Source organism: Erythranthe guttata, chromosome 3 (genome assembly GCF_056151865.1).
Source record: "Erythranthe guttata isolate IM_541 chromosome 3, IM_541, whole genome shotgun sequence".
NCBI classification, from domain to species: domain Eukaryota; kingdom Viridiplantae; phylum Streptophyta; class Magnoliopsida; order Lamiales; family Phrymaceae; genus Erythranthe; species Erythranthe guttata.
Window position 1 is genome coordinate 16,897,558 of NC_142535.1, and position 117,443 is coordinate 17,015,000.

A 117,443-nucleotide genomic window follows, 5' to 3' on the forward strand; every position below is an offset into this window, starting at 1 on the left:
CTAGTTCACTTACAAAAAAATTCAAATATTAGAGTAAAAATATCCACATTCTGCGTAATTCCACGATGTGATCATCATTTATAAGTTCAAAATAATTAATAATAATTTAACGAAAAAATATAATTAGAAAATTCAAAGTAATTCCAAACATGCACAAGAGGTTTAGTGGAGTTTTGTGGACTTTTTGTTTAAGCTTGGACATGAAGAAACTGGTTGAAGATTTAGGTCAAAATATTTTCCTTTATTGATTGTTTAATATTTAAAATACTAATTATTTTGATAATTTCAATAATCACTTAAGAAAACACGGCATTTATTTTATATTTTTAATAAATTTTAATAGTATAGTTGGATGACCGATAATTATCGGTCAACCAACTTTTCATAATATTAGAAACCAGCAATCGACCCATTATAGATGGGTTAGTTGAAATTTTCGACCCGATCCAATGGGTCGGTTAAAAATTGATTATCCGCCTAAAAATATGGTCGGTAATGGTTCGGTTGGTGGATAAAAACCAACCAAGTCCCAACCCTAGTGATAATGATTGGATTTTTGACTCTGCATGCACCCATCATATGACACCTCATAGACATCTATTTTCTTCTTATGTGAAACTTGAAAATGGTAATGTGTCTATGGCTGATAAAAGTGAAAGAACTTGGAATTGGAACCATTTGCCTAAAGTTTGAATCTGGTTTTGAATTAATTCTTAAAAATGTTAGGCATGTTCCTAAACTAAGCAGCAATTTTTTATCTGTTGCTATTCTTGAAGATACTGGTTTGCATGGTAATTGGGGAGATGGTTGTCAGAGAATCATGATGCATGATAAATTTGTTTTCAAAGCTGTTAGAATGCAAAACCTCTATGTGTGTTCTGCTGAACCTGTTTTGCATGCCGACACTGTTAATCATGACATGTCTATTATGTGGCATAAGAGGTTAGGTCATATAAGTGGTAAAGGTCTTGAAATTCTGCATAAGAATAATTATCTTAGTGATGATTGTGTGACTAATTTGCCTATATGTGATTCATGTATCATTGGGAAACAAACTAAAGTTAAATTTCATGTTTCCCCATTCCCCAATTCCTCTAAATGTTCATACATACTTGAATATGTGCATGTTAATGTGTGAGGCCCTGCCCCAGTTACTTCTCATGGTGGTAATAGATATTTTCTGTCTACTGTTGATGATTTTTCTAGGAAAGTTTTTGTGTTTTTACTCAAGAATAAATCTGATGTGTGTGAAAGATTTAAAAATTGGAAAATCTTGATTGAAAACCAAAGTGGAAAGAAAATCAAAACTCTGAGAACTGATAATGGAACTGAATTCTGTAATGCTGAATTTGATACTTTGTATTCTGAATCTAGCATTAAGAGGCATAAAACTGTTGTTTATACATCCCAACAAAATGGTATTGCAGAAAGAATGAACAGAACTTTGCTTGATAGTTAGATCAATGTTAAATTCTTCTGGCTTGAAAAAACCTTTTTGGGGTGATGCTGTTCTTACAACTGTTTATTCGATAAATAGGTCTCATTATGTGCCCTTGAGTGGGGAATTACCTGAATCTAAATGGTGTGGTAAACCTGTTAATTTATCAAATTTGAAAGTTTTTGGTTGTTCTGTGTTTGTTCATCAAAAACTTGATAAACTTGACCCCAGATCTGTGAAATGTGTTTTCTTAGGATACCCTGAAGGGGTTAAGGGTTATAGGTGTTGGTTTTATGGTGATCAGGGCTTTAAAACTGTGATTAGCAGGAATGTTGTGTTTAATGAAAATGAATTCCAATGCTTATTTGTTTATAATATTGTTTCACCTGATACTACTTCCACTGAGGTGGAGATTCCACCTGTTAATTATGTTCAAACTGAAAATGATAACTCTGATGATGAAGTTGTTAATAATGATATGCCTGAAAACACTGTTTTTGATCAAAATGTTAATCTTGATGTGTCCTCTGTGAATTATCTTGGTGATTACCAACTTGCTAGGGACAGAGATAAAAGAAACATTGTTAGGCCTCATCATTTGAATGATTACCAACTTGTTTCTCATGTGTTTCATGTGTTTGACTCTCTAGAAGGTAATGAACCTAAGTCTTATAGGGAAGCTTTAAATTCTTATCAGTCTATTAATTGGTTAAATGCTATGAATGATTAAATGAAGTCCTTACATGTTAACCATACTTGGTTTCTTATGCCTAAACCTCATACATGCTAGTTTACTGTAAGTGGTTGTTTAAGGCCAAACATGAGTCTGACTATGTTAGATACAAAGCTAGGCTAGTGGCTAAAAAGTTTACCCAAAAGGGAGGAATTGATTACACTGAAATATTTGCTCATGTTGTGAAATTCACTACTATTAGAATCATGTTTGCTTTAATTGCTCACTTTGACTGGGAATTAAAACAGATGGATGTAAAAACTGGTTTTCTGCATGGTGAATTAGATGAGCAAATATATATGTGCCAGCCTGAGAGTTTTATTGACAAAAAATATCTTGATTATGTATGTCTGTTAAAGAAATCTTTGTATGCACTGAAACAGTCACCTAGGCAATGGAACAAGAAGTTTGATTCTTGCATGATGTCTTTAAAATCTAAAAGAAGCTCATATGATCCCTGCTTGTATTTTAAAGAATCTGCAAAAATTCATGTGTTCTTGCTTATTTATGTGGATGACATGCTTCTTGCTAGTCCTTGCATTCAAACTGTTAATCATGTGATTAAATGCATTAGTGATGAGTTTGATATGAAACTTCTTGGTGATGCAAAAAGAATTCTTGGTATGGATATAATCAGAGATATAGACCTGGCTGTTCTTTATTCTTGAATCAATCCTCCTATAGAAAATCCTTGACAAATTTTCTATGTTGTCTGTCAAACCTGTGTCTGTTCCTCTTGCTTCACATTTTTTGCTAAGTAAGAAACAGTCTCCCAAGACTGAACCTGAAATCTCTGAAATGAAAAAGGTGCCATATGCCAATGTCATTGGTTCTGTTATGTATTTGATGGTTAGTACCAGACCTGACATTGCATGTTATGTGAGTTGCTTGAGTAGATATATGTCTAATCCAGGTTTGCCCCATTGGAAGGCATTAAAATGGCTACTTAGATATTTGAAAGGTACTGTTAATACTGGTTTGATGTTTTCTAAAGGCAAAGCTGAAATTGAAGTATGTGGCTATGTCGACTCTAATTTTGCTAATGATAGGGACAACAGAAAATCTTCTACCTCTTATGTGATGTAGTTGAAAAAGGGGTTATTGACCTTGAGAAAATTCCATCTGAGTTCAATCCAGCTGACATGGGAACAAAATGTCTCGCTTCTGAAAAATTCTGTTCTTGATTGAAAAACTTGAACATTATTTCCAAACCTTGACTTGTTGTGTGCTTGTTTATAGTCTGTGTGACTTTATACTTGTGTTTTTTGTGTGATTGCTTGTTTAATCTATTTTGTGTGAATAAGATTATGCTTTCTATGTGATTGCATTACTGCATTTTACTTTAAATGCATGTGAGTTGTATTTAGAGTGAACACAACATGCTATACTTGTATGAACTGTGTGTTTCAACTTGTGTGTCAAAAATCAGCAATTGTGACTTCCAAAATTTAAAAGAAATTTTCACTAATGATACACATTTGGTCCAAGGTGGAGAATTGTTGGTTTTTTGCCCAAATGTGTTTTGGGCCAGAAAACCCAATTGCTCCTTTTTTTTTATACACCACCATTGAGTTAAGCCCAAGAGTGAATAAGTGAGCCCAAATCCATATTTGAGGCAAATCCATCCGTTGGATTTCTGGCTGAATTTGGACAGTTTATTCCCTCACTTAAATACTCTCTTATCTCTCTTCTTCACCCTCATTCTGAAACCCTAGCTTTTGTTCATTTTTCTCCGCCGCTCCTGCTTCTGTCTTCTTCCTCCCTTGTACTGCATTGACTCTGTCATGGCTGGAGGTCAAAGCGCACGGTACATGACTGACTTTGACACTCCAGTACAGCCTTCACCGGCCCTATTTGACTTCTGTCTCTATAAATACTGGCATGGAGGTTGGAAGAGGATAAGACATAGATAAAACCCTAGACTCGACCTAAATCTCTCAGTTTTTCTATTTGTGAGTTCTGAAATTGGGGTTTTGGTGGGTGGGTAAGCTTGAGTGCTTGATCTGTTCTTTCCTTTGTGGTATTCTGGGTGAAACTAGGGTTTGTTTTGAGAGAGAAAGAAGATCTATTCTTCTTGTGGTACTCTGGTGGTGTATTGTTGAAAGTGTGAATCTCTGGTGTGAAAATTAGAAGACTGAGCTGATATTCTTAATATATTTATCTTTCAATTTTATTCACCTTTATTTCTATCTTTTTGTTTTACTTTAGTATATATATTCTCCTTAGCAGTAATCAATATTGGTTAAGGGGAACTTATACTAATTTAGGCTTTATGGAGCTTGGCAGTTTGATACCCTACATCCTTAAGCTTGGGTTCTCCATCCGTTAGTGGTCAAAACCCTCGTTCGATCTATTACTGCAGCAGCTTCTCAGCACAAGTGGGAGATTTTTCCGATTTTGCCACGTTGGATATATGGAGACTTAATTTGACTATTTTGGCCTTTCCATTCGATCCCTTAGCCCAGCGTAGGATTTTGGATATGTAAGTGGATTTTGTCTCCTCGTTTAGACTTTTTGAGATCGAGTATGAGATTGGTCCTTGTTTTGACTTCTTGGAAGAAGTTGGAGAGATTGTCTTCGTCAATGTGGCCGATTAAATTACCTAACTCTTGTTCGAACTCCATGTGAGCTTGCTGTCGTTCCATGTAAAATTGCAGAAAAATATTGTTAAAAACTATGATAACTCGAAATAAAATAAAATAAAGTGTGGGGTTTTGTTATCATACATCGAAGAAGAATTCTATGGCTTTATCCAGTTCAAGATGCGGTGATGATGATCTTTTGTTGAGCAAGTCGAGCCTTCGCCACTCCAATAGTACACTTGTCGCATCCATATAGGTCTTAATACGGGCCATATCTATCCGCCACATCAACTGAAAATTCCTCGGATGTCCACCTAGGCGGAACGGAAACCCTCAATCTGGTCAACCTAGGTCTTTGAATCAAACTATTCTCGGTTCTAGAAGAACCAATCGATTTAGCTATCCCATTAAAATGGTGAAGGTCAAACACTTTCTCTCCCATTAATCCACTCGAGTCGTAATCCTTCACTCCACCCAAACTATTGTCTGAATCCAAAAGAACCTTCCAAAATTCACTCCATACAGCGAAACACGTCCCACAAAGCCGCTCCGTTTTCTCACGGGTAAATTTAATGCCCGTTTCTATGATCACTTGATCGAACACCCTTCGACACTTGTGAAGCCACCTCCTCCACTTTCGTCTTTAGCATCGAAGGCTCTTTGAATATGTGCTTCTCTCTATTCGAGTTCGTTTGGCTCTTGGATTTTGGAGTTGGGTGAGAATAGAACCGTGTAGTGGGATTCACTCTCGACCACTGATAAATGTTCATTTTGCACGATTTTTACTTATCAAATTTTCGAGTTTTGGTTTTCATTCGTCTGAGTTTTTGGCTTTATTTGTACATATTATGTGTTTTCTGTTTAATTTCTATTTTTAGATTTAGTTACCTTTTTTGCCGAGTCAAAACCATTTGAAAGCGAAACCGATTTTTAAGCCAAATAAAGTGGCTAAGAAGATCCAGATTGCGATACAGGATATGTGTATCGCGATCTAGGGTTGTCACAGTAGACTTCCTAATCCAGACACCCAAATCGCGATCTAGACAACCCATATCGCGATCTGGGTTGTCACATTAGGCTTTTTGCTCAAGATCCAGATTGCGATCAAGCAATTTCGTATCGCGATCTGGGGGTATGTATAAATTGCAGCAAGTGTACAGTATCGTATTTTGTAGAACAATCGCCTTTTGTAGAATAGTGGTTCCAGATATCGATCCACAGGGACCTATAAATTCACATGCTTAGTAATGTAATTATATTATCGTTATATTATCTAGCCGATCGTATATGGTTGGAATGGTGATTAACCCTAAATTAACATCAAACAAAGTTGTGAACATGCAAATATATAGAATATATGTAAATAAAATAGCGACAACTCTTAATGGGAGAGTTTCAATTTAAAAGGGACTTCTAGAGTAAAATCCACCAACGTGTACTCAACAACGATCTACAAACCCGTTATCTAAACCCAAATTCCTATACGTTAACTCAGCTAAAATACTCCAACTTCGTCTTAGTGTAGTTAGAGTCTACCCACAGGTCCGACGTCTCTTTCAGAACCTGATATTGTTAAACCTGATATTAAGAGAGCATTTAAGTCAAGTCCTTAATGGCTACCTGGGGTGTATCACGTCTTTGTTTCCACAACCCAATCTATGTTTTCCTAATTTCCAACAAGAAATCGATATCGAGTTCATTTCTATTTAATATCAATCCAAGAGATGATCAATCAATCAGAAGCATTGAATACAAGAAAACATAAACAAAATCAAAACACAACAAATAGAAAGTAGAAATGGAGATCGAAATCAAAATATACAAGGTTTCATTACCCTAGAAGAAAATATTCTTAGTTCATAACAAACATGATATCAAAAGAATGTACACAAGAAATGAATAACACAACGTAAAGAAATTGGTTAATAAAAACCCGAGTCGAAACCCCTGTCGAAGATTCCCGTAAAGAACTGTCGAAAACCGTAAAAAGTTGAAGAATAATGAAGAATGAAAGGGTCTTCCTATTTATAGTTAATTCAAAGCTTCTTCAAAAAGTTTTGCATAAGCAAATATCTGCTCTCGAAAATCGTGCCCATATCGCGATACGGAGCTTCTGAATCGCGATCTAGCGGCCTCAGAGAATCGCCCACTGATCGCGATACGACACGGGTGTATCTCGACCTGGGTCTGAAACAAAACTACACTGTGAGACCCCGCAGATCGAGATACAGTGTTGCTAGATCGCGATCTGAATCTTGAGCAAAAACCTACTGTTACAACCCCTAGATCGCGATACGAAATGTCTAGAGAATAAAAAATATACACATCAAACAATTCAAGAATCTACTTCAATCTGTAATATAAAATAAAAAACACGCAAAAATAAAATTGATCCATAAAAGACAAAAGGGAGTAAGAGGTTACAGGTTGTGTAACACCGATCGAGTGTTTGATAGCCTATCTGGTGGATTTGTTGATCAAAACAAAGCTTGAAAACTCTTATTCGTCCGTCCTTCACTCTCGTGAAGAATTTCACATCTTTTATCCACTTCTGAAATTTGATCAAACCACAATCACAATTCCATTTTCAAAATGGATAACTATTTAAAAAGAAAGAAAACAATTTTTTTTAGCAGCACACACCAGAAAAAGGGGTCCGATCACCTTGCAATCACGTATTGTCAAGAGAGCAATTCATTTCCGGCTTATTGTACATCCTATAAAGAGGGTTTATTAGCGAATTCGTCATCGTTGTGATGGCGGATTATCGGCAGAAATTGGGGCGTATGGGGATACTATCCGGCGGCGGTGATGGAATGACATATGGTCGAAATGTTTTTCTTACACAGTGGAACTAATCATGCAAGAACAGCTTGTTGTCCTTTGCAAAGTGTGTCCTGGAATGTACTTGTGAAGCCGTCAAACCCTTTAAACTAAGGCAGTAATAGTTACGTGTAAGTAATAATAATTTTGTCGTACCCAAGATTCACTCCGGTTCACGGTTCTTTTTTTTCGGAACCAGAACCGGCCCGTATTATACACGGTTCGGCGGGCCCGAAAAAAACCGGGTCGGCCCGTCGGTTCACTCTGGTTCGTCAACGGGCCGTTTCAGGCCGATTCTTTTTTTTGTCTAGTCATTGCTAATAAATATGAATAAAATTACTAACTATAGTGATATTGACAGATGTTTGCGACGAACATAAATGAATACATACAAAACGAGTACCACAAACTCTAGGGAAAATTTTACGTTTGCGACGGGCGCAACATTATTTTTTTTGCAGACGAGAATATCTATGCTAAACACCACCCTTGCAACATCAAAGGGATGCGAAAGACGCAACAATCACCAAACAAATGAAAAGGGCCACTAAGAAGGCAGTGAACAACACAAAAAAATAGACCTGAACTGAGTTGTGTTGCTTTTTGGAATCATAGATTCATAATAAGCATTCGGATGTTATTGTTTAACTATCTCATAAACTCGTTAGATGATATTTCGGATGTTATTGTTTGACTATCTCGTAAACTTGTTAGATGATATTTCGGATGTTTTTTGTTTGACTATTTCGTAAACTTGTTAGATGTTATTTCGGATGTTATTGTTTGACTATCTCTTAAAATTGTTGGACTGAGAAAATTAGTTTTGTACCGTTTGGCAAAAATCACCTTCAATTAAAGCATAAACATTCAAAAATCATATGAGCAATACCGCTTACTAAAATTGAAAAAACGAATCATACGAGCAATACCTCTAACTAAAATTGAAAAAACGAGGAAATGAGAAAAAATAGAGGCATGATAGGTGGCTGCTCTGATGGAATAGTTGGAAGGAACCGTAGAACAGGACAACCGTAGAGTTCCGAAAACCTTTTGCAATTGCTTTAATATAGCCTCCATTTTCATCATTCACTTCATAACTTCACATTAATACAAATAAAATAAAATATTTAGCAGACAAATAGAACAACTTACAAAGGTATCATTGGACATCGATTGTGAATTTATCAATATCATGGATTTTTTGCAACAAACAAAAAATAAGCCGAGAAACTCTTATCACACGGTTCGGCGGGCTGGGTCGGCCTGTCGGTTCACTCCGGTTCCGGGTCGGCCCGAAAATATATATATATATATATATATATATATATATATATATATATATATATATATATATATATATATATATATATATATATATATATATATATATATATATATATATATATATATATATATATATATATATATATATATATATATATATATATATATATATATATATATATATATATATATATTGTTGAAAATATTTTTATTGGATAAATAAATTAAAAGAATTACTTTTAAATATAAAAAAGACAAAAGAAAATAAATAAAATGAATTGAACTTAATTTTATAGGAATTATCGGAAAAAAAGGGGGAAACAAAATTCAAAAAAGAGCAAAAAACGTTCGGTTCACTGGGCCGGTTCAAGTTTTTTAAGTTTTTTAAGTTTTTTTTTAATTTTAATATTTTCTTTTTTTATTTCGAGCGCACTGCCGGATCGGTCTGGACCGACGGTTCACGGTTCACCTATTTCAAAAATCGTGTCCGGCCCGAGGGATACGGGCCGGTTCATAGTTCTGGGACCGGTTCACCGGTCAACGGGCCGTTTAAGGGCAATTCTTTTTCGTCTAGTCTTTGTTAATAAATATGAATAAAATTACTAACTATAGTGATATTAACAGGTGTTCACGACGAACATGAATGAATACATATAAAACGAGTACCACAAACTCTGTGGGAAATTTCAATACGTTTGCGACGAGTGCAACATTATTTTTTTTTGCAGACGAGAATATCTATGCTAAACACCATTTTGCAACATCAAGGGGATGCGAAGGACGCATCAATCACCAAACAAATGAAAAAGGCCACTAAAAAGACAGTGAACAACACAAAAAAATAGACCTGAGTTGTGTTGCTTTTTGGAACCAGAGATTCATAATAAGTATTCGGATGTTATTGTTTGATTATCTCGTAAACTTGTTAGATGATATTTCGGATGTTATTGTTTGACTATCTCATAAACTTGTTAGGTAATAATATTTCCGATGTTTTTTGTTTGGCTATCTCGTAAACTTGTTAGATGAGACCGCTTACTAAAACTGAGAAAACGGGGAAATGGGAGAAATAGAGACCTGATAGGTAGCTGCTCTGATGAAATAATTGGAAGGAACCGTAGGAAGAGGACCACCGTAGAGTTCCGAAAACCTCTTGCAATTTCTTTAATATGACCTCCTTTTTCATCATTCACTTCACAACTACACATTAATAAAAATAAAATAAAATAAAATATTTAACAGACAAATATAACAACTTACAAAAATATCATTGGACATTGGAAGGTGATCGATATCATGATGTTTTTGCAACAACAACAAAAAAAAACCAAAAACTTTCATCACACGGTTCGGCGGGCCGGGTCGGCCCGTCGGTTCACTCCGGTTCCGGCCTATCCGCGACGGTTCTGGATCGGCCCGAAAATTTATATTATATATATATATATATATATATATATATATATATATATATATATATATATATATATATATATATATATATATATATATATATATATATATATATATATATATATATATATATATATATATATATATATATATATATATATATATATATATATATATATATATATATATATATATATTTGATGGATAAATAAATTAAAAGAATTACTTTTAAATATAAAAAGACAAAAGAAAATAAATAAAATGACTTAAACTTAATTTTATAGGAAAAATGGGGTGTGAGGGTATTTTTCGGAAAAAATGGGGGGAAACAAAATTAAAAAAAAAAAGCAAATAACGGCCGGTTCACTGGGCTGTCACGGGGCCGGTTCAAGTTGTTTGAGTTTTTTAATTTTTTTAAAATTTTTTTTTTTAATTTCTGTCGATATGCCGGGCCGGCCCCGCGGTTCACGGTTCACCTATTTCAAGAACTGGGCCCGACCCAAGGGACACAGGTCGGTTCACGGTTCCGGGACCGGTTCACCGGTCAACGGGCCGGTCCGGTTCGTCAATGGGCCGTTTCAGGCCGATTCCGAGCCAAAAACCGGCAATAGCCGTTTCTAGGGTAGAATATTCCTTGATGACATAGAAGGGGTATTTAATTAAAAGGGCTAAATACAGTTTGCACCCTTAAAGTATAGGGTTGGTAACACTTACCCCTTAAAGTTACAAATGTAATGCTTACTCCACTCATTAATGAATTTAATAGTAATACTATGACTTTGAATGATGTGAAATTTTCTCTTCCCAAAATGTCCTTCTTGCCATTATATAAATAATAAATATGTAATAATAAAAAAATTCGGCAACTTAATTTCATTATTTCAGTATTGTAAATCTACGAATAAAAAAAATTGAATTCTAGTTTCATTTTTGTTTTACTTTATGTTCATTTGTAGCTAATACAAAGTTAACAATTATTCGAATTTTAATTATGATTTTATAATTTATACATTTATTTTAATGAGTATATGACTCTTATATAATCATCCCACTTTTCACTTTGAGAATCACAAAATGCATTCATAAGTTAATAAGAAATCATAATTTGAACGTCTAAATATTTCAATATTTTTTTATTCAAATTTAAATTTAAGTAACTGAAATAAATTTTCAAATCAATAATTATTATAAAAAAAGTTGGACGTTTAAGTCTTGATTTTTTTTTTCTTGCAAATGTTTAACGTATTTTATATATGTTTTAAATAATTGAGATTTGTATTTATATTAGGGTCTATGGTAATTAAAATGTGGAGTTAACCATAAATCAAAATAATTTTTTTAATAATCATTATATTTTATAAAATTTAGTTTTTAAAATATTATTGGAAATATATTAATATATACGCATCAATATAATAGCAAGAAAGACAATTTGGGAAGAAGAAAATATCACGTCATTCAAAATCAAAGTTTTACCATTAAATTCATTAATAAGGGGATAATTGTTACATTTGTAACTTTAAGAGGGTAAATGTTACCAACCCTATACTTTAAGGGCTCTTTTGGTTGAGTGGTTTGGATAGATAGGTAGGGATGAGATACATAATATTGAGATTAAAGTGGTGATATGTTACAACGAACACTACCTTTGGTTTGTGGTATTGTCACGTGTGTGCTAATCACGTGATGAATAATTTCATGTTTTCTTTCCTTGATTTTGCTGTCTTATTTGTGATTATTTGCAGAAGGTCCGAAATGCCCTTTAATGGTATTAAGTGATCTGCCCATCTTCTTCTTCAGATCCCCAATTGAAAAACCGAAAAATCATCTATAATTTTTGCCATCACCCTTAAATTGACTGTATAAAATTGAAGGGAACCTCTTACCTTGGATACGTTGTTGAGTTGAATTGTAAAATGAGTACCGATAGTAGTAATTCGAGGAGGAGTGCGAGCAACAACAGCTACAACCGTTTGGAATCAAATCGCGAGCAACTTAAAAATTATGAATGCGGTTTGAAGCTCGTTTTACAAACTGCTTGATTTAATAAAGATAGAAGAAGAAGACGAAGATTTTAACACACCGAAACCCCAATTATGAATCTGAAATTGGGACTCTTCTACCTCCTAATATCGGTTCTTATCTAAGATCTTCATAGCTACCTACCATTGTTATAAAATGTTAAAAGAAGATGTTATGTAATCGATTTACTGTAACTTGAAAAATAAAGTACGATCTTGAAGGTGCATTTCTCTTCTTGCAAAATTAGGGTTCAGCAATGAAGACACAGTTGGGAAGAAAACAACTATATATGCAGTAAATTAGTAATTTTGGTATGTTTGGAGGACATTTTTGATATTTCACAATGTATCATAGGATGGCATTATTTGGTGATAAATAGTCAAGCCAAGTTTGGCTTGACAAGTAATAATTCGATTGAGGGATAAAAGTGGTGGGCCCTCTTGTCAAGGTTTGGAAAAACATTCAAACCAAACATTGCACTACCAGGTACTATTGGTCCCATCAAGGCTAATAATGCCAACCAAAAGGGCCCTAAGGGTACAAACTGTATTTAAGGCCGTTTCAAGCCGATTCCGGGCCAAAAACCGGCAATAGCCGTTTCTAAGGTAAATAATTCCTTGATGACATAGATAGGGTATTTAATTAAAAACACACTAGACCTACACTATATTCATATAATACACTATTTCAACCAAAAAATTCATACCTACATAAAAAAAAAAAAAAAAAAAAAAAAAAAAAAAAGGGTCAGATATTGATGAGTCAACTTGATTAGTTGTGAGTGGCCAGTTGGAACGATAGTTAAATAGTATTTAAAACTAATAATTAACCTAGTATGATGAGCCAAACGCGTATTTAGTATGATTTGTTTGAATTTTTATCGAATTTTTTTCAAAGGTGTATTTAAACTTGATAATTAAACATTTAATGCAAATGAACACGAATCGAGCTAGAATAGCTTATTTTATTTACTTATTATTGTTTTTTTTTTTTTTCTAATCAATGTATTATTTAGTATTTACTATATGAACGAATTGAAATCGAAATTTAATTTATTTTTTGACCAAAAGAATTGAAGTCAAAATTTCGAAAAATGTCAGATTTGACTTTCACTCATACCAAACAGAAGCCGCGCGTGTGTGTACGCGCACAAACAAAGCTTACCAGGGCCCGACCGCACCGGAAAACCGCCCGGGAAACCGGACAAAAAAACCCAGTAACCGCCGAGGCACAAATCCCGTCAAGAAAAAAGAACAAACAAGAAAGAATCATCCATCAACTAAATATCTCTATTATTGATGGAATAAGAACAAAGAATCATTAAAACAGCAGAAACAACAAGTTGGCCAAAACTAAACCCACCGGTTTTTCCCCAAACAAACCTTAACGCCATAGCCGCCACGTGTCAGCCAGACCTCCCCTTCGACACGGGATAATATTATACATACAGATAAATTAAAAAAAAAAAAAAAAAAAATCCCCCCAATTTTTCCCTCCATCCACTGCTGCCTCATCCCCATCTATATCCGATTCACACACACCCACACGTACTTTGTGTGTCAGCATTTCGTTTCCTCGAACTACGGTCCGAGATTTAATATATATATTTATAATCACAAATAAATATGCTCTAAACTTTTCCTCGGGTTCATAAAAAAAAGGATATAGCTGGTCAAAGAGATATATATATACAGAGTTTGTGTACGTATATTTTGTATCTGGTTTAGCGATGGATCACGCGGCGGATGCTCACCGGACTGATTTGATGACCATAACCCGGCACGTGCTGAATGAGCAGACGAAGCACCCGGAATCACGTGGGGATTTCACCATCTTGCTCAGTCATATTGTTCTTGGCTGCAAATTCGTCTGCTCTGCTGTTAACAAGGTCGGTTTTTTTTTTTTTTTTTTTTCCGATTACATTTTGATCGTTTTTTTTTTGGCCTTTTGGATTAATTCGTGTTTTCCGATGATGTTTTCTTTGTGATTTTGAATTGGGTTTTTGGAAATTTGAGATCGTTAAATGCTCTCTTACACATGTGCCCATCATGTGTTTGATCAAATGCTTCTGTCACCAAACACAGTCACAAAGAAGAAATAATAGTTGAAAATATGTCACAATTGATCAAATTCATGCAAGTTATATTTCTCAGTCAAAGTGAGTAATCGGATCAAAAAAGAAAAATTTATCGAATTATGCCTTGCCCCCAGTTTTATGGCCATTCAAGAAAGACTGTATATATTTATATATGATTAAATCTATCCTAATTAAAACAGGGGATAACTCCTCATAGTACAATCAGCTCGAAAACCGTTTGTCTAATGAACTTTCGACTTTGCGGGTTTACAGGCTGGTTTGGCTAAGCTTATAGGACTTGCTGGAGAGACTAATGTTCAGGTAAATTTCTCGACTTTCTTTCGTAACATATATATTACTTATTATCATATATAGTTTAGTTATTGTAGTTTGTGTAATAACATTAATTGAATCTATTGGTTCTGTTATATGAAGGGTGAAGAGCAGAAGAAACTAGATGTGCTCTCAAATGAAGTATTCATCAATGCTTTAGTCAGTAGCGGCCGAACTGTATGTCACGAAATCTTTTCCCCTTATCGAAGCACAACGATAATATATTAAAAAAATTAATTGTTTTATGTTTTTATATACTTTTTGTTTAATCACTTGGCAGTGCATTCTTGTATCTGAAGAGGATGAAGAGGCGACTTTCGTGGAACCCTCTAAGCGTGGAAAGTAAGTGTTCGTGTTCACAACCTGAATTCATTTATTTATTTATTTTAATACGATTTATTGAATCTTTCATCTCTCAAACTGAATTGCAGGTATTGTGTTGTATTCGACCCATTGGATGGATCGTCCAATATCGACTGTGGTGTTTCTATTGGAACTGTATGGTTTTTTTTTTCCAAGCTCGCATAGATATTTTATATATATCCGCTAAAATTACATCTTCAATCATATATGATAAATTTGATGCTCGTTTTTTTTTTAGATTTTCGGGATTTATTTGATCAAAGATGGAGATGAACCGAAGCTGGAGGACGTTTTGCAGCCTGGGAAGAATATGTTAGCTGCTGGCTATTGCATGTATGGAAGCTCTTGCACGGTATAAATATATTGTTACCTATTCCAAAATTGCTCGTCAAATTCTTACAATTTTCTTGGTAGAAAATATCAATATTAAATAATTCTAAGTAGTCGTAAATATTTGAACTTTGCAGTTTGTGTTGAGTACTGGAGGTGGAGTTAACGGGTTCACACTCGATCCATCTCTTGGAGAATTCATACTGACTCATCCAGATATTAAGGTGAGACTCTGATTTCAATTTTACGTAAAAATATAGTTTTATTACACTTATGTCTCTGTTTTGTGTGCTACGTCTTATTTGCTTCTCATAACTTACCTTTTATTTATTTTTTAAATTTGTTTATAGATTCCGAAGAAAGGAAAGATTTATTCGGTTAATGAAGGAAACGCCAAGAATTGGGATGGACCGACAGCAAAGTATTTATCCTTCAATAATACAGTGGTTAAATGTTCGATTTTTGCGTTTATTGTGTATCTTATTATTTGTATGAATACCAGGTATGTGGAAAAATGCAAGTTTCCTACAGATGGGTCAGCATCCAAGTCTCTGAGATACATTGGAAGGTAATGATATAAACTCGATTATTTGCTTTGATTTATCAGAAAATTGGTTATGAGGTTTAGTGCTGTCACATATTTGTAATATAGTAAAAAGATAACGAAAATGCCTAATTCATGAAAACCCGATATCGAAAAACGAAATCGTATTCAAACAATGTGATATAATAATAACTTGTACTCTTTAATTTCGAAAATAATCGTATTTGTGGCCTTTTTTTTATAGCATGGTTGCTGATGTTCATCGCACGTTGCTCTATGGAGGTGTCTTTTTGTACCCTGCTGATAAGAAAAGCCCAAACGGAAAACTGAGGTAATTCCTTTTTTTTTTTTTTACATAATGAAAGCTCAATTAAATCTAAATTGTAATTTTTAACAGGGTCCTGTACGAAGTCTTCCCAATGTCGTTTTTGATGGAACAAGCAGGTGGGCAAGCATTTACTGGGAAGCAACGGGTACGATATCTTAAAAATATTCCAAAAATAAAAAATATAATAATAAGAAGAAGAGAAAAAAAAATTGAATCTGATATGTTTGGTTCAATTTATTCTTAATACAGGCACTTGATTTGGTTCCTGAAAAGATACACGACCGTTCCCCGATATTCCTTGGTAGTTATGATGACGTGGAGGAGATCAAAGCATTGTACGCGGCTGAAGAGCAAAAATAATCAACTTGTAAATTCTTCTTTTCCGAAACTTTTTCAGTTTCTTGATTTTGCTAATACTCTTTAGCATATATTTTCAAGTCGAAAAGTTATTGATGAAAGGACGGGCTCAAGTATAATTAAATAAAAATGCATGCATCTTATGAAGAAAAACAAAATTGTCTACGCAATAAAATGAACACACGAGGGATTTGGTGCGCGTTTCCATTAACACAATGGCGATTTTCGTAATTGAAGGAATAATGACTGGAAAATAAATTAAAACAGCATGGACAAAAATGAGTAATAACATGAACCAAAAAAAAAAACAATTCATATATTTATATTTTGTGCATAAAATTCTTGAACATTTGGTGTTGGACCCAAACGGCTTTCGACCACACTGCAACTCCACCGGGTATCGGCATCGAAGTTTTGCTCCTATCTTCCAAATCAAAAACATTGTAATTCCGGTCTCTAATATTTGTATAGTAAATGGAGTTAGGTTTAATTCCTATAGGAGTAGGGCAGCAATATCCACCATCATCGGGTGTCACAAAAATTGTCCGATTACCTATATTCTCTACCTCCATGCACGTCATTCCATTCGTATCTACACTGAAAACCCTAAATTCCGAACTGTCTTTGACAGTTAGGCACGGGTATGTTTTCAGAACAAGCAAGAGCTCATCAGTACTGAAAGATTCGATCAACCATATGCCATTAACTCGGCTATTCGAAACACGTGGAATAATCCAAGGCCAAGTGCCGTCTTCATTCATCAAAGTTACCGGCCTTTCATACTCGAGACTCTTGTCCACAAAATTAATCGTGACGAATTTGTCAGGTTCTATAAAGCCGTAAATCTTACCTCGGAAACATACAATCGCCATTAAATCACCCCTAAAGCCACCTTCTTCATCGAAACCCATATCATGTCCGTCTAAAGGCACTTTCACATATTCTTCATCTCCAATCCGACAGAAAGACAATTCATGGCGCTCGCTGCTGAAGATGATGTAACAATCAGGTTCAGTGGGGCGTTTGGTCATGATAAATTTGTTGTAACTGTCCCCGTTGTCTAGTTTCGGGAGGTCGATTTTATCCTTGGATATTGGATTGAAAAGACAACAGTCGCAACCATCACCAAGCGGTTGCACTAAGCCCAACCATCCATAACTGGAGCTGGAACCTAGAACCTTCTTGTCGCTCAATATTTTCCTCGTTGTCGGAGTACTTAAGTAGCGAAATTCATTCTCAAATAAATTGTAGATTATATGTTTCATAAACTTAAGGCCCTGAGATATCAAAAGCACCGGAGCTTCGCTCTCGTTGTTTCCCTCCTTAGTTTCCATATAGTAATGAATTTTCTGAATCAACAAGACAATTCCATAAGTTTTTTAATGGAAAAAGTACAAGAAACAAAAAGCAGGAAAAATAAAATAAAAAGGCTCTTACATACCCACGTTGTTCACCGATTCCTTGTTCCAATGGACAATGGTCTGATACTCGTGTGTCTCTCTCTCTCTCTCTCTCTCTCTCTCTCTCTATATATATATATATATATATATATATATATATATATATATATATATATATATATATATATATATATATCATGGAAATACAATCCTAAACAAAAAAGGGAAAATAATTAAAAGAAAACAAGGAAATAGATATAGAGTGCAACTCTAATTCTGAGATTGTCATGGAAATAAGAAAAAGATTTCCTAGGGTGTTGGTCTTATACATAGGATTTTTAATTTTATATTTTATTATTATTATTATTATTATATATATATATATATATATAAGAGAAAACACCATACACGATCAACACGTAGAAGAAGCCGGGAGTGCTTTTTGTGAGCAACACGTCGTGTTTTGGGTATACTGGGAATGCAGAAACATGGCAATTAACAAAATCTACTTCCCTCGATTCCATGGTGATGATCTTGTCTTCTACTCGTTGAAAACACGAAAGTTTCATACTTTCAAGGGTGATTTTCGAGCGAAAAATCTTACGGGTTTAAAAGATTTGATTTTGCAATTTGGCATATTCACCCACCAAATGATCCTCAACTTTCACAAGAACTATTGGAATGGTATCCACAAAAGGATGATGATGATGACACACACTGCATGACTACTATTACTTTATTTTCCTATTCAATTTGAAAATTCTGTTATAGTATTTATGTTTTCTTTTAATGGTATGGTCTCTAATCTCTATTACATTTCATTAATCAAGATTAGTAGGTTTCTTAATTGGTTTGTTGTTCCGATGAAGTAGTTATACTATACAGTAGAACATCGATAAATTAATTAATATTCGATAATTAATAAACTCGCCTAAATAATAGTTTCTCTCGATCCCAATTCGATGAAAACATATTAAATTATTAACTCGATAAGTTAATAATCCATTAAATTAATAGATAAGTTAATAATCCATTAAACCTAATTAGTCCGACTTTTTAATTTATAAATGTTTAAATGTATATGCATGGCTTGTATACATACTACTTAGGTTTAAAATCATTTGAGACCCTTCCCCTCAAATCCAAATTATTCCATACTATTTACATAAAATCACCACCGTAGAAAAATACAAGTTTAGCATATTATATATGCATGCACACACACATATAAATATATAACCTATAGTTACACAAACATAACATATATATATATATATATACATATAAACTAATTAATTTAGAGTCAGTCCCTTGGTTCCAATTAATTTGGTCAGTCCAAAAGTGACGGCCATCGCCAGCCACCCGCCAACCAAAACCCTAGCAGAGGACCGCACCACCGGAGCCCGCCCCAAAACCGCCCCCAACCACCCAAACACCACCAGCGCCACAGTCACCGCCGCCACCACCACCCCAATCCTCACCCTGTACTCTTTGATAAACGAAGCCGCAAGCAACGGCACCATCGCACCCACAGAGAAAGCCAGCGCCGACGCTGCCGCCGCCTGCACGGGGTTGGGCAAACTCTCTTTATCTCCACCGCCGTCTTCCACCGCGTCGGCCCCGCCGCCCGCCCTTTTCTCACTATCCCTCTTCATCTGTGCGTACTCAATATCGAGCTGCGAGTGGACGGAAACGTACTCGCCGATAGCCATGGAACACGCTCCGGCGACGAGTCCGGCGAAGCCCGTCAGGATCATGGCTTTCATTCCGTGCTTCACCGCGCCGACACCCACCATGAGCGCCGCCGTCGAGACGAGGCCGTCGTTGGCGCCGAGGACGGCGGCGCGTAGCCACTGGGAGCGTGTTGAGTAGTCGAACTCCGGGTCTTGCATCATTTCGAGGTCGTGTAATTGGGCTGCGTTTTGAGAATCGCGACTTTGCGTCTGGTTGGAAGCCATAATTTAATTTAATTTAATTAATTAATCTAGAGAGAGAAAGAAATTATCAAAAAAAAAAAAAGAAATCTAGAGAGAGAAAGTGCGATTTTAGTGTAGTAATTAATTATGCAGATGAGAGTGAGTATGGTTGCCACACGCCTTCAACTATGGAATTTATAGAACTGAAAAAAGTGATATATTATATTAATATATTATGGTGGACAGTGTGCCTTTTGCACCATTGGTCCTTTTCAACTCCATTCTTTGGCCGTTGCATCTCCAACTAAATTTCCTTTCTTTCTATTATTTAGTGCAAATTACAACCAACACCCTAAGGTAATGTTAAATTACGAAAACTCCCTCGTGTTTGGGTAATTATAACTACCATTCATCTATGTATTTTCTTACAAAAAGAAACCCCTCATTCAGTTGGTAAATCTGACACGGGGTGGATGTGTAAGACAATACATAGTCAATGGGTGGTTGTAATCACCCAAACACGAGGAGGTTTTCGTAATTTGACATTAACTTAGGATGTGACCGTAATTTTCCCTATTATTTATAACAACCAGTACTTTTATAGTACACCAAGTACGATTTATCTTTATTTTTTTGATAAATTACAAACACTTCTTGAGGTGTGGTCAAATTACAAAAACACCCCTCTTGTTTGGATAATTACAACCACCCTCTCAACTCATCAAATTTAGTGGAATCTTCGAGAGTATATGGAATATTATCACTTTTGTACCCGTTTTATCCCATTCAAACTCTACATTATGAAGCAAGATGATCATAATATGTGATTTTTAGCTTGTATATATCAGTTTGTGGTGCATCGGAAACTGTATTTTTTACACAAAAAGAGTACAAACTAGAGCACATTTCACGGAATCTAGATGACTATGTTGAATTTGGCACCATAAAGGTGGAGGTCTAAGAAAAAATCATAGTTGAGGGGGGTAGATGTATTATCCAAACAAGAGGGTTTTTTTGTAATTTGACCATACCTCAGGGGGGTGTTTGTAATTTACCCTTATTTTTTTGATAAATTATATGTTAGTTTCTAATAATTATATTAGTACATTTGAAACGTAACTAGCAAAATTTTATTAATAACGAAATATTAAATTATATAATTTATCATGTTGTCACCGAGTTGGAACATGGAGAAATTTTTATTTAAGCATAGTCCATTAATTTATCAATGTTCTACTGTATTAGTTTGTGGGAATTAATCATACAATAAATATGTTTACTATATAGTGTCTTATTTATAATTAAGAGCCTTAAACACAATCTTGGAGATTATATATATCTTTCGAGACGCATGTATTGTTGAAGACTAGTAGTTATTTTAAGCTACTTTTGAAAGGTAGTTGAAGCTTTACGACTAATTATGTTGTTCATTGTATCTTATTTAATGCAATTAATCAGTCTTTTTGAGGAAAATAATCAATATAGGGTGTACACACACACACACACATATATATATATATATATATATATATATATATATATATATATATATATATATATATATATATATATATATATATATATATATATATATATATATATATATAAACAATTTAAAGACAGAAACAAAACAAAATATTAGCAAAAGAAAGCAATTTCATGTTCTTTTTTTCCCCAATTGAGAACACTTTTATTGGCAACATACAATTAAGATTCACGTGCATTTTATTCTTACAAGAAAGTGCATGCAATGTATATCATGTGTCCAAGTGTTCCACTGTTTCTGTATTCAATCTAATTAAGTGTCGTTTGGTTTTAAAGATTAATCATAATTAACTAAATAATTGAACTTAGTTGATGTTTGATAAATTCAATAACTTTCGCTTCGATCCGGAAAAAAATATGTTATCATGCATTTTAAGGAGTTTTTTTGTCGGACTTTCCAGTGTCCAATATTACAATCGAGTTTTCACTAGATAATTTAGTTTTATCCTGACTAGTTTTATTTTGACAACCAAACAAGTCCTTATTTTACGATCTCCGTGTATAAGTTTTTTGTCATAGATAGAAATTCAAATATCATAAAATATGTGCACAAAGAATAAAAAAAGAAATATTTATATTTTTTATTTGGCTTTATGATTCACTTTAAGGCAGTTACACCAGACTGGACTGCTTCATGAGGAAAGCACGTATTATAGAGTTGATTAGATATCGAGAATGCCTACGTGTTTTTTCGGATTTGTTTGTTTGGTTATTTTTGTAAAGGTGACAAATTTTATTATTTTTTCCATAACTAATTAATCACTATAATACAAATTATTTATTTTTGATTGGACGACGATGGCTTATTTTCATTGACAAAAATTGTCACTCAACGCAAATTGTTATACCATAAAAAATAATTCACAACAATGAATCTAGTTGGTATTATGAATTACTTTGTGAAAGAGTTTCAATATATAATTTGTTTTATTTTAAATTAAAATGTTTTTTTAAATAATTTTTTTCCACCAATCAAATCCGTGCATGTAATTGAATGATTTAATACCATTAAGCAAAATCACAATCTTGCTTTACCAAAAAAAAAAAAAAAAAAAAAAAAAGCAAAAATCAAAATATGTCAATTGTCACCTTTAACCCTACTATACCTCTTTAAGAGAAGATAAAAAGCAAAAGAAGGGAAAATGATATTTAAAAAGTTATCAATCACGGCAATCTCGTTTATTGCTCACAAATCATAATTTTATTATTGCTAAAAAATAATAAATGTATATATACACATTATGTTATATATATATGATAGGTAGGACATATTTTTGAATAACCTAAATTGGATTGTTGAGGAGGAAAGCACTACTAATTAATTAATTAAAGAAAAATTAAAAGAGGATAGAGACACAAAGAAGTGGGAAATGAGATAATAGTTCTATATGTGATGGAGTGTGCTTTCCACACAAATACCACAAACGTAAAACTAATTAATATTATTTTTCTTCAACGTTTCATTTTCCTTTTTTAAATTAAAAAGTCATTTTTTGGGCCATTTCATTTGGCCTATTTTACATATATCTTCTTTAATCTTTTATTGTTTTTTTGAAATAGTTTTTAATGGATGTCTCCACCACCATACAATAATAAGAAATAATCTTCTTTTTTTGGTTGATTTGGAAAAGAGGGCCTTTTGAAAATATTAAGGACTAAATGGAAAGAGTGTTTTGTTTTTTGGGGTGAATCTGTAATTTTTTGAATTTATTAATTTAAAGGGTATTTGTGTCTTTTCATGCTAAAGAAAAGCACTCTCGGTCTCGTAAGGACTGCACCAAATTGTTCACTTCATGAGTTGCAAAGCTTGTAACAATATTTTGGATCAACAACAAAATTAATTTTTCTATTATTGTTTTTTTTCATTTCTTTATCTCCCATTTTTCCTTCGCTTTTTTATTTATATGAATGACAATTGTTAGTTGTTACTTGTAATAAAAAAAAATTTTATAATTAAGTGATATTATTAAATTGATTGGAAATTACTATTGAACACACACACACACTACGCTGAGCAACTTCTGGAGTCCATGATAGCTGAAGTGAAAACACTTGAAGAATTTGATCGTACTAATATATATATATATATATATATATATATATATATATATATATATATATATATATATATATATAATGGAATATATTATATAATAATCACCTCATAATAGTATTTAATAACAAAAAAAAAACCGAAAATAACACAGAAGAGAGAGAGATATAATCAACTATGTTTATCAGTTCTCTCGAGAAAAAAAAAAACTATCAGGTTTATTAATATATCTATTACAATACAATGCACTCCTAATCAATCTATAACAAGTAGTTAATTAGGTTAGCTGAGCGTATCTAGGAGTTGTTGTCATAATTAATTAATATAATATATATATATATTATATACAATATTTATATAATACTTGTCAAATTATATATATATATATATATATATATATAGGAAAGATCCACCGAATATACTCCTAAACGACTAAACCATCTCCAACAAGGAATGTAACCCTAATTATATATATATTGCAGCTAATTAATTCTAACTCTAATTCTAATTCTAATAGGAATAGGAAAAAGAACTTAGAAACGTCTTATATATATTATATATATTGCATTGAGTTGAACATCTGAATATCTCAAAAACCCCTCTGAGTTACATTCATCATCAAGGTACGTGATCTTCTCTTCATGCATGTTTATTCTCAATTTTTGATTTAACAAGATCAGATTCTTATTAATCACAATTTTTGAATATTTATTCTAGGTTATAAAGTAATGGATTGGAATAATCTTCCTCAAGACCTCGTGGATTTGATACTATCGAAGGTGTTTGCTAAAGACAGACATAATTTCAGTCTAGTGTGTCGATCCTGGAACACAGTTGTCGCAGCTTCACCGTTTCGTCATTCGCCGTGTTTGATGTTCAATCAAAGGAAGAAAAAGCATGTCTGGAAATTATCTCAGAACAACAATTTCTTCTACATGGAATTTCCCCAACTCCAAGGCGGAACAATACGCTTCGCTAATCATGGGTGGTTGTTGATATCTCGAGGTGATGACGAAACTCTTTTTTTCTACCATCCTTTCAACCACCATATGATTGAAGTGCCCTCACCTAGCGATTCGAATTGTGCCGGCTACACTACCATCTGCTTCTTTCACCCACCGACTTCTCCAGATTGTTTTATAGTTGGAATCGCCACCCAAATAGACGTGGGTTATGATACAGTGGATATAGGGGTTCTTAAACACGGAGAAAACAAGTGGGAAAATTGTACTTACCAATCTCAAAAATTTCAATCGTCCATTGGTCCTCCGATTTTGCATGGTGGTTTATTGTACTTCTTGGATATTGATGGAGATGTGGCAACATTTGATATAAGGGAACATGGCTCGCTATCTTCGTGGAAAGTCTTCCCCGATTGTCTCCCCAAGTGTCCCCCTAAGTGTCTTGAGAAACATTGGAATCGTAAATGTATTAAAGAGCATTATTTCATTAAACCTAAAGGCGAGGAAACTATTTTTGGTGTTTTTGCCATGCACGGGGAAAGAGAGGTCAAAATATTTAAGTTATCAGAGACGTTTTCATTGGAACCGGTTAGAGATATAGGGGATAGAGTGTTTTACGTGAGCAACACTTCGTCTTTCGGGTATACAACTGATGCGAAAAGCAAAAGCATGAAGAACAAGATTTTCTTCTCGAAATTTCATGGTGATAATGTTGTTTACTACTCTTTAGATACACGCAAGTATCATTCTTTTGAAGGGGATTATTCGAGCAACAATCCACACGGTCTTAAAAGATTGGACTTTGCAACTTGGATTATGCCGGGATCGACTGATTCACAAATTCGAAAAGAATCACTGGAATGGTATCCAAAATTAAGCTGATCTTAATGATAGTTTATTTTCCTTATGTCTTTAATGTTATGTTTTCAATCCTTATTATAATGTCGATGTGTTAATTCATACTTTCGAATTTTAATAATATCTAATTGATTCTAACAATAAATTGCCATAGCTAATTCATTTATTTGAGGAGCCTTTAGTTCCACAACATCTTGTTTGATGAAAGCAAGTTTTAATTAGTGCTTCGGGCTATCTCTTTTGTTTGATTGCACAAGTAAAATTACTTGTTACTCAATTTAAATTCAAATAATGCAAATTAACTCTAAAAAAATTGTTTGTCCGATACTGTAAAAAAATGTCTATTTATTGTTAAATTACTTAACGGATACGGAAACCGCGATACAGAGAAACGAGGAAACGAATACGTGGAAGCGGCATGTTTTAAAAAATTGGATACGGGAATTCGGGGGAAACGTGTAAATGTTAAAAGTATAGGGGTATATTTATAAATATGCTATATATAAACATATGTAAGTTTTTATTCATATAGAAATTATTTTTTTATATATTTTCATACAAACACATTCAAAATAAATTTTACTATCAACTATCAATTTGCAATTGATCATTAAATAGCATAAATAATTAGCGAATCAACAAAATATTTGAATTTTTTTAATTTAAACATATTTCTAACTTTTGAAAAATTGCAAAACTACTCATAAGCTGTCCTCCAAGTATCCTAGAGTGTTAGACACGCAACATGTCCAAAATGCGGAAACATTAAGCAATTGAAGTTTCCATGTTGCCTAGAATATTTGGAGTGAACTTAAATTGAAAAATAAATTATATTAAAATAAAAAAACACTAAGTTAAGGTAAAGTAAAGTAAATGTTAAAATCAAAATTAAAATTAAAATTAAAATAACCCGAAACAGGCCTGATTTAGATGGGCCGGCCAATTTGAAAATAAAACCTTAAAAGTGAACATTAAGATTAACATTAAACCTATTTTTAAATTGAACCGGCCAATCATATTTAGGGAAACGCAATTAAACAACCTTAATTCCATCGACTGTTAGGGCAACAATTAAAATTCAATGAATCCTACGACAAACAAAGTACGGAATCCCCTGAATCTACCTTAGGTTTTTTGCTCTACGACACAGATCTGGCTTCAAATATGTAAGTTTGTTTAAAAGATCTTTTTTTTTTTTTTTTTTTTTTTTTTGTGTAAACTGTGAATTTATGTTTAAGATTTGTATGATCAGTTGTTGATTTGAAAATATTTCTCTAAAGGTTTGATTTTTATCGTAAATTCTCCACTCTGTGTCAATTATTTGCTGTTAAAAATCAAATCTTGATTTTCCTTTATTGTAATTTGTTTGAAGGTTGTTTTATGAAAATAATTCTCTAAAGGTCTGATTTCTATCGTAAATTCTCCACTATGTATCAATTATTTGCTGTTAAAAATCAAATCTTAATTTTCCTTTTATTGTAATTTGTTTGAAGGTTTGTTTTATGAAAATATTTCTCTAAAGGTTTGATTTTTGTCGTAAATTCCACTCTATGTCAATTATTTGTTATTAAAAATCAAATCTTGATTTTCTCTGTCAATTATTTGCTGATAAAAATCAAATCTTGATTTTCCTTTTATTGTAATTTGTTTGAAGGTTTGATTTATTAATAATTTTGTATGTAAACGCAGGTGCAAATTTGGTGGATATGGAGCTGATTAGAGAGCCCGGTTTATCGAAAAATTTGGGTGATTATATTCAGTTCTTGAAGGTAATATTCTTTTTTCTAGTTATTAATATAATGATAGTTTAATGGTTAGAAATTACTGCTAATTTCAGACATCATTCAATCTTGAAACCTTTTAATATTGGATAGGAGATAGAAGAACTGTTGATCGAATTGTAATTTTAGTTTCATAAGTTGAATGAGTTCATATAGGCATGGCTCTCTAACTCCATTCGTTATATCTCTAACTTAGGCCCCGTTTGGTTGCCATGATTAATTAAATTGTTGGACTTAATTTGATGTTTGGTATCCCCAATAAATTGCCGGGTCGCCCGCCAAAATTATATAATCATGGCTTATCTTGCCTTCTCATGAGTTTTTTTGTTGAACGTTGCAAACTCCAATAAAATAATTGGGTTTGATTAGATTATTTAATCTTATCTTGGCTAATCTTATCTTGCCAACCAAACGGGGCCTTAGATTCCATTTTATTACCGTTAGCACCGAGTAGATTTGTCTGCCTTTTGTTCTAATTTACGGCTTCTGGTTTTGCCACCCTGATATTTACCAACAAGTCTCATGGTATAGTGAGATGAATGTTTCGATGTAGTTTTTTCTTTCGTTTTTATATTCATCTGGGGTAAGAAAACGAGAGCGTAAAAATAGACATTATGTTGACAAGATTGTAACATGAACTATGAGAATTGACATTATGCTGACTAGATTGTTACATGAACTATACGAATTGTTGAGCACATCTCTTGAATGCGGAAAAGCAGTACAAATATGGAATTGGTTCTTGTAACATTTTTTTTCACTACCGCTCGTTTGCACTTTTACTCGTTTCTATATTTCTTAAAATGTATAATATTAGTGCAAAATAGTTTATTCTAGAGAGCTATTCGTCTTTGTTGATCAGTTATCCCTGAAATACGACAGGCTATGTTTCAAGTCAGTTCGCACCAGAATATCTGCTCTACGGTCAGCTAGGCGTTTTGCGTGTAAGTTCTCTTGCAATTTAAACTTGTTAGAACTGTATTCATGGTACCAAAACTTGCGTAAGCAAACACCAGCTGATTACTCGCATTCTCTTTGGTTAATTGGCAAGAAGATAAATGTTCAGTATCGAAAAATACACTAACTAGATCCAGTGGTAAAAAAACAGTCTTGAAACATGCAGCTCTCAAAATTGTTCGATAGCAAGAAAAATACTAACTAGATCAAGTGGTTAAAGACCTGTCGTAAAACCTGCTACTCTCAAACTTGTACGGTAGCAAGAAAAATACTAACTAGATCAAGTGGTTAAAAACCAGTCGTAAAACCTGCCACTCTCAAACTTGTCCGGTAGCAAGAAAAATACTAACTAGGTCAAGTGGTTAAAAACACCAGTCGTAAAACCTGTAGCTCTCAAACTTTTTCAATAGCAAGAAAAATACTAGATGAAAGATTAGCTAAATGAAGATGTGTAATTAGGAAACCTCAAATACGGAATCAATTCTTATGACATTTTTCACTACCGCTCGTTTGCACTTTACTTGTTTCTATATTTCTTAAAATGGAAAAATGTGGCCCGGAAACATATTTATAGTTTATTTACTTATTCTGCATTTTTCTCTTACAGAGCTATTCGTCTTTGTTGATCGATTTCTCGGAAATATGACAGGTAAGTTTTCTGGCAATTATAACTTGTGATAATTGTATTTACGCACATTTTCGGTACCATAACTTGCTTAAGACCTTGGCAGATCATAAAACGCGATTCGCTAACTAGAAACACATCGATAATAGAACGTGCAACGCTCGAACTTTTTCGACAGTAAGAAAAAAAAACTAACTAGATTAATTGGTTTAGAAACCTGCAACTCAACATGTTCGATAGAAAAGAAGAAAAAAATCTACGGTAACTTGTTCGATCTTCATTTATTTTTTTTATTCTTGCCGGCGGCGGATGAAGAACCCGGCGACGCTTTCTTGTTCTTCCAATCCGGTGAGCCGATACGACTGTTCTTCGTAATTTGGCATTCCTTAATGTGAGCTAACTCTAGATATTTATCCATTTGAAGTAGAAACTCACAGTGGGGGCACCGGAAGGGTATCACATTTATATGTGCCTCGGATTGCACGATTCTGTTAGACTTGTCGAACATCTTTTCGTTATCTTTTGCCTTGTTCTTCGTCTTCTTCGTCATGCTTGTTGAGATCTCGTTTTTTCTTAAAGTTAACCTGCATCGTAAAAAAGTAACCGATAAATTATCGTTTCATTTTCTTTCTTTCTCGAAACATGAAAATTATTAGTCTGCACTAGCTCGGATGATCTGAACCGAATTCGAACGTCGTTTCCACTCGATTCGATTCGGTGAAATTCATAATACAATACAACACATCTCAATCAGGTGCGCACCTGATTGATTACATCGCACAATTATATGATTGAAGCACACCAAATTAAACCCTAATTCATCGCATTATGATACAAAACAAAATAATAATTAAAAAAAAAAGAAGCAAATATGTTCATGCAAATGAATCACCCACCACCCACTGTTTCATCGCATTATGATTAAAAAAAATCAAAGATCTCATTTATCACAATTCAATGAATCACACACGCATTATGATTAAAAAAAAAGAAGAATTAAAACCCTAATTATGTTCATGTAAATGAAAAGGAAACCCTAATTGTGGGAGAGTCTCACCTCGGGTGAATAGTCTCTTGAATATCTTGAAGCCTTTGCAAGTATGTGGAATTCTCTCTGCACTGTGTTGTATTCCGATGATTACTTGGTGAAACCCTAATATATAGTAGATTGTTTTTTGTTTGGGGGGGGGGGGGGGGGGGGGGGGGGGGGGGGGGGGGGTTGGTTTATTTACTTTCAAATTTAAATTAACTAACTAACTGGGATTGCTTCAACTTAGTTAATTTTTGGGAATTATTTTTAACAAATTTATCCAAAATGTATATGTTACATGCGAAATGAAAACAAACCCCGTTGTTTTTCCACATTTCCTATTTCGTACCTTTTTTTTATTATTAATTTTGACAGAAAATTATTTGTTCGAATAAAGACATACATTCTATATTTTGAACGGGTGGAAGTTGGAACGAATTTTTTTGTTTCCGACAATAAATTCTGTAAGTTTTGGTTTCCGGTTTTTCCGATTTTTATTTATTTATCATGATTGGTATTGTATGTGAGATTTTGATTTCATATCCAATTTTAATTTCCAAAAACAATCTGAGTTTCGAAAATTACACTTTATGTCAATACTATCATGCATGACCTCCAAAATATAGGTCACCTAAAATATAAAAAGGAATAATGATTATAATAAGGGTAAATCATAACCATCCCTGGGTATGGTCAAATTACGAAAATCCCCTCTTGTTTGGGTAATTACAACTATGCCTCAATTATAAATCTTCTTAAACATCTACCCTTGCGGTTTCAAATGTAGTGTAATCTTCTAGATTATGTGGAATATTATCACTTTTGTACCCGTTTTATCAACTACACATTTTGAAGCAAGATGATCATAATATGTGTTTTTTTGGCTTTTATATATATCAGATTGTGGTGCATCTGAAACTGTATTTTTACACAAAACGAGTACAAACTAGAGCAAATTTCGCGAAATATATATGATTTTGTTGAATTTGACACCATAAGAGTGGAAATGTAAGAAATAATCATGGTTGAGGGAGATAGATGTAATTATCCAAATAAGAAGGGTTTTTTGTAAATTGAATATACCTTAGAGGGGTGGTTGTAATTTACCCAATAATAATGATGATATTATAAGTATAACTCAAAAAAGTACTGATTTTTCTTAATTAGTTTTGAAAATTAAAATCGTATCATAAACTGACATCTCATTTTAATTCCTATAAAAGAAAATTGAAAAAAAAAAATCGTAAATCTGACTTTTTTAATATTTTCGAAAAAAAAAGATGATTCCAAAATCAGAAAATTTGGATCAAAATATAGGAAATTTCATTTCAAACTTTACCCTTGGGCAGACCATTATCGAGGTTTTGTAAATGCTATACCCGGTGAAACACACGTGGTAATTTTAAACAGGAGATTTATACATAATAATACACAAATTATATATGTGTACTTAGTGGGTAGTTATTCGTATAGATATATAGTTTAAAATCACCCGGGGTATTTAACCAAGAGTAACATCTTATAGGCCCATTATCAAGTATAAAAATGGAAGAAATAAAACATATTGACTACGAAAATACGTAGCACGAAAATGGCGATACAAAGAAGGAAATGGCGGTATGGGAAAACGGACACGAGGAAGCAGCATGTCCAAAAAACGAGATACGGGAATTTGAGGAAAACGTGTAAATATTAAAAGTATATGGACATATTTATAGATATGCTATTTAAGCATATATAAGTTTTAATTATATATAAATTCTTTTTTATAAATTTCCATACAAGCAGGGTGAGTCCACCCAAGGGCTAGTTTGGATTCAAGCTCCCCCTCACTTCCAATTTTTTTCACATTATATATATATATATATATATATATATATATATATATATATATATATATATATATATATATATATATATATCCTATTTATTTTTTTATTTTAGTCAATTATATTATTTAGATTCACTTATTTTTAGTTCACTTAGTGAAAGTCCCCATGCTTGACTTGCTCTCATCTTCTATTCCTCAACTTCGTTATATTTCTTGAAAAATAAAATAAAAAACTTTGTTCTCTCTCACACTCACACTAATAGCGGTTAAATTACCACCCACCGACAATTGTTTAGCATTTGACAACTTCTCTCTCATCTTAATTTTCAGATTGGATATCAATTAGAAGTCGTATTTGTGTCAATTTGATGATCGACTTGATATTCATGTTTCTTAAATTTTCATAGCAATTTAGTTGTCGCGATTCGTTTTGGTGTTATCTTCTGAAAGTGAAAAAAAAAAAAAAATTCATATCACATTTTTATCTTAAGCCCCCCTTCACCAAATTTTCTATCAATTTGCAATTTAGCATTAAATCAAGTAAATAGTTATGAAATATTAAAAAGTAAAGTTTTCGTGCCACGTATATACGAATCAAGAAATTATAATAAAAATTGGTTATTAATTTAGTTTTCCATTTTAGCAATTTGACAAGCCGTACGCGCCAGGCCGTACGGAACTGGACCAGATGCTTGAAACCCCGAAATACAGTCTCCAAAAGGTTTGACCTTTTTCACCCGTTGACTTTTCCCCCCTAACATGTGATGATGAATTGTGGTGTTTGTGAGTTAATTGCTTTTTTTTTTTTTTAAATTGGAAATTTGGAATTCATGCTATTGCTAGGGTTTTCTCCCTAACTGAACTGCAAAGAGCAAGTTACCGAAAATATGTATCGATTGAATCGTACTGGAATAATTGAAAGCAAAAACATTTGGTAGAATCTCGTAACTCGGTGTCGAGTTGGTCGTTTTGATTCAAGAAACATCATAAATATACGTATATGGTAGAATCAAATACTTATTCTTGCAATGTTTTGTTGATGTGTTTTGTTGATGTTCATCTTGTTATGTATAGTTCGATTATTTTATGGGTAGTATTGTTCTGAGTTATATTACAAATCTTGATTAGTTGTGTGTAATGTGGCATTGTAGAATACTTGCATATAGACAATCTGCAGCAGTCAGCACGATTAACCCAGAGTATATCGAATAAATCTTTATATACATTGCATTTTAACTTGTCGAGTATGTATAATATACTAATGAAATTTGCCTATCAAAATAAAAATATACTAATGGAATATATTATATAATAATCATCTCATAATAGTATTTTTGGACTATAATAACAAAAATAAAAGAAAAAAAAAACCCATAGAAATAAACAGTAAAAAAATTTATAACTCCTGAATAATTTGTGAAAAGACGACTTCGGGCTCGACCCAAGAAATCACTGAGTCGCAATCGGCAAGATCAGATGGCAACAACGAGGTAGTAGTACTATCTTCCAATTCATATATGTATAGATACCTTCCATAGCGATCCGTATAATATATCGAATTGGACTTGATTTTTGTCGAAGATGAACAACAAAATCCACTACCATGGTGACTCACAAAAATCGCCCGTTGCCCGATATCATCTAGCTCCACACAAGTCATCTCATCCGTATCGATTTTAAAGACTTTAAAATCCAATCCATCATCGATATAATTGCACAAATATGTTTTTTTAACCAAAAGAAGCTCAACTTCTCCACTGCATGCAGATTGCGGCGACTCAATCAACCACATATACTCGTACGGTCTTGAAACTTGACATGACAATTCAGGGATACACCAACGCTCATCATCCTCATCATCGACCTCGTCATCCTCAACAGCATCGTCCTCGTCATCATCCTCATCATCATCATTCTCATCAGCACCGTCCTCATCAACATCGACCTCGTCCTTGTCATCATCGACCTCATCCTCATCCTCGTCACCGTCACCGTCACCGTCAACCTCACCATCCACCATCATTATTGGCCTAAACTCAAGAGTCTTGCCAACAAAATGAATAGTTACCATTACGTCATCAGGATCAATAATTCCGTAAATTGTGCCATTAAATGATCCTACTGCCCTTAGTAGGCGAAAATTTTCTCCATCTTCGTCTATTTCTTTTACGTGACAAAATTCTTCATCGCCAATCCGACAAAAGGATTGCTCCAAAGAATTAGCCGAATTGAATAAAATATGACAATCAGGATCGGTGGGTGGTTTAGACAAGATGCATTTGGTGTAGACGCATGATATTGGCAGATACGGGAGGTTAACTATCTCCATGGATGTTGGGTTCAAAAGGCAACATTCATTTGTCATTGGATTCGATAGAACTAGCCATCCGTAACTAGAAGACAATATACGCATGCCTTGCAATATAGGAAGATTTAAAACACGGACATCATTCTCGAAAAGGTTGTAGATTAATTGTTTCTCTTTAAAATCGCCGTGCAATATAAATAGCGTAGGAGCTTCGTTACCCATGTTTCCCCACTTCGTTATTACCAATTAAGCAACGATAAAAAAGACAAAAAATTGCAGGAATTGCAAAACCGAAAAACTATCTAGAAAGCCTCAAGAAATAACAAAGAAGAGGGAGAAATTAATAACTTTGTTTATCAATTCTCTCGTTGGCTGCAGGTCTATTATATATCTATTACAATACACTCCTAATCAATCTATAACAAGTAGTATCTAATTAGGTTAAGTGAGCGTATCTAGGAGTCGTCATAATTAATTAATATCAGATTACATAGTTAAGTATCCCTCGAATAGGATGAGAATTGGGAAAAAAAAGGAATAACTCCAATTATGCAAATATACAAATACTAGGAAAGATCCACCGAATATAGTCCTAAACGGCTAAACCATCTCCAACAAGGAATGTAACCCTAATTATATATGTTACAGCTAATTAATTTTAATTCTAATACTAATTCTAATTCTAATAGGAATAGGAAAAAGAACTTAAAAACGTCTTATATATATATATATATATATATATATATATATATATATATATATATATATATATATATATATATATATATATATATATATATATATTAGGGCTGTGCATGGATCGGTTTTAACCATCAACCAACCCATTTTCGACCCACAATTTGTGATGGTTAATCAACCATCAAGCAACCCATTTAAGTTGGGTCGATAATGTCAACCAACCCATGTATAATTGGGTCGATAATGGTTTCTAATATACTAAAAAGTTGGTTAGTCGGTTAATATCGGCCAACCAACTTTATTCATTAATTTATTATTTATTAATTTTAATTAAAATACTTAATAGTTTTAATTTCAAATTTCTATTTTATATCACATTTATTAAATTGGTTAATATTGACCAAAATCCTAAAAGCAATAAATCTAACCTAATCATCTAATTTGAACTATTTTAATTTTAAGATATACAGTCTAAATATTTGGACGATTATTATTTGTTGAACTATTTATGTTTAATTGCAATATATATGCCCATAATTATTTGAATCTTTTATTTGAATATAATTAAACTAGTCGCATTTAATTTATAAAAGATATAGCGTTGTAACAAGTAATAAAATATTAAAAAAAAATTAAAAAAATATTTAGATAGATGACCCATCAACCAAACCACCAACCAACCCATTAAATTGGTTTTCAACCATCACCCAACCCATGTAAATTGGGTCGATAACGGTTTCTAATATTTGCCAAAGTTGGTTGGATGGGTTGGGTTGGTTTTATGCCTGGTTTTTAACCAAACCAACCAACGCACAGCCCTAATATATATATATATATATATATATATATATATATATATATATATATATATATATATATATATATATATATATATATATATATATATATATATATTATATTGCATTGAGTTGAACATCTGAATATCTCAAAAACCCATCTGAGTTTACATTCATCATCAAGGTACGTAATCTTCTCTTCATGCATGCTTTTCTTTCTCTATGTAACAGAAGAAATAAAAAAATAAAAAAAGATAATCTATAATTTCTGTTGGATTTTTTTTGTTTATAATTTATTTATTCTCAATTTTTAATAACACGCGGATTAAACAAGATTGGATTCTTATTAAATTGCAATTTTTTTAATATTTATTCTAGGTTATAAAGTAATGGATTGGAATAATCTTCCTCAAGACCTCGTGGATTTGATACTATCGAAGGTGTTTGCTAAAGACATACATAATTTCAGTCTGGTGTGTCGATCCTGGAACACAGTTGTCGCAGCTTCACCGTTTCGTCATTCGCCGTGTTTAATGTTCAATCAAAGGAAGAAAAAGCATGTATGGAAATTATCTCAGAACAACAATTTCTTCTACATGGAATTTCCCCAACTCCAAGGCGGAACAATACGCTTCGCTAATCATGGGTGGTTGTTGATATCTCGAGGTGATGACGAAACTCTTTTTTTCTACGATCCTTTCAACCACCATATGATTGAAGTGCCCTCACCTATCGATTCGAATTGTGCCGGCTACACTACCATCTGCTTCTCTCACCCACCGACTTCTCCAGATTGTTTTATAGTTGGAATCGCCACCCAAATAGACGTGGGTTATGATACAGTGGATATAGGGGTTCTTAAACACGGAGAAAACAAGTGGGAAAATTGTACTTACCAATCTCAAAAATTTCAGTCGTCCATTGGTCCTCCGATTTTGCATGGTGGCTTATTGTACTTCTTGGATATTGATGGAGATGTGGCAACGTTTGATATAAGGGAACATGGCTCGCTATCTTCGTGGAAAGTCTTCCCCGATTGTCTCCCCAAGTGTCCCCCTAAGTGTCTTGAGAAACATTGGAATCGTAAATGTATTAAAGAGCATTATTTCATTAAACCTAAAGGCGAGGAAACTATTTTTGGTGTATTTGCCATGCACGGGGAAAGAGAGGTCAAAATATTTAAGTTATCAGACACGTTTTCATGGGAACCGGTTAAAGATATAGGGGACAGAGTATTTTACGTGAGCAACACTTCGTCTTTCGGGTATACAACTGATGCAAAAAGCAAAAGCATGAAGAACAAGATTTTATTCTCGAAATTTCATGGTGATAATGTTGTTTACTACTCTTTAGATACACGCAAGTATCATTCTTTTGAAGGGGATTATTCAAGCAACAATCCGCACGGTCTTAAAAGATTGGACTTTGCAACTTGGATTATGCCGGGATCGACTGATTCACAAATTCGAAAAGAATCATTGGAATGGTATCCAAAATTAAGTTGATCTTAATGATAGTTTATTTTCTTTATGTCTTTTATGTTATGTTTTCAATCCTTATTATAATGTCGATGTGTTAGTTCATACTTTCGAATTTTAATAATATCTAGAGTAATTGATTCTAACAATAAATTGCCATAGCTAATTCATTTATTTGAGGAGCCTTTAGTTCCACAACATCTTGTTTGATGAAAGCAAGTTTTAGTTAGTGCTTCGGGCTGTCTCTTTTGTTTGATTGCACAAGTAAAATTACTTGATACTCAATTTAAATTCAAATAATGCAAATTAACTCTAAAAAAATTTGTTTATCCGATACTGTAAAGTAATAGTTTCAAGTTAATTTTTCCTAGGAAAATTGATTGTCTATTTATTGTTAAATTGCTAGAAGATATTTGCTACGTAGCATGGATACGGAAACCGCGATACATAGAAATGGGGAAACGAATACGTGCATGCGGCATGTTTCAAAAAAATGGATACAGAAGCTTGAGAGAAACGTGTAAATATTATAGGTATAGGGGTATATTTATACATATGCTATATAAACATAATAAGTTTTTATTCATGTATAAATTATTATTTTTTTATATATTTTCATACAAACAATTTCAAAATAAATTTTACTATCAACTATCAATTTGCGACTGAACATTAAATAATATAAATAATTAGAGAATCAACAAAATATTTAAAAAATGTTATTCAAACATATTTCTAACTTTTGATAAATTGCAACTGCCCATAAGGTGTCCTCCAAGTGTCCTCGAGTGTCCGACACACAACATGTTCAAAATGCGAAAACATTACGCAATTGAAGTTTCCGTGTTGCATAGGGTATTTGAAGTGATCTTAAATTGAATAATAAATTATATTGAAATTAAAAAAAAAAAAGTAAAAAACACCAAGTTAAGGTAAAGTAAAGTAAATGTTAAAATCAAAATCAAAATCAAAATCAAAATTAAAATTAAAATTAAAATAACCCGAAAGAGGCCTGATTTAGATGGGCCGGTTGTAACTGCACACGTGTTTTGAAATTAGATGGGCCGGCCAATTTGAAAATAAAACCTTAAAACTGAACATTAAGATTAACATTTAAACCTATTTTTAATTGAACCGGCCAATCATAGTTAGGGGAACGCAATTAAACAAAACCTTAATTCCATCGAATGTTAGGGCAGGCAACGATTAAAATTCAATGAATCCTACGACAAACAAAGTACGGAATCCCCTAGAATCGACCTTAGGTTTTTTGCTATACGACACAGATCTCGCTTCAAATATGTAAGTTTGTTTAAAAGATTTTTCTTTTTTGTTTTTGTGTGTAAACTGTGAATTTATGTTTAAGATTTGTATGATCAGTTGTTGATTTGAAAATATTTCTCTAAAGGTTTGATTTTTATCGTAAATTCTCCACTCTGTGTCAATTATTTGCTGTTAAAAATCAAATCTTGATTTTCCTTTTATTGTAATTTGTTTGAAGGTTTGTTTTATGAAAATATTTCTCTAAAGGTTTGATTTTTGTTGTAAATTCCACTCTATGTCAATTATTTGTTGTTAAAAATCAAATCTTGATTTTCTCTGTCAATTATTTGCTGTTAAAAATCAAATCTTGATTTTCCCTTTATTGTAATGTGTTTGAAGGTTTGATTTATTAATAATTTTGTATGTAAACGCAGGTGCAAATTTGGTGGATATGGAGCTGCTTAGTGAGCCCGGTTTATCGAAAACTTTTGGTGATTATATTCAGTTCTTGAAGGTAATCTTCTTTTTTTTTTTCTAGTTATTAATATAATGATAGTTTAATGGTTAGAAATTACTGCTAATTTCAGACATCATTCAATCTTGAAACCGTTTAATATTGGATAGGAGATAGAAGAACTGTTGATCGAATTGTAATTTTAGTTTCATAAGTTGAATGAGTTCATATAGGCATGGCTCTCTAACTCCATTCGTTATATCTCTAACTTAGGCCCCGTTTGGTTGCCATGATTAATTAAATAGTTGGACTTAATTTGATGTTTGGTATCCCCAATAAATTGCCGGGTCGACCCGCCAAAATTATATAATCATGGCTTATCTTGCCTTCTAATGAGCTTTTTTTTGTTGGACGTTGCAAACTCCAATAAAATAATTGGGTTTCATTAGATTATTTAATCTTATCTTGGCTAATCTTATCTTGCCAACCTAACGGGGCCTTACATTCCATTTTATTAACGTTAACACCGAGTAGATTTGTCTGCCTTTTGTTCTAATTTACGGCTTCTGGTTTTGCCACCCTGATATTTACCAACAAGTCTCATGGTATAGTGAGATGAATGTTTCGATGTAGTTTTTTCTTTCGTTTTTATATTCATCTGGGGTAAGAAAACGAGAGCGTAAAAATAGACATTATGTTGACAAGATTGTAACATGAACTATGAGAATTGACATTATGCTGACTAGATTGTAACATGAACTATACGAATTGTTGAGCACATCTCTTGAATGCGGAAAAGCAGTACAAATATGGAATTGGTTCTTGTAACATTTTTTTTCACTACCGCTCGTTTGCACTTTTACTCGTTTCTATATTTCTTAAAATGTATAATATTAGTGCAAAATAGTTTATTCTAGAGAGCTATTCGTCTTTGTTGATCAGTTATCCCTGAAATACGACAGGCTATGTTTCAAGTCAGTTCGCACCAGAATATCTGCTCTACGGTCAGCTAGGCGTTTTGCGTGTAAGTTCTCTTGCAATTTAAACTTGTTAGAACTGTATTCATGGTACCAAAACTTGCGTAAGCAAACACCAGCTGATTACTCGCATTCTCTTTGGTTAATTGGCAAGAAGATAAATGTTCAGTATCAAAAAATACACTAACTAGATCCAGTGGTAAAAAAACAGTCTTGAAACATGCAGCTCTCAAAATTGTTCGATAGCAAGAAAAATACTAACTAGATCAAGTGGTTAAAGACCTGTCGTAAAACCTGCTACTCTCAAACTTGTACGGTAGCAAGAAAAATACTAACTAGATCAAGTGGTTAAAAACCAGTCGTAAAACCTGCCACTCTCAAACTTGTCCGGTAGCAAGAAAAATACTAACTAGGTCAAGTGGTTAAAAACACCAGTCGTAAAACCTGTAGCTCTCAAACTTTTTCAATAGCAAGAAAAATACTAGATGAAAGATTAGCTAAATGAAGATGTGTAATTAGGAAACCTCAAATACGGAATCAATTCTTATGACATTTTTCACTACCGCTCGTTTGCACTTTACTTGTTTCTATATTTCTTAAAATGGAAAAATGTGGCCCGGAAACATATTTATAGTTTATTTACTTATTCTGCATTTTTCTCTTACAGAGCTATTCGTCTTTGTTGATCGATTTCTCGGAAATATGACAGGTAAGTTTTCTGGCAATTATAACTTGTGATAATTGTATTTACGCACATTTTCGGTACCATAACTTGCTTAAGACCTTGGCAGATCATAAAACGCGATTCGCTAACTAGAAACACATCGATAATAGAACGTGCAACGCTCGAACTTTTTCGACAGTAAGAAAAAAAAACTAACTAGATTAATTGGTTTAGAAACCTGCAACTCAACATGTTCGATAGAAAAGAAGAAAAAAATCTACGGTAACTTGTTCGATCTTCATTTATTTTTTTTATTCTTGCCGGCGGCGGATGAAGAACCCGGCGACGCTTTCTTGTTCTTCCAATCCGGTGAGCCGATACGACTGTTCTTCGTAATTTGGCATTCCTTAATGTGAGCTAACTCTAGATATTTATCCATTTGAAGTAGAAACTCACAGTGGGGGCACCGGAAGGGTATCACATTTATATGTGCCTCGGATTGCACGATTCTGTTAGACTTGTCGAACATCTTTTCGTTATCTTTTGCCTTGTTCTTCGTCTTCTTCGTCATGCTTGTTGAGATCTCGTTTTTTCTTAAAGTTAACCTGCATCGTAAAAAAGTAACCGATAAATTATCGTTTCATTTTCTTTCTTTCTCGAAACATGAAAATTATTAGTCTGCACTAGCTCGGATGATCTGAACCGAATTCGAACGTCGTTTCCACTCGATTCGATTCGGTGAAATTCATAATACAATACAACACATCTCAATCAGGTGCGCACCTGATTGATTACATCGCACAATTATATGATTGAAGCACACCAAATTAAACCCTAATTCATCGCATTATGATACAAAACAAAATAATAATTAAAAAAAAAAGAAGCAAATATGTTCATGCAAATGAATCACCCACCACCCACTGTTTCATCGCATTATGATTAAAAAAAATCAAAGATCTCATTTATCACAATTCAATGAATCACACACGCATTATGATTAAAAAAAAAGAAGAATTAAAACCCTAATTATGTTCATGTAAATGAAAAGGAAACCCTAATTGTGGGAGAGTCTCACCTCGGGTGAATAGTCTCTTGAATATCTTGAAGCCTTTGCAAGTATGTGGAATTCTCTCTGCACTGTGTTGTATTCCGATGATTACTTGGTGAAACCCTAATATATAGTAGATTGTTTTTTGTTTGGGGGGGGGGGGGGGGGGGGGGGGGGGGGGGGGGGGGGTTTATTTACTTTCAAATTTAAATTAACTAACTAACTGGGATTGCTTCAACTTAGTTAATTTTTGGGAATTATTTTTAACAAATTTATCCAAAATGTATATGTTACATGCGAAATGAAAACAAACCCCGTTGTTTTTCCACATTTCCTATTTCGTACCTTTTTTTTATTATTAATTTTGACAGAAAATTATTTGTTCGAATAAAGACATACATTCTATATTTTGAACGGGTGGAAGTTGGAACGAATTTTTTTGTTTCCGACAATAAATTCTGTAAGTTTTGGTTTCCGGTTTTTCCGATTTTTATTTATTTATCATGATTGGTATTGTATGTGAGATTTTGATTTCATATCCAATTTTAATTTCCAAAAACAATCTGAGTTTCGAAAATTACACTTTATGTCAATACTATCATGCATGACCTCCAAAATATAGGTCACCTAAAATATAAAAAGGAATAATGATTATAATAAGGGTAAATCATAACCATCCCTGGGTATGGTCAAATTACGAAAATCCCCTCTTGTTTGGGTAATTACAACTATGCCTCAATTATAAATCTTCTTAAACATCTACCCTTGCGGTTTCAAATGTAGTGTAATCTTCTAGATTATGTGGAATATTATCACTTTTGTACCCGTTTTATCAACTACACATTTTGAAGCAAGATGATCATAATATGTGTTTTTTTGGCTTTTATATATATCAGATTGTGGTGCATCTGAAACTGTATTTTTACACAAAACGAGTACAAACTAGAGCAAATTTCGCGAAATATATATGATTTTGTTGAATTTGACACCATAAGAGTGGAAATGTAAGAAATAATCATGGTTGAGGGAGATAGATGTAATTATCCAAATAAGAAGGGTTTTTTGTAAATTGAATATACCTTAGAGGGGTGGTTGTAATTTACCCAATAATAATGATGATATTATAAGTATAACTCAAAAAAGTACTGATTTTTCTTAATTAGTTTTGAAAATTAAAATCGTATCATAAACTGACATCTCATTTTAATTCCTATAAAAGAAAATTGAAAAAAAAAAATCGTAAATCTGACTTTTTTAATATTTTCGAAAAAACAAAGATGATTCCAAAATCAGAAAATTTGGATCAAAATATAGGAAATTTCATTTCAAACTTTACCCTTGGGCAGACCATTATCGAGGTTTTGTAAATGCTATACCCGGTGAAACACACGTGGTAATTTTAAACAGGAGATTTATACATAATAATACACAAATTATATATGTGTACTTAGTGGGTAGTTATTCGTATAGATATATAGTTTAAAATCACCCGGGGTATTTAACCAAGAGTAACATCTTATAGGCCCATTATCAAGTATAAAAATGGAAGAAATAAAACATATTGACTACGAAAATACGTAGCACGAAAATGGCGATACAAAGAAGGAAATGGCGGTATGGGAAAACGGACACGAGGAAGCAGCATGTCCAAAAAACGAGATACGGGAATTTGAGGAAAACGTGTAAATATTAAAAGTATATGGACATATTTATAGATATGCTATTTAAGCATATATAAGTTTTAATTATATATAAATTCTTTTTTATAAATTTCCATACAAGCAGGGTGAGTCCACCCAAGGGCTAGTTTGGATTCAAGCTCCCCCTCACTTCCAATTTTTTTCACATTATATATATATATATATATATATATATATATATATATATATATATATATATATATATATATATATATATATATCCTATTTATTTTTTTATTTTAGTCAATTATATTATTTAGATTCACTTATTTTTAGTTCACTTAGTGAAAGTCCCCATGCTTGACTTGCTCTCATCTTCTATTCCTCAACTTCGTTATATTTCTTGAAAAATAAAATAAAAAACTTTGTTCTCTCTCACACTCACACTAATAGCGGTTAAATTACCACCCACCGACAATTGTTTAGCATTTGACAACTTCTCTCTCATCTTAATTTTCAGATTGGATATCAATTAGAAGTCGTATTTGTGTCAATTTGATGATCGACTTGATATTCATGTTTCTTAAATTTTCATAGCAATTTAGTTGTCGCGATTCGTTTTGGTGTTATCTTCTGAAAGTGAAAAAAAAAAAAAAATTCATATCACATTTTTATCTTAAGCCCCCCTTCACCAAATTTTCTATCAATTTGCAATTTAGCATTAAATCAAGTAAATAGTTATGAAATATTAAAAAGTAAAGTTTTCGTGCCACGTATATACGAATCAAGAAATTATAATAAAAATTGGTTATTAATTTAGTTTTCCATTTTAGCAATTTGACAAGCCGTACGCGCCAGGCCGTACGGAACTGGACCAGATGCTTGAAACCCCGAAATACAGTCTCCAAAAGGTTTGACCTTTTTCACCCGTTGACTTTTCCCCCCTAACATGTGATGATGAATTGTGGTGTTTGTGAGTTAATTGCTTTTTTTTTTTTTTAAATTGGAAATTTGGAATTCATGCTATTGCTAGGGTTTTCTCCCTAACTGAACTGCAAAGAGCAAGTTACCGAAAATATGTATCGATTGAATCGTACTGGAATAATTGAAAGCAAAAACATTTGGTAGAATCTCGTAACTCGGTGTCGAGTTGGTCGTTTTGATTCAAGAAACATCATAAATATACGTATATGGTAGAATCAAATACTTATTCTTGCAATGTTTTGTTGATGTGTTTTGTTGATGTTCATCTTGTTATGTATAGTTCGATTATTTTATGGGTAGTATTGTTCTGAGTTATATTACAAATCTTGATTAGTTGTGTGTAATGTGGCATTGTAGAATACTTGCATATAGACAATCTGCAGCAGTCAGCACGATTAACCCAGAGTATATCGAATAAATCTTTATATACATTGCATTTTAACTTGTCGAGTATGTATAATATACTAATGAAATTTGCCTATCAAAATAAAAATATACTAATGGAATATATTATATAATAATCATCTCATAATAGTATTTTTGGACTATAATAACAAAAATAAAAGAAAAAAAAAACCCATAGAAATAAACAGTAAAAAAATTTATAACTCCTGAATAATTTGTGAAAAGACGACTTCGGGCTCGACCCAAGAAATCACTGAGTCGCAATCGGCAAGATCAGATGGCAACAACGAGGTAGTAGTACTATCTTCCAATTCATATATGTATAGATACCTTCCATAGCGATCCGTATAATATATCGAATTGGACTTGATTTTTGTCGAAGATGAACAACAAAATCCACTACCATGGTGACTCACAAAAATCGCCCGTTGCCCGATATCATCTAGCTCCACACAAGTCATCTCATCCGTATCGATTTTAAAGACTTTAAAATCCAATCCATCATCGATATAATTGCACAAATATGTTTTTTTAACCAAAAGAAGCTCAACTTCTCCACTGCATGCAGATTGCGGCGACTCAATCAACCACATATACTCGTACGGTCTTGAAACTTGACATGACAATTCAGGGATACACCAACGCTCATCATCCTCATCATCGACCTCGTCATCCTCAACAGCATCGTCCTCGTCATCATCCTCATCATCATCATTCTCATCAGCACCGTCCTCATCAACATCGACCTCGTCCTTGTCATCATCGACCTCATCCTCATCCTCGTCACCGTCACCGTCACCGTCAACCTCACCATCCACCATCATTATTGGCCTAAACTCAAGAGTCTTGCCAACAAAATGAATAGTTACCATTACGTCATCAGGATCAATAATTCCGTAAATTGTGCCATTAAATGATCCTACTGCCCTTAGTAGGCGAAAATTTTCTCCATCTTCGTCTATTTCTTTTACGTGACAAAATTCTTCATCGCCAATCCGACAAAAGGATTGCTCCAAAGAATTAGCCGAATTGAATAAAATATGACAATCAGGATCGGTGGGTGGTTTAGACAAGATGCATTTGGTGTAGACGCATGATATTGGCAGATACGGGAGGTTAACTATCTCCATGGATGTTGGGTTCAAAAGGCAACATTCATTTGTCATTGGATTCGATAGAACTAGCCATCCGTAACTAGAAGACAATATACGCATGCCTTGCAATATAGGAAGATTTAAAACACGGACATCATTCTCGAAAAGGTTGTAGATTAATTGTTTCTCTTTAAAATCGCCGTGCAATATAAATAGCGTAGGAGCTTCGTTACCCATGTTTCCCCACTTCGTTATTACCAATTAAGCAACGATAAAAAAGACAAAAAATTGCAGGAATTGCAAAACCGAAAAACTATCTAGAAAGCCTCAAGAAATAACAAAGAAGAGGGAGAAATTAATAACTTTGTTTATCAATTCTCTCGTTGGCTGCAGGTCTATTATATATCTATTACAATACACTCCTAATCAATCTATAACAAGTAGTATCTAATTAGGTTAAGTGAGCGTATCTAGGAGTCGTCATAATTAATTAATATCAGATTACATAGTTAAGTATCCCTCGAATAGGATGAGAATTGGGAAAAAAAAGGAATAACTCCAATTATGCAAATATACAAATACTAGGAAAGATCCACCGAATATACTCCTAAACGACTAAACCATCTCCAACAAGGAATGTAACCCTAATTATATATATTGCAGCTAATTAATTAATAATTCTAATTCTAATTCTAATTCTAATAGGAATAGGAAAAAGAACTTAGAAACGTCTTATATATATATTATATATATTGCATTGAGTTGAACATCTGAATATCTCAAAAACCCCTCTGAGTTACATTCATCATCAAGGTACGTGATCTTCTCTTCATGCATGTTTATTCTCAATTTTTGATTTAACAAGATCAGATTCTTATTAATCACAATCACTACACCAAAAAAGGGATTTTGTAACAGCCAAAATTTTCAATTTCTAATGGCTAATGGCTGTTAGAATTTTTTTAACGGATTATATTCGTTAGTATCATAGCTAATGTGTTAGAATTAATTATATGTTATTTTTTTGAAGTTTCTAAATAGTTTAATATTTATGCTAACGGCCTTTGTCCATTAGAATAAAAAGTCAACTTTTTCTAAAATAAAATTATATTCTAATTAATAAAAGTAAAATAAATTAAAATAACTTTTTGTTTTGCTTGTTCGTTTTTCCGTAAAATCTCTTATTTCCTTTTCAATCTGCCTCTTCTAAAAAATAAAATTTCTCAAAAAAATATGTCGCCTATCTCGAATTGTCGCCGAAACCCCAGAAACTCCCCTCTCTCTCCCTCTCTCGAATCGCCGGCCTCGCTGAAACTCCCCTCTCTCTCGGATCGCCGCCGTAGCTGAAACTCCCCTCTCTCTCGAATTGCCGCCGTAGCTGTAACTCCATTCTCTCTCTCTCATCGCCGCCGTAGCTGAAACTCCCCTCTCTCTCTCGAATCGTCGCTGTAGCTGAAACTCCCCTCTCTCTCGAATCGCCGCCGTAGCTGAAACTCTCATCTCTCTCTCTCTCGAATCGCCGTCGTTACTAAAACTCCCCTCTCTCTCTCTCGAACCGCCGCCCTAGCTGAAACTCATCTCTCGCTCGAACTACTGCGGTAGCTGAAAAAATTGGTCAATCGACGGAAGAAGGCTTCTCTAATTCTCCTGATTCCATTCTTACTGTATGCCAATTCTTCGACCCCTTTTTTCAATTTTTAGTATAATTTTTGCTTTTACCAATTGCCTCTCTTTATTTATTTATTTATTTTAGATTGAAAGTATGTATTAATAATTTTCATGTCTGTTTTGTGCTTCTGCTATGCTGCCTTGGTTTTGAATTGATAATTTAGATTGCATGCACTAGCAAAAATTTCAAAGTGCAACCTTATGATTTTCGATAAGTTAATTATACATTACAAAATAGTTAAGTTAAGTATATATATATACTTGTATCATGCAGTGAATAAAGTTTTATATATATAATTGTATCATGCAGTTTTTAAATATGTGCAAAGCATGTAAAATTTGAAAATCTCTCTTCATATTCTTCAGGTAATAATCATTTTTTTTTAACATTCTCATTATATGAGAATGTAAAGAAATATAAGTATATGAGGTTGGTGCCTGTTTTAAGTTAATATCATTTAATTTGATATTTACCATTATATAAGGTCCCGTTTTGTTTCTCGTAACATGAGTTTTTAGCTATGCTGGACTTGGACTGTGTTTATGTGTGACGATAACTAGGATTTTTAAGATGTAAAGTGGTCATTGTACGTGTAAGGGATCATTTAAAGAATATCTAAAAATGTTACTGTAACTTTATTAGCCAATTAGGTTGTTTATTTTTCTTTTCTAAATTGTTTGTTGTTTTTTGTATCAGGTGGTTTACTTATGTCCTGCAGACTAGCTTTCTTTTACAATATACTCTTCTGCACAATTCACAATTCACAATTCCGACAATTTGTGGCAGTTTAAAGGTATATTCAAAATTACATGTTTCTATTTCTTCTAAAGTATTTTTACTATACACTAAATCCTGCTGCAACTTTTGATATCCTCTAGACAACTATAAACATTGGTCTTAGAGTGACAACTCCACGTGAAAAAGAAACTATAAAACATTGGTCTTAACATATGCTCAATGTAAACGAAAATACTTAAATGAGTGTTTTGTCAGTGTTCTATACTTAGACTATCCATTCGATAATCTCGTTTTGTTTTTGTACAAAGGTCATGTCTCGTCTAATTAATAAAGAGTGGATGAACGAAAGTGATAGAGGAGGTCATGTTTATACAAAGGGGGTTGAAGATTTTCTTGAATTTGCTGATAGAACCAATGTTACTGAGTTGGCCACAATACCTTGCCCATGTGTAAAATGTCGAAATAGGATGCGTCATACTCCTATAAATGTTAGAAAACATCTCGTCAGAAATGGCATAGACAAATCATATACGTTATGGGCTTTGCACGGTGAAAAACCATTTGTGAATTCCTTTATTGATCCAATTGCTGAAGATGCTCACCAAGAAAACATTAGAGAAGAACAAATATTGGTTAGAGAGCTTGAGATGCGCAATTTGGTGGACAATATTCATGGGTTGCATGGGGAATATGAAGAAACCGGTGGTGTTGGCCAGGAAAAAGTTTCAGAAGAACAACATTTTAGTAGTGAAAAATATAATGAATACAAAAGATTATCATCTGAGAAATTATACTCTTCATGTGAAGGATCAGAGACAACACTTTCTGCGATTGTGGAGTTGCATAATCTTAAAAAGCAATTTGGTTGGTCAGGAAATAGTGTAACAACACTTTTGATCATTCTGAAAAGATGGCTTCCAAAAGACAACACCTTGCCAGATACATACCCACGTATGAAGAGTATGATGAAAGATTTAGGGATGAATGCAAACTTTATTCATGCATGTGTCAATAATTGTGTCCTATTCTGGAAAACAAATGAAGATAAGGAGCATTGCCCTCAATGTGGCGAACCTAGATATACTGTGAGATCCAAAAGGGGGGGTAGAGTCCGTAAAGAACCTTTAAAAGTTTTAAGACATTTCCCATTAATTCCAAGACTAATTAGACTTTACACTATACCATGGATAGCGCATGAGATGACGTGGCATGATAGATCAACCTCTTCATGGGAATACATGCGGCATCCATCTGATTCTCCCCAGTGGGGAATGTTTAAGAGTAAATGGGCAGAATTTTCTAATGAGCGACGGAATATTTTTCTTGGAATTGCAACTGATGGATTCAATCCCCGTGGCATCCAATCCTCAAGCTACAGTTGTTGGCCTGTGATCACAGTGCCTTATAATCTCCCTCCTTCATTGTGCATGAAGCGAGAATTCCAAATGTTGTCGTTACTAATTCCAGGACCAAAAGCACCAGGTCAAGACATTGATGTTTTCCTTCAACCACTAGTAGAAGAGTTGAAGCTGTTGTGGGAAAAAGGAGTGTTAGCTTTTGACAGTTATGAAAAGGAATCTTTCACCTTAAAAGCGATGCTAATGTGGGGAATTCATGATTTTCCTGCTTATGGAAATCTATCTGGGTGCATAACACATGGTTACAAAGCGTGTCCTATTTGTGGAGACGATACTCCATCCATCCACTTAGATTATAGTCGGAAGATAGTGTATACAAATTATCGAATGTTCCTTAATATGGATCACCCGTTCAGAAGGGGTGGATTTTTGTCGCTTAAGTCACCTGAGTATAGATGTCCTCCACCACGTTTAAACGGAAATGCTCTTTTGGAAAAGTTAAGTCATATAAGGTATGTACCTGGCAAGATTCCAAAAGCTTCAGGAAGAAAAAGAAAGACGGTCATTTCAAACGAAAGAGGTGAAAGCGAAGGTAAAGAAGCATGGTATAAAAAATCTATCTTCTTTGACTTGGAATATTGGAGTTCTCATCAAGTTCGTCATGTTCTTGATGTGATGCACATTGAGAAGAATGTAGCTGAGCATTTAATATACACAATTTTAGATGATAAATTTAAATCTAAGGATACTGTAAATGCTCGTCTTGACATGAAAGATATTGGCATGCACAGTCGTCAATGGATGCAAGCAGACGATGAAACGGGAAATATGATAAAACCAAAAGCACCATTTCTCCTGGATAAAGATGAGAAACAACAGTTTTGCCAAATTTTGAAAGACTTAAAACTCCCTTCCAACTTTTCATCTAACTTGAGTAATATTGTGACCCTTAACCCTCCTGGTCTGCATTCATTAAAGTCACATGATTATCATGTTATTGTGGAATACTTGTTACCTACATTGCTTCAGCATGCCTTCCCTAAATATCGAGACTTGCGTAGAGCAATTCAACAAATAAGTTTATTCTTTAACCTGCTGTGCTCAAAAGTATTAATTCGAAAGGATATCCAAAGAGCCAAATACATGATTGCGGAGGCATTGTGTGTGCTGGAAAAGTACTTTCCACCATCTTTTTTTGATATTAGTATTCACCTCATGGTACATCTCGCCGATGAAGCATTAATCTGTGGACCTGTCGGACCTCGTTGGATGTACCCTTTTGAACGGTAAATTAAAACATTCCAATATTCTGATCTAATTATTATTATTATTATTATTATTATTATTAAATAAGTAATATAATTTATTTTATTAACTAATTAATATTATTATTATTATTTTAATATAAATAGGCAAATGAAAGAGTTCAAAGACATACCTAGTAATAAGAGGTACGTTGAAGGATCTATTGCGGAGTCTTATATTGTTGGAGAATCCGTTAGGTATTGCATGGAATACATGCCAAATTCACTCGATGGAAATCATAAACATAGTCGCGAAGCTTTTCTAGAAGAAAATGGAGAGTTTTCTGATGAAGGTCCTTTGCTTGAGGGTGTTAATATGAAGTTGGAACCTATACAATTTCAACAAATACGTCGGTGGATACTATTTCGGCTTAATGTTGATGGACTCAGTGAATATTACAGGTTTGTGTTCTTATAATATTTGTTTTGTTGAGTTCTTAGCGCTGTAAATACTTAATAATATCTCAACTTACATATGAATTGCAGCGAGTATAAAGATTTTTTGAGTTCTACTTGTTATGGTAAAGGAAAAGGAATAATTAAAACAGAAGTAGAACTTCAAACCTCTTTCATCCCCTGGTTATATGAAAAGGTATTTTGTTAGTAATAATATTAATATATTATCTTATTTAAACAATAATTATATTGTACTCAAATTTATTTAATAACACAGTTGTTATTGTCTGAGGAGACGGATACAAAGGCAATGTTGTGGCGCTTAGTTCAAGGGCCAAAGCATGAGGTTATAACATACAAAAAGTACCGTGTCAATGGTTTTATATTTTCACCCAAGTATCATGATGATGTCGTTGTGACGCAAGATAGTGGTGTCTGTATGAAGGCATGGACTACATTCAGGGCTAAAAAAGGCGATAAAAGGCTCAAGGATGCTTGGACTATGTGGTATGGGGTTATTAAGCAAATAATTGAGGTAGATTATACAATTTTCAAAGATGTAGTATTTTACTGCGACTGGGTGAGGATTGAGGATAAAACAAATGGCTGTAAGCATTGTCCAGACTCCAATCTAGTGATGGTGAATTTGGGTAAGTTGAAGAGTTGTACTAGTGAGTTAGATGAGCCTGTTATTCTTGCTTCTGAGGCAAGTCAGGTATTCTACTCAAAAGATCTTAGAAATCCAGGTTGGTCTGCTGTATTGTATTCACCGAAAAGATTGACAAGTCAAGTGGATGAGCTAGAGACACCAACGAGCTTTCAATCTACTCTTGAAAACCAGCCTCATTTGGAAGAATTGTTGAAACAACATGGTTCTACATAAATTCAATTTTAGAATTAGTTACTTTATTGTGAGGATTAAAGTATTCTTATTTTTGGGTTCAGAATATTTTATTTTATTATTAGTTTTACTTTTTATGCATTGTAGATCTATTGATAAGAATATTCTTACAATATAAGAACTTGTCTTTGACGTTATAATTCTCTGTGATAAAGTTCATCCACACTCATCTGTGTTGTTTTGTGTCTTTATCTAACATTATATTTTTCAGAATCATGTCATCTAGTGCAGGTAATCCTGAATATAATACTTATAATCCACCTCATTCAGTTCCTCCGCAAAGTAAAAAAAAGATTACAATCGAATATGATGGGGGAGTAGTAGGTGATCACTCGAAGAAATGGAGTTCCCGTACAGGTGATTTTGTGAGAGCTCACATTCCAATTAGTTACAAAGATTTCAGAGAAGTTCCACGAAATTTCAAAGATGATGTTTGGAATGCTTTGATGGTAAATTTTAAATTTCCATCTGCTTTACTTATTTTTTTGGAAATTAACAATGCACGACAGATAAAGTGTATGTGTCTTTTTTTTTTAATCTGATTTGTCTCAATTATCAATATGTTTTACGCGTGATTGATAGCTTATATAAGTAAGATGTGATCTTCGATGAGATTTTTTGTCTGAATTTTCAATATGATTTGTGCGTGATTGATATCTTATATAAGTATGATCTGATCTTCGATGAGCTGAAATAATAATGTAGATATGTAAACTTTGTCATCAAACTAATAGAAGCATTACCAGTGAATATAATTATGGCATTAAAATAATTTGTCTTTTCAGTGATTTTCGATATTTTGACCAGTGTGTTTGTAAAATGCAGTCGTGTTATACAAAATGTAAGCTGTATGGGCCATTTTTTTCCTCTAAAAATTTCACATGGTCAGATTATCTTTTCGTTGAAAGTATGGTGTTGTTGACTTGTGTGATTATCTGGATTGTGTACTTTTTGTATATTTCTATTTGTTGTTTCCTCATATATTATTAATCAAACCTAATTATTGCAGGGTGAATTTGAACCAGATGTTCCACCACATGTTGCTCGACCGTTAGCTGAGAAAACGTGGTCCCAAAAATTTAGGACACACAAAAATTCGATGAGGGCACTTTTGAAGAAAGGTGGTCCTACTCAAACTGAGCCAACAGGTATTGACCCAATTATTTGGAGGAAGTTTGTAGAAAATGAGATGGATCCAAAAAAGATAGAGACAAATAAACAAAACAAGCAAAACAGAGATAACTTGGAGTTTTCTCATTGTCTTGGCCGTCGCAGCTATGCACAAAAGGAATACTTAATGGTTTGTATTATTTCAAATATCCTTCAGTACAAATTTCCAGCTACTTGTTTTTTCAGCTAACTTACTAATTTTATTGTTCAGTTACAAGAAAATCCTTCAGCACAAATTTCTCGTGCTGATAAATGGTTGGCTGCACATGAGCATGTTGATGGAACAGTTCTTGAGCGTGCTAAGAGTAAATATGTAAGTGAAGTATTCCATAGATTGTAACATCTTATGTTATCTTCATTTAGTTTTCACCGATTTCACATTTGAATTTGATAGGACCAAGTGAAGGCTGCAACTAATAAAAGAAAAAGTCGAAGCTTGGGTGGAGAGGGATGTACAGAGGCATATGAAGACATTGATAATGATGAGATAGCGGAAGTATTTGGAAAAGAGAAAAAGGGAGGAGTTCGTGCAATAGGTTCCTACATATCTAAAAAACAACTTACTCATCTTTCGGTAGCAAAGTCAAAGATTGAACAGAAAGATAGAGCGCTTAAAGATGCAACTGAAGGGAAACATGAGGTACTCTCAAGAATCGATGGTCTTGAAAGGTTGCTTCTTTCCGTTTTTTCAAAATTGGAAAAAATGGAAAAAACAAGTCGAACACCTACATCTTCAAGTGAGCTTGGATCAAATTCTAATATAGGCACCCTTGGAGTAACACAAGTGCCTCCAACAAATACTCGTGCTGAAAATCCTAGAGTATATTTATGTGATAAGTTTGGTAAAAAAATAGCAATGGGGCATGTGGTGACAGATGGTACATCTAAGACGTGTCACTTCAAAACTGTTGGAAGTGATGAAAAGAAAATATATATAGAAGAAGTGATTGATCCCAATGCTCGATTGTGGGATCCTCCTCAAGGAGGTTATGATACTTTGGCTGGCTTTGTTCAAGGGGGTTATGTGATTTGGCTCGAGAATTGGTTAGCATATGTTTGAGTTCATGTGTTTGAGAATTGATACTTTAGTTAATATGAATCAGTCCTACAAATATTATTGTAATTGGTAAATATGGATTTTTTTTTATATTTCGGTTAATATTGATGAATGTTGGAAAATGGTAGAGAATTTATTCTTATGGATGTTGATGTATGGATTTTATAATCTTTTATATTTTATTTCAATTATACAAAAATATTAAATTTATGCACAATATAATTATTTTAATTGATTACAGTAGTATTTCTAATGGATATATATGTTAGCAAACTATATTGTTCGATCTAACGGTTTGTTTTATGGGTCTAACGGGCATATCCGTTACTATTTTAGATAGAGTGTTACAAAACTATTCGTTACGAAAGTATTGCTAACGGATATATCCGTTAGCAAATATTATTATACTAACGGTATGCTTTATTTTTCTAACGGATATATCCGTTAGAAATGAAAGGCTCATAATTTCTCACGCACTATTTCTAATGCTTTTTCGCTGTTGTAAAAAATATTTCTAACGGATATATGTGTTAGAAAATCCATTTTATGGTGTAGTGAATTTTTGAATATTTATTCTAGGTTATAAAGTAATGGATTGGAATAATCTTCCTCAAGACCTCGTGGATTTGATACTATCGAAGGTGTTTGCTAAAGACAAACATAATTTCAGTCTAGTGTGTCGATCCTGGAACACAGTTGTCGCAGCTTCACCGTTTCGTCATTCGCCGTGTTTAATGTTCAATCAAAGGAAGAAAAAGCATGTATGGAAATTATCTCAGAACAACAATTTCTTCTACATGGAATTTCCCCAACTCCAAGGCGGAAATATTCGCTTCGCTAATCATGGGTGGTTGTTGATATCTCGAGGTGATGACGAAACTCTTTTTTTCTACGATCCTTTCAACCACCATATGATTGAAGTGCCCTCACCTAGCGATTCGAATTGTGCCGGCTACACTACCATCTGCTTCTCTCACCCACCGACTTCTCCAGATTGTTTTATAGTTGGAATCGCCACCCAAATAGACGTGGGTTATGATACAGTGGATATAGGGGTTCTTAAACACGGAGAAAACAAGTGGGAAAATTGTACTTACCAATCTCAAAAATTTCAGTCGTCCATTGGTCCTCCGATTTTGCATGGTGGCTTATTGTACTTCTTGGATATTGATGGAGATGTGGCAACGTTTGATATAAGGGAACATGGCTCGCTATCTTCGTGGAAAGTCTTCCCCGATTGTCTCCCCAAGTGTCCCCCTAAGTGTCTTGAGAAACATTGGAATCGTAAATGTATTAAAGAGCATTATTTCATTAAACCTAAAGGCGAGGAAACTATTTTTGGTGTATTTGCCATGCACGGGGAAAGAGAGGTCAAAATATTTAAGTTATCAGACACGTTTTCATGGGAACCGGTTAAAGATATAGGGGACAGAGTATTTTACGTGAGCAACACTTCGTCTTTCGGGTATACAACTGATGCGAAAAGCAAAAGCATGAAGAACAAGATTTTCTTCTCGAAATTCCATGGTGATAATGTTGTTTACTGCTCTTTAGATACACAGAAGTATCATTCTTTTGGAGGGGATTATTCAAGCAACAATCCGCACGGTCTTAAAAGATTGGACTTTGCAACTTGGATTATGCCGGGATCGACTGATTCACAAATTCGAAAAGAATCATTGGAATGGTATCCAAAATTAAGTTGATCTTAATGATAGTTTATTTTCTTTATGTCTTTTATGTTATGTTTTCAATCCCTATTATAATGTCGATGTGTTAATTCATACTTTCGAATTTTAATAATATCTAATTGATTCTAACAATAAATTGCCATAGCTAATTCATTTATTTGAGGATCCTTTGTTTGATGAAAGCAAGTTTTAATTAGTGCTTCGGGCTATCTCTTTTGTTTGATTGCACAAGTAAAATTACTTTTAAATTAACTAACTGGGATTGCTTCAACTTAGTTAATTTTTGGGAATTATTTTTAATAAAATTCTCCAAAATGTATGCGTTACATGCGAAATAAAAACAAAGCCCGTTGTTTTTCCACATTTCGTATTTTGTACCTTTTTTTTATTATTAACTAGTAATTTCACCCGTGCGATGCACGGGATTAGAATAAAATTAATGCAAAATAATATTTCGTTTATATCATAAATTTAAGGTGTCAAAATTAGAATAGTTTATATTATTAATTGAAGAAAGACCATAAAAAAATGGAAATAAAGAACTTTTCTAGTCAAAATTTCATGATACATCATAATAAGCAAAAAAAATATTGCATAATTATATTGTCGATTATATTCCCAGCATGCAACGAACAATTCAATGCTCTAATAAAATTAACACAGTAACAATCACTTGGTTGTACACTTGTAGTCCCTATCACTACCAATATAATTTTTAGGGGTTGAATTTTTGTAGAACCTACACCTAGTGAATTACACCATGTAGTTTTCAACCGTAGATCTACATATAATAACACACACGTCCATATGTATGTGCGCTTAGTGGATAGTTATTTATGTAGATGTACGGTTTAAAACTATATGGTGTATTTAACCGGGTGTAGAATCTCATAAACCTAGTCAACATTCAAAATAATTAATAACAAAATGTTGTACAGTTTCAAATGCTACTGGATTGGAGTATGGGAGTTGACTTAAGTTAGCTTTATAGACTTAACATATGACCATTTAAATGAAATGCTTAACTGTAAACACAAAACTAACTTTAGATTTGTGATGCACGAAATTTTTGTATTTTTAGAGATTATTTAAAAAGAAACACATAAAAATAAAAATATATGGAAAAAAAATATTTAATATAATTAATGAAAAATGTACACGATTCGAGATTTTCAAAGTTTCTTTAAATATTTTGTATATGACTTAGTGCAATGATATTATTATTATGTCAACCAGGCCAGAAAACTTAAGAATACAAAAAAAAGATGAATTAAAAATATTCTTATTCATAAAACTGAAATGTAATTTTTGTAAACATATTAGATGTCCAGAATAAAAGATACATAAATATATTGAAAACATATTACCATTTGACTGAGATGCTTGGTTATACGCCACAACTTTGGAGTAATACATTGAGTGTATAACCCTAACACTTGCTAGTTGTGGGAACCTTACAAACTGCTGTCAGCTAGCTAGCATTCTTTAATCTTCATCAATCTTTTATAAAAAAACACAAACGCATGAAAAAAATATTTAGTATAGGTAGACATTAATGATGCAAATGACGAAATTAAACTAATTTTTACGTTTAGTTGTTAAGAAATTACAAATGAAACGATACACATCTTTTCTTTGAAGGAAACTCTCAATACATAAATAAAAGAATTTTCAGAAGAACATTGTTCATAAAGGATACAAATATTGGTTAAATTTCATGCGAATAAACATAACTAACTGGAAAAGTTTTGATTCCCTAAAATCTCTATCCCCCAAATTTTGATTTGCAAGCACTTAAATAGTTTAATCCACCAACAAATAATAATAGTGAAACAAATAAATCCTTAATGGAAAAAATACCGACAATTTCACATTAAAATTTAAATTCCAAGAGGGTATAAAATTAGATTTGGAGAGAGTTTAACAAACAATAAACTAAGAAAACAATACGTACCTTGTGGTCGATATTTTTCTTTACGTATGTAGGGATGTTATTGTACAGGTTTTTGTCTTTCAAAATGCTCTACTAAGAAGAAGAAAGAATGAAGAACATGATAATAGAATAAGAACAAAAAATAAACATTGAATAGAAGTGCAAAGGAGTGGTAATCGACAATAAAATGACATATTTTATATTTCAATAAACGGACATTTAGTAGTCGGACAGTTGGATAAAATGGAAAATAAATAAAAAAATTTATAGAATTACAGGTTTTGCCTTTAAAGTTTGATAAATTATTATCTACCATTGAAGTGGTTCTAGCTATCTATAAACTAAGGGCAAAGCTTAAGGGGGGAAATTAGAATATTATGTAGAATTTGGATTGTTGCCAGAAATCGCCCGTTGAACAAATAATTGCTAAACGAACTGCAGACAATAATCAAAGTTGGAAGCATAATATTGCAACAGATAAAACAATATGAAGAACCAATAGTAGCTTCCTCGGCCTACCTAATTTTCACTGATTAAGCATAACAATATAAATTAAAAGGATTTCATTTAACACTACAAGAAATTTTAAAATTGGCAACAATATGTTTTGTTGCCAAAAGACTTTAATTTCGTTGCCATTTCCTCTTGCAACAAAATTTTTTTGTTGCCACCTTCGTTGCCGTTTCCTTGTCACCAAAAGTTCCGGGCAACGAAATGTTACAAATCGTTGCCAATAATGCATTATAGACAACATTGTTATGTCGTTGCTACATATTGATCGTTGCCAATGCATTAAGTAATAACAACAAGTCTATTTTCTTGCCATACATTTATCGTTGCAAATTCTTTGTTACTACCAACGAATTTATTTTGTTGCCACAAATCTATCGTTGCCAATACATTTATTAATAACAACGAATTTATGTCGTTGCAACCCATAAATCGTTGCCAATAAAATTGTATTTTGTTGCAACATATTTATTGTTGCCAATACATGACTTATTTTCGACCGCACCCGCCAGCCCCACCTTTGGACTACCGACCCGCATCTGCCGACCCGACCTTTGGACCGCCAACCTGCATTTGCGGACCCGACCTTTAGACCGCCGAACCGCTTCAGAGTCGGAATTGTTGGGTTAAACTCATGATTAACCCAATAGGCTAACTCGCTTGATAAATATCAAATATATGGAGACATGACAATGGTAAGAGTCGAACTCTGGTTGATTTGAAGTTAGAGATCCTTCAAACCGCTGGGGCAACACTACATTTGTGTAAACTGATTGAAAATAAATTTATAAAAACTAAACACATAAGATCAAATGATTAAAATAACCACATAAATAAATAATATGTCATAACAAATAATTTACTATATGTACTTTATGTTCAAAAAACAATTCACAATAAAATTTAATTATAAATATAACATCTACCATTGATTATATATAGTAATTTTTTAAAATCATATCAACAATTAACTTAACAAAAAAATTATGAGTTATTGTAGTTAATATAAACAAATGAGATTTTTCTTATCATATTATTATATAATATATATATATATATATATATATATATATATATATATATATATATATATATATATATATATATATATATATATATATAAAATCAAGAAAAATAGTTGGTTTTTAAATTTACAACGATTATATTTTGTTGTCAAATCATTTGGAACATTTACAACAAAATATTTCGTTGTCTTTCGTCACTTATTCACAACAAAAATAAATTTGTTGCCATTGTAAATGTATTAATTACTACAATTTTATATCGTAGCAAAAAGAAATACTCTTTTGCAACAATAAAGTTGTTGTCTTACATTGAATTCGTTGTAAAATATATACGATACTATTCACGACAATATGTTTCGTTGCCTATGAGATTCAAAGGCAACAAAAATATCTTGTTACAAAAACGTTATTCTTTAGCCACAAATACTATATTTCGTTGCTAAAATATAACTATTGGCAACGGAATTCATTTCGTCGATAAAGAAATCGTTGCCTATTTTGCATTTTCTTGTAGTGTAAAATTATCACATAATTCATCAACGAATCCAATACAACGAATTTAAGTAACAGTGTCCGTCGTAAAAAAGTAGAAGAAATTGAAGATTTTATCTCTGAACTTACTTTCAATATGACAAAAAGTGAGTAGGTTCATCGGTCTCCTTGATTACACCTTGGAAGATTTATCCTTATTTCCCATAATTCCTGCATTCAATCAAACCTATAAAATTATATGATAAATTCCCTCAAAATCATAGGAAGTAAATGGCCGAAAAAAATAAAATAAAATAAAATATATGAAAATGTATATATGGAAAATGTACAACTCTAAAGACATTGACGTGCGTAAGATAACAATTATATATATATATATATATATATATATATATATATATGGAAAGAAAAAAAAATCTGCAATTACACGAATTCAAATTATTGAATTACAAATTTCCTGAATCCAAATTACTCCGACTAATGGTGATGATATTTACGGCTGTAGAACAATCCCCTGCCCCTAGGGTTTTTGGAATGGAGAAAAAAAAATAAAAAAATTGAACACATTAAATGATACATAGAACTTCAGATATATAACATTAACAAACTCATCATATCCCGTTTCTTTTGCGATTAATCAACAAATCACACAAATCGGATAATGTGAACAAACTCATCATATCCCGTTTCTTTTGCGATTAATCAACAAATCACACAAATCGGATAATGTGATTACAAAAAATACCAAATCACGAATGGATCTTATCGGATCAAATTAAATACGGAAAATTTGAGATTGAAGACATTTCCAAAAAAAAAAAAAGGAGGATGAGGTAGAATACGTAATGATAAAAGGAGGGGATTGATTTAAAAATTTGATCTTGATTCTTAATTTACTAAATAAAATAAAATAAAATAATAAAAGTAATTACGAAAGTAATTGATTTATTAATAAAATTCCTTTTATTAATAAGATTAATAAAATGAAAATAATAAAATAATAAAAGATACGTAGATTTGGTGTGGGAGAAAAATCTAGATAATTCCTTGAAAAAAACGTAATTAGTTTAGAATTAAAATATCATTAAAATTAGTTTAAATGAAAATTGAAATAAAAAAATAATAAAATAAATAAATGGTATAAAAGAATTCATCACACAATAATATATCATTAAAAGAGACGTAATTAGTTTAAATGAAAATTGAAATAATAAAATAATAAAAGTAAGAAATAAATAATAAAAGTAAAAAATAATTAAATGACAAATGTAGCCAGAAAATCAGGATAATTCCTTGAAAAACGTAATTAGTTTAGAATTAAAATATCATTAAAATTAGTTTAAATGAAAATTGAAATAAAAAATAATAAAATAAATAAATGGTATAAAAGAATTCATCACACAATAATATATCATTAAAAGAGACGTAATTAGTTTAAATGAAAATTGAAATAATAAAATAATAAAAGTAAGAAATAAATAATAAAAGTAAAAAATAATTAAATGACAAATGTAGCCAGAAAATCAGGATAATTCCTTGAAAAACGTAATTAGTTTAGAATTAAAATATCATTAAAATTAGTTTAAATGAAAATTGAAATAAAAAAAAATTAAATAAATAAATGGTATAAAAGAATTCATCACACAATAATATATCATTAAAAGATACGTAATTAGTTTAAATGAAAATTGAAATAATAAAATAATAAAAGTAAGAAATAAATAATAAAAGTAAAAAATAATTAAATGACAAATGTAGCCAGAAAATCAGGATAATTCCTTGAAAAACGTAATTAGTTTAGAATTAAAATATCATTAAAATTAGTTTAAATGAAAATTGAAATAAAAAAAAATTAAATAAATAAATGGTATAAAAGAATTCATCACACAATAATATATCATTAAAAGATACGTAATTAGTTTAAATGAAAATTGAAATAATAAATAATAAAAGTAAAAAATAATTAAATGACAAATGTAGCCATAAAATGGGCGGGAAAAAAAACCCTAGGGTTTCACCAGAACAACCTTCCTTTTATTAATAAGATTTTGTCAGAAAATTATTTGTTCGAATAAAGACATACATTCTATATTTTGAACGGGTGGAAGTTGGAACGGAATTTTATGTTTCCGACAATAAATTCTGTAAATTTTGGTTTCCGGTTTTTCCGATTTTTATTTTTTTATCATGATTGGTATTGAATGTGAGATTTTGATTTCATATCCAATTTTAATTTCCGAAAACAATCTGAGTTTCGAAAATTACACTTCGTCAATACTATCATGCATAACCTCCAAAATATAGGTCACCTAAAATATAAAAAGGAATAATGATTATAATAAGGGTAAATTACAACCATCCCTGAGGTATGATCAAATTACGAAAATCCCCCTCTTGTTTAGATAATTACAATTACCCCTCAACTATAAATCTTCTTAAACGTCAACCCTTGCGGTTTCAAATTTAGTGGAATCTTCTAGATTATATGGAATATTATCACTTTTGTACCCGTTTTATCCTGTTCGATCTCCACATTTTGAAGCAAGATGATCATAATATGTGCTTTTTTTTTGGCTTGTATATACCCGATTGTGGTGCATCTGAAACTGTATATTTACACAAAAGAGTACAAACTAGAGCAAATTCCGCGAAATCTAGATGATTATGTTGAATTTGACACCATAATTGTGGAAGTGTAAGAAATAATCATAGTTGAGGGGGATAGATGTAATTATCCAAATAAGTGGGGTTTTTTGTAAATTGACCATACCTTAGAGGGGTGGTTGTAATTTACCCTAATAATAATGATGATATTATAAGTATAACTCAAAAAAGTACTGAGTTTTCTTAATTATTTTTGAAAATTAAAATCGTATCATAAACTGACATCTCATTTTAATTCCTATAAAAGAAAATTGAAAAAAAAATCGTAAATCTGATTTTTTTAATCTTTTCAAAAAAACAAAGATAGTTCAAAATTGGAAAATTTCGATCAAAATATAGGAAATTTCATTTCAAACATTACCCTTGGGCAGACCATTATCGAGGTTTTGTAGATGCTACACTCGGTGAAACACACGTGATAATCTTAAACAACAGATTTATACATAATAATACACAAATTGTGTATGTGTACTAGTGGGTGGTTATTTGTATAGATATACAGTTTAAAATCACCCGGCGTATTTAACCAGGAGTAATATCTTATAAAGATAGAAAAAATAAAACATATTGACTACGAAAATACGTAGCACGAAAACGGCGATACAAAGAAGGAAATGGCGATATGGGAAAACGGACACGAGGAAGCGACATGTCCAACAAACGAAGATACGGGAATTTGAGGAAAACGTGTAAATATTAAAAGTATAGGGACATATTTATAGATATGCTATTTAAGCATATATAAGTTTTATTTATATATAAATTCTTTTTTATAAATTTCCATACAAGTATATTCAAAACGAATACTATTATTAACTATCAGTTTGCAATTTAGCATTAAATCAAGTAAATAGTTATGACATATTAAAAAAGTAAAGTTTTCGTGCTACGTATATACGAATCAAGAAATTATAATAAAAATTGGTTATTAGTTTAGTTTTTCATTTTAGCAATTTGAGCCGTGTAAAATTGGAATTTATCTCCCCCCCACCCCTCTTTTTAACTTGATGATTTTTCCCCATCCAAATCAGGGGGATTTTTTTTTTTTTAAATATGTTGAATTAATTGGAAACAGTTCATTTGACTCATCACTTGTCGAATTGACTCAGTCAGCTACCGAAGCAGAGTACGTCGGAAAGCCCAGAGCCGGCAACCCGTACGCGCCAGGCCGTACGGAACTGGACCAGATGCTCGAAACCCCGACGTAACTCCGAGACCTTCTTCCACTCCCCTGACTTCGACGACGTCCTCATCGACGACGTATTAGGTGACCTCAACCCCGGCGTAACTGAATTGCAAAGAGCAAGTTACCGAAAATATGTATCAATTGAGGCATACTGAAATAATTGAAAGCAAAAACATTTGATAGAATCTCGTAACTCGGTGTCGAGTTGGTCGTTTTGATTCAAGAAACATCATAAATATATGTATATGGTAGAATCAAATAATTATTCTTGCAATATTTTGTTGATGCTCATCTTTTTATGTATAGTTCGATTGTTTTATGGGTAGTATTGTTCTGAGTTATATTACAAATCTTGATTAGTTGCGTGTAATGTGGCATTGTAGAATACTTGCATATAGACAATCTGCAGCACGATTAACCCAGAGTATCGAATAAATCTTTATATACATTGCATTTTAACTTGTCGAGTATGTATAATATACTAATGGAATTTGCGTATCAAAAAAAAAAATATACTAATGGAATATATTATATAATAATCATCTCATAATAGTATTTTTGGACTATAATAACAAAACATAAAAACCATAGAAATAAATAGTAAAAAAAATTATAACTCCTGAATAATTTGTGAAAAGACGACTTCGGGCTCGACCCAAGAAATCACTGAGTCGCAATCGGCAAGATCAGATGGCAACAACGAAGTTGTAGTACTATCTTCCAATTCATATATGTATAGATACCTTCCATAGCGATCCGTATAATATATCGAATTGGACTTGATTTTTGTCGAAGATGAACAACAAAATCCACTACCATGGTGACTCACAAAAATCGTCCGTTGCCCGATATCATCTAGCTCCACACAAGTCATCTCATCCGTATCGATTTTAAAGACTTTAAAATCCAATCCATCATCGATATAATTGCACAAATATGTTTTTTTAACCAAAAGAAGCTCAACTTCTCCACTGCATGCAGATTGCGGCGACTCAATCAACCACATATACTCGTACGGTCTTGAAACTTGACATGACAATTCAGGGATACACCAACGCTCATCATCCTCATCATCGACCTCGTCCTCATCATCATTCTCATCAGCATCGTCCTCGTCATCACCCTCATCATCATCATTCTCATCAGCATCGTCCTCGTCATCATCCTCATCAGCATCGACCTCGTCCTTGTCACCATCGACCTCATCCTCATCCTCATCACCGTCACCGTCAACCTCACCATCCACCATCATTATTGGCCTAAACTCAAGAGTCTTGCCAACAAAATGAATAGTTACCATTACGTCATCAGGATCAATAATTCCGTAAATTGTGCCATTAAATGATCCTACTGCCCTTAGTAGGCGAAAATTTTCTCCATCTTCGTCTATTTCTTTTACGTGACAAAATTCTTCATCGCCAATCCGACAAAAGGATTGCTCCAAAGAATTAGCCGAATTGAATAAAATATGACAATCAGGATCGGTGGGTGGTTTAGACAAGATGCATTTGGTGTAGACGCATGATATTGGCAAATACGGGAGGTTAACTATCTCCATGGATATTGGGTTCAAAAGGCAACATTCGTTTGTCATTGGATTCGATAGAGCTAGCCATCCGTAACTAGAAGCCATTATACGCATGCCTTGCAATATAGGAAGATTTAAAACTCGGACATCGTTCTCCAAAAGATCGTAGATTAATTGTTTCTCCTTAGAATCACCGTGCGACATAAATAGCGAAGGAGCTTCGTACGCCATGTTTTCCCACTTCGTTACCAGGCAAAGAAAAAATAACAAAGAATTGCAGGAATTGCAAAACCGAAAAACTATCAAGAAAGCCTCGAGAAATAACACAAAAAAGAGAAATATAATCAACTTTGTTTATCCAATTCTCTCGAGAAAAAACAACCAGGCCGGCTATTATATATCTATTACAATACACTCCTAATCAATCTCTAACAAGAATTTAGGTTAATTAGCTAAGTGTATCTAGGAGTTGTAACTTGTTGCCATAATTAATTAATACAGTATATAATATATATACAATATTTATATAATACTTGTCAAATTATTTAATTATATATATATATATATATATATATATATATATATATATATATATATATATATATATATATATATTAGGAAAGATCCACCGAATATACTCCTAAACGGCTAAACCATCTCCAACAAGGAATGTAACCCTAATTATATATGTTGCATGCAGCTAATTAGTTTTAATTCTAATTCTAATAGGAATAGAAAAAAGAACTTACCTCTTTATATATATATATATATATATTGAATTATATTGAGTTGAACATCTGAATATCTCAAAACCTATCTGAGTCTACATTCATCATCAAGGTAAGTGATCTTCAAGCATGCTTTTCTTTATGTAAATTCTCAATTTTTGATAACAGCGGATTAAACAATAGATTCTTATTAATTACAGTAGAAACTCGATAAATTAATAATCTTGCTTAAATAATATTTTTTTTCGATTTCAATTTGGTAAAAAATTATTAAATTATTAACTCGACAATTTAATAGTTCGCTAAATTTATAAATATTTAACTGTATAATTATTTGAATATTTTTTTAGGTTATTATAAAGTAACATAAACTACAGTTAATTTCATTCAAGAGTGGGCCTTTATTATTCATAAATTGGAATAATATCGAAAAAGCAGATTTCTTGAGCCGGGCCCAATTCATTTCCAGCGAACCGCCACCTGCCACATTTGCTGTCTGAAAATGGATACTGTGGGTCCCACATATTATTCTAAATTCTTAATTCTACCCCCAAAACTTTTTTCAACTGGCTTTCACAACCTAACCACTCTTTTCTCCTACCCGAAAAATCCAAAACACACATGCACACACATATTTTCAATCACTTATCGAATTGATTCATGCAGCCACTGAATCGATGGAACCGGAGTACGCCGGAAAGACGGGAACTGAAAACTTGTACGCACCGGGCTTTACGGACCTTGACCAAATATGGACCTCGATGGAGTTTTATTAAGAAGTTATGAAAACTTATGCTACGATCCATTCGGAGAATACGAGGTATAATAATCTTTTCCAAGCACAAATACAATTCAAGATTACCATCACTAAACAAAAGATACAATGATCTTAAAAATGACAGAACAAATTTAGCCAATAATTGAGAATAATCACAATATTGTACGTGACACGGTATAATTACATATATCGAAGAAAAATATCGGCTTAATTCAACTAAGGCAGTCATCGGCTCGATTTTGTTAAGATGGCTTGAGCACACTCAACTAAGTGAATAGATAAACAAGGGTTAGTGTATATCGCTCCACCCGCAATAGTCTTTGTCATATTCTTCGACATCAAGATCGGTCAAGAGCCGTCTCGATCATGTGCAAATGAATTTTGGAGGACCGAGTATCGACGTACAAACTGGTTAGCAACTCCTGCCGCATTGGGAATTGTGACCCCGATCCAGAATCGAGCCTCAAACCGACGAGGCGAGCAAACGATTGGGCAATATCGTAATTTTGTCGTATAAACAATCATTTTATTAGAAGCGAATAGCTTATACCATTTACGTTCCGATATTTGAATGAAAAGGCTTGTTCCATAATCGAATTTTTTCAATTGGAATTTGCAGACTCTGAAAATTTATTTTTTATTGACTTATGATATAATACACATTATAAAATTGATATTGTAAGTGTAGATTTTATTTCATGTAGACTGTAGTGCAACATCTCTGATAAGGTCAACTTAAAAATAAATGATAAATTACCCTAAAAAATAAAAAGGGTTGTTTAAAAAAGAATTTTACACGCACTGCACAGAGCAACTTCTATTAGCCACATTTAAACACTGAAGTGAGAACAAAACTGAAATTGGTCACATCGATCTGAAAGAAATTTAAACACCAAATCTATATATAAATTGATACTAATAGAATATATTATATAATAATCACCTCATAATAGTACTTAATAACAAAAAAAAAAAACAGAAAAACCTAGCTAAGAAATAAACAGTACATACCTATATAAAAAAAAATCTATAAAAAAAATATTAGTGCTGAAGAATTTGTGGAAAGACGACTTGGGGCTCGACCCAAGAAATCACTGAATCGCAATCGGCAAGATCAGATGGCAGCAACGAAGTTGTAGTACTATCTTCCAATTCATATATGTATAGATACCTCCCATATTGATCCGTATAATATATTGAATTCGGCTTGATTTTTGTAGATGATGAACAACAAAATCCACCACCATGGTGACTCACAAAAATCGCCCGTTGCCCGATATCATCTAGCTCCACGCAAGTCATCTCATCGGTATAATTGCACAAAAATGTTTTCTTAACCAAAAGAAGCTCAACTTTTCCACTGCTTGCAGATTGCGGCGACTCAATCAACCACCTACGCTCGTACGGTCTTGACACTAGACGTGACAATTTAGGGATACACCAACCTTCATCGCCGTAGTCGTCATCATCATCATCATCATCCTCATCATCATCATCATCATCATCGACTTTGTCATCATCCTCATCATCATCGACCTCGTCCTCATCACCATCAACCTCACCACCCACCGTCATTATTGGCCTAAACTCGAGAGTTTTGCCAACAAAATGAATAGTTACCATTACATCATCAGGATCAATAATTCCGTAAATTGTACCATTAAATGATCCTACCGCCCTTAGTGCGCGCATAGCGTTGCCATCTTCATCTATTTCTTTTACGTGACAAAATTCTTCATCGCCAATCCGACAAAAAGATTGGTCCAAAGAATTAGTCAAATTGAATAAAATATGACAATCAGGATCGGTGGGTGGTTTAGACAAGATGCACATGGTGTAGACACATGATACTGGCAAATGCGGGAGGTTAACTATCTCCATGGATGTTGGGTTCAAAAGGCAACATTCATTTGTCATTGGATTCGATAGAACTAGCCATCCGTAACTAGAAGCCAATATACGCATGCCTTGCAATATGGGAAGATTTAAAACTCGGACATCATTCTCTAAAAGGTTGTAGATTAATTGTTTCTCTTTAAAATCACCGTGCAATATAAATAGCGAAGGAGCTTCGTTACCCATGTTTTCCCACTTCGTTACCAATTAAGAAACGAAAAAAAGGACAAAAAATTGCAGGAATTGCAAAACCGAAAACTTATCAAGAAAACCTCAAGAAATAACAAATAAGAGAGAGAAGTTAGTAACTTTGTTTATCAATTCTCTCGTTGGCTGCAGGTCTATTATATATATATCTATTACAATACAATACACTCCTAATCAATCTATAACAAGTAGTATCTAATTAGGTTAGGTGAGCGTATCTAGAAGTTGTCATAATTAATTAATATCAGATATTCTATATACAAAATATTTATATAAGATTTGTCAAATTATATATATATATACTATTCGAGGGATACTTAATTAATATTTGTGTATATATACACAAATAACTCCAATTATGCAAATATACAAATATTAGGAAAGATCCACCGAATATAGTCCTAAACGGCTAAACCATCTCCAACAAGGAATGTAACCCTAATTATATATGTTACTGCTAATTAATTTTAATTCTAATTCTAATAGGAATAGGAAAAAGAACTTAGAAACGTCTTATATATATATTATATATATTGCATTGAGTTGAACATCTGAATATCTCAAAAACCCATCTGAGTTTACATTCATCATCAAGGTACGTGATTTTCTCTTCATACATGCTTTTCTCTATGTAACTGAAGGAAAAAAAAACAAAAAAAGATAATTTATAGTTTATTTATTCTCAATTTTGAATAACAGGCTTATTAAACAAGATCGGATTCTTATTAATTACAATTTTTTGAATATTTATTCTAGGTTATAAAGTAATGGATTGGAATAATCTTCCAGAGACCTCGTGGATTTGATACTATCGAAGGTGTTTGCTAAAGACAGACATAATTTCAGCCTAGTGTGTCGATCCTGGAACACAGTTGTCGCAGCTTCACCGTTTCGTCATTCCCCGTGTTTAATGTTCAATCAAAGGAAGAAAAAGCATGTCTGGAAATTATCTCAGAACAACAATTTCTTCTACATGGAATTTCCCCAACTCCAAGGCGGAACAATACGCTTCGCTAATCATGGGTGGTTGTTGATATCTCGAGGTGATGACGAAACTCTTTTTTTCTACCACCCTTTCAACCACCATATGATTGAAGTGCCCTCACCTAGCGATTCGAATTGTGCCGGCTACACTACCATCTGCTTCTTTCACCCACCGACTTCTCCAGACTGTTTTGTTGTCGGAATCGTCACCCAATTAGACCAGTGGTCCGATACAGTGGATATAGGGGTTCTTAAACACGGAGAAGATAAGTGGGAAAATTGTACTTACCAATCTCAAATATTTCAGTCGTCCATCGGTCCTCCGATTTTGCATGGTGGTTTAGTGTACTTCTTGGATACTGATGGAGATGTGGCAACGTTTGATATAAGGGAACATGGCTCGCTATCTTCGTGGAAAGTCTTCCCCGATTGTCTCCCCAAGTGTCTCCCTGAGTGTCTTGAGAAACATTGGAGTCGTAAATGTATTAAAGAGCATTATTTCATTAAACCTAAAGGCGAGGAAACAATCTTTGCTGTATTTGCCGTGCACGGGGAAAGAGAGGTCAAAGTATATAGTCTCTCAGAGACGTTTTCATGGGAATTGGTTGAAGACTTAGGGGACAGAGTATTTTACGTGAGCAACAGTTGTTCTTTCGGTTATACAACTGATGTGAGAAGCAAAAGCACGTTTTCATGGGAATTGGTTGAAGACTTAGGGGACAGAGTATTTTACGTGAGCAACAGTTGTTCTTTCGGTTATACAACTGATGTGAGAAGCAAAAGCATGAAGAACAAGATTTTTTTCCCTAAATTCCATGGCGATAATGTTGTTTATTACTCTCTGGATACACATAAGTATCATTCTTTCGAAGGTGGTTATTCATGCAACAATCCGCATGGTCTCAAGAAGTTGAACTTTGCAACTTGGATTATGCCCGGATCAACCGATACAGAACTTCCAAAAGAATCACTCGAATGGTGTCCGAAATTAATTAGTGAATCTTAGTTTATATATATATATATATATATATATATATGTTAGAGAATATTATATTATGGAAGTCTTGTAATATTAGGATTCTAGTATGATTCGGTTACCTAGATTAGTTAGGATTTAGTTACCTAGTCAAACTCTATTACCTTGCAATATTTCTCTATATATATTCATGTAAATCAACCCATAACATAATGGGGTTTCTATTCTATTACGTATTCTATTCTTCCTATATGGTATCAGAGCACCAGGTTTAGGTTTTTTAACCTAGCCGCCTTTCTTCTCCATGGCGGTGACCACCCGATTTTCCTCCCTCCCCCGGTGGTGGTACTCTTAATATCTTTCTTTCTTCTCATTCTTTCTATGAACACCACCCGAATTTTCTCCCTCCCCCGGTGGTGCATCTTCTCTATCTCTATCTTTTTCTATCTTCTTCTTCTTCTTCTTCTCCATGGCCTAAAATCTAGCCGCCGCTTCTCTTCTTTTCAATGGCCGGCGACCACCAAACCGAATTTTCTCCCTCTCTCGGTGGTGTATCTTCTCTATCTTTTTCTTCTTCTTCTTCTCCATGGCCTAAAACCTAGCCGCTGCCTCTCTTCTTCTCCATGGCCGGCGACCCCTCTCTCATCTCTTCTCTCTATCTCGATTAAAAAAAAAAAAAAAAAGTTGTTTATTTTTCTCTCACCCGTTTATTATTATTATTATTTTCTTAAAATTTGGCAGATATTTCAACAGAGGAATTCTCTAGCGATGTGTTTCGCGGTTTGTGTCCAGTCTTCACGTTTGAAGTTTCCAGTCTTCACGTTTGAAGTTTACTCGTTTTGAAAGTTTATTCGTTCCGACTGCACGTTTGAAGTTTATTCGTTTTGAAGTTTATTCGTTCCGACTGCGGGAGCGTGTTAGCAAGGGATTGTCCAGTCTTCACGTTCGTCACGTTTCGAATGCGGGGGCGTGTTAGAGAATATTATATTATGGAAGTCTTGTAATATTAGGATTCTAGTATGATTCGGTTACCTAGATTAGTTAGGATTTAGTTACCTAGTCAAACTCTATTACCTTGCAATATTTCTCTATATATATTCATGTAAATCAACCCATAACATAATGGGGGTTTCTATTCTATTACGTATTCTATTCTTCCTATAATATATATATATATATATATATATATATATATATATATATATATATATATATATATATATATATATATATATATATGTCTTTTATGTTATGTGTTCGTTTCTTTTTCTAGCTAGTGTCGATGTATCTTCATTCTATCGAATTCTAATGATATCTAAAGTTATTTTTTACAATACATAACCAATTTGCCCTAATTCATTTATTTGTGGAAAATTAAGGAAAAAAAATTAATATGTTGAATTAATTGGACTCAATAGTTAATTCCATCCAATAGTGGGCCTCTATTATTCATAAATTGGAATAATATCGAAAAAGCAGATATCTTGGGCCGGGCCCAATTTATTTCCAGCGAAACCGCCACCTGCTACATTTGCTGTCTGAAAATCGATACGGTGGGTGGGTCCCACATATTATTCTAAATTCTTAATTCTACCCCCAAAACTTTTTTCAACTCGCTTTCACAACCGAGCCACTTTTTCTCCCACCGAAAAAACCCCAAAAAACACACACACAAATTTTTCATCACCAATCGGATTTGATTAACTCAGCTACTGAATTGATGGAACCGGAGTACGTCGGAAAGCCCGGAGCCGGAAACCCGTACTTACCGGGCCGTACGGACCTGGACCAGATGCTCGAAACCCCGAGCCGCGGCGGAGCTAACCACCGCCGGGCCCACTCAGAGACCTTCTTCCGCTTCCCTGACTTCGATGATATCCTCATCGACGGCGGGTTTGGTGAGCTCAACCTCGACGTACCCCAAACTCCGCCGCCGCTGGCCCAGCCGCCAATCGAGACCAAACATTTGACCCATTTAAGGAGCTTGTCGGTGGACGCGGACTTTTTCGACGGGCTTGGATTGGACGGACCGCCGCCGCCGACGGCGGCGGAAGGCGGTTCGAGGCCGAGACACAGGCACAGCAACTCGATGGATGGGTATTCCAGTGCGACGTCGTCTGAGATGGACTCGAATACCAAGAAGGCCATGGCAGCTGGCACACTCGCTGAGCTTGCCCTAATTGACCCTAAAAGAGCTAAAAGGTTTGACCTTTTTCACCCCCGTTGACTTTTTACCCCCTAACCTGTGATACTGAATTGTAGTGTTTGTGAGTTTATTGTATGCTAGGGTTTTCTCCCTAACTGAATTGTAAAGGGCAAGTTACCGAAAATATGTATCAATTGAATCATACTGAAATAATTGAAGGCAAAAACGTGTAATAGAATCTCGTAAACTCGGCGTCGAGAAACATATGCATATGACATAATCAAATACTTACTCTTGCAATATTTTGTTGGCCTTCGTCTTGTTATGTATAGTTCGATTTTTATTTTTTATGGGTAGTGTTGATTTGAGTTAATATTATATATCTCGTTTAGTTGTTTCTAATGTGGCATATTTGATTTTATCGAATATTGCAATCTTTTGTAGAATACTTGCAAATAGACAGTCTGCAGCACGATCCAAAGAGAGAAAGACACGTTACACAATCGAGCTTGAGAGGAAAGTGCAAACTCTGCAGACTGAAGCAACCACACTTTCGGCTCAGATTACATTGTTGCAGGTATTTGTGCACTGTCCGGATTTTTTTTTTGGCACTGTCGTGATTGTGCTCGGAATTTTAACTTTTTTAATTACAAGACATGGAAATTCTAGGTCCGTCGCTTAATGCTCTCTCTTCAAAATCAATTGAAGCTCCATCGAGTAAAATACATACAAAGCATATTGCGTGTAGAACTAGGATTCTATTCTTAATAGAGAAAGGGATTGTTTATTGTTGAGGCTTTTTATTGATTTGATGATCAAGCAAGGAAAAAGGTGATGAATCGGGAAGTAACTCTAAATATGTCTTTGGATAAACAAGAAATTTTGTGATGCACTATTAAAATTGCAAAATTACAAGATTAACTTTTGGGCTTATGCTGCTGCTATGCATTTCATCCTGTATCTAACTGGTTGTGACTTGGATTTTTTTAATTTTTCGAGAGATGCTATTGTGCGAGTGGTCAAACAATTGAAATCAAAACATATGTTGTACAGTCGACTGCCATCAAATTGGTAATTTACTTATTACTGAACAAATGATCGAGTATGAAATCGATTTGTTACATGTAAATTTTGGCATTTTTTATATCAATAAAAGTTTTAAGAAAAAATGCTCAAAAGTCTTACTCCCTTGCACCCATGAATAAGGTCTAGTCAATCTCATCTAAGCTGCATAAATACGCACACACCGAAACGAGCAGTAGTTGATCAGCAGAATATAATGTTTAGATTAGCCCTCCAAGGTCAACAGTTCATTGACTAAAAGTATAGTTATGTCCAGTCAAGAATCTGCTGCAGAATTCTGTAGGTATATTTACATTCTCTCTTACAATTGTTGAATGTATCCTCGTCTAATTCTTTTTACGTGAATGTCCTTCTACTAAGTTAATTAACCTTGAAAAATAAAATAAGAGTGAGAAAAACAATCTACGAAATTATAAAAAAAAATTAACTTATTCGTACTATGTCGAACTATGCAGAGAGACACAAATGGGTTAACATCTGAGAACAAGGAACTTAAACTGAAGTTGCAGGCCATAGAGCAGCAAGCACACCTCAGAGACGGTAAGAATGTCCCGTGTTGTCTGTTTAACGTTGTTTTGGTTAATAAATCTTAATTAATTTATAAACGCCTTTTTGTTTTCTTGAATTTTTGTAGCTTTAAACGAAGCATTGAAGGACGAACTACAGTGGCTCAAAATCGCAGCTGGCCAAATTTCTAATGTCAATGGTAATAACAGAGTGCCTTCGAATATCCGTTACTTCGGTAACCAACAACTGCAACAACTTCACATGCCTCGCTCTGAACCTAACAACAACCCTAGGCTCGGTGGAAATCAGATGGCTTGATTATAATCTCAAACTTAAAAGTCACCATTTGCTGTAAAATTCGTATTTCGAAACGATAAGTAAAGCTAGGATCTTGTATATATAAATATATGTATGCATATTGCAGTACCAGATTTGATGATTATATTTCTCTTTCTTACTATTACCTATATATATATATATACACACACACAGGACACACTAAATAACGTCGACTTCTAGGGCTTACAAATAACCGAGCATGTATGTATATATGACTATGAAAATTACGTTTTCTACTTTTTCTTGTATCGTTCTTCCAGTCATAAGCAGATCCGACTACAGGAGTGTTTACGGCAAGCCTGTCGCCGTTTGACCATTTTTTAGCCTCGGTTTTATCATCTTACCTAGTACATAACAACTATATAAGACACATGAAATCAATGTTGGTATCGCCTATCACCAATGTTTAACAATGATACCAATATTATTGCATGGGCGGCAAACAAAATAAATATCTCTATCATGTGATGTGAGATTATTTCAACCTAATTTTGTTCATTAATCCCTTCTTAAATTATATATATATATATATATATATATATATATAATCACCATTTTTTTTGTCATAGTCTATTACATTATCCAAAAAAAACTTCAAATTTTAAGGTGGAGATAGTCATGTTAACACTAGTAGCACTCTTCTTTGTTTTCATTTTCTCAGCTTTACTTCTGCAAAAATGGAGTGCCCCCAAAACGATGGATAAAATCCCGGGAAATTTAGGCTGGCCTATCGTGGGAGAGAGTTTCTCTTTCTTATCTTCATTCTCGAATCCAGCCGGTATATTCAGTTTCATGCACGACAGACAGCAAAGGTAATAACAATATATCGCAGGTATTTGACTAAAAAAAATCTAACATTTGATGAAACAAACTTGTCTTAATCGCATGTATGCAATCGCAGGTACGGAAAAGTGTTCAAGAGTTATGTATTGGGGAGATTTACGGTTTTCATGACTGGGAGAGAAGCAGGCAAGATTCTGTTAACGGGCAAAGATGGATTAGTGAGCCTTAATCTTTTTTACACGGGGAAGCAAGTTTTGGGACCCACGAGCTTGCTTCAACAAACCGGAGAAGCACACAAGAGATTAAGACGTTTAATAGGCGAACCCCTCTCGATGGATGGCCTGAAAAAATACTTCCCCTTTATCAATAGCTTGGCGGTAGAGATTTTGGATCAATGGTGTGGCAGAAGAGTTTTGGTTCTTGAAGAAGCTTCCACTGTCAGAGTTTTTCGCAAAATCGAGATAATATTTAATCTTAGAATTTAAGGTTTATTGACTAAAAGATCATTTTTTTTTTTTTGGTTGCAGTTCACATTGAAGGTGATAGGCCACATGATAATGAGCTTAGAGCCGAGTGGAGAAGATCAAGAAAAGTTTCGAGGCAATTTCAAGATTATATCTTCTTGTTTTGCCTCGTTGCCGTTTAAAATACCCGGAACTGCTTTCTATCGTGGCATTAAGGTACAAAATATTTACTACAAAAAAAAATGATAAAGAATATTAAGAAACATACATACATTGATACTTTTTGTGAATCTTGATAGGCACGTGATCGGATGTATGCAATGTTCGACTCTACAATTGCCCAACGAAGAAACGGAGAAGGCTTACAACAAGATTTTCTTGGATCCCTTTTAAAGAAGCACAGTAAAGAAAACTCGGAAGGAGCAGACGATGATAATAAGCTCACAGACAAACAATTAAAGGACAATATATTGACCTTATTAGTTGCAGGCCATGACACCACCACAGCTGCTTTAACATGGCTGATCAAATTTCTCGGAGAAAACCCTGCTGCATTAGAACGTCTTAGAGTAATATCTTTTACCAACTTTTTTCGTTGCCGTTTTAAATTTAAACGCAACAAGCAAAAAGAAAAATCAGAAATGGGGGTTTAATTAATTTGCAGGAGGAGCATCAGAAAATTCAAAGTACTAGAGAAGATGGATCGAGCCTTACTTGGTCCGAAGTGAACAATATGCCGTACACTTTAAAGGTTTAATCAATTTGTGGCGAAATCGTCGTTTTTCTTCTTCGTGTTTACGGAAACTTGAAAAGGGTACTAACTGTCATCAAATTTGCAGGTCATTAATGAAACACTTAGAAGAGCAACAATATTACCCTGGTTTTCAAGAAAAGCTGCACAGGACTTCGATATTGATGGTACAAAACTTGAATACACCAATTTATGATACTAAAATTCACTCGGCATATACTAACATTGCTTTCGAACTTTTATTAGGATACAAAATCGAAAAGGGCTGGTCTGTGAATTTAGATGTGGTATCTATACACCACGACCCGGAGATGTTTCCTAATCCAGAGAAGTTTGATCCTTCAAGATTCGACGTAAGCTTTTCAATATACACAATCAGTGTATGCCTTAACATGAAGAAAAAAAAAAAAAAAATATGACCTTTTTTTCGGATATATTTTTCAGGAGCCGATAAAACCTTTCAGCTTTCTTGGATTTGGAAGCGGCCCGCGAATGTGCCCTGGAATCAACCTTGCCAAATTGGAGATTTGTGTTTTCATCCATCATTTGGTCTGCAGATATAAGTAAGAAAATTAGTTAAGAAAAAGGTCATAAAATGCAAACGAAATAGTATATATAATATAATGTGCAAAAATTCAACGATTTCCATTTGAGTGATTTTATCGTCACCGACTTATGATTGCAGGTGGAGCCCACTAGAGAAAGACGATTATGTCCAGCCAACGCTCGTGAGGATGCCTAAGAACAAGTACCCGATCGTGGTGGAATCTCTGTAGACCTTCAAGAAGTTAATTAGCTCAAAGAACATTTAGTAATACCATCAATAAAATGTTTGATTAAGCTCAGATGAAACTTCAACTCTGGGGATTATGACAACTAATCAATGTTGTTCTTGAATACTTCTACTAATTATTTTGAGTACACATTTCGCAACTTATTTCTAGTTTCAAGCAGTATTATAGCCCTCAGAGGTGATTGACAAGGCAAATTCAGATGATCGAATATAATTTTTCATTGCAAAAACTCCTACGAAATGCAATCATCATTACTACAACAACCAAGTTCAATACACGAACGAAAAGAAATAACAAAAAAAAAAAAAAAAAAAAACTAAATTTTCTTTGTTACTACAAACACAACCGAAACTCTCTTCTAAGGAGAGAAGAGTTTCGCTACAAAAACACAGCAGAAAACAACAAGTAGTTCCTCAAATCCAACAAAGTAAAAATTTATTTGTGCACGGCACAAGAACAGTTCTCAATCCCAACATCTACCGCAAGACAAGGGGGCTGTTCTTTTCCATCTTTATACCAAATCGCCCGCCCCTTAGCTAACTCATTCAAGAAGTAATCCAGCTTCTCAGCAGTAACATTAGGCATGACAACAATGTGGGCCATATTACCCTCACAGGCGAGCTGCCACATGCGAACAAATTCTTCATCTCGAGGCCGCTCAAATACCACAGTGCTGCTCAGTTCGTTGAGCATGGCACTGATTCCAGCTTCCCTAAGACGGTCCTTCAAGTAGTGAGCGTTTCTAAGGCACTTTTGGACTTCTTTTTGGAACCCTTTGTACCCTTTTCTGTTCAGAGTGTACCACAGGAAAATCGGAGCGTGCCCGTTTCTGCTTCCCATGATTGTAGCATCTCTCGAGGCGAGATACTCTACGTTTCTTGAGAGAGCGTTTATGTGCCGCAGCCTTGTTATTTGGATTCCACATGGCATTGGGCATCCCACGAATTTGTGGCCCGAAACGCTTACACTTCCTATAGGCTTCTTGAATGAAACTTTTGGTGCCTGAATGAATTACAAGCCATCGTATAAATTTGTGGCGAAGTCAAAACGGAAGCAGGATAGAGATTTTTTTCTCCTTTTCTGCTGAAAATGGTTGATTTAAGAAATTTAATCCAGAGTGCAAATGTTTTCTGCTGTATTGCTGTCTATTGATTCATTTCCAACCATTGATGCTAGTGCATAAGATAAGTAATCAACTCTACCGTAGGATTACGTACAAAGCAAAACAAGAAAGATTACCTTTTTGACAAATGGCATCATGAGCCCAAACAGAGCACCATCACAATGGATGTAGAATCTATCATGTGAAAATCCATTTTCTACGAGGGTCTGGATAACTAGATCCAGGTCATCAACAGCACCCTTAACAGTAGTTCCTGCATTTTGTATCATAAATCGAACAATTTCAGAAAAATATGACTCCAAATGTGTTAACAATATCTGCAGGTTCAGTAAGTACAATAAATCGCATTAGCACTAAGAAGAGACATACAAGAAATAATTACCTATGTTGACATTGATGATTGCCGGTTTATCTTTGTGCAAAAGCAGCTTCGTCTTAAAATCTGTGCAGTCAATTTCTCCAGTGACCAATGTTCCTACTTTTTCACAGTCCATTCTATACATCCTTGCTGCTTTGAAAACAGAGTAATGTGACTCCTTTGAAGCATATAAAACTCCATCAGGAAACACTTCCCTCCTGTTCAATTTAAAAATAAATAAATCAATTTCAGCATTCGCTCAAACCCTACGTAAGAAACCTCATTATCGAACTTCAGGACTCGCTTACCCAACAAGGATCCCGTGAAGATTACCCTCAGTTCCACAGTTAGTAATATATCCCCAGTAATCGTCTTTCTCAATTTCCCAAAGGCGGGCAAACCAATCCAAAACACCCACTTCAAACTGTCTCGAGTGCACACCGTAGTTGCTTTCAATGAATGGATCTCCAAGGTTGTTAATGGAGAAATGCTGCAACTGACCAAGTGCGCCATAATCGAAGTCCAAATTGTATGGATAACCTGTGACAAAGAAAGAAGAAACTAAGAAACTATTCTGAACCGTAAGGTAAGATTCATTAAACAAATCCAGCTTAGCTAATTGAACAAATCTTCTATACATTTTGGAAGCTAACCAATTGAAACCGGAAACCTAAAATGAACAATTAAAAAGGCAGGCAATATCAAAGGGAGGATCTCCGACAAATTCAATCGCGACGAGGCTACCAAGATCCATTGCATAACACTTGATGAAACTTATAAATTTCACCAAAATAAAAATAAAATTGTAATCATTATGTACTAATTCACTGCTTGCAATTTAGGAGCCAATTTGAATAATTAACCATCCAAATCCAATCAACAACTAAAATTGATTAATATAAAAAAAAATGAACACAGATAAAAATACAAATACACCGTACCTAAATGGTGCTTGGTCCTTTCCAATAGGGTTTTGCGGTACCTCGCCAACACACTGGCCATGTACGCGTCTTTATCTCCGGTGGACTCATCGTCGGCGTCGGGCTCCGTCACCTCCAGGCAAGTGGTGTGAACATTCTTCCCTAAAACGATCTCCCTCGGCTTCACAACCTCCTCACCGTTCGAATCCACCACCGGCGGCAGCGGCTCCGGCACCACCGTCGCCGGATCAAAAGACTCAACGTCCGACACGGCCAACTGCTCCGCGGATTTCCCGTTCGACAGAGATCCGTTAATCGACATCGTTGATTGAACCTCAACACCGCTCCCAACCATCACCTACTTCAATTCAACCAAAAAATGCACAAAGAAAAAAAACCAAAAAACATCGCTCGATTACCACCAATAGAATCACAGAAAAACGGATCAAACGCAACCAAAAAGAAAAAAAAAATATGAGTTACCTGGTGAATTCAAATGGCGGATGAAGTGATGGAGAAGCGGAAAAATCGAGCGGAAGAAGAGGAGGCGAAGTATGGCAGTGGCACCTCCGCTAGTGGTGTAAATATAGTATACGTGACTCAGACTGATTTTTCAAAGTTCTTCCAAAACGGCGTCGTTTTGTGATTTGGGATTTCAACCCGCCCCGAAAACCCGTATTTTCTCGGCTGCTCCATTAGCTACTGGTAATTTGATTTTTATTTTATTTTTTATTTTTATATATATGTTAGAGAAATTAAGTTAGTGTGGGGAATGGGGATTATTGGGTGGAATCGCAGTGGGGCCCACCATGTGATTGGGCAGGTGACTGGAGGAGAAAGATTGAATATTCACTAATGTCTACGTGTGGATAAGCGCTCACATATATATATAAGTGGACCACACAGAATCACGAGCCATGAGCGCACGGGCCCACACCTACACAATTACCGAAATATCTCCTTTTTATTTAATTATTTTTTTATTTAAACTTTAAAATCAACTTGCCTACATTTTTGTAAAGAAAAACATCAAGTTGTCTGCCACCATTAGCATGCAAATTGGAACCAAAAATCCAATTTTCAAACCATATTTTCCCAAATTTCTAAAGTATTAATTCCGATTTTTTTTGTTTTTTGTACTATAGGTAGCCGAAAAATTGGAATTTCCGGATTTTTGCCAATTTCAATCCTAAAAATATCAATTTTGGAAATATAGTTTCTGATTTTTGTACTACATTATTAAGTTTTCCACTTGAAAAAAAAAGTTAAAACACAATCGAAAGTGTTAATTTCGATCCAATTTGTCCGATTTTCAACCCAATAGAAAAATGACAAACCCTTTAATATATCTGGTTTTTTTTTTATAGATCTAGCCCAACCCAATTTTTATGGCCATCTATCTAAAATATATCTCTTAATTTAGGCCCAATATAAATAGTCAGGCCCATTAGCCACAATCCAAAAAAAGATTTTAGTCAACGGTCAACGGTCAACTACAGAAATCAAATCTAAGCACAAAATTTCCGACCAAATGCAAATCACACATCATGGATTCCTCCCCATTGAACACTCTCCCTCAAGACACCCTCCACCAGATATTCAGCCGCCTCTCCCTCCGCCGCATCGCCGCCGCCAAGTGCGTCTGCAAGTCCCTCCACTCCGCCCTCTCCTCCCCTTCCTTCCTCCACCTCCTCCGCACCACCCAATCGCAACAACCCCTCTCCCTCGTCGCCCTCAAACCCTCCCACCGCCACGTCACCGCCCATCCCACCCTCCACGCCTTCGATCCCGCCGCCAATCGGTGGATCAAATTCCCCCTCTCCTTCCTCCCCTTCTCCGCCCTCCACCCCATCACCTCCTGCGACGGCCTCCTCTACCTCTGGGCTTCTTCTCTCCAAAATCCCCCAATCTCCCCCGCTCTAAATTCCCAAAAAGCCCTCGTTGTCTGCAACCCCCTCACCGGCCAGTTCAAAACCCTCCCCCAGCTCGGCTCCGCCTGGTCGCGCCACGGCTCCGTCCTAGCCGGCTCCCTCAGCGTAGTCCTCGTCCTCACCGAGCTCGCAATTCTGTACTACTCCGACAACGGAAACCCTAAAAACGGCACCTTTGATCCAAGCATTTCGTCCAATTGGCTCAAATTCTCGTCCAATTTGCCTTCGAAACCCCGAAGCCCGGTTCTAATCTCCGATTTCATCCTCACATTGTGCGATGTGGGGTCCCCGTGGAGGTCGCAATGGGCGATGTTCAAGACGAAGATCGCCAACAATGCCGAGAAGAAAACAATGCAGTGGGCGAGATTGGAGAAGCGCGAGTGGGGGGACATTTTCGACATTTTGAAGCGGCCGAGATTGGTTAAAGCAGGTGACGATAAGAAAGTATACATGGTCGGTGGCTTGAGCAGCTCGTACGCGCTGCAGAGCGCGTGCACGACGATCTTGATACTGAGGCTCGATTTGGAGAGCTTGAAGTGGGATGAAGCTGGGAGAATGCCCGTGGAAATGTACAGGTGCTTTATGGAGAGCAGTAAATTCAAGGTTTTCGGTGCTGGAAATAGAGTTTGTTTCTCGGCGAAAAGGGTCGGGAGATTGGCTATGTGGGAGGAAGTAAAAGGAGACGAAAACACACAGTGGAGGTGGGTCGATGGTGTGCTTGGGAGCGGAGACGGGCTTCCTCGTGGATTCGTATTCGAGGCGAGGCTTGATGCTGTTCCGTAGGTAAACAATTATTAAGTGTTTGCGAAAAATATAATTTCGATTTTTATTTTTGTTATAACTAAATTGCTACATTGATTGAAATATGTTGTTGTATTATCTATATGCTTTCGTGAGTAGACAGACACCTATTCTCGGTTTTTTGTTGCTGTTGCTCGTGTTTATTGTTCATAAGCCTCTTGAAAATGTCGTTGAAAAGCGATGCTCTGTGTTTAGGAATTCGGGTGTCGTGTTGTGTGTCGTTGTTGTATTGCTCGATACCCTTTGTAGTGTATTTTGTTATCGACTAGATTGAGGAATTTTGCAGAATGTCTTTTTTGATGTGCTCTTTTTATATCAGATTAGGGTTGATGAATATCGAGTTCTTTTGGTAGGTGTGAAGTTCCATTCTTGAGAGGTTTGGTTGTAGTTTCTAAGTTGAAATTTGATAATTTAGATGAAAATATCCGATTTGTTACTGCGAATTGAATCTAATACTCGACATTATACAGTTACGAATAACACCACGAATTGGATATTTGTAGAAGAAAAACCCTCTTGAAGATCAATTTATTAGGCCGAGTATAATTCTTGAATAAACAAGAAAAAGGTATCATTCTTGAATCAAAATACCAAGTTACGTAAATGTCGATCAACCCAAAGTGCACAAGGTAACTTAGAAGTAATCCTCAAACACGAGTTGTTTCTGCATAAATACTTCGGTAGTTTTTTCCTTTTTCCGGTTTTATTTATGCAGTTGAGCTTTGATTGAGCTTTGAACTCAGAGATGGGTATATGTTAGATATTTTTTTTTGATAGAGGTATATGTTAGATAGATATAGTGATGTCACTGATGTTGCAGAAATATGCATGAATTGAGAATATTTCATTTACTTAGAAAAATTTGAATCAATGTTTCTCAAAAATCGATATTTTTTAGTCAATGTTGCATCTATTTGTGGTCTTCAATTACATAAACCTTTTATAAATTAACAAAATTCTGTTAATTTAGCAAAATATTAAATCATCGAACTAAGAATTTAGTATGTTTTAACGAGCTGGGACCGGAAAAAATTATTAATTGAGCGATATTATTAATTTATCGAGGTTCTTACTTTTATATTAGAAACAAAAATGGTCGATGTTAAAAAATCTGTGGTTCCTTTCAATGTTGGGCTGGATTGGGGTATTACTTATGTTTGTATTATTGGGCTTCTCTGGTAGTGGAGAATAGTCCAAATTTAAATCTCTTTGGGAATATGCGTCATAAAAAATAATAAATAAAATAAAATAAAACAAACTGTTCGACTTTTTTTTTTAAATCTCCTAATTATTCGGTTCTTTTCCATAGAAAGAAATAGAAAAAAAATTCCGAAATTGATTTTTTTTTTTCTTTTTTTGCAAAATAATGTCACTATCAAAGGAAAAGAAAACAGCAAAAAATCATAAAAACAGTTCATTATTCCACAGTCAATGGAAGAAACAAGTAGTCCCTTTTTTTTTTCGCCCTATGGATAGATTCCCCTCTATTTATGCTGTCGAAAAAAAAAAAAAACCCACCAAAATTCAAAATTTCCGTCGAATTTCGATCTTGCAAAATCATTCAACGCTTGACGGTGGATGTCACGGTTGAAGGTGAGTAACAATCCATTGAAAAAGTGGTCGACAAAATTACATATTTTGATTCAAATATTCGAGATTCAACGATGGTTCTTAACTTACATCACATAAAATTGTATTTTAACTAATTTTACTTTTTTAATAATGCAGGAACCGGCAGCCAAACATATCGAAATTCAAAGTCGGAGTTGATTGATTTGGGGAGTGACAAATAGATAAAATTAAATAGAAAATAAATAAATAAAAATGGTGAGTGGGATGTAGATAAATCTTTAGCAGCACATCACAATCAAAGGTATGTCATATTTAAGGCAAATTGCACATCAACCAGATATATAAAATCTGGATAGGCCCCATTTTGGAGCACCAAAAACTTGGGCATTTCCCTCTTTACATCATTCAATTCAATGAATGACACATTACATGTGGGCCCATTCTCCATTTCAAACTCATGGACGGTTTCCCTTTATTATTTTTATTATTATTAGTCCATTTGCGGTCGCCTATGAGATAAATTTAAATTACGAAAAAACCCTTCATGTTTGAATAATTACAGTCCTACATCAACTGTGCATTGTCTTACGAAAACTTCCCTCCTTCACTAGGTAAATTTAACATCGTAAAGGTGAACGTGCAAGACATTAGTTAGTTGATGGATTTTTATAATTACTCAAACATGAGAGAATTTTTCGTAATTTAAGTATACATATGGAGTGCCGTAATTTACCCTTTATTATTATTATCATTTCCGAGTTTATTACAATTTTTTTTTTTTTTTTTTGCGTTGGTGTAATAGTTTAAAGAGTAAAAAGCAGTTTACCTCCTAAACTATGACCCGTTTTGCACTTTACCCCCTAAACAATTTTTTTTTGCACGTTTTTACCTAAACTTAATCTTTTGTTGCACGGTGCCCTAAAAATGCAATTTTGACCGGAATCTTACACCACATGCCATTCACGTGAGTTTGGCAGGGTCAAAAGTGTATATTCCCCTACATTCATCAAACTAAATAAAAAAGAAAGAAAAAAAACAAATAATAATAATAATAATAATAATAATAATAATAATAATAATAATAAAAGAAAAGAAAAGGAGCAAAAATCTGCAACCCCTCTTCCTCCTTCCTCGAGAAAAACCTGCACCCTCCTCCTCCTTCATCGAGAAAAGCCTGCAAACATGAGAGAACCAAAATTGTCTACTAGTATCGCCGCCGTAGAAAACCTGCTCCGAGTGACTTTTCACCACCAACTCAAAGATGGAAGCTATATAATTATACTTTATTTGAATTAAATTTGGAGAATTTTTGGAAATGACAATTTGAGATTTCCTTTGACCATTAACACTGCTCCCGTTCTCCGCCGGCAAACTCGACGCTGACGCCGATGCCACCTCTGCCGGCAAACCCTGCAACTTTATCCTCCACAAAAAGTGCTACCAATCGCCACAACAATTAAACCACCCCGAGAATTTGGGGAAAAACAAGAAATTCTTTCACCGGAGAAATTGTTCCCTGCCCCTAAATCTCAACAAGGTAATTTGCCTCATGACCATTCTCCGTCTCCTCTGCCTCAGCCAGGGCGACAACACCGTCGCCGCCGTGGCCGTTCTCGCCGCCATGGCCGTTCTCTCTCTTCTCAATTCATTCTACCCTTTTTTCAATTACTGCTGCTTTATACATTATTTATTTATTTATTTATTTTCTCCATTGAAATCATGATCAATATGTTTCTGGTTGTTGACTTTAGTGTATCGATTCTTTTTGTGGGATCAGATGTCTATTTTGTTGAGATTCAATCATTCGTAATCTAAAACATATATAAGAATGAAAAGGAGAAAAATAATAAGAACAAAAACAAGAAAGATTCTCTTAAGAAAATGAGGTTTTGAGCTTTGAGTTGATTTTTTGAAATTTGAGTTGAGATGTTTTTTGGCTGGGGCTTGGGGATGGCTTGGGTTTGCGAGGATGGTGAGTTACAGCTTTTCTTGTTTTTTTCTTTTTTTTTTTTTTAGATTATTTATTTATTTATTTTATTTAAACTATTAATTTATATTTAATATATAGGATGTATGTGAATGGACAAATTTATCCCTGCAAATCTCACGTGCACTGCACATGTTTTAGAATTCCGGTCAAAATTGCCGGAAAATTTAGTTCAGGGGGAACCGTGCAACGAATAAATGAGTTCAGGTAAAAACGTGCAAAAAAAATTTGTTTGGGGGGTAAAGTGCAAAACGGGTCATAGTTTAGGGGGTAAACTGCTTTTTACTCTAGTTTAAATTATGTGGAATTGACATTGATGGGAATCCAATCCCATCTTGGATACATGAGATGATGAGATGCAATAGCTTATGAAGTCTTGTGAGCTGTGATCACATGTATACCTAATATATGTTTGTTGGTTGTTTTTTTTTTTATTTTCTTTTTTACCATGCTCATGAAATATATATTGTACCAACTTACCACTCCGAAACTACTTAAGTTATACCCATGTCGGCAAAATGAAATATATATTATTGCGCTATGATAATTTTGAAGGTATCGTGGATGTAGGTCATCTGAACCACGTGAATTTCTTTTATTATTTATTCTACTTTTAGTAGTTTTAATCCGTGTATATACAAAATTATAGTTGCAACATACCGGTAAACTGCCGGCTACCTTAATGGACGTTGAATCACCATAAATTATATCGTGCATCAAGTGTGTCGGGCCAGGGGATGGAGCCCTCTGGCCAAAAATTTTACCTTTTAGCAAGTAAACTGTTACAATTGAATAAGATAAATTAACAAAAATAAACCAACTTTTTTATAATAATAAAAAGCAAATACCCCAAAGTGGAGAATATTAACCAATTCTTATTGATGGAAATTAATTATTCCATTGCTATCATTCTAATCTTAGCCCATAATAAATGACTATAGCTACTACCAAGTCTTAAATAAGTGATATACCGTTGGACGATTTTACCCCTCTTAACGCCAAATTTATAAACATGAAAGGTACATGCACTTAATTTCCTTAACATTGGTTGCTCTCTCATTATCACTTTTCGGCCTTTGGAGTTTGTGTTTGGGTGGTCAAATTTATGCTCTCTCCATTCAAGTATGTATGGGACAAAAAATGAATGTGTAACACTCAATATATTTCACTCGGTATAGTACTCGATAAATTTGTGATAAATTGGCGCGATTGTAATATTAACATTTACGATTAGTGGCGGAGCCAGCAAAAAGTCAGAGGGGCAGTGGAAATCTGAAGATTTTTTGTGTATAATATCACTAACGGCCCTCCTAGAATTCTTTTAATGCATTCGATCGTTGCGGACTTCAAATCCTGGCTCTGCTAGTGTTTACGACGTTAAATCGACATTAAAAGAAACGATAATATTTTACTTTTACTTGTTCGTAATTAAACATTTAATGGGATAGAGCATGATATCACATTTTCCAAATTAGTGTGTAAGAATTTTGGATTGGCATCAACCTTTTTTTTGGAAATACTTTCATAACTCCATCATATGTTTAACATTTTTTTTATATATCCAATGTAGGCCCAATTTCAAATCAAAGCCATGCCAACATTGATAATTAGTTATATTGAGTAAAAGTTATATTTGATTGACATTTTTTTTTGCTCTTACACTAAAAAGTAGTATCTTTTAAAGTAAAAACATTCATGAGAATATAAGATCTTCATCATTTCTAGAACAAATATTACATCCACCTAACTTTTTTTTAATTATTATGGGATGCGAATTTAGTTAATGTTAGTATTCCAAAGTCCCATTGTCTTAAAGAAAATATGCCCAAACCAACAATATTCTTAAGCTTACGTTAGACATCATTAAAAAAATAAGTTTGAAATTTAATTTATTAATTTTGCAAGTAATTTCTGCAAATTGGCTCAAACACCTCATAAAGTATGAAAAATGCTGAAATTGAAAATAAAACCTAACGATTCTGACTGGAATATTCTCACTAAGATCAAATTAAATTATAAATAAATGCACCTTAATTTATTGTAAGAAAAGTGACGTGCAAGTCTTGAATTATACTACGTCTTTCTTTAAAAAAATAAAAGGCCCGGGCAAATTACGATCACCACCTGAAATAAAGTTAAATTGCGAGAGAAAAAAAATATTCTATTTAAGTAATTAAAACCACCTCCTTAATTATGTACTTTTTTACACGTTGTCAAATTTATTTACTGAAAGATGCGTTTTTTCGTAAAACAATACATAGTTAAGGGGATAACTTTAATTACCTAAACCAGAAGAATTTTTTCGTAATTTGACCTTAGCTCAATGAAATCGAAGCATTTCAATCCAATGACTGAGGAGATTCTTTGCCATTAGAATTATAATTGAAATTAAAATTAAGACTTAGTTAACCCCACTTTTAGGAGGTCAATGCCTGAAAAAGTCAGCAAGGACGGCCTTGTATTAGATAATTCAATTATTAATTTAAGAAACTTGGTTGTTGTCTTGTTGAAATCAAACACCTAACAAACTAAGATATGACCAATTCAATGTTGAAATAGTTACCATTTCTGTCAGAAAAAATTAAACAAAAAAAAAATAGAATTCAAATTATAATTTTACGCCATGTGCGAGAAATTCAACCAAACTATTACTGTCAAGAAAATTCGAACTTCAGTCGATTAACACAAACTCATTTACTCCAACCGTTAGGTGATTTCATGCGAAACTATATGATAGATAACATATGTATTTATAAATTATCCCTCAAGTTTGCACTAATTTCACATTTGGTCCCCATGTTCACAAAAAAAAAACACATTTGTTCCCTCATGTTTCAATAATTTAACACTTATGGTCATTTTCGTCATTTTACCGTTAATTTGTAGTGACGGGAACACGCTTGATTCCGTTAGTAATAACGGAAAATTGACGGAAAAGACTATAAACGTTGAATTTTTGAAACATGAGGGACTAAATATATTTTTTGTAAACACGACCAAATATGGAATAAGTGCAAAATTGGGGATGGAAATTGTATTTTTCCCATTTATTTTTATTCTCATTAAGTTATATTGATTAAGATTTAAGACCATGTTTTAAGTTTCAGAATGTATGTCACCTTGTGAATTTTTTTAAATTCAAAACTATTTGTAAGCATAAAAACTATAATTTAAAAAAAATATCAAATCACTTACTTAATTACGTCATTATTAATTTTCCTTAGTTCTAAAGTAACCATGACCTAATTGACAGTTCTAAATGCTAATTAAATATTTTTATAAACCCTATTTTTTAAAGTATTTACCTTTTTGGCACTTTATTATCATTGGCTTTAAATTTTCGATGGCTGGAGGGATGACTCTTTTATGATGACCAACAACTTAACTTTTAATATAATTACATATTCATTTGAATTATATATATATATATATATATATTTATATCTAGTTGGTTTATTTTTTCTGAATAATTATATCTAGTAGGTACCATTTGAATGAATGTAATTAATAAACCAGACCAATAAAACTCAATGTAATTTAATTTTGGGCAACTCACAACCACTCCCCCGAGTTAAGTCGGAATTACGAAAAAATCCTTCTGATATGGATAATTACAACCACTATCCTGAACTATGTATCGTTTTACGAAAAAACCCTCTTTTAGTAAGTAGATTTGACGACGTAAGGGTAATCGTGTAAGACAATATATAGTTGATGGGTGGTTCTAATTATCCAAACATAAGGATTCTTTTCATAATTTGAACATACTTCAGGGGTTGGTCATAAATTAGTTAACCTAAAGTTGACACACAAGTGTATAAAATTACTACCAATGATTTTTCAAAAAATGAAAAATTAATACCAATAAAATACTCCATCCGTTCCTAAATAGGTGTCGTTTTTCACCTTGGCACAAATCTTAAGAATCTCAATAAATATGTTTTTTTTTTATAAAAATAGATATTGATGGACCAAAATACCCTTGTTTATTAATTAATGCATGAAGAGTGGTATAGAGTTAATAAGAGTAAAATTAAAAAAATAAGCAATTAATACAGCATTGTAATTGTAAATTGACAGATAATATGGAACAAAAAAATTCTCAAAAGAAACAGATATTATGGAACAGAAGAAGTATATAAATAGAAGTACATCCTCAATCCTCGCAAGTTAATATTATAAAAATAATATGACATAATTATTGTCGAAATAAAGGATTGATTGTCGTTGTTTATAGCACTTATTTTGTTCTTAGGCATGGACAAACTCTCTGATTTTCCGTAGTTTTGACCGATTGTTAGTAAATTTAAATGCTGGCTCACTTATTTAGGGAAAAATAATTAAAAGTAGTACAATGAGTATTTATTATATAAGTTATGAAGTACATCAATATTTGACTAAGTTTATAAGCACGTAAGAATAGTTTATTACATGTTAAAAATAACTTATAAAATGTTTAAGAGTTTATACGATCTTTCAAAGTGTTCGGGTACAAAAAATAAGCTACTACAGTATAAATTAGATCCTTAAAAAAATATGTTTACCACAACTTTGTTTTTAGGATTTTATAATGAGTAAAAATAGCCTATAAGATCATTTTTATGTAAAAATCATTTTTCCAAAGGTGCTATCTATTAAAAAAAAAAGTCTTATAATTCTTAATTAAATAAGAAATTTATCCCTGAATTTGAATTTAGTATGTTCTTACTTCAAAGATATTGTCCTAAATTCATATGCATAAATAAGAAAACAAAATCCTAATACATAAATTCACTATTTTATGCACATATATACGAATCTTGAAGGCTATTTTATAGCAATTTATTGGTATAAAAATTTAGGGTAAATTACAACCACTCTTCTAAGATATAGTCAAATTACAAAAAATTCTCTCTTGTTTTGGATAATTACATCTACCCTCAACTATGAATCTTCTTACATCTCCACCGTTATGGTTTCAAATTCAACATAACAATCTAGATTTCGTGGAATGTACTCTAGTTTCTACTCGTTTTGTGCAAATATACAGTTTCTGATGCACCACAATCTGATATATACAAGCCAAAAAACACATCTTATGATCATCTAGCTTCAAAATGTAGAGCTCGAATGGGATAAAACGGATCTAAATTGAGAATATTCCATATAATATAAAAGATTCCACTAAATTTAAAACTGCAAGGGTGGTCGTGTAAGAAGATTTATAGTTGATGAATGGTTGTAATTACCCAAACAGAAGAGGATTTTCGTAATTTGACCATATCTCAGGGGTAGTTGTAATTTAGCCAAAATTTATATAAAAAAAAAGGAAAACATTATAAACGCAACCAAACGCGTCCCTGAAAATCTGACGCTGATATCATCGTAATTATTACAAGATCCGTTGCCCCTACAAGTAATTACATCCCCAAATACTTATTTAGGTTTATCTGACAAACCCCTCAATTTTTTATTAATTACATATCCAGAAGCCTATCCACTCCCACCCCACTTTTTACACCCAAGTCCCACCTCCTCCTCCTCTCTCTCTCTCTCTCTCTCTCACACACACACACACACTTCTCTCTCTCACATAAAACACACAAAACATAATAATGTAAGTAAAGTCTGTAGACCAGGAGTAGTAGTCTCAAAGTCTTTATCTGAATAACCAAAACTGACATTCTTGATTCTTCACACCAAAATCCTCTCTCCTTATTTACAGTAATGGCGGACCAATTTACCCCTCCATTCTCATCAAAATTACCGAATTAGCCCATCCTCTTTTTTAGATTCCACCAACCGTTGGAATTGAAAAAAAAAGATACAGTTCCGATGGAACTCATTTAACTAAAGCTTAATTTCTTAATTAACTTGCCTTGTACATACATAGAGGTGGCCGCCTGTAAATAGTTTTAAATTATTTAAAAAAAATGGATTTCGTGGAGGAAGTTGGGGAGAGCTCGTCGCCGGCGCGGAGTTACGGCAGCTTCGGCGGCGGCGGAAACGATGTGATCAAGAACGATGTGTACAATCGGCTGATTGAGAATGGTAACGAAGAGGCGATTAGTAATCCTGATTTTCTCGAACAGTTGGATGCCCACTTCCACCGCCTCCCTCTGAGGTATGTGTGTGTGTGTGTGTGTGTGTGAAAATGTATACATACACGTGTCTGTATGTATGTGTGTACGGAAATTTGCTGAATAAGAAAAGTGGGGTATAGTGGGTTTTTGAATCTTTTCCTTGTTTCTTGCCGTGTGTTTGCAATTCTTGAAAGAAAAAAAAAGATTGCATTTTTATGTGTTCAAGAAACTTGTTTAAGGTTAATTAGTGTATATTATGTATTGTGCCTAGCTGTATCTACACATGTATGCAACCATACGACACATAGTTCGGGTAGATTATCGAGTGATATATTCGTTTCGGAATTTATAAAGAAAGTTTGGATCTTGGGGTTTTATAATGGGTGGATATTCGATCATGTCGGTAGCTTCTCGATTTTATAGTTCGGGAGATTCTCGATTTTATTGTTTTGGCAGTTATGGGCTGGATATTAATATGGATAGAGTGGAAGACGTGTTGTTACATCAAAAGCTTCTATCTCGGGCAAAGGATCCTGAAAATCAACCCGTTTTCTTCATCCGTTTTCTCGAGGTACATTTTGCTGTCCGTTTATACTAAATGCAAAAACGTTATTCATGAGTGAACGGAATTAATTAATAGCAATTCGTTTGTTTCAGAGTGTTTGTAATAGAGATGATGATTTTGATGGCGAACAAGTGTCGAGTGTTCCTCGTGTTTCACTCCCACATAATAGTGTCAACAACGGCGTCCAATCATTAAACGACAGGTTCTCATTAAATTAAAAGTTTATATTTACGACAGCGATTCTAGAATTTATCAACCTTCTTATAAAATTAGATTCTTTGATTGTAATCGGAAAACAGGAATTCTGGGGGCGACTTTGAGACTTGCTCTAAGCTCGAGGATCTGAATTTGGATGTTAGGAGGAATTCTAATGACATAAATCGACGGGATTCGGCTGAAGATTTTACCAGACGGTAATTTTCTCACTTTTTTAATTTTTAATTTTTATTTAGACCCCTTAAATTTGATTGAAAATATAAATGTAGTACGTGGATGCGTATTGCAGGCAGGACACGTTACACACACCAATTCATGAAATAATATTTTCGACCGCCGACAAGCCGAAGCTTCTTAGTCAGGTAGATAATTAGAGGGATATTTATATGTTTCTGCTTTCGTGTTATTACATTTTAGGTCGGCACACTTAAACTACACGTTTAGTTCATAAGACTTCTTGTTAAATTAGCACATGCATAGTGCATGGTATCCGATTGTCTTTTGCTATTGATTCTTATCTTAACCCTAATTTCGTTATCCTATTTTTCTCTTTGTTTTTCATCGTTCTTACTTCCCCCTTTGCTTCGTCACATTTGGCATTCTTCACAATTTTAGAAACCGAATATTCATCCGCAGGCCATCAAATATAACTGCAAAATTTAATTTAATTTAATTTAATTTTCCGCAGCTTTCTGCTTTGCTCTCGGACGTAGGACTGAATATTCGTGAAGCGCATGTGTTTTCAACAATTGACGGCTACTCTTTAGACGTGTTTGTTGTCGATGGATGGCATTCTGAGGTATCTTCTTTAGCTAATATGCCCTGTTTTAGAATCTGGGATTTCAACATTTACACGTGTAAAATTATAATCGGGATGTTGTGTTTGAGAATCTCGGATTTAATAGTTGGTTCAAGTAATGTTCAAGTTACCCGATTTATTATTTACTATTTAGTCGAATTCATCATATCCGACTGTTACTGTACGCTAAATTGTTACTTCTAATGGATACTGTGCAACCAGTTGTCATTTTGTCGCAATTAACATTTCTAAGTCGGCAAATAATTTGTTAACCATCTCACTTTTACTAATTAACTACGGTTTTATTCGTTTTCTAGCTTTTGGGAGATTATGTTAATTTTACGATTTAGAGTGTTGCTCTGTACGTATTTTACTGACGATACAATACTGTATTGTGGCCAGGATACAGAAGGTTTATACGACCTGATGCATAAAGCAATTGCTGGAAGTGAGGTAATTAACACAGACTATCGTTTCGTCTCGTCTATAATTTTTGTTTTAGCGTCCGATAGTTCGTTAGGTAAATAAAAAATTAAATAGAAATTGTAAGATGCCTACTTTAAATCCAAATTCTCTGTTTTTGCACTCTTTAGGGAACATGGTCCGGTTCTTCGCGCATTCAAACAATTGCGGACAAAGCTATTGCTTCACCGAAGAAACAAGAAGATTGGGAAATCGACTGGAGATTATTGAAAATGGGGGAAAAAATCGCCGCTGGATCTTGCGGAGACCTGTTAGTTCACGACAATATTTCGAAAATTTTCTTAAATATTTATGCCCTTCTCCTACCACTATTCTTACATTTTTTTTTTCGATTTTTTTTTTTAATGACAAGGTATCGTGGAATATACCTCGGTGAAGATGTTGCTATTAAGGTACTTAGGTCTGAGCATTTGAATAACTCTCTCGAAGTCGAGTTTGCACAGGAGGTTGCCATTTTAAGGTAATCTACGTACTTTTGTACTAAGGCCCCGTTTGGTTGCCAAGATAAGCCATGATTAACTAAATAGTTGGACTTAATTTGATGTTTGGTATCCCAATAAATTACCGGGTCGACCCGCCAAAATTATATAATCATGGTTTATCTTGCGTTCTAATGAGTTTTTTTTCTTGGACGTTGCAAGCTTCAACAAACTAATTGGGTTTCATTAGATTATTTACTCTTATCTTGGCTAATCTTATCTTGTCAACCAAACGGGGCCTAATTGTGTGAACCAAACCTTGTAATTTTCAATTCTAATGTACATTCCGGTAACGAGATTTTTACAGTCGTATTTGTTTGTCCGGATGCAGAGAGGTACGACATGAAAATATTGTAAGTTTCATCGGTGCTTGCACAAAGTTGCCACATTTATGCATTATTACAGGTATGTTTTAAATAGTTACCTTTAAAAAAAAAAAAAGAAAAAAAGATTATATTATTACAGCCTATAATTTATGCGTGTTACTGTTCTCGTTTTGTAGAGTACATGCCTCGGGGGAGCCTATACGAATACTTGCATAAAAATCATCGTGAGTTAAAGCTCCCGCAATTGCTGAAATACGCAATTGATGTGTGCAAAGGAATGGAGTACTTGCACGAAAAGAATGTTATCCACAGAGATTTGAAGACTGCAAATTTGCTTATGGATACTTCCAATGTAAGTTTGTTAGTATTTTACTATGGGAATTTTCGTATACGTGACAAAATTAATACTGTTGGTTTTGGATCTCGAGTTAACATGGGACCTCGATGTAAGGGCAATTTTGTCTTTTCACCCCGACAATTACAGTCTAAGACAGTTGACTACTTTTACGGTCAATTCTTGAGATTCTTTTTAGTTGCTTATGCTCATATACATTTTCGATACAGATAATGCTCTATATATATATGTATGTTGATATGTGCGATAAATTATTTGAAGGTTGTTAAGGTGGCGGATTTTGGAGTTGCTCGGTTTCAGAACAATGGCGGTGTGATGACAGCAGAAACCGGAACGTACAGGTGGATGGCACCCGAGGTACAACCCTTCTCACTTGCTAAACGCGTGTCATAATTTATATAATATATATTGCAGTATTTTATCTTTTAATTTTCGACTTCAGTGATTACTAAAATAATTGATCTTACAGGTGATAAATCATCAACCATATGACCAAAAAGCCGATGTTTTCAGCTTTGCCATAGTTCTTTGGGAGCTCGTGACAGCCAAAGTACATTTTTCAAATTTTTATTTTTAATATCGGAACCTCAAATAAAGCAACAAAATCGAGTAATTTTTTTTTTTTTTTTCAGATTCCTTATGATACGATGACTCCTCTACAAGCCGCCCTTGGTGTCAGACAGGTTTGTTAAATTCTCTGAAAATTAAATAATTTTTTTTTATCTCGATTTCAGAAAATCAATCTAGATCTCGATTCTTGAAAATTATCCGTAATTTGCATATTATTACGTAATTTGATTTGTAACTTATATTTGTTAGGGTCTTCGACCGGAACTTCCAAAAAATGCGCATCCCAAGTTAATAGAGATAATGCAGAAATGTTGGGAAGCTCTTCCTATTAATCGGCCTCCGTTCAGCGAAATCAGAATCGAACTTGAAGAACTCATACAACAAGTTAAGGTATTATTCACGTATGCTGAATTAAATGGCCGAAATTCAAAATATATATTTCAATAATTTTAATTTTGCCTGAGATGAATTATGTGTAAAATTTGCAGGATACTCGAGATGAAGCAAACGGTTGCTGAGTATAATATATATACACTGACATATATATTTCTACATATATATACGTGTATACATCGGCGTGTTTTGACACTAACTAGTGAGAGCTTCTTTCGTTCATATATATAGAGATGAATTTCTTTATTTACATGGCACTGAAAAACTATCTCGATCGGGCGAGAAAAAAAAAACCGTATATTTATATATAAATAGGGGCATTAGTTTGTACTTTGTAGCAGTTTTGGAGTAAGAATGTGTCACTTTTAAACATGGTTATCGAATCGGAAAATATCGGCGTATTGTTTTCCTCGGTGTATCGTATCTTATCGTTATCGTATCTTATCGTACGATATTTAACCAACTATTAAAAATAATAAAATATATATATCTACATAATAAAACTACTATAAAAATGTAAAATTTAATATTTTAAAGTCAAACCGCTCATTCCTAATTTCTTAAAAAAAAATCTATCATAAAATATATCATAAAATAGGACATAAGTCAAAACTGCTCATAAAAATAACACCAACAAAGTTCAAATTTTGATCCTTAATTTGTAAAAAACTAATCTATCACTCATAATCTTCAAGATCAATGTAACTTAAATTTTTTTCATTCACCAATTTCAGACGAGTGTCTCCATCCTCATGTTCATCAATCTCTTCAACTTCATGAACTCCAACTTTGGTCTTTTCCTATTTTCTCTTATCAATATAAAACTTGGCATGTAAATTTCTTGAATCTAATATATGTAAATAAAACATTAAATAATATTAAAATTCGTTTTCAGGCCCGGATAATGTGAATATTTCGTTTTCTTCTTCTTCTTTTTTTTTTTTTTTTTTAATTTTTTTTAATATTTTGACTAATATCGTACCGTATCGTGATATGGCGATACGATACGATATCTCGCGATATTTAATGGTATTTATGCATAGCCGATACATATTACGAGTTGTATCGTTTTGATTGGGATCGTAATATATATCGCGGTATCTCGCGAGTTTAACTACTATGCTTTTAAACACCAATGCTTTTGTACTTTGTAAAGTTATTGTGTATATCAAACATCAAACAAAGTCTAATTATTTGGTAGTAATGACTAATCTCTCTAACCAAACGGGGTATATAATATTACTTCCTCACTATTTTAGAGTCACCCACCTAAATTTAATAAAAGGTAAATTACAACCACCCATAATGTATGGTTAAATTACAAAAATGTCCATCCTGTTTGGATAGTTACAATTACATATCAACTATAAATTTTTTTACAAGTCCACCTTTGCGTTGTCAAATTTAATGGAATCTTTTAGATTATATGGAATATTTTCGATTTTGTACCCGTTTTATTCATTCGAGCTTGACATTTTAAAACAAGATGATCATAAAATGTGTCTCTCTTGGCTTGTAAATATGAGAGTGTGGTGCATCAAGAACTCTATTTTGCACAAAACGAATACAAACTATACAACATTCCACGAAATTTAGAAGATTATGTTGAATTTAACACCATAAAAGTGAATGTGTAAGAAGATTCATAGATGACGGATAGTTGTAATTATCCAAACAGTAGAGTTTTTTTCGTACTTTGACCATGTCTCATGGCTTAGGGCAGTCGTAATTTACCCTTTAAATAAAATTAGTATAATGGATTTATTTTTTTTCGTATTTTCCCACTGAAAGTTCATTGATGTGCAAGAAATTAAATGCACTAGTCAGCAGAATTTAATACAAATTTGTAAATATAGCCAACTGGATTTGACTGGGTTGATGGTGTCACAAAATTCTACAATCTTTCTTGACAAATCTCGTATTGTATTTTATGGGTCAGAATAAGAATTTTGAATTATTTATAGCACGTGTCACATGGTAATTAACTAGTTAGTACAAGGGAAAATTAAACAATGATCACAATTAACCCTCTCTGGAAACCGCACACATTTATTTATTTAAGGAGGATTATATTAAAAGGATCACAATAACAAAACCTAGTAAAAAAACGTAGCACAAATACGTAAAAGAACACATTTTGCATGAAATGCAACGTATACGTACACAAATATATTATACGTAAAAACGTGTACGTATGTATTATGGTGGTGATGGTGGCGAAGGGGACTTGTAGACGTATGGTCTCTCCGGATTCGGCAATGGAGGAGGTGACCTATAAACGTAAGATCTCCTCGGAGGTAATAAGTGATAGACATCGGGGAAAAGGTAGGGTTTTTTCGAAGGTGACTTATAAACGTAAGTAGGGTTTCTTGAGAGGCGGTGGTGGAGGGAGTGACTTAAACGTAGGGTTTCTTGGGTGGTGCATGGCGGTGACTTGTAGCCGTAGGGTTTTCTCGGAGGCGGCGGTGGAGGAGGTGACTTGTTATAAACGTGAGATTTCTTCGGAGGTGATACGTAATAGTAGGGGAAAAAGTAGGGTTTTTTTGGAGGCGGAGGAGGTGACGGTGAATTCTTCTTGGGTGGTGGCGGTGACTTGTAGCCGTAGGGTTTTTCTGGAGGCGGCGGTGGAGGTGATATGTAAACGTGAGACTTCTTCGGAGGTGGTACGTAATAGTAGGGGAAAAAGTAGGGTTTTTCTGGAGGCGGAGGAAGTGACTTATAAACGTAGGGTTTCTCCGGCGGTGGTGGTGGTGGAGGATTGTAATCATACTTTGCGGTGGCTTGGGAAGGGAAGCTAATAATTAGTGAAAATAATACCACCAAAAGGGTGGCCATAATTGTTGAGAGCTGCTTTGAACTATTTTCTTTGTAACCCATATTTGCTATCTTCTAGCTTCTAGGCCTCTTTCATTTATATAGATTAATATTTTTTAATTAACTCAATTTTAAATTTATATATATATATTACGTATTATTTTTTCAACATTTGGAAAAACAAAAGTAGTCTTGCATTGAGTATAGGTCTTTGTCCCAACTGCGTTGATGTTACTCCAATTGAAAGAACAATTTGATCATAAATATTAATTAATTAGGTGGTTAATTCTACAAAACTTAATCAGTCACAATTACATCAACAATATGTTCTCTAACGAACCGTGGATTAATGTTAATTATTTATTGGGCGAATTGCATATAAATCCAAGGAATTGAAGATGACTAATTTGCACTTCTATCTAAACTAAAAATCAGTCTTGCAAAAGAAAAAATGCATCCCTTGTCTCTTACCCAAAATACCATTTAAAATATAATTTATATCAATTTCATCCATATTAATAATTTAATATCATAACTTAGTAAATATTGCACACTGATACTCATTTTAACAAATATATCACATTAATCCTCATTCTCACATTTTTTTAGAAAATATTTTTTTACGACCACTAACGGACTGCCGCGGTGGCGAAAACAAATTCACAAAAAAATTCAAAAAAAAGAAAAAGAAATAAAATCAACGTAAAAGACTGACGGTCAAGGACGACTGATCGGGGGCCAACCGGCTGTGATGGTCAAAATTAACATCAATATTGGGTTATGAACCAAGATTAGTTAAATTGAGGCAAAATTAAAACATAAACATAAATAATGTAATTAAAAATTGAAGAGAAAAGTCAATGGATGGATCTGTACCGCCGGTGACTTTGAAGTCAACCCAATTCATTAAATGGTAGCAGAAAGGTCCATGCACGTCCAAATTAAACTACTTACATTTTCTACAATAATTAATATATATATATATATATATATATATATATATATATATATATTTTTTTTTTTTTTACTTTTTCAATGAATTTCTGTCGGTGACAAATGGTAAATATAGTTATACCGGGATACTGGGTGTATTTGAACCGTACACGTCATCCATTTACACCTATATATATGTGTGTTTAATGGATAATTATGTAATTATATATACAATTCAAATATATGTGGTACAAATAATCAGGTGTAACATCTAATATCCAGTAATATTTTAATTGAAAATGGATTTCTTTTGTACATTTTACGCATCTAGAAATCATCTTAATTCTTAAAATGTATTTTCCTGGGTAAAAAAATAATTTAATATATTTATATATTTAAAAGGGAGTAGGTGAACCTACTCTCTTCTCTTGGAAAATAATATTTAATAACTTAAATTATGCAATAATACAGAGAAATTAATAACTTCAATTAATTTCAAGCCTCCTGTTTGGGGCCCACCATATCAGATCTTGTCTTCCACCTTTTATATATTAATTAATTATTTTGTCTCATATATTACTTTTTTTCCATGTAGCAGCCATTTTTTTCTTTATAATACTTTAGCCTTTTTGGGTACTCAATTGCTATAATAATTCTATTTCAATTCATTATTTTTTGCACATCTAGGGAATCTGCTTTACTTTTTTCGCAATAGTTGTGTACTATTATAATATTAAATTTAATTATTGAAACTCTAATATTAAATTACATTTTTTTAAATCCTAAATTTAATTTAATCTAAATTCTAAAATGCTTAATCTCGGCCTTAAGAGACCTATTTATTTAATTAAATCTGAGATCAGCTGCAGAGTGTCACTCATTATGTATTCTAAGTTACTTCTTAATTGGCTTAATTCCACTTTGCACCCTTGAAATATACCATTTTGGCACTTTGCACCCTCGAAAAATAATAATAGCACTTTGCACCCTCAAAACACAATAAATCATTCACAATGCACCCTCAATTGAATAATAAAGGCAATTTCATTTTTCATTGGTGTTTTTATTTTCCGAGTACAAAATAAAAAAAAAAATTGTTATTTTCTTGAACTTCAAACCTAATTTCGAGCGGACAAAGTGCGAAAAAATAAAAATTACACCGGAGTATTAAAAAAAACTACATTTTCTTACAAAAGAAAAATAAAAAATAAGCTTTTATCACTAAATTATTCGATTAATGGATCTTTTATGTAACTGTTTAAAAATATTAGGTGAAAATATTTAGAAGGAAATATGATTTTCAGATAACTTGATAACGGAATAGCTGAATGATTTTTTTTCGTAAAATATTTTATTTTGATAAAAAATATAATTTTTAAATATGTTGATGAAATGTATTTTTATTCTTAAACTTTATAGTTTCAAAATGATTGATGAATAAAAAAAATATTTGACATTTGGCGTTCTAAAAAAATATCACTAAAAATATTAGATTTATATTTTTTAGCTTTAAAAATTCATTTGGGGTGCATTATGCATGATTTATTGTATTTCGAGGGTGCAAAGTGCTATTAATTTATTTCGAGGGTGCAAAGTGCTAAAATGGTATATTTCAAGGGTGCAAAGTGGAATTAAGCCCTTCTTAATTACATATTTAAATTTAAAAGACAAACCTTAAAAAGAAAAAGGAAAAAAAAAAGGTTGGTCAAAAGAATAAATTCGACGTCGACAGTGACTTTATCCACAAGCCATGAAGCCATAATTAGGAGCCGCCGGCTTTAACATGGCTTGACGAGCCAAATTCGTGTACACGTCAGTCAAATAATAGTAGCACGTCCAGTCATTAGTCAACTATGGCTTGATCCGAGAATTAGGGTTTACTTATTTTAAATATTTTATTGTCGTTTTCTTTTTCCTACAAATATTTTTTTTTCAATAATAATGGGATATGACAGAAGGAAGACAAATCTGAAAAAGACAATCGAACGTTTTATTTGATAATAAAAAACCTCTTGGGTTCTGCCAAGAGATTATAAAATAAGAAAAATAATAAATAATAATAATATTAAACACAATAAAAAGATGGGCCAACACATGCACTACAAACGAAACTACGTACATTAACAAAACAGGATAATATTCTTTCTTCGTGCATGGATCCATCGGTTTCATTCACTCTCTCTCTCACTAGAAACTTGCAATTTCAGACATCCTCATTTTTCCTGCAGCACAACTGCAATTGAATTTCATTATTAGAACTGCAAATGAATGATTATTAAGATTTAATTGATTAATGCAGTTTAAGGCTGTTGTGCAATCAAATGAAGCATTATATATTAAAGTAAGCATTGTATAATGAAAGGAGAGAGTGTAGTGAAGCTTACTTGGGATGTTTGATTTGACTTAGTTTCTTAGTAGTGGTGAGGAGGAGGAGGAGAAGTGTACTTGTAAACTGGGGTGGGTGGTGGTGGGGATTTGTACTTGTAAACTGGGGTAGGTGGTGGTGGAGACTTGTATTTGTAAACTGGGGTCGGTGGTGGTGGAGATTTGTATTTGTACACCGGAGTTGGGGGTGGTGGAGACTTATATTTGTAAACTGGGGTGGGTGGTGGTGGGGATTTGTATTTGTAGACCGGTGTTGGTGGTGGTGGAGATTTGTACTTGTAGACAGGTGTGGGTGGTGGTGGAGACTTGTACTTGTAGACGGGAGTGGGTGGTGGTGGAGACTTGTACTTGTAAACAGGGGTGGGCGGTGGTGGAGATTTATACTTGTACACCGGAGTTGGTGGTGGTGGTGACTTGTACTTGTAGACAGGGGTTGGTGGTGGTGGAGACTTGTACTTGTAGACTGGAGTGGGTGGTGGTGGTGATTTGTATTTGTAGACGGGGGTTGGTGGTGGTGGAGACTTGTACTTGTACACTGGAGTTGGTGGTGGTGGAGACTTGTACTTGTAGACGGGGGTGGGCGGTGGTGGAGATTTGTACTTGTAGACCGGAGTTGGTGGTGGTGGAGACTTGTACTTGTAGACGGGGGTGGGTGGTGGCGGAGATTTGTACTTGTACACGGGAGTGGGTGGTGGTGGAGATTTGTACTTGTAGACCGGGGTAGGTGGTGGCGGTGACTTGTACTTGTAGACCGGAGTGGGTGGTGGTGGAGACTTATATTTGTAGACGGGGGTAGGCGGTGGTGGAGATTTGTACTTGTATACGGGAGTTGGTGGTGGTGGTGATTTGTATTTGTAGACTGGGGTGGGTGGTGGTGGTGATTTGTACTTGTAGACTGGGGTTGGTGGGGGTGGTGACTTGTACTTGTACACCGGAGTTGGCGGTGGTGGTGACTTGTACTTGTAGACGGGAGTGGGCGGTGGTGGCGACTTGTATTTGTACACCGGAGTCGGCGGTGGTGGCGACTTATACTTGTAGACGGGTGTGGGCGGTGGTGGCGACTTGTACTTGTACACCGGAGTTGGTGGTGGTGGGGACTTGTACTTGTACACCGGTGTGGGTGGTGGTGGGGACTTGTAGACGTAAGGAGGTGGTGGTGGAGACTTGTATAGATACACCGGCGGCGGCGGTGGTGGGGAGCTATAGACGTAAGGAGGAGGAGGGGAAGAGTATTGGTAGTTAGCATTAGCTATTGAAGGGAAGCAAATAGCAAAGATTGCAACAAGCACAACTGCAAAGAGAGAGGCCATATTTCTTTTACTTCCCATTTTCTTTGTGTTTATGCTTATGTTTTCTGTCCAACCATCCGTCCTCTTTTTATAGCGCAACGCTAAACTAATCATGGTTAAATCTTTTGTACAAAACTAATTAACATTACTTAATTATTTAACTCTAGATGGGCTGGCATTACATGTTTGAAACAACTCGACAATATTGACTATCAATAGTTTAATATTAATTAGATGCTTCCATTTGTTTAAGTATTAATAATGTAACTAGCTATTTTATAATTGGAGATTTGTGATGCAATAATTCAACACAAGAAAAGTCTTCCTATGGTAAAAAAATAGATAAAAAGGAATTAAATAGCTTTGAAAACGTGTCTGGAAAGACTTTACACAATTTTCTGGCCTGGGGACCAGAAATAATTTTGCAGTACTGTTACTATATCTATACATAAATATATAATTACAATAAAAATGAAAAAAAAAAAAATTAAAATATGTATATGTTTAATTTCTTTTTGGTCTTGTGGGTAAATTTTATTTGCAGTAACATCAACTATCACTTTACTATGTAACTTTAAATGGTTAAGTAAGATTAGTTCCACGCGCAAAACCTTAATTAACTGCATTATGTATTATTCATGTACTTCTTGTTTCCTGGTTATAATGTAGTAACTAATTTATATGCCAGATGTTTATTGAAGAAATTAAGCAATAAATTATTACTAATTAATGAAATTAATTATATTCTTGAAAAGATCAACTCTGGCTCCAACGCGTTTTAGTGGATGCTCTAGATATGAAATACATACATTTGTTGTATGCATATTTCTTTAATGATTGATATACACAATAAATTGGATGGTGAGGCTTGATTGGATAATTGGAGTTAGAACATTATTGAAATTCAAAATATTAGATGAATTAATTAATTTAGTTTTTTTGATGAATTCATTGATTTAAAATTGAACTTTTTTCTAAATTTTCATTTCCAAAATTTTAATTTTTTTTATCATATATTTAAACTAATTAGGAGTCGCGTATTTTATAAAACTCGGGACCGAAAATGCTGTATACAAATCAAGTTACTCGAAACTTGATTTGTCTTCTATATATGCAAATTAAAGTTCGGTCGAATTATTCAACTCAATTGTTGATCCAATCTCATTTAGACACAATTTATTAAGTTCGATAAAAAAAAAAAAATTGAACGATCATGCATTCGATTCGTTTACATCCCTACGTGCAGGATATTATTGTATCATACAATTTTAACAATTTTAAATATTTAAAGTTCCAAGAGTTAGTAACATGCCAAAAATAGTGTTTTCCACTAGTTTAAATATGGGCATGGAAACAACCACATGTCTATGTTTCCAAGATTTATGAGGGACTAAAAAGAAAAGAAGATATTTTTCCTATATTTACTTATTAAAACATGGAGAAGAAGACAAATCACACTTAAATGGTGGGGAAATGAATATTCATCATAAATGGAAGATATTTAAATTAAATGTATTATTGAAATGTATTCTGAAATGTTAAATGTCGTTTCAATTTTACTAATGTCGTTTTGACTTCTAACCTGATTTTGACATATTCCTATTTTGATTTTGGCAAAATTCGAAACACGAAAACTGTAGTCCTTTGGGTTAACTTTCTAGTCCAACTTAAATCCGCTAGATTAGATGCCGTGTGACAAAGTTATGCATGAATGAGTCACATTTAGAATTTTAGATACCTCAATACATCAAAGTTGTGGTCAGTATCCATTGATTCATGTATATCTTTCTCGTCCGGCATCCAATTTTGATGATTCAAGTTGGATTAGAAAACTAGCTCAGAATACTACAAATTTTATTTTTCGGGTTTTGCAAAATTAAGAATTAAAAATGGTCAAAATCACGTTTGAAGTCGTAACGATATTATTAAAGCTCGAACGACATTTATCAAATCTCAAATGTATTTGGTGCATTCTATTCTGACTTTAAAAAAAAGTGAATTTATAAATTTAAATGTAAGTTTGCATAAACATGAAAATGTCATGGAAACGGGGATACAGGAAACGGCGTGCCCTAAAAATATATTATGGCAGACGTATGGTGAAATATTAAATCATAAAAATATATGTATATATTTTATAAAATTAATATACAAGTATAGAATTATAAATTTAATCTAGACATGGTTAAATGTATCTGGTCGTGTTTCAGGCAGAGTATTCAACATCCAATCAGTTTTTGATAATGATTTATATAAATTTCTTGATAATTTGCCAGTTTTCAAATGTCCCAATCATTCATTTGATTTAATTACCACAACTTAGTCAAGTACGTGGCATCTACTTCTGTCGATATATTATTCGAATGGTTAAATTGCGGTCACTTCTTAATTAAGGTTAAATACAAAAAAAATCAATAATGTTTGGATAATTACAATTACCTCATCAACTATAAATTTTCTTACACATTCACACTTGCAGGTTAAATTTAGTGGAATATTCTAAAACTCTTCAGTTTACATTCATCTTACCCCATTCGAGCTCCATATTCTGAAACAAGATATGTCTCCTGGCTCGTAAATATCAGATTGTGGTGCATCAGAAACTTCGTTTTTGCACAAAACGAGTACAAACTAGAGAGCATTCCACGAAATATAAAAAATTATGTTGAATTTGACAGCACAAGAGTTGACGTTTAAGAAGATTCATAGTAGAGGGGTTGATTGTAATCACCCAAACAAGAGGAATTTTTTTCATAATTTAATCTTAACTTTGGGCGACTATTTTAGGGTATTGTCTTGGATTCTTCTTTTGTTCTTGTTCATATTTTCCCGCTAAAAAGTTTACTCACATATATAGGCTCTGATTGGATCATAATTTTGAAATGTGAAAAATGAAAATGCAACAGAAAGGGAAATCAAGAATTTTTGAAATTCTAAGTGTTTGGTTCCTAGGGAAAGTGGTGATTAAAATGACTTTGTGGAAAATTGTTCTCCTTCATTTTATTTGGTTTCGAGGAAAAAAGTGAAAATAATACTCCATCCGTCCCAATTTAAATGACGTTTTGGGTTGTTTCACACATATTAAGAAAATCAATAAATGTGTATAGATTATAGTAAAAAACATAGGAAAATACTAATATATCCTTGACATTAATTGTTTTACAACTAACTAATTAGGAGTTATAAAGGATAAATTTGAAAATAGTGCAATTAATGATGCATTGAAAATCTAAAATGACAAATAATTTGGGACAAGAAAAACTCTCTGAAAAGACATATAGTATGGGACAGAGGGAGTAATGAATTATCAAATGGAGTAATTGTATTTTCTATTAAGACTACAATGTTAAAAAAAACTGTTAATATGAATATATTTTAATAATTTATTGTTATGATGTGTGTGAGGATGAGGAAAAGAGAATAAGACATAAGAGAGAGAAGAAAGAGAGAGAGAGGAGAGAGAGAAGGGACAGAGGAAAATTACATGGTATATTCTTTTGAGGAAAATGAATTTTCTTAATTTTAGTGTAATTTTTTTTTCCATTTTTTCCTCTTAATTACATTACGTAACATTTTACCTTGTAACCAAACATGAAAATCAATTTACTTAATAATTTTACATTTTTACTCATTATTTTCCTTGAATGAATCAGACTATACTGCCTAGTAAATTAGAATTGGTCTTTTGACGTGCAAGAAATTAAATGCATTAATTAGTCAATAGTCAGCAAAATTTAATGCAAATTTGTTATATTGTCCAGAGTATATTCTAATAATCTTATGATACATTTTTTTAGCACACACGACAACTCCCTAAATTATCATTTTTTAGGTCTGGTAGTTTTCTAAAAAAAAAAAATTACTTATATATTTAGGATTTTTCGTTAATTAATTAAAATAATATATATATATATATATATATATATATATATATATATATATATATATATATATATATATATATATATATATATATATATATATATTTAATAAGTACAGTAAATATAAAGGGTTTGAAATGCAATAAACCTTTCTTTACCAATGGAAGGTTTTGCTTGGTAAACACCACAAATTTTTTCCAATTTATTCGTCATTATATATTCTGCTGAGAGATTATAATAAAATAAAAATATTAATAAACACAAAGATGGGACAACATATGCACTACAAAATGAAATTACGTACAAACGAAATTAAACACACATTAATAAAAAAAACATGTAATAATTAATGAAGAGGATAGGCTATTAAATAATTATAATATTCTTTCGCTTTTCTTTCTTCATGCATGGATCCGTGGCTTTCATTCTCTTTCAATAAAAAAAACTCGCAATTTCAGACATTCTCCTTTACCTGCATGCATAACAAATAAAACTTAATTTAGTGTCTGCATTCAAAATACTCATCGTTAATTACTAATTCATGTAAAAATAATTAATGCAGAATATAATACAGGTGGAACTTGAAAATACTTCAATGCAGTTTAAAGCACTCGTGCAGTCGTATGAGGCATTGTTAACGTAAAATGCATGCATGCATTATATGTAATATGGGGAAGCTTACGTAGGATGACTTAGTTTCTCAGTAGTGGTGTGGAGGAGGTGGAGAAGTATACTTGTAAACTGGGGTTGGTGGTGGTGGGGACTTGTATTTGTAAACTGGGGTGGGTGGTGGTGGGGATTTGTACTTGTAAACGGGTGTTGGTGGTGGTGGAGACTTGTATTTGTATACTGGAGTTGGGGGTGGTGGGGATTTGTACTTATAAACGGGTGTTGGTGGTGGTGGAGACTTGTACTTGTAAACTGGGGTGGGTGGTGGTGGGGATTTGTATTTGTAAACCGGGGTGGGTGGTGGTGGGGATTTGTATTTGTAGACCGGGGTGGGTGGTGGTGGAGATTTGTACTTGTAAACGGGTGTTGGTGGTGGTGGAGATTTGTATTTGTAGACGGGAGTGGGTGGTGGGGGAGATTTATACTTGTAGACTGGAGTTGGCGGTGGCGGTGACTTGTACTTGTAAACCGGTGTTGGTGGTGGTGGAGACTTATATTTGTAAACGGGAGTGGGTGGTGGTGGAGATTTGTATTTGTAGACGGGGGTGGGTGGTGGGGGAGATTTGTACTTGTAGACTGGAGTTGGCGGTGGTGGTGACTTGTACTTGTAAACCGGTGTTGGTGGTGGTGGTGATTTGTATTTGTATACCGGGGTTGGTGGGGGTGGTGACTTGTACTTGTACACCGGAGTGGGCGGGGGTGGTGACTTGTACTTGTAGACGGGGGTGGGTGGTGGTGGAGACTTGTACTTGTACACTGGTGTGGGTGGTGGTGGGGACTTGTAGACGTAAGGAGGTGGTGGTGGAGACTTGTATAGATACACCGGCGGCGGCGGTGGTGGGGAGCTATAGACGTAAGGAGGAGGAGGGGAAGAGTATTGGTAGTTAGCATTAGCTATTGAAGGGAAGCAAATAGCAAAGATTGCAACAAGCACAACTGCAAAGAGAGAAGCCATATTTCTTTTACTTCCCATTTTCTTTGCGTTTATGCTTGTTCTCTTTAGCCAACTCTCCATCCCCTTTTTATAGCTTCAGTTTGTGCATTATTGATCATGGTTAAATCTTTTTTTCAAATTTAATAATTACAATTATCTAACCCTTGATTGGCTGGTAATACATGTTTGGAACAACTCATTTTTTCATTTGACTAATTAATGAGATAATTATATTCCGGAAAAAAAAAATGAAAATCAACTCTGGCTCCTACGCGTTATCTTGCACCATTATTTCTTAACCAACTTTGTAAATCTTCATAATTGAGCATGAATATGGTGAAATGTGTAAATAATACAAATATAGGGGTATATTTTATAAATAATAAAAATATAGCATTATGTTAGTAGACGTGATGAAACGTTTTCCAGTCCTTTTCATTTGTTTCAGCATTATATTCAATCAGTTGTTGATGATGATTTATGTAATTTTCTTGTTCTTGGTATATATATAAATATTTAAATTAAATGTCCCAATCAGTCATTTTATTTTAATTTAATTACTACAACTTATAGTCAAGTACGTGGAACCTACTACGGTGGATTAGTCTATGTCATATGCATATACATAATTTTTGTAATTTCTATTTAAAAAAATCTTATCTAAAAAATGACCATTTTCATTTTTATTTAATATTTTTTCTGACTATTTTAGAGCCTATTATTACGAACAATTAACCCCACAATGTAGATTTACAGAAATTTAATTAATATCATGAATTTAACTTCTTTTTTTCTTTTATTTATTGCCCAATGAAAAGTTACTCACATACTAGTAAATTAGATCCTTGACAGACAAGAAATTAAAATGTATTAGTATGTAGAATCTAATACAATTTGTAGTTATTATCAGGAGTGAAATGTAAATAAAAATTTATTCTACATTTTTCGAATTGCTAAAAAAACCCATGTATTAATAATATTAGCCCAAATACATCTATAATTCACTTTTTTTAGCACAAAACGTACTAAATGATGAGTTTTAGGGTAGTTTGCAAAATAATTAAAAAAAATAATAATATATATAAGATTTTTTGTAAATATAAGATTGCCAAATGCAATGAACCCTCATCTTCAACTAAATTTGTCTGCATGCGTCTTGATTAATGGTGGTCGATTTTGTACGGTCGTTACCAAAATTTAAGACCATTACCGCATACCAACCGTAACTTGTGGTACTGAAAAATTTCAAATCGTTACAGTATAAAAGAAAGCGAAAAGTGATAAATATCCATGATATTAATTTTACGTAAATTTACATGATATTGTTCATGATTATTGTTCTAAAACAGTAAAGAAAATAAATGGCCTGTAATGGTAGAGCTATTAAATTCAAATTATAAAAAATCAAATCAACTAATATCAAAATAAATAAATAATAATAATATTGAAGAGAAAAGTCTATGTATGAAAGCAGCCGGTGGCGTACTGACAAGTCAACCTTTTATACCTTATTTAATTAATAAAATTTTGTAAATCTGGCAGAGGGTACGACGTGCATGCACGTAGTAACGTTAATTTATTTTTGTCATAATTCATCATTTCCCGATCAGATAATTTATTGTCTTTTACTCATGGATATTTATAAAATTAATTGATTTCTCTATCAAATTGTGTCGGTGTGAACTGCAAAAAACTATATAGCAATTAAAAATATATATTTATTAATAAAACTGAATGGGGGAAAATATATTAAATTTAAATGTATATTATTTTTTGAACGTGCTGAAAATTTCAAGTTTGCAATAATACAAAAATAATGGTGTGAATTTTCAGATGACGTGGCATTAAATTCCATGATTGAGAAGCTGATTAATTTTCCAGCCTCCGCGCTTGGGCCCACATTATCAGATCATGTCGACATGTCTTCGTCCACCTTTCGCCCCTTCTCAAATTTTAGTACCCAGTTTTTCTTTTTAATTATTATTTTTATTATTTTATTATTTATTATTTTTTTTTGTGGGTACCAAATTGCTAAAATAATGCAACATTATTTTGGCACATTTGAGGAATATACTTTATTCGCAATAATAATACTGAAGTTGAGGACCCAATAGCACGTTATGTATATTAATTGCCAATTCTTTGAGTGAGATAAATTATGAGGATTAATGTTAATGAGGAACTAAATATATATAGTGGTTTAGTGTGTAAGATGATTTGGAATTTTTGAGATAGAAATAGAAAAATAAATTAAAATAATTGACTAATTTTTGTGATGTGTTTGCAATGACGGGAATTTTTATTTTTTGTAATAAAAGAACCCGCAGCTGACCATTTATATAGGTGCAGTGGATTAATCTACATTCTTATAATTAATAGCTTATAAACAAAGATATATGAGAGGTTTTATCTATCCTACACCCGGTGAAAGTTACACCGGGTGATTTTTTACCGTTGATCTACACATACCAATGTGGGTGTGGGTGTTTGTGTGTATATGAATGGAAAAGATCTACCCAGTGTATTTCACCCGATGTAGGATATGAGAGAAATAAACGACACTCTCATAAGGCAGAAAACTTTAATATAACAAAAAATATCAGGATTAGTTTACTTCTATAAAATATATATCCAACTCATTTTATGCTATAGTTAGCGTAACCAACCCTAATTCAATCTAAAATGCTTATTTAAACAGGTAAATATCTTTTCCATAGCAAGACATATAATTCCAATTTAGATAAATAGAAGAAAAACACGATTTTCTCTTTTCCAATTTACATATTTAAATTAAAAAAACAAAGCAGAAAAGGACAAGGATAAATGTCACAAACAAGTCAAAAGAGTAGATTCGACGTGGGCAATGAGTTTTGTCCACAAGCCATGAAGCCATAACAAATATCCGGCTCGAGCCAAGCCGTGTAATTGTCTTAATATGAAAAGAATAGCCACCGGTCGTAATCATATTAATTAATCTTAAACTAGTATAATTAAATATATATATTATTGGATCTTTAACTTTCAATATTATCATCATTTTTTATGTTCATAAATATTCTTTTATTTTTCAAGAATTTAAATTAATTATAATTTGGTTTCAAATTGATGAACACGAAAGAAGGGACAAAAAAATCTGAAATGAAAACTGAACATTTTATTTGATAGAAAAAAACCTCTGCATTCTGCTAAGAGATTATAAAATAATAATAATAATAAAAATATTAAACAGAATTCAAGATGCAAACACATGCAAATGAAACTACGTACAATATAATATTAAACAAAACAAAGATACAAATGATGAGGAGTGGCTGTCTGCATTAGGCATATATATATATATATATTAATTATTATAATATTCTATCGCCTTTTTTTTTCTTTCTGCATGGATCCTTCGCTTTCGTTCTCTCTTGAATAAAACTTTATACTTCAGACATTCTCCTTTTCCTGCATAACCAATTATACATTGAATTTAATTATTACAACATACTTACTTATTCAATGATTAATGAAATTAATTAAAAGTAAAGTGCATGGATTTGTAATGTGTGGAGATAAACTTACTTGGATGTTTGATTTAACTTAGTTTCTCAGTAGTGGTGGGGAGGAGGTGGAGAAGTGTACTTGTAAACTGGGGTTGGTGGTGGTGGGGACTTGTATTTGTAAACTGGGGTGGGGGGTGGTGGGGACTTGTATTTGTAGACGGGGGTGGGTGGTGGTGGGGATTTGTACTTGTACACCGGAGTTGGTGGTGGGGGAGATTTGTATTTGTAGACGGGGGTGGGTGGTGGTGGAGACTTATATTTGTAGACGGGGGTGGGTGGTGGCGGGGATTTGTACTTGTAGACGGGGGTGGGTGGTGGTGGAGATTTGTATTTGTACACCGGAGTTGGTGGTGGGGGAGATTTGTATTTGTAGACGGGGGTGGGTGGTGGTGGCGACTTGTACTTGTAGACGGGGGTGGGTGGTGGTGGAGATTTGTACTTGTAGACGGGAGTGGGTGGTGGTGGAGACTTGTACTTGTAGACTGGAGTGGGTGGTGGTGGAGATTTGTACTTGTACACCGGAGTGGGTGGTGGTGGAGACTTGTATTTGTACACGGGGGTAGGTGGTGGTGGAGACTTGTACTTGTAGACTGGAGTGGGTGGTGGTGGAGATTTGTACTTGTAAACCGGAGTTGGTGGTGGTGGAGATTTGTATTTGTAGACCGGGGTGGGTGGTGGTGGAGACTTGTATTTGTAGACGGGGGTGGGCGGTGGGGGAGATTTGTACTTGTAGACTGGAGTTGGCGGTGGTGGTGACTTGTACTTGTAAACCGGTGTTGGTGGTGGTGGTGACTTGTATTTGTACACCGGGGTTGGTGGGGGTGGTGACTTGTACTTGTACACCGGAGTTGGCGGTGGTGGTGACTTGTACTTGTAGACCGGTGTTGGTGGTGGTGGTGACTTGTATTTGTAGACCGGAGTTGGTGGGGGTGGTGACTTGTACTTGTAGACGGGCGTGGGCGGTGGTGGCGACTTGTACTTGTACACCGGTGTGGGTGGTGGTGGTGACTTGTACTTGTAGACGGGGGTGGGCGGTGGTGGTGACTTATACTTGTACACCGGTGTGGGTGGTGGTGGTGACTTGTAGACGTAAGGGGGTGGTGGTGGAGACTTGTATAGATACACCGGCGGCGGCGGTGGTGGGGAGCTATAGACGTAAGGAGGAGGAGGGGAAGAGTATTTGTAGTTAGCATTAGCTATTGAAGGGAAGCAAATAGCAAAGATAGCCACAAGCACAAATGCAGAGAGAGAAGCCATATTTCTTTTACTTCCCATTTTCTTTGCGTTTATGCTTGTTCTTTCTATCCAACCATACATCCCCTTTTTATAGCTTAAATTTTGCCAATGTCAGTGCTTAACTAACCATGGTTAAATATTTGTACAAACTTAAACTGCAATAAAAATTACAAGTTTTTCACCATTCATTGGCTGGCAATGCATGTTTGGAAACAACTTGACTTTTGACTAGTAATAGTTAACAATAATAATAATATTTGCTGGCATTTATTTTTGTTTATCATTGTCTGCCAAACAAAATAATATTAATATTTAATTAAAAATGTCACTATTACATTTTGATCTTTGTGATGCAATAATTCAACACTGTTGAAAAAGTCTTCATCTTTATATTATACGAAAAAAATTTAGCTTTTTTTCTGGGGAGGGGACCAGCGCAGCAGCCTGTTTATTGTTCTATTCATATCTTGCAGGGTTTTTATTTTTTATTTTCATGGTTATTTTTGGAAAATTAAATTAAATAAATATACAAATTAAATTAAATAAAATCACTTTATATTTGATGTGTAATTTATTTGTTCTCTTCTTCCTTGTTTTGTTACTAAAATTAAATTTACTTTGCAGTTACATCAAGAATCACTTTAATTTTGTAACTTTAATTGGCTAAGTAAGATTCGTTCCACGCGGATAGCATTTCATGTTACTAATTATATATGTCACATTTTAATTCATTAATAAACTAAGGAGGAAGTTAAGTCATTATTGAATAAATAAAATATATAAATATATATATATATATATATATATATATATATATATAAACTTTTTTGTATTAGCATCTCCTTTTTCTTTACTGCCAGACACGATGTATATATACTTGGAATATAGAAGATATCCAACTCTGACAAGAACGCGTTTTCATTTTCATAATCTTTTATGCTTATAATTAGTTAAATTGTTTAAATATTTATAAATAAATTGAAATTTATAATGGATTCTTATTAACTTTATATGAAATAAAATAAAAATCTTAATTTTTGCCATTCAAATGAGTGTTTATAAATTATAATTAAGGACAATCACATAAAGAAAAATACTGAAGCAGTCAACGTCAAAATATCCAATGGCATGATTTTCGGTGAAATTGATGAGCAAAAAAAACAAATAAATAATAAATAGTATTAATTTTTTTTAATTCCAATGGGCGATTAATTTTGGTTTGAATCTTCTAAGCAGGTTCATTCATATATACGACATTTTACAACAATGCCACTATTAAAAATAATAATTATTGAGAGGATTGTACAATTATTTGGAATCCCATGTATAGATTAATTAGGTGAAGAATGAAGACCAAATCAAAGTTCTCATTTCGAGGAGATAAAGAGACATTTTTATTATTTAATTTATTATTAAACAAGTAATGACACAACGTGACCTAATTTTCAATTTTGGACTCTCTATCTATGTCAATTTTTCACACACAGAAATTCATATTTAAATCCGAAAATATAAGTTGGTAACTAATTGGTTCTAGATTAAAATACGGGGGTGATTTAGTTTCACTGAAGAAGCCTATTTAATTGCTCAACAAAACCAATCATTCATTTGGGGTCACATACTTTGTTGAATTCTTTTTTTATTCTGTAATTAGATTAATCTCAAGTATTATTTTTATGATTCATCATATATAACTTATAGGGGCCTTAAGATATAAGTTCCTGGTAAACAACGCTCATTAGGAGAGTTGGTACCTAGACTTTACCAATAGGGTAACGGTCTAAGGTTCGAGTCCCCCCTCCCCTACTTCCCCTTGTAATGGACTTGAATTTACTCAAAAAAAAAAAAAAAAAATATAAGTCCCTGGTGACAAAATTTATTGGAACTAAATGACAAGTGTATCTAAACATTTGTTTCACATCCTTTATAAATTTTATTCCAAAAATGCCCTCCACACACAAAATATGAAATTTGCACCAAATAATATTTAAACTGTGTTTATCATTTTTTATTATGCATTTAACATTTTCATTTTGCATCGAACATTTTTCTATATTTTTTTTACGTAGAACAAATTACTTTTTTTAATTATTATTCATTTTCGTATTTTTTCAGTAGGAATCTATTTTCTTTCATTCTTTTCTACGTAATATTAAAAATTATGATTTTTTTAAAAAAGAAAATCGGTCTCAGTCATATATAGACATCCATAGGAAACTGTAGTAATCCATAATAACTCGTAGTAATCCATAGACATATGTGATAGCATATTCTTGAAACTCTAGCATCTCCCTTTAACCCTAGCCGCCAGACACCCCTAGTAACCCATAGACATCAACTCGAAAAATCTTGGATCCATATATCACACCAAACCCTAGATCCACCCACCAAACCCTAGATCTGTGAAGCCAAAGGCCTCCCATCCCATCCACGCCACTAAGGATATCACCCACCCCAACCACGCCGCCATCACCGCACCATGCAATACCATTCTCGAACTACGAGCACCGCCACTGGCCAACGTCACCATCGAACTCCGAGCGCCGCGTGACCACAACGGCTCCTCCCAACTTACCTTCATAACTACCTTCTCCATGTTGCCGCCTCCACCACCATGGTCGTCGCCATAGCCACCACCTTCTTCAAGCAGGGAGTGGTGGCGAGAGAGAGTGAGATTGGGCGAGGGAGAGCCAGAGAAAGCGAGACAAAGAGAGAAGAAGAAAAAGAGGAGAAGAAGAAGAACAATAATAGATATGACGAAGAAACGTAAATAATTAGTTTATAAGATTTAGGGTATAAGAGTAAAATATAAATTAATTTTTTTCAGGGATGTGAGGCATATATTATTTCAAATTAGAGATTTAATTAAAAAAAAAAAAATTTAAACTTGTTACTTTGTTCAAATTATATTTTGTTTGAAGGGCTCTTAACATATTACCCCTACCATTTATCTTCATGCCTTACATTTCCGATTATTTAGGTGTTACATGTGATAATTGAGACAAATTAAATATAATGATTGAGGTCGAACATCATGAACATTATTCAGGCATTACTAACTACCAAATGATGAACGCAGATGCTTCTAATATCGGAGGGATGAACCTAGACATATAACTAAAATAAATACATTATGCATCCTAACTTGTTGCCAAAAAATAATTTCCGTGGATTAAAAAAAAATATATTGAATAAATAAATAGCGTCAACAATTAGAGGGCTGGAATTTTAATTAATTGGTTCATGAAAATGAAACGATTTTTGGCATACAATGATCAAATTGAATATATTTTAAATTTTAAGGGCTCGTTCGTTTACTGTTATAAGGTTCTACTCACTAAATAGTAGTAACTTGTAACACGT

At 33.6% G+C, this 117,443-nt stretch overlaps 14 protein-coding genes and 3 long non-coding RNA genes across 25 annotated transcripts; 11 read left to right on the forward strand and 6 right to left on the reverse strand.

Moving 5' to 3' along the window:
* The first annotated feature begins 13,614 nt into the window (after window positions 1-13,614).
* Window positions 13,615-16,782, forward strand: FBP (Inositol monophosphatase family protein). Its single transcript, XM_012974119.2, has 12 exons — window positions 13,615-14,180; window positions 14,643-14,690; window positions 14,805-14,879; window positions 14,983-15,044; window positions 15,134-15,200; window positions 15,304-15,417; window positions 15,533-15,619; window positions 15,746-15,816; window positions 15,898-15,963; window positions 16,184-16,270; window positions 16,337-16,412; window positions 16,517-16,782. The coding sequence occupies exons 1-12, from the start codon at window positions 14,022-14,024 to the stop codon at window positions 16,625-16,627; spliced, it is 1,023 nt and encodes a 340-aa protein (XP_012829573.1). The 5' UTR covers window positions 13,615-14,021; the 3' UTR covers window positions 16,628-16,782.
* Window positions 16,783-19,160: 2,378 nt separating this feature from the next.
* Window positions 19,161-20,125, reverse strand: LOC105950686 (vacuolar iron transporter homolog 1). Its single transcript, XM_012974055.2, has one exon. The coding sequence runs from the start codon at window positions 19,980-19,982 to the stop codon at window positions 19,317-19,319; it is 666 nt and encodes a 221-aa protein (XP_012829509.1). The 5' UTR covers window positions 19,983-20,125; the 3' UTR covers window positions 19,161-19,316.
* A 4,141-nt stretch (window positions 20,126-24,266) lies between these two features.
* LOC148771967 (F-box/kelch-repeat protein At1g57790-like) lies at window positions 24,267-25,382 on the forward strand. The gene has a single exon (XM_088815293.1). It carries the CDS (start codon window positions 24,267-24,269, stop codon window positions 25,380-25,382), a length of 1,116 nt encoding a protein of 371 aa, XP_088671419.1.
* A 997-nt stretch (window positions 25,383-26,379) lies between these two features.
* On the forward strand, window positions 26,380-29,265 carry LOC105950792 (uncharacterized). The gene is made up of 4 exons (XR_001172232.2): window positions 26,380-26,524; window positions 27,048-27,127; window positions 28,022-28,083; window positions 28,704-29,265. It is a non-coding gene; the product is annotated as an uncharacterized LOC105950792 (long non-coding RNA).
* Window positions 29,266-35,775: 6,510 nt separating this feature from the next.
* LOC148771968 (F-box/kelch-repeat protein At1g57790-like) lies at window positions 35,776-36,891 on the forward strand. Its single transcript, XM_088815294.1, has one exon. It carries the CDS (start codon window positions 35,776-35,778, stop codon window positions 36,889-36,891), a length of 1,116 nt encoding a protein of 371 aa, XP_088671420.1.
* A 1,121-nt stretch (window positions 36,892-38,012) lies between these two features.
* On the forward strand, window positions 38,013-40,865 carry LOC105950791 (uncharacterized). 4 transcript variants are annotated; one of them, XR_016030408.1, is made up of 6 exons: window positions 38,013-38,166; window positions 38,562-38,641; window positions 39,544-39,605; window positions 40,226-40,267; window positions 40,350-40,591; window positions 40,668-40,865. It is a non-coding gene; the product is annotated as an uncharacterized LOC105950791 (long non-coding RNA). The 4 variants fall into 4 exon arrangements; XR_016030410.1 differs by having other exon boundaries at window positions 40,559-40,591; XR_016030409.1 differs by having other exon boundaries at window positions 40,559-40,591; window positions 40,671-40,865.
* Window positions 40,866-46,288: 5,423 nt separating this feature from the next.
* On the forward strand, window positions 46,289-54,131 carry LOC105974571 (uncharacterized). 4 transcript variants are annotated; one of them, XR_016030411.1, is made up of 9 exons: window positions 46,289-47,060; window positions 47,762-47,858; window positions 48,112-50,447; window positions 50,574-50,867; window positions 50,952-51,057; window positions 51,139-52,211; window positions 52,772-53,062; window positions 53,144-53,245; window positions 53,327-54,131. XR_016030411.1 is itself a non-coding variant. In XM_088815779.1 (8 exons), exons 3-8 carry the CDS (start codon window positions 48,115-48,117, stop codon window positions 53,990-53,992), a joined length of 3,924 nt encoding a protein of 1,307 aa, XP_088671905.1. In that variant the 5' UTR covers window positions 46,289-47,060; window positions 47,762-47,858; window positions 48,112-48,114; the 3' UTR covers window positions 53,993-54,131. The 4 variants fall into 4 exon arrangements, 2 of the variants coding, with proteins under 2 accessions (XP_088671905.1, XP_088671906.1); XR_016030412.1 differs by having other exon boundaries at window positions 50,664-50,867; XM_088815779.1 differs by lacking the exon at window positions 50,952-51,057 and having other exon boundaries at window positions 51,974-52,211.
* A 448-nt stretch (window positions 54,132-54,579) lies between these two features.
* Window positions 54,580-55,695, forward strand: LOC148771969 (F-box/kelch-repeat protein At1g57790-like). The gene has a single exon (XM_088815295.1). It carries the CDS (start codon window positions 54,580-54,582, stop codon window positions 55,693-55,695), a length of 1,116 nt encoding a protein of 371 aa, XP_088671421.1.
* A 1,321-nt stretch (window positions 55,696-57,016) lies between these two features.
* Window positions 57,017-59,921, reverse strand: LOC148771970 (uncharacterized). Its single transcript, XR_016030557.1, has 3 exons — window positions 59,770-59,921; window positions 57,635-57,703; window positions 57,017-57,180 (listed from the first exon to the last, which is right to left on the reverse strand). It is a non-coding gene; the product is annotated as an uncharacterized LOC148771970 (long non-coding RNA).
* Window positions 59,922-72,073: 12,152 nt separating this feature from the next.
* LOC105950766 (transcription factor VIP1) lies at window positions 72,074-74,765 on the forward strand. Its single transcript, XM_012974130.2, has 4 exons — window positions 72,074-72,789; window positions 73,178-73,310; window positions 74,272-74,356; window positions 74,451-74,765. The coding sequence occupies exons 1-4, from the start codon at window positions 72,308-72,310 to the stop codon at window positions 74,639-74,641; spliced, it is 891 nt and encodes a 296-aa protein (XP_012829584.2). The 5' UTR covers window positions 72,074-72,307; the 3' UTR covers window positions 74,642-74,765.
* A 499-nt stretch (window positions 74,766-75,264) lies between these two features.
* Window positions 75,265-77,597, forward strand: LOC105950643 (abscisic acid 8'-hydroxylase 3). Its single transcript, XM_012974010.2, has 9 exons — window positions 75,265-75,474; window positions 75,564-75,882; window positions 75,973-76,125; window positions 76,209-76,478; window positions 76,574-76,660; window positions 76,749-76,827; window positions 76,907-77,013; window positions 77,105-77,223; window positions 77,346-77,597. Exons 1-9 carry the CDS (start codon window positions 75,281-75,283, stop codon window positions 77,434-77,436), a joined length of 1,419 nt encoding a protein of 472 aa, XP_012829464.2. The 5' UTR covers window positions 75,265-75,280; the 3' UTR covers window positions 77,437-77,597.
* Window positions 77,598-77,648: 51 nt separating this feature from the next.
* EMB1075 (Pyridoxal phosphate (PLP)-dependent transferases superfamily protein) lies at window positions 77,649-80,535 on the reverse strand. Its single transcript, XM_012974118.2, has 6 exons — window positions 80,339-80,535; window positions 79,877-80,213; window positions 79,244-79,475; window positions 78,960-79,153; window positions 78,694-78,830; window positions 77,649-78,456 (listed from the first exon to the last, which is right to left on the reverse strand). The coding sequence occupies exons 2-6, from the start codon at window positions 80,208-80,210 to the stop codon at window positions 77,890-77,892; spliced, it is 1,464 nt and encodes a 487-aa protein (XP_012829572.2). The 5' UTR covers window positions 80,211-80,213; window positions 80,339-80,535; the 3' UTR covers window positions 77,649-77,889.
* Window positions 80,536-81,364: 829 nt separating this feature from the next.
* Window positions 81,365-84,712, forward strand: LOC105950803 (SKP1-interacting partner 15). The gene is made up of 2 exons (XM_088815782.1): window positions 81,365-82,569; window positions 84,316-84,712. The coding sequence occupies exon 1, from the start codon at window positions 81,403-81,405 to the stop codon at window positions 82,567-82,569; it is 1,167 nt and encodes a 388-aa protein (XP_088671908.1). The 5' UTR covers window positions 81,365-81,402; the 3' UTR covers window positions 84,316-84,712.
* Window positions 84,713-91,549: 6,837 nt separating this feature from the next.
* On the forward strand, window positions 91,550-96,802 carry LOC105950773 (serine/threonine-protein kinase STY46). 2 transcript variants are annotated; one of them, XM_012974136.2, is made up of 16 exons: window positions 91,550-92,249; window positions 92,665-92,779; window positions 92,866-92,975; window positions 93,073-93,186; window positions 93,279-93,351; window positions 93,678-93,788; window positions 94,191-94,241; window positions 94,382-94,521; window positions 94,624-94,731; window positions 95,082-95,155; window positions 95,253-95,428; window positions 95,693-95,788; window positions 95,901-95,981; window positions 96,064-96,114; window positions 96,251-96,391; window positions 96,490-96,802. In XM_012974136.2, exons 1-16 carry the CDS (start codon window positions 92,059-92,061, stop codon window positions 96,517-96,519), a joined length of 1,662 nt encoding a protein of 553 aa, XP_012829590.1. In that variant the 5' UTR covers window positions 91,550-92,058; the 3' UTR covers window positions 96,520-96,802. The 2 variants fall into 2 exon arrangements, with proteins under 2 accessions (XP_012829590.1, XP_088671909.1); XM_088815783.1 differs by having other exon boundaries at window positions 91,631-92,249; window positions 95,058-95,155.
* Window positions 96,803-102,110: 5,308 nt separating this feature from the next.
* LOC148771971 (uncharacterized) lies at window positions 102,111-103,941 on the reverse strand. Of its 2 annotated transcripts, none has more exons than XM_088815784.1 (2): window positions 102,526-103,941; window positions 102,111-102,374 (listed from the first exon to the last, which is right to left on the reverse strand). In XM_088815784.1, the coding sequence occupies exon 1, from the start codon at window positions 103,927-103,929 to the stop codon at window positions 102,553-102,555; it is 1,377 nt and encodes a 458-aa protein (XP_088671910.1). In that variant the 5' UTR covers window positions 103,930-103,941; the 3' UTR covers window positions 102,111-102,374; window positions 102,526-102,552. The 2 variants fall into 2 exon arrangements, with proteins under 2 accessions (XP_088671910.1, XP_088671911.1); XM_088815785.1 differs by having other exon boundaries at window positions 102,111-102,399; window positions 102,526-103,888.
* A 3,923-nt stretch (window positions 103,942-107,864) lies between these two features.
* Window positions 107,865-109,395, reverse strand: LOC148771972 (uncharacterized). Its single transcript, XM_088815786.1, has 2 exons — window positions 108,379-109,395; window positions 107,865-108,168 (listed from the first exon to the last, which is right to left on the reverse strand). The coding sequence occupies exon 1, from the start codon at window positions 109,378-109,380 to the stop codon at window positions 108,397-108,399; it is 984 nt and encodes a 327-aa protein (XP_088671912.1). The 5' UTR covers window positions 109,381-109,395; the 3' UTR covers window positions 107,865-108,168; window positions 108,379-108,396.
* Window positions 109,396-112,433: 3,038 nt separating this feature from the next.
* Window positions 112,434-114,235, reverse strand: LOC148771973 (uncharacterized). The gene is made up of 2 exons (XM_088815787.1): window positions 112,864-114,235; window positions 112,434-112,746 (listed from the first exon to the last, which is right to left on the reverse strand). Exon 1 carries the CDS (start codon window positions 114,159-114,161, stop codon window positions 112,890-112,892), a length of 1,272 nt encoding a protein of 423 aa, XP_088671913.1. The 5' UTR covers window positions 114,162-114,235; the 3' UTR covers window positions 112,434-112,746; window positions 112,864-112,889.
* Window positions 114,236-117,443: the final 3,208 nt, after the last annotated feature.

What these genes read in the sequence shown, in the direction of transcription:
- LOC105950773 (XM_088815783.1), top strand. Translation starts at nt 92,059, where the DNA reads ATGGATTTCGTGGAGGAAGTTGGGGAGAGCTCGTCGCCGGCGCGGAGT. An exon ending in ACAGGTGGATGGCACCCGAG is followed by an intron (nt 95,789 to 95,900) that starts GTACAACCCTTC and finishes TTGATCTTACAG; the next exon opens with GTGATAAATCATCAACCATA. An exon ending in AACTCATACAACAAGTTAAG is followed by an intron (nt 96,392 to 96,489) that starts GTATTATTCACG and finishes TAAAATTTGCAG; the next exon opens with GATACTCGAGATGAAGCAAA.
- EMB1075 (XM_012974118.2), bottom strand. Translation starts at nt 80,210, where the DNA reads ATGGTTGGGAGCGGTGTTGAGGTTCAATCAACGATGTCGATTAACGGA. An exon ending in AAGGACCAAGCACCATTTAG is followed by an intron (nt 79,476 to 79,876) that starts GTACGGTGTATT and finishes TCTTTGTCACAG; the next exon opens with GTTATCCATACAATTTGGAC. An exon ending in CTTCACGGGATCCTTGTTGG is followed by an intron (nt 79,154 to 79,243) that starts GTAAGCGAGTCC and finishes TAAATTGAACAG; the next exon opens with GAGGGAAGTGTTTCCTGATG.
- LOC148771969 (XM_088815295.1), top strand. Translation starts at nt 54,580, where the DNA reads ATGGATTGGAATAATCTTCCTCAAGACCTCGTGGATTTGATACTATCG.
- LOC105950643 (XM_012974010.2), top strand. Translation starts at nt 75,281, where the DNA reads ATGTTAACACTAGTAGCACTCTTCTTTGTTTTCATTTTCTCAGCTTTA. An exon ending in ATATGCCGTACACTTTAAAG is followed by an intron (nt 76,661 to 76,748) that starts GTTTAATCAATT and finishes TCAAATTTGCAG; the next exon opens with GTCATTAATGAAACACTTAG. An exon ending in TTGATCCTTCAAGATTCGAC is followed by an intron (nt 77,014 to 77,104) that starts GTAAGCTTTTCA and finishes TATATTTTTCAG; the next exon opens with GAGCCGATAAAACCTTTCAG.
- FBP (XM_012974119.2), top strand. Translation starts at nt 14,022, where the DNA reads ATGGATCACGCGGCGGATGCTCACCGGACTGATTTGATGACCATAACC. An exon ending in TGTATGGAAGCTCTTGCACG is followed by an intron (nt 15,418 to 15,532) that starts GTATAAATATAT and finishes TGAACTTTGCAG; the next exon opens with TTTGTGTTGAGTACTGGAGG. An exon ending in TGACTCATCCAGATATTAAG is followed by an intron (nt 15,620 to 15,745) that starts GTGAGACTCTGA and finishes ATTTGTTTATAG; the next exon opens with ATTCCGAAGAAAGGAAAGAT.
- LOC148771967 (XM_088815293.1), top strand. Translation starts at nt 24,267, where the DNA reads ATGGATTGGAATAATCTTCCTCAAGACCTCGTGGATTTGATACTATCG.
- LOC105950686 (XM_012974055.2), bottom strand. Translation starts at nt 19,982, where the DNA reads ATGGCTTCCAACCAGACGCAAAGTCGCGATTCTCAAAACGCAGCCCAA.
- LOC105974571 (XM_088815779.1), top strand. Translation starts at nt 48,115, where the DNA reads ATGTCTCGTCTAATTAATAAAGAGTGGATGAACGAAAGTGATAGAGGA. An exon ending in TGGATGTACCCTTTTGAACG is followed by an intron (nt 50,448 to 50,573) that starts GTAAATTAAAAC and finishes TAATATAAATAG; the next exon opens with GCAAATGAAAGAGTTCAAAG. An exon ending in ATGTTTGGAATGCTTTGATG is followed by an intron (nt 52,212 to 52,771) that starts GTAAATTTTAAA and finishes TAATTATTGCAG; the next exon opens with GGTGAATTTGAACCAGATGT.
- LOC105950803 (XM_088815782.1), top strand. Translation starts at nt 81,403, where the DNA reads ATGGATTCCTCCCCATTGAACACTCTCCCTCAAGACACCCTCCACCAG.
- LOC105950766 (XM_012974130.2), top strand. Translation starts at nt 72,308, where the DNA reads ATGGAACCGGAGTACGTCGGAAAGCCCGGAGCCGGAAACCCGTACTTA. An exon ending in GACCCTAAAAGAGCTAAAAG is followed by an intron (nt 72,790 to 73,177) that starts GTTTGACCTTTT and finishes AATCTTTTGTAG; the next exon opens with AATACTTGCAAATAGACAGT. An exon ending in CTCAGATTACATTGTTGCAG is followed by an intron (nt 73,311 to 74,271) that starts GTATTTGTGCAC and finishes CGAACTATGCAG; the next exon opens with AGAGACACAAATGGGTTAAC.
- LOC148771968 (XM_088815294.1), top strand. Translation starts at nt 35,776, where the DNA reads ATGGATTGGAATAATCTTCCTCAAGACCTCGTGGATTTGATACTATCG.
- LOC148771971 (XM_088815784.1), bottom strand. Translation starts at nt 103,929, where the DNA reads ATGATTAGTTTAGCGTTGCGCTATAAAAAGAGGACGGATGGTTGGACA.
- LOC148771973 (XM_088815787.1), bottom strand. Translation starts at nt 114,161, where the DNA reads ATGTATGGTTGGATAGAAAGAACAAGCATAAACGCAAAGAAAATGGGA.
- LOC148771972 (XM_088815786.1), bottom strand. Translation starts at nt 109,380, where the DNA reads ATGGAGAGTTGGCTAAAGAGAACAAGCATAAACGCAAAGAAAATGGGA.